This window comes from Carya illinoinensis, chromosome 13 (genome assembly GCF_018687715.1).
Source record: "Carya illinoinensis cultivar Pawnee chromosome 13, C.illinoinensisPawnee_v1, whole genome shotgun sequence".
NCBI lineage: Eukaryota > Viridiplantae > Streptophyta > Magnoliopsida > Fagales > Juglandaceae > Carya > Carya illinoinensis.
The window spans coordinates 8,757,442-8,867,368 of NC_056764.1; the positions used below are offsets into that span (position 1 = coordinate 8,757,442).

At 36.2% G+C, this 109,927-nt stretch overlaps 4 protein-coding genes, 2 long non-coding RNA genes and 1 pseudogene across 9 annotated transcripts; 5 read left to right on the forward strand and 2 right to left on the reverse strand.

Annotated features, from left to right (window-relative positions):
- Window positions 1–12,763: 12,763 nt before the first annotated feature.
- Window positions 12,764–14,518, forward strand: LOC122291486. The gene is made up of 3 exons (XR_006236645.1): window positions 12,764–12,868; window positions 13,934–14,031; window positions 14,394–14,518. It is a non-coding gene; the product is annotated as an uncharacterized LOC122291486 (long non-coding RNA).
- Window positions 14,519–23,561: 9,043 nt separating this feature from the next.
- LOC122291849 (DExH-box ATP-dependent RNA helicase DExH11) lies at window positions 23,562–60,857 on the forward strand. 4 transcript variants are annotated; one of them, XM_043099867.1, is made up of 24 exons: window positions 23,562–23,879; window positions 24,476–24,745; window positions 24,948–25,208; window positions 25,309–25,374; window positions 26,276–26,354; window positions 28,286–28,464; window positions 28,560–28,667; window positions 29,492–29,593; window positions 29,872–30,072; window positions 30,215–30,325; window positions 30,918–30,985; window positions 31,193–31,595; window positions 32,337–32,492; window positions 32,572–32,682; window positions 32,916–32,969; window positions 34,857–35,114; window positions 35,563–35,672; window positions 36,313–36,466; window positions 50,229–50,694; window positions 50,848–51,062; window positions 51,192–51,430; window positions 51,507–51,633; window positions 51,773–51,818; window positions 60,538–60,857. In XM_043099867.1, the coding sequence occupies exons 1-24, from the start codon at window positions 23,733–23,735 to the stop codon at window positions 60,702–60,704; spliced, it is 4,098 nt and encodes a 1,365-aa protein (XP_042955801.1). In that variant the 5' UTR covers window positions 23,562–23,732; the 3' UTR covers window positions 60,705–60,857. The 4 variants fall into 4 exon arrangements, with proteins under 4 accessions (XP_042955801.1, XP_042955803.1, XP_042955800.1 ...); XM_043099869.1 differs by having other exon boundaries at window positions 51,507–51,575; window positions 60,538–60,764; XM_043099866.1 differs by lacking the exon at window positions 60,538–60,857 and having other exon boundaries at window positions 23,563–23,879; window positions 51,773–52,160.
- Window positions 52,711–54,572, reverse strand: LOC122291853. Its single transcript, XM_043099871.1, has 4 exons — window positions 54,157–54,572; window positions 53,945–54,037; window positions 53,111–53,248; window positions 52,711–53,013 (listed from the first exon to the last, which is right to left on the reverse strand). The coding sequence occupies exons 1-4, from the start codon at window positions 54,394–54,396 to the stop codon at window positions 52,972–52,974; spliced, it is 513 nt and encodes a 170-aa protein (XP_042955805.1). The 5' UTR covers window positions 54,397–54,572; the 3' UTR covers window positions 52,711–52,971.
- On the forward strand, window positions 56,592–60,226 carry LOC122291850 (annotated as a pseudogene).
- Window positions 60,858–61,450: 593 nt separating the features above from the next.
- Window positions 61,451–63,278, reverse strand: LOC122291852. The gene is made up of 4 exons (XM_043099870.1): window positions 62,912–63,278; window positions 62,700–62,792; window positions 61,854–61,991; window positions 61,451–61,755 (listed from the first exon to the last, which is right to left on the reverse strand). Exons 1-4 carry the CDS (start codon window positions 63,152–63,154, stop codon window positions 61,714–61,716), a joined length of 516 nt encoding a protein of 171 aa, XP_042955804.1. The 5' UTR covers window positions 63,155–63,278; the 3' UTR covers window positions 61,451–61,713.
- A 496-nt stretch (window positions 63,279–63,774) lies between these two features.
- On the forward strand, window positions 63,775–65,375 carry LOC122292362. The gene is made up of 2 exons (XR_006236915.1): window positions 63,775–64,303; window positions 65,006–65,375. It is a non-coding gene; the product is annotated as an uncharacterized LOC122292362 (long non-coding RNA).
- A 37,848-nt stretch (window positions 65,376–103,223) lies between these two features.
- LOC122290911 lies at window positions 103,224–105,398 on the forward strand. The gene has a single exon (XM_043098588.1). It carries the CDS (start codon window positions 103,224–103,226, stop codon window positions 105,396–105,398), a length of 2,175 nt encoding a protein of 724 aa, XP_042954522.1.
- The last annotated feature ends 4,529 nt before the right edge of the window (window positions 105,399–109,927 follow it).

The window sequence follows — 109,927 nt, forward strand, 5'->3', positions numbered from 1 at the left end:
TTTGTTCAAAACTATTGTTTTTTGTAGGCTCTCTTTCAATCAAATCACTTGAAGTTACTACTTAGTGTGAGATTAAATCATTTGACCATGCTAATGATTTTATAATTCATATCTTATAATTTTGTATTTTGTAATGTAATGTGTAAATAACAAATTAATGCAATATGTAGTGGCTTGCATACATTTTAGTTTTTCACTTTATATATTTTTATTATTCTGAAAAATGTTAGTATTATATTTTTAATGATTTAGAAAAGCTTCACATAATATAGGCTTTTATATATATTAAAAAAAAGTATGATTTTCATTTTTTTTAATTTTTAAAATAAATATAGGAGAATTATGCTTTACAACATTTTGTATAAATATGGGTATTTATTAATATTAGATGCGATGTTTGAAGGAAAAACAATAGGCTTTTATTTATTTTTTTAAATATGCTTCAAAAACTGAGGAAAAAAAATCGGGTACAACCCGATACCCAAATTTTCAGGTTTTCGAAACCCGGACTCACCCAAGTTTCAGCCCATATCTAAAACTGGGTATATCCAAGCCAAAACCCAACTTGGATTTGAAACCTAAATTACGGGTCAGGCATACCCGAATTCTTGATCCGAAACTCGGATGAACAGTCATATTTAATATGAAATATACATGTAATTCAAGAAAACTCTTCAATCTCACATGGTATCAAAGCTGCTCAACTAGCAGTCTCTTGATCCATAGCTTCGCTTTCCCATGCTTCCATCCCATAGCTTTCCTCATCTCTTATCTCTTCCTTTTCTCATATAGTCACTCTCAAGCTTACTACAAAAAATTATCTTTTATGGAAGGTACAAATATCAGCTTACCTTAAAGGCCAAGATCTCTATTGCTATGTTGATGGAACCTTGCCTTGTCCAACAAAATTTCTTCCCGTTGGTTCTAATGAACCACCTAAAATCAATCCTAATTTCATGTCTGGGGTAAGAACAGATCAATTGGTTTGTTCTCTTCTCTATCAAATTCAATCATTGGTCATGTCTTATCTGCTACTACCTCACTCTCCCTATGGTAGTCCCTTAGCTCTATGTTTACATCTCACTCTCAGGCAAAAAAATTCCAGATTAGGTTCCAGTTAACCAACCTTTCTCATGGTGATCAAAACATTATAGAATATTTTGGAAAAGTGAGGTCTCTAGCCAATAACCTAGCTACCAGAGGTAATCCTCTACCAGATAAAGAATTATTCACCTATTTGTTTACTGGTCTAGGACCTCTTTATGAATCTTTTGTGACCTCTATTACTACAATGTCTGACCCCATCACTTCTCAAGATTTGTACCAAATGCTTCTCATTCATGAGAGCAGACTCGCACATTCTTCCAAACAAATGCTAGCCTTCAGCCAATTTTACTCAAAGGTCGTAATCAAAGAGGTAGACCTCCATTTTGGCAAATAAGGTTAGAGTCAAGGAAATTACTTGAACCGTGGTGGTCGACACCCTTCTCATTTCTCTGGAAAACCAACATCAAACATCTGGTGGGCCTCATCCCACTTGTCAAGTTTGCCAAAAATTTGGTCATGCAACTTTTCAATGTCATCATAGGTTCGACCATTCCTACCAAACAGAGGCACCTCAATATTTTTCAGCCACTTACACCACCAACTGCAACAACCAAACTCCTTCATCCGACTCCACTTGGTATCTCGATTCGGCAGCTACCCACCATATCATAAATAATCTAAACCACCTCAACCTGTCCAGCCAGTAGTACACTAGTAATGAGGCCATTCATGTGGGTGATGGATTGTGCCTACCAATACAACATATCAGTGACTCTACCTTCCTCTTTGACTCTTCTTCTTTTCGGTTGAATAAACTGCTTCATGTTTCACAAATCACTAAGAATCTTGTAGCTATGCTTAAATTCTGCAAAGATACTTCTTTGAATTTCATGCTTCTCATTTTTATGTTAATGACAATTAGACGGGGATGTCCCTCCTCACCGGTCCAATGCATAACAGGCTTTACGTCTTCCCTTCAATAATTCTATCCTCTATGTCTTCTTAACTTGGTGAGAAAGCATCTCTCTCCCAATGGCATAGGCGTCTCAGTCATCCTTCACTCGATCTTGTCTCTTGCATTCTAGGTGTTTGTCGTTGTCTCTCAAAGAAGCTGACTACAAGTGCTCTACGTGTCCCCTTGCCAAAGCCCACCATCTCCCATACTCTCCTAGTTAGGTCCATTACAAAAAGCCCTTAGAGCTTGTCAATGCGGACCTTTGGGGCCTGTCTCCTGTAATTTCCATAAATGGGTTTAGATACAATATTTCTCCTGTAGATCATTATATTCGGTTCACCTGAATTTTTCCTTTAAAATTAAAGTCTGATGTTATGACGTCCCCAAATTCCGTTTGGGATCGGACGAACATTTGAAGCGTCTAGACATGCAACACAAGGCTACCTACCCCCGTTCATGACATATAAGATGCAATGTTCCTAACATGCATCTAACATTATGCAATATTCATAGCGGATAATTTTTTTTCTTTAGCAATACTATGCATCAAATTGAAAATATCTTAAATGCTTAAAACATACTTCATACATAAAAACCCATTGAACAGATCACAACACTAGTCCAAAATGGTTATGATCCAAAAAGTACTAGAGATGCAACTCCATTGTACAAGTAGTAATTTACGTTAACTACTATATTAACATTGACGACGTACCGTCGCGTAGTCAACGGTGTCTAGTTGATCAGCTCCTGATTCTCCTTCAGGTCTTCTAACAAGATCTACCATTCGGGGGGAATGGTAGTTGGGACTACCAAAGTGAGATTTGTAATCAAATCTCAGTAAGTTAACAAAAAATTTCCACACAAACTAATGATGCATGGATGACAGTAAAAGCATAAATGTATAATCAAATTCTTAAGTAATTAAAGTATAACTTGGCGTACAACATAGCATAATTGACACAACTTAAATTGAAACATGAACTGAACTTGACTTGACATGAACTTGATCTGAAACTTGACTTAACATAAAAAATACATACTCCACAGTTGTTGTGGTCCCATGTATTCTACGTGTAAATACATACTCCACAGTTGTTATGACCCCATGTATTCTACACAAACTTGACTTAACATGAAAAATATATACTCCACAGTTGTTGTGGCCCCATGTATTCTACGGAAACTTATTCTTTAACTGCTTAAATACATACTCCACAGTTGTTGTGGCCCCATATATTTTACGTGTCACAATTGCTGTGTCTCACGTAGTGTATGCGTCACAATTGCTGTAACCCCATACATAAGTAATCAAGATGAAACGTGACTGGAATACGAAATGACTGAAACCCTGACGTAACATAATGTGACTTGAACATAACTTGAAATATTTGACCAACTTGAGATAGAAACATTTCGTAACATGGCATAACATATAATAGACAACATATTTAACATGACATACTTGCAACAGTAAATATTACATGACTTGACATACATGTAATAGATGGTATACTTAGCATGACGTACTTGTAAGGTACTGTAATACATGACAGAATAAATTCTGTATAATAGAAAATTACGTGATAACTTGGCATGGCATGACATATATGATAACACACATACATACACTGTAGTTCCTTTACTTAGCACACATACACAGTAGACTGTTAGTAAGTTAAAAGCTAACTTACCTCGATCTCCGCGTTTCTTATAAAACTTTAAGCGCGATCACGAGAAACTGTAATTATTGATTCTAAAAGTTAGCACTAAATCACTAATAAATTGAAATATAGAAAATACTAACTTAAAGAGTAAAACTTTCATTTTACTCTCTGCATGTAAGAAAATGACCGTTTTACCCATAACTTAAGGATTTTGCATACTAATTCCAAAAGTCACCAAAATTTACATGCATCATGTAAATTTTATCCTCAATTCAAATATCAATTTAGAAAAATTTAAAACTAATCACAACTATTAAAACTCCATAGGGCCGAAATTTTCATATGCTATTTCTATTGATTTTTGTTTCCAACTTGTTTTGATCAACCTTTTGATCTATGACTTATAAATATGTGATTTTTAAACCAAACCATCACATGGTTTAAAAAGATATCCTAAAACATATATAAGCTTCTAATTCAAGATCACATGGTTAAACATTAACCAAAACATAAATTTAGCCAAGAACATCCACACTTTGGCTTATCTGAATATCTCTTTGCATAAAATTTCATATCTTTGAAATTAATATCAAATATCTTCAAAATAATAATATAACATGTATATAAGATGCTTAGTATCCTCCAATAAAATTATCAAAGTCATTGGAATAGGTTTAGACCACCAAAGAGTTAAACTTTCTCAAAACAGAAATTGTTTTTCCTCTTCCAGTTTCTAAGTTTCTAAATCTAAGAAACTATTTCATCAAAACCTTTAATCATGCAAAAATCCTCAACCAATAGTCATATATACATGTTAACAATACTCCATAAAAATTTCGGACCAATATCTATCCATTAGCTTGGTCAAAAACTCCAAACTATAACATATTCTCCAGTTTATCTTTCAGAATGACCTTTCTATAGTTTACATAATATTTAATTGACCAAATGATCTTCAAATGGGACAAATAAGATATCCACATAAACTAGACTAAAAAAGGAACAACTTATATGAAGGAGACTTTATAATAAAACACTTACAAAAACTTTGAAATGGGCATGCAAAAGAACTCCTAAAAACTGTCCGAGAGAGAGTGTTTGATATTCTTTTAATGGAAAGTATAAATAAAAATAATTTCGTGGGGAGAGGTGGCTGGAGATACTTATGGATGAGATATAGAAGAGATGAGTCTGGACTGAGAGTTAAGTGTAAGACTCTCTTACCTGAAGTGAGAGTTAAGTGTAGGACTCTCTTACCCGGAGTGAGAGTGGAGTGTAGGACTCTCTTACCTAATAATATCTACAAAAATCAATTCAAGATATTTTTACCCAATAATATCCACGAAATTAGCTTAAAATATTTTTATCTAATAATATCCACAAAATTAGTTTAAGATATTTTTATCCAATAATATCTACAGTTTTGAACAGACGTTTTGTCCGAAAATATGAAAAAATGTTATTGCGCCATAAGACCTTAAATAACCCTCCGAGTCTAATGGCACAAACTATAATACATTTTGACACTTCTAACTATCTCCAATAATCAAAAACACACTTCTGATACCATAGTAAATAATAACACTAACTATATAGTTAGACAAAAACCTATACGATTAATGGATTCGTGAAAACTTATGGGGTCTTCACGAGGTTTCTAAAGTTAATAGAAATTTCACAATTAAATTCTAGCGGCCTGTTACAGACGTTGTCCAAGTTTTGTCACAATTGTTACCTTTTCTTGAATGTTTATTCAATTCAAAATTGCTTTTTCCTCAAACCAATGGTGGTGGTGAATTTTCACCACTCACATCCTTTTGTCGTAAACTTGGCATAACACATCATTTCTCTTGTCCTCATGCTCAAATGGACTAGTTGAACGCAAGTATCAACATATTGTCGAAACAGGACTTGCTCTTCTAGCCCATTTGTCTCTTCCAACACGTTTTTGGGTTAAAGCCTTTGAAACCGCTGCTTTTAATCAATATGCTTCCCTCAAAAGTGCTTCAAAATAAATTTTCATATTTTTTAGTTTACAACAAAGACCCTAATTACACATTTTTGAAAGTTTTTGGATATGAGTGCTAGCCCAATTTGAGGCCCTATAATAAATATAAACTCATGTTTTGGTCCAAACCTTGTATTTTCTTAGGCTATAGTAGCACCCACAAAGGCTGTAAGTGTCTAGACCCACAATCTCAAAGAATTTATATATCCCGAGACGTTACTTTTAATGAGGCCTCATTCCCTTTTACCAAACCGAAGCCCACTCTTCTCAACCCACCAGAAATACCCGCTTCGTCTAAAACCCACACTTCCGTACCTCTATTTCAACCCTCAATCTTAGGCCCAGGTCTAGGGTCCGACCCAAGTCCAATCTCTTCTTATGAGTCTTCTTGTCCATCCTTTAACCCTAATTCAGAATCCCCCCTTCTCAGTCCCTTGATTTCTACTTCTCCATCATTGTCCTCTCAGTCTCATTCTCTCATATCTACTTCTTTGTTTAGACCCTTACTGATTCTTCATCCTCCTTGTTCTCCCATGATTATTCGAAGTCACACCAACACCTTTAGGTCCCAAAAGCTCACAGATGGCACAATCCCTTATCCATCACGATGACAATGTCTTCTTACCACTATTGTTGTTTCGAACGATCCATCTAGCTTCTCAGTTGCAAATAAGTTCCTTGCATGGCAAGCTGCCATGGCTTAAGAACATCATGCCATAATCCGAAACAACACCTGGAGTCTAGTACCTCCTAATCCCTTCTTTAATGTTCTCAGTTTTATATGGGTATTTAATACAAAATTTCACTCTGATGGTTCTTTTAAAAGGAGAAAGGCCCGATTAGTAGCCAAAGGCTACTATCAACAATCTGGCCTCGATTTCCATGGTACTTTCAATCCTGTTGTAAAAACTACTACAATTTGTTTGATTATTTCTCTTGTTGTTAGTCATGGCTAGCTTTTGTGCTAATTGGATATTCAAAATGCCTTTTTACATGATGATTTACCTGATACGGTGTACATGCAACAACCCCAAGGGTTTATCGATTCAAAATTTCCACACTATGTATGCAAATTGCACAAGGCTATTTATGGCCTAAAACAGACTCCCAGAGCCTAGTTTGCCCAACTTAGCTCTTGGCTGATTGGCTATGGGTCCTCTGCTTCTTAGACAGATCCATCATTATTTATTTTAAATCAAGGTGATTTAAAAATGTTCATGCTCATTTACATTGATGACATAGTTGTTACTGCATCACAACCAAGTGCCATTAATTCCCTAATTTTAGATCTATCTACAGCCTTTCCTGTTAAAGATCTTGGCCGTTTATCGTTTTTTCTTGTCTTGAAGTGGACTATTATGGTCTTGATCTCTTTTTATCCCAAGGGAAATAGAAATACATTGAGGAGTTATTGGTTAGAAGCATGCTTCACTCAAAACATGTTACTTCAACAATGGGAACTTCCATTAAGCTATCTCAGTATGATTCACCTCAATCTAAGAACACTACTCTATTTCAAAGTATTGTGGGAGGGTTACAATATTTATCCCTCACAGGACCTGACATAGCATTTGTTGTAAACAATGTATGTTAGTTTATCTACTGTCCAAAAGTTCCTCATTGGACTGCTGTAAAGAGGATACTTAGATATCTTAAGGCTACTGTTATGTGACGCACCCAAATTCCGTTTGGGATCGAACAGACATTTGAAGTGTCGAGACATGCAACACAAGGTTACCTGCCCCCGTTCATAACATATAAGATGCAATATTCCTAACATGTATCTAACATTATGCAATATTCGCAGCGGATAATTTTTTTTTTTTAGCAATACTATGCACCAAACTGAAAATATCCCAAATACTTAAAACATACTTCATATATAAAGATCCATTGAATAACTAAGATCACAGTACTAGTTCAAAATAGTTATGATCCAAAAGTACTGGAGATGCAACTCCATCGTACAAGTAGTAATTTAACTACTATATTAACATTAACGACGCACCGTCGTTCAGTCGATTGTGTCTAGTTGGTCAGCTCCTGATCCTCCTTCAGGTCCTGTAACAAGATCTACCATTTGGGGGGAATGGTAGTTGAGACTAACACAGTGAGATTTGATTACAAATATCAGTAAGTTAATAAAAAAAACTTCTACACATGCTAATGATGCATGGATGACAGTAAAAGCATAAATGCATAATCAAATTCATGAGTAATTAAAGCATAACTTAGCGTACAACATAGCATAATTGACATAACTTAAATTTAAACATGAACTGAACTTGATTTGACATGAACTTGATCTGAAACTTGACTTAGCATGAAATTGCTCTGAAACTTGAATTAACATGAAAAATACATACTCCACAGTTGTTGTGGCCCCATGTATTCTACGTGTAAATACATACTCCACAGTTATTGTGGCCCAATGTATTCTACGTAAACTTGACTTAACATGAAAAATACATACTCCACAGTTGTTGTGGCCTCAAGTATTCTACATAAACTGAATGTACTCAAGATGAAACGTGACTGGAATACGAAAGGACTGGAGCCCTGACGTAACATAACGTGATTTGAACATAACTTGAAATACATGACCAACTTGAGATAGAAACATTTCGTAACATGGCATAACATATAATAGACAACATATTTAACATGACATACTTGTAATGTACAGTAATACATGACAGAATATATTATGTAACAGATAAAAATTGATGACAGAATAAATTCTGTATAATAGACAATTACGTGATAACTTGGCATGGCATGACATATATGATAACATACATACATACACTGTAGTTCCTTTACTTAGCACACATACACAGTAGACTGCTAGTAAGTTAAAAGCTAACTTACCTCGATCTCCGCATTTCTTATAAAACTTCAATGCGATCACGAGGAACTGTAATTAGTGATTCTAAAAGTTAGAACTAAATTACTAATAATTTGAAATATGGAAAATACTAACTTAAAGAGAAAAATTTTCATTTTACTCTCTACATGTGGGAAAATGACCGTTTTACCCATAACTTAAGGATTTTGCATACTAACTCCAAAAGTTTCCAAAATTTACATTCCTCGTGTAAATTTTGTCATAAACTTAAATATCAACTCAGAAAAATTTAAAACAAAACACAACTATGAAAAATACACTATGGCCGAAACATCCATAGGTCATTTCCCTTGATTTTTGTTGCAATTCCTTCCAACTTCAAAACTCATACTTAAACCAAAATTTTACAACAAACATCTTCCAATCCTAAGTTCAAAACCATACTTAAAACATTCATTTAGAAAAAGCTAATAATTAACACCAAACGTTTTTGTAAAAAGATCCAAGCACTTGAATCACAAGTTTTGACCTTAAATCAAAACATCTCCAAGAATTTCAAAAATCAAATCTTACTTCTAACATATTCATAATATCATCCTAATATCAACCATGCTTTAAATCATCAAACTAAAGTCACCAAAATCACAAAATAACATTTGGAGTTTTTGGTTTTACACTTAGTCCAAAAACAGAAACTTTTTCCTCAACTAGTTTTGATAAATCTCTTGATCTATGACTTATAAATATATGATCTTCAAACCAAACCATCACATGGTTTAAAAAGATGTCCTAAAACATATATAAGCTTCTAATTCAAGATCACATGGTTAGAAATTAACCAAAATATAAATTTAGCCAAGAATATCCACACTTTGGCTTATCTGAATATCTTTTTGCATAAAATTTCATATCTTTGAAACTAACATCAAATATCTTCAAAATAATAATATAACATGTATATAAGATGCTTAAGATCCTCCAATAAAATTATTAAAGTCATTAGAATAGGTTTAGACCACCAAAGAGTTAAACTTTCTCAAAACAGAAACTGTTTTTCTTCTTCCAGTTTCTAAATCTAAGAAAATATTTAATCAAAACCTTTAATCATGCGAAAATCCTCAACCAATAGTCACATATACATGTTAACAATACTCCATAAAAATTTCGGACCAATATCTATCCATTAACTTGGTCAAAAACTCCAAACTATAACATATTCTCCAGTTTATCTCCCAGAATGACCTTTCTATAGTTTATATAATATTTGACTGACCAAATGATCTTCAAATGGGCCAAATAAGATATTCATATAAACTAGACTAAAAAAAAAACAACTTATATGAAGGAGACTTTATGATAAAACACTTACAAAAGTTTCGAAATGGGCATGCAAAAGAACTCCTAAAAGCTGCCCGAGAGAAAATATTTGATATTCTTTTAAAGGAATGTGTAAATGAAGATAAGTTTGTAGATGATGGTTGGAGCTACTTATGGACGAGATAATGAAGATGATAAGGCTGGAGTTGAGAGTTGAGTGTAGTTTTCTCCTACCCAAAATATCTATAAAAGATTATCTCATAATATTCTATCCAATAATATCTACAAAAAACCAACTTAAGATATTTTTATCTAATAATATCTATAAAAATCAATTCAAAATATTTTTACCCAATAATATTCACAAAAATTACCTCAAAATATTTCTTTTTATTTTTATTTTTATCCAATAATATTCACAAAATCAGTTTAGGCTATTTTCCAAAAGTGGAGAGTATACTTGGAAGAGTAAGGTGGCTAAAATCTTTCCGTGTGTCCTATTAAAACTTTCTAACTATCTCCAATAATCAAAAACATACTTCTGATACCATAGTGAGTAATAACATCAACTATACGATTAATATATTAGTGAAAACTTATCGGGTCTTCACGAGATTCCTAAATCCAATAGAAATTTCACCGTTAAATTTCTAGCGGGCTGTTACATGTTAACTATGGGTTACTTTTTAAGTCAAGATCTAATGTCTTTCTTCAAGCTTATATAGATGCAAATTGAGCTTGATAGACGTTTAATAGGAGGTTTCGCTATTTTTCTAGGAAATCACATTATTTCTTGGAGCTCCAAAAAGCAAATGACTGTAGCTCGATCGAGCACAAAATCTAAATACAAGTCACTCTCTTCCACTGCAGCTGATTTAATATAGTTACAAACCATGCTTAAAGAATTAGGGATTACATTGTCAAAGGCACAGAAGTTGTGGACATTGACTACCATTTTGTGCTGGACAAAGTTGCTGCTCAAGGTCTTAAAATCTCTTTCTGTAGCTCCAAAGAACAACTTGCTGATGTTTTTACCAAACCCTTAGTTTCTGATAAGCTTCTTTCTTTTTGTATGAGTCTCAATATTGTTGACACCACATTGGACTTGAGGGGGCATATTAACGTATAATATTTAGTCATTTTCTATAAATAATAATAGAATATTCTAGAAATAGGATTATGAGCTGTCAATTACATTTCTCCGCATTACTGTAACAAAATTGATTCTTCTCAAATGTGTATAAATACACATGACCTTCAATATGAAATATATGATAGAATTTGGAAAAACTCTTCAGTCTCACACCTTTCATGTCTTAGTGGCCGTTTACCATTCTATATTATCTCTCCTTTCTCTGTTTCTCACTTCTTTTATTCTTATTTTCTCCTCTTCATCTAAGATAGCTTATCTCTTCGTTATCATGGATCACAAGTTACAACTCACAGTCGTCGTAGTCTATGATGGTAAGACCACAACTTGGTCATGACTCTCTATGACCCAAGACCAAGGTTGTTGCTGTGCATTTGTAAGTTAAAGAACTACATGCGAGTTTTATGACCCACGACCGCAACCATAAGCCATAAAAATCTACCCACACATATGTGAAGATCTGTACAATTTATAACTTTGTTGAGATTTTTTGTTGGACTTGTACGATTTTTGTGATGTATATACAATTTTTTTTTGAATGTGTTGTTAGACGGGATAGTCAAACAATAGTGACGTCAATTTGCCTACTCAACAAGCACCCTAAAAAAACCAATATACGAATAATTTTTAATTTTCTTTATTCTAAAGATAATTAAAAGATATTTTTTAATACAACAATTAGAAAGGCATTGACAAGTGCATAACGTGAGAGTTTGAGACATAATTCTTAGGTGGTATGTAATGCTTTCATTTGATTATACGGTAGAGAAATATCACACCATCCCTTCTAAAAATCCGATAGAACATCCGATCACGTCACCACCAAATAGCCATGGAGGAATGGCAGTTGTTACCAATAAACACAAATGAAATTCAAGTGTTTGCTCTCACACAACATGAGAGTACACGAGAGTCTTCTATTTCATATAGAACATATACACAGATTAATACAAACTGTATTCGAACTTTACAAGAAATGAATTATGGATATGGTTTGAAATACAATTAGAGGATTTTGGACTTAGTTGCCATATTTAGTTTTGTAGCGGTTGGATTTCTTTGAGAGTTGGTGGTCTTGTGTATTGAAGGAGTGTCTTCAATAACTATGACCTTGTTTAGATGATCAGATGAGATTAAATGAAAAATATGTAAATAGTAATAAAATAGTTTGTGAATAGTAGTAAAGTTATTTTTGTTAAAATATTTTATTGGATTTTGGTAAATGAGAGAGAAAAAGCTGAATAAAAATATTATAATGTTAAAATATTGTTTGAATATAGTTTTTTAATTTAATTTTTGTTTTGAGATTTGAAAAAAAAAAATTATTTTTTTATATTTTGTTTAGAAGCTTGGAAAATTTTAATGATTATATAATAAAAGTTGAATATTCAAAATTAAAAAGTATTTATATTTGAGTAGTGTTTACGAAGAAAATAAGATGAAATTAGATCAGATGAATTAAGATAACTATCCAAACGGGATCTAAGAAAAAAAAGTAGTCCGTTGAGGGATCCAACTAGGGGTGTTCATCCGGATCGGATTTTTTTTTTTCGGTCCGGATATGAAACCCGGAAACCGGGTGAATCCGGGCGGATAACCGCCCGGATTACACCCGGGTGGGTAAGAATTAATTATTATCCACCCGGACCCGGTTACGGATCCGGTTTTATAACCGGATATCCGTAACCAGTTTTAAATGTTAAAACAAAACAAACCTAACCTAATTTCTTCATAGAAATTCTGATTCGCTTGCCCCCTGCCGATCCTCTCGCACCCCCTGCCAGAAACCCTAACTTGCTTGCTAGATCCTTCGCCACCAGTGACTAGGCTATCGTCCATTTAACCCTAACTCGAGTTCTCCTTCGTGTGTGCTAGGGTCTCTCTCTCTCTCTCTCTCTCTCTCTCTCTCTCTCTCTCTCTTCCCCTATTGATTGATAGGGAAATAAAAGTCTTATTTTTTCTCTTACTTTTGTAGCCTATCGTCAAAAGATCTCTGGGATTTTTTTGGGATTTCTCTTTTTTCTATCTTTGTGGGTTTTTTTTTTCGCTTTGTTCTTCTTCTTTATTGCTTCTTTTTTTTCATACAATCTGAACAAATTTCAATAGATTTGAAGAGATTTTGTTTAGATCTAAGTCATTTTGGTATCTGGTTTACATGGGTATTTTTGTTTAAATGTTTTGCATTCTGATTCGAAATTTCCTACAGATCTCTGTCTAAAAATTTCTCACTGTTTTGATTTTTATTTTTTGTTTTTTGTTTTGGTTTTGTTGATGTTCTTAATCGTCTTTTTTTTTTTATTGCTACAAATCGAAGTCAAAATGTCCTCTCTGTTTATTCTTCTATCGGAACAATTTTAGATATCATTACTCGGTACAGCATGGTCTGTGACTCTGTGACATCATTAGAGGCTAGAGCAATATCATTGCTCGTTACAAAGAAAAAAATGCGTTATTGTTTTGTTCTTCTATTCAATCTAGAATAGAAATAGATAATATCCAATAGTTTTGTTCTTCTATTATGTTATGATTCAATTGGTTATAAATGTGTTATTGGTTTAGCTTGGTATCATCCACTTGGGGGATGTTATATTTTTCAGAGATTTTTTTGCAGTATTTTGATGTTACTTCTTCATCAAAATGTTGTGTTACTTCTTCATCAAAATACTGTTTTCAACCTGTTTTGATTATTTGTTTTTGTTTGCTACGAGTGCCCTTCTTGATTATTTTCATCATTGCTCTCGGGTAGAGAATCAGCTGCTGCAGTAAGGTTGGCATGTTTTGTGGCTAGCTCCCTTGCTCTCTGTAGTCATATATATTTGTTGAACCAAAGTTTGAATGATATTTATTAAAGCTCTAAATTACACAATATTTATTATAGCCATGTGAGTATGTTAGCTGTGCTTTTTTCATTTCAGTTCTAAGTTTTCTTCTGGCATGGTAGGTTTTCTGCATCGTCACGAGGATCGGTTTTAAGTTTAGTAAGGAGATCATTGTACCCTGCAACATTTATCTCCTACAACTTATGGTAGCTTGCTGGAGGTAAAAATGTGGCCTAGCCATCCATAATTCTCTCCTTTTGGTCTTTTGTTTTTTTCATTTCATTTGTTTCTTCAATTATTATTATTGTGATGTATATGAGATAGCTTGCCTTTATCTCCAATCGCCAATTTGCTAAATAATGGTTGTGTCAGTGGTTTATGACTATTTTGCTGTTAATTTTCACAGTTGTGTTTTTGGCTAGTTGAGGACTATAGACTGAGGGGGTTTATTTTTTTGTTGCTTGCAAGCATCACATAGTTACAATAATGTTTTACCAGGCTGACTGGTCCAAGAGCAGATGGATTTAAATGAGTCTGATTCTCTTATTCATTTCTTGACTTTTCTCTCATTTTGTTATCCAGGTTCGTGCTGAGAAAAAAGTGTCCAACACTAGATATGGAGGAAATATTCACCAAAACGTTAAAATGATCGAGAAAATATTTAACAATGTTATTTATTTTGCATTGCTATGTAATAGTTTAATTAGTTGTGATGTATTATTATTTATTTTGTTTTATGTAAATTTATATTTTGCATTGAGATGTAACAACAATATTATTTCTTTTGCATTTTTAATTAGTTTGTTCTTTAATTTAATTTTTTATAAAATTCTTGTAAAAAGTGTTTAAATTATTTTTTAAAGAAATTTAGCAACTTAAGGATGATATCAGATTTTTTTTTTTTTTTAAAGTGCTATAAAACATTGTTTTAGGTTATAGTCTTGTGAAAAAAAATATATATATATATGTAAAAACCCGGATTCAATCCGGATTTAAGCCAAAAAAAGGAAAAAAAAACCGGATATCCGGATAGAATCCGGTTATCTGCCCGGATTGGATCCGGATTAATCCAGGGCAGATAACCGTCCGGTTTTTGAAATCCGGATCCAGTCATGGCTGGATATCCGGATCTGGATCCGAATGCACACCCTTAGATTCACCTATTATTAAATGAAGTAAACGAAATTTGGATTTATATTTTGATAATTAAAAAAAGAAAGTATGGAAATATGACAAAATTTACACACCAAGAGGAAAAGAAAATCTGTACGTACTCTACATTTATTTTTGATAAGTACATGACCTTTTTCTGGACAATTGCCCTCTTAATTCCTATGCGGTAGATTATTACCAAAATACGGTTAATTGATGGTGTATGGACTATGGGTGGGCGTAGAAACAGAGAAATGGGAAGATGACAATCTGATTCATGTTTGAACAGGAACAAATTGCTATATCACTTTATAAATTTTATAATTTAACGAACCACATCAATAACTTATGTTTATAAATTACTTTTATATAATTTATTTATCTCTAAAACATTTATTTTTCTTAAAGTTCCTAGGATGGATCTTTGTTAACTAGATCTGAGAACTTCTTTGATCTTTCTTTTTCTGATTAGTATTTTTTGACTAGAGGATCAGAGTTGAACTAAATTTGAAGTTTCACATTAGCTCTTGATTTATTGGCTGCTTGATTCTCTTTTTTTTCTTCTTCTTCTTCCTTTTTTTTTCCTATACGTTTGAACAAAGCTTGAATTTGCGAAGTTCTATGTCAATATTGGATTATCTTGGAGTTTTCTATTGTCTTTATTTCATTTTTTTTTTGAACTTTTTAAAATATTTTCCGCTTCAGATTTATCTTGTTGTTTTGAATTGAGTGAGTTTTCTAGTGATTGATGTTAATCACTTGAGCTCTGCAACTCTGGCAGTCTTTAATAACTCAGGTAAAGAAAAATGGCTGACGGTGGTGGAGAAGCTGAGCAGGTTGATGTCGGTGGACAGAGTTGCAAAGGGAAGTCAAATGTCAGAGAGAAATAAGATCTGGTGCGGGTTGGGTAGAAATTTGAATTAAATTTGGATGGCATTTGGGTTTTTGGTTAAACAGATTGAAGGGGATTTTTTGGTCACTGACTTAAGTTGACATATATGGACGTGCAGAGGAGTACATAGAGATTGTATTTTGCACATAGCATAAGTCAATAATTAAACATGTTTTTGTTGGCTTTTATAAAATTTATTTACCCTATTTGTTATGAAATTTGAAGATAGAGGACTTTATTTATTTATTTTTATAACAGCATATACTTCATTCATAGTAAAAAGTTGACATACAACGCTGCAAAAAACCCAACGCTAAATCTAAAAGTAAAAAAAAAAAAAAAAAAAAACCCCAACACTGCAGGAAGCCACAACATGCAAAGAAAAAAAAAAATCTATCTATTTTGTTTAGAAATCTAGAAACCTAAAACCCATTTGCAATCCTCAAAGCAACTTCAATGATATGAAAAAAAATCCAACGCTACATAAAACAAACCTAAAGATGAAAAAAGTTGGACGATGGTGGAAGAATTAGCCATGGTAAGGGCATGTTCGAGGCGAATGAGGGCTTTCGTGGATGAATATCCTTCATGCACGGTGGGTCTCATGATGGATATGAGTGTCTTGGTGGCTTTCATTGTAGATTTGGTGGTCATGAATATGTCAGTGTGAAAGCTAAAGTGCCAACATATTCACGGCTTTGGCCAGGTGAATATCCTCCGTGCGTGTTGGGTCTCATGATGGATCTGAGTGGTCATGGTAGCTCTTGTTGTAGATCTAGATAGATCTAGTAGTTTGATGGTGATGCTTTTTGATGTTTGGGCATGGCTGGGCTTTAGTGTTGGTATTTGGTGGTTTCTGGATAGGGGGTCGACGGAGGCGAAATAAAGAGTGAGGGAAAGAGAGCACAGGAGAGAGATAGGAAGAAGAAGTCGAGGTCTACAAGAGTATAGCTACAAATGGAGGTGGTGGATGGCATCGCTGGGAGCCACTGAAAGTAAAAAGGAGAGAAATCGAGGGAGTGAAAGAGCTATGAGACGACGACAAGGGCCGTGAGGTAGAGAGAGAAAAGAGAGGGGGTCTGAGTTAAAAGATAACTAGGGAGGGAGATTAATCCGAGAATGAGAGAGGGATTTGAATGGCCTAAAATGCTTATAGGATAATATTACTGACATAACATCACATCACATGATAGTAAAGAAGTCATCTGAAAAAACCATTTTTAACCCTAAAACACGGGAAAAACAATGAACCAAACAAATAACATTTGGCCAAACAAAGGGATAAAATCGAAAAGCAAAAAAATGGATGAATAATACATGGAACATAAAAAAAATTATTGTACACAACTATCCACACTTAATATTATAGGATATATATACACACACTAGGTAAAGAGCACGTGCAATGTACGTTTACCTAGTTGGGTTATAATTCTCAAATACTTCATCATCATCAAGTGCCTATGGTGGACATTGCTTCTTTGATATGATCGTACACGAGTGAAGGGATGAGACTTGTTAAGAAATTTTATGGTATTCTACTCAATAGTCGTTATTTTTTGAATTAAATGAATATAAATTTACGTAGTCAAAAAAATAAATAAATTTTTTATCACTTTGTCCCAATCTCTAGTAAAACACAGGCAACATTGGTTGGGGGAATATACTAAATACGAAAACTCCCTAGCTCATTACCAAAAAACACAAAGGCAAGATAACAACAAATTATGTCGGCAGAGACATTGTTGCTAATCTCCTAGCAATTCACAATTAACAGATATGGCTCATTTTTCGACACATGGGGTGTTTGTATAAACATGTGCGTACAGTTTGGGCATGCATGTCCATCCATATATTCTCTGCAAGGACCCCTCCATATATATATTTTTTTTGAAAACAAAAAAAAAAATTGGATCCAAAGGAAAAAATAAAGTGAAACCCACTGAAAGTAACCCCACTACTATGTTTGTCCATGCCATAACCTCTCATGAAGTTACACCCTCATAGCCTCCTCGTTGCCCATAGTGTTTGTTACGTCTGGCAGCCTCACCTCCCCCAAAGCCAAGCCAACCACATCGCTGCTCCTCCCCCGGATCACCTCCGTGCCCAGTCATTAAAAAGGCTTTAATGGGGTGCTTTATTTGCACCATAACGAAACAGGGGAAGTGTTTCCCACCGTGAGCCATGTCTCCAACCACTCCAAGTCGTTGCGACCTACATAGAAATTGTCGCTAGGCACCTCACTATTGGGGTGGCTCTGTTTGCACGCCTTTTCACTGTCGCACAGTGAGCTTCCTTCCCTCTTACAGTGCATTTTCATATACCACAAGATGAAAAAAAAAAAAAAGCTACATGAATCCTCAAACTAAGATCAAAACTTGGGAAAAAAGAAAACTACATTGCTTAAATCAGCTTGAAAAAGAAAACTACATTGCTTGATTAAAACTTACTTAACAAACCTAACATCCCTATACACCAAGGAGCTTGAATCTTGCATCTCCTTGTGTAATACTTGCATCTAACTCAAAAAAACCACATAGAGTGAGAGAAAAAAAAACCATCAAACAACCAAAAAAATTATATCTTTTAAAAAATTTGTAAATAATGAAATGAAAAAAAAAATGCATCAATGAAACGAAAACACCAAAATGAAGAAAATGCAGAAGATGAAGAGAGAAATAAGCTTGGTTTAGGAGAAAGAAGATGCGGAGAAAATGAAGAGGCCCAAGAAAGAGACGAGATTAAAAACCCTCTACCAACCCACTAACATAGTCACACAAAAAAGATGAAAATGCCCTCATTTTTAAACCTAAACCTACAAACCCTCCGAAGCAATCCCATCGAAAAGATGAGAATGCCCTCGCTTTTAAACCCACACAAAAGAATAAAGTTATAATAGAATACATACGGAGAATCCAAATGGACTTAACAAGAAAGAAGAAAAGTTAACGGAAAACACAAAAATTAATTTAGTAGTTAGATACACACTTACTATAATAGAATATATATATATATATATATATATAGTAGGAATGACACAACATGCATTACACGTGTGCCCAATTGAGAAAAAAAAAATAGTACTAAATAATAAATGAGAAGGTAAATAAAAAAAATTCAAACATATTTAAAAGAGGCTATAAATTTAAAAAAGTTAAATTAAACATAATAAAAAGTGAAAAAAATATTGAGTTTATATACAATTCAGTGTTCTATTTAAGCATATAATTACAACATAGAAACTTTGATCACAAGAGATTTTGAATGCTTATGATGTTACATCAGTTACATGATTGATGAGAGGATGTTGAGTTTGTTTTGATGCAATTGTCCAAATTGATTTATTTTTGTACTTACATAGATGATCCATTCTTTTTTTGAAACTTCACTTAAAATATTTATAAATATGGTCGATGCTCCTGTAATAATGAAAAGATATATAAAAAAAAAGTAATGTATCAATTTGTTTAAATAGATTTATGAATGATCATTTTTCATAAAAGCGCGCTGGTCTTTATAGCACAAAAGAATGAAAATAAGAACAAATTATTATTGTTAATTTTAATAGTCATAATTTGATGCATATGCTGTGTATTTATTATTTACAAAATAAACATATAATATTATAATTTAAAACTTACAAACTACAATACAAAGTTTCAAATATTTTAATAATATGATTATTTAACTAAAAACTGAAGAAAAAAGTTTTTTCCTACAAATTTGATTCCATTCTTTTAGGATTTACTTTCCTTATTTGAGTTTCATGAACATTTGGTATTAAAAATGTTTAAAAATATGTTTAAAAATAATAATTTCATCACTGCATAACTTCAAAGACAGTTTATTTCATAGTTTTAGAAAAAAAAAGGTATCAATTTAATCTATCCGAAAATTTTTCATAAACATTTTTCTAAACATTAAGGTGCGGTTTGAACAGGAGATGAAATGATTTTAGATAAAAGTTAAAAGTTGAATAAAATATTATTAGAATATTATTTTGTGATATAATTATTATTTTGAGATTTAAAAAAGTTGAATTATTTATTATATTTTGTGTGAAAATTTGATAAAATTGTAATAATGAGTTGAGATTAGATGAAATGAAACACTTTTATTATCCAAATGGGGCCTAATAAAGCAGAAGAACTTTTTAATTGTAAATTTGTAACTAATCACATGTAAAATAGTCAGAAGCAAAAACAAAATAATATAGAATACTAAAATGTAAGAAATAAATTTAGTGATCACAAAATATAAAAGTGAAGAAAATAACATGCCTCCCAACGTTAATGTTTATTTTTTAAAGAGTTTAGTATTGTTCATACAAATTTTATGAACACTTATTATTTTTTATGATAATTTATACATGAGCCGATATTTAAAGTAGTATTTTTTTCCCAACATGGGAAGCCCAAAATTTAACACCAGAAGCCCACCCCCTACCCCCCAACAAATTTCGTACAAGCCCAACCCAACTTGCACCCTATGCGACGTCGTTCCTACCGAAAGCCATAAATATTTATTCTCTCTCTCTCTCTCTCTCTCTCTCTCTCTCTCTCTCTCTCTCTCTCTCTCTCCCACTTCTTTTTCCTCCAGTGCCTACACCAAGTTTCCCATGAAACTCTCTCCCTCTCCCAAATTCCCAATCTTATCTATACCACTCCTCTCCCTCTCTCTCCGTCACTAGATGAAGTGTGGCCGCTCAAACAAAGAACAACCGGTAGCCTCTCCTTTAGTCAAGCTCAATATGTTCTCTCGCATCTGTGTTTCGTCTGTTATCCACCAAGAATCATTGCCACTGATAACGACTTGCAACCACATACTGATTGAGTGATTCGATGTACAGAAATCTAGCCCTCATCCACGAAGAACAATCCCCACCTCTCCACCTCTCCATCTCTTTCATCTCTCTCTCTCTCTCTATTCATTTCTTTCTTAAATGTTTTGTTTGTGAATCGTTACAAATCCTAAGAAATTATTTTTGTTGCCGTCATATGGGTATGAATTGCTTTATGAAGCTTAAAATATTTGATCAGGTTTGGGTTTTTTTGCACAAATCCTAGTACAAATTTTTCTATTGGTTTGAGGAGATTTTATTATTTTCTTTAGATTTACACATATTACTAATTACATGTTGTTTTTAGGTTTTATTTCGTTTAGTGTAAATGTGTGTGATTTCTTTATTGAATTTATACAAACTTGTAGGCATTTTGTTTGGATCTATGTTGGTTTCCTCTCTCTCTCTCTCTCTCTCTCTCTCTCTCTCTCTCTATATATATATATATATTTGTTTCTTACAAATTTTCTTTGTGAATCGTTTTCTTTGCTGTCATATGGATATGAAATCCTTTATAAATCATTACAAATTTGAATAGATTTTGTTTCTTTTTGTACAAATCCGACTGTAAATTTCTTCAATGATTTGAGGAAATTTTGTTATTTTTTTAGATATAGACGTATCAGATCTTGTTTTTAAATTTAACTTCCTTTAGTGTAAATGCGTATAATTTATTTAGTGAGTTTAGAGAAATTTGAAGGAATTTTGTTTTGATCTAATTTGAAGGGAAAGAAAATGCTCACACAAAGAAGTAAAAGAAAAGAAAATGTAAATATGTCCTAAAGGCAGGGGTAAAGATGGACATATGCCATAAAAGCAAGGTAAAAAAGAAAAAAAATTACTCCAAGAAAGAAGTAGAAGAAAATAAAATGGGAAGATGTTATAAACCTAGGGGCAAAAAAGGAAAAAAATAGAGAGAAGGAAATATGTCATAAAAGTAGGGATAAGAAAGGAAAAAAAATTATTCTAAAAAAGAAGTAGAAGAAGACAAAAATAGATAAAAGTGGGTATCCTTAACTGATAGAGATAATGATATTTCTTATACTATAAAAGTGGCTATCCTTAAGTGAACATAAATGAATAGTAACTTTTGTTTGACATTATATTTTTCATTTTGCCTCTATTTAGCTGGTTATTATTACAGTTTTGTCCTGACTCTTGTATTTTACTTTCTACTTGTGCCCTTCTTTGAGTGATCTTTATATCATGATTTTACCCTTGGTTCTTGTATTATTTAATGTTTTTGTTCCGTTGATGCCCTTGTTTGATTGAGTATTATTACTTTTTGCCCTTGATTGATGAATAGTGTTTTTTCAACCACTAATTTTTCCCCAATTTTGCCTCGTGTCTTCTCAAGTGCGTTTTTTCTTCATTTCATTGACTTATCTCTTTGCTTTCTAATTTTTTCCCTCATGCAGTGCTGCCTCTTTCACAGATTAATTGGCTCTGGTTTTTTTTACATTAACCCCATTTTTTTTTATATGAGCTTTCTTAGTAGAGATCTAGGCAATGCCACTGTACACAAATTGTATACAAGAGAAACAACTCCTAAACTGATGAAACAATACTTAAATCGGATAGCCAATTAATCCAAAAAATTCAAAATTCTATCTCACTAAAAAGTTGTAAAACAAACAAGAGGGTGGGGGGATATGAGAGATCAACAACATCTAACCATGTCCGTGGGCTATAATTGTAGGCATCTTGCGTCATTTTTATTGAGACTACACATTGTTCTGTGAGATTTTTAGATAAGGCAAAAGAAGATGCCATTCGTTTGATTTTCAGATGGACTAAAAAACCATTAAAGACTATTAGACTAAAAGACAAACGTAAGCTTTTTCAGAAATGGTAGAAAAATGCAAACTTTCCAAACTTCTCATTTTTTGTGTTCGGTCTGAAACTTCTCCTCCCAAACATCCAACCCAACACGCACAATTTTCCAGAGATTTTCTCATATAGCTTAGATCTAAAAACATAGAGAGAGAGAGAAGAAAATGGATGAAATTTTGTGGAGAAAAAAGTGGGAGAGAAGATAAAGAAAAATGCTTACTCTAGGTTCTACTGATTAATTTTGTTTTGTTTGTTGTTTGTTTTTAATAATGATTAAGTAAGTATTTTTTAATGATGTTGTAATTTTTTTAAAAATGTTTAAGAGTAAAAAAAAAATTATGAAAAAGAAAAGTTCATTTGGCCTTATCGATCAGACGTCTCGTGCTATACGACTCATGAAGTAATGATCAAAGTTTTGAAGGATGCATCATCGAAAGTTAATTGTTTTATAATACTACTTTTAATAAAATTTTTATTTATCATACCCTATACCACACATCACATATCTTTTAATTTTGTTTCTTTTTTCTCATAACAAATATATGTGATGTATAGAAGATGAATAAAGTAACTCAATTAGTTTAATAAATATGCTTGGTTCATTAACACTACAAATATCCCATTTAGTTTGGACTTTTAAAATATTTGAAAGATTTTCAAATACTTTGCTTAATTTAAAAGTCATCCGCTAGATTTAAAATAAATACTTAAGATAACAATATTTTTCTCCAAAATTTTATAAAATTTTAAATTTATTTCATATAGGAACATTTACCGTATTTACAAAAAACATTACTACACATGTTATGTATAATTTCATGTAGGAACAACGGCTTAAGAGATTTAACATTCTGTCTGTTCATTCAGTGACTTAATCAACAGCATAAGCTTAGCTATATATTTCCCTCAAACCACAACATCATGGGTTTTAGATAAATTATCACTGTGATCTGTTTATGTAAAAAAATTTTACTTTTTGATGTATCTTTTTATTTTTTTTCCCCACCAAACTGGGGGCTATGTGCAACATGCAAGGGGCATACGTGCGCTGCAGCCTGCACGTACCACCCAACCGCACACCTTTCCCAACTCCTCACTCAAAACCCGCGAAAATCAAAACCCCTGCGAATCCAAAAACTAACCCAGCAAGAAAACAAGCAGTGTACACCAAAAACTCGGTTTTCCGAGCGAAAAGTCTGAGGCCATGGAGCGTCGGATGGATGAAATTGAAGCAGCAAACGAGCTATCTTTCCGGGTCGGATTCTCCGGCCACAGTGGCCATCTCAGGGTGGAGCCCATCTCAACGGTTGAGCACTCCAACCCTGTCAAGTTGCTCCCTGATTTCATTCTGGTCAGTGTCTCGTCTCACACTAAGCTTCAGAAATAAAAAGCTCTATACAGTTCGCTTAATTCACTTCGTGCCTATTCAACTCTATTATGGTTCATGGATTTTAGGGTTTCTATACGATGTGATTTTGCTTTAATAACTTACAGATGTATATAATCGTTTCTAGTTTGAGAACTATTTTGGTTTTCTAATTTCATGCATAAGAGATAATTTTGGGCACTCATTTCTATTAAATCTTGTTGCAACACTTTCAGTTTTATGCGTTTTTTGGTTTTGTCATCCATGCATTTGAAGTTTTAACTGGCTAGGAGATTTTGGAATATATATGGATATAAGTTGTATAAATATTGGAAGCTAAGGGAAGCATTCACTTTCAAATTGGACCTGCAAGTAGAAACGTAGAGTTTTAAGTAACGAAGTCAGGATTTGTTTGGGTGTTTGAAAATTTTTTGTTGTTAATACCTTTGAGAAATGTTTATCGTCTCAAGTTAATTTAAGACTCTGAATGTTGCTTTACCTTCAGCCTATTCATTTTCAGAACCAAAAAAGATCTGGTGCCAAGAAGGGGCGCTTGCTATTTTAATTAATTACTTATCTAGTTTCTGTTTCAGCCACCAGCATTTGCTAAGGAAACGCCCAAATCCATTAAAGCATATATAGAAGAGACATATCTCTCACCAAGATTAGACCCTGAGGAATTTTCTCCTGCAAAATCTGGAAGGCAGTGGGATTTTGATTGGTTTGAAGAGGCAAAAGTACACCCAGAGCCATCATTACCGCGTTCTGTTGTGGTTCCTAGATGGGAGTTACCATTTAGACGCAAGAAGAAGGGATCGATGCAAGAAAACTGGGAACCCAATTCTGTGGAGGTATGAGGTCCTCACTTCTTCAATGCATGTGTTGTCGGTCCCTGATGCTCCATTTAGCTTAGCAACAGTTTCCATCATTTTTTATTGCTATTTTATGATTGATAATAAAACAACGAGAGAACTATCTGGTTTTGGTATTATTCTCAGTTGCTGTCTTTGTTTCTGACTTTCACCTGGGAGTTGGTTTATTACACTGTTTTAGGTGGATGTATCAGAACTAATGCTTGGAGCTCAAGACTCTGGCTCATTGCCTCGTGCAGCTGGACCTACAAAAGATTTTTTAAGGGGAAGCATCAACAACCGACCTTTTCGTCCTGGAGGTTTGGATGATTCTCAATCTTTAGAAAGAAGTCTTCCTGAAGGTGCTTTAAACGGTGAATGGGTACGTGAAGTTATGAATGGTGGCCCTGCTCAGGTCAGTCTTCCAAGCTTGAAGAAAGGACTGGACCTCGGCAATCTCAAGGTTTCTACTCATCACTTATCCATAAAACTTTTAAAAAATTTACTCTGTTATTTTTTCTATTTTATTACTAACCTTCGTGAATTATCACTTTCTTCTCTAGGCTTACCCATACTCGTGGAATGTTTGTAAGGTCCAAAGTCTCAAGAGTACAAACGATGAGAAGCTGGTGAGTTGCTCCACTGTGTTGTTTTTGCTTTGAAACTTGTAAAAATCTATCAGTTACTATATTTATTGTTTATATGTAAATCCCCACTCAAGCTTGGACTTCCTAGTGTCATGAACATTTTTTTTTTTGATAGGTAAAAGAGGTTTTATTGATCCACGTAAATAGGCAAAGCCCGAGCATACAGGAAGTATACAAGAAAGAGCCTAATTACAAACTACGTGCTATGGATAGTAGCGTAAAAGTCATTAAAACTCATTCCATTCAATACAATAGAAGAGGTCCAAAGCAATAATGTATGAAAGAAAAAGTCCCTAAAACCATCCGGAGGGTGTTTCCTATTCTCAAAACAGTGGCCGTTTCTTTTGTTCAATGTACACCACATTAAACATAACGGTACCATCTTCCATACAGCTACTATCTGCCGATTGTTCTAGTGTCATGAACATGGACGAATTTAGAGCCCTCCCTCCCCCCACAAAATATTTGAGAGAAAAAAAAAAACTAAAAGGTTTTTGTGTCAAGTTAAAAAAAAATGTACAACAAATTTTAAGGGTTTTTTTGCTGCGCCGCGGCGGGCGGGGGGGGGGGGGGGGGGCGCAATTATATTGAAGTAGTTTTTTTTTTTTTTTTTAATTTGAGAAAAATCAAGGGTTTTAGTGTCAAATTAAAAAAAAAATGTAAAACAACTAGTTTTTTTAATTTTAATTTTATTTTATAAGTAATGTAAAGCAAATATTAAGGGTCTCTTTGAGTGGGGTTGCGGCAATTATCTTTAATTCAACTTTTCCTCTGCCCCACCAAGTTTCAATCCTAGCTTCATCCCTGGTTATGAATGGTTGTCTGATCATGAATTGTTTTAGTACTATGGTTGGCTTAGGATGTGTGGTACTTGTTTCTGCAGGGTGAGTTATCTGTACAGTTTGATGACTTGTTCAAGAAGGCTTGGGAAGAGGATGTTGTCCCTGAGTCTGAGGGAGATGGTATGTATTATCTACACTTTGATATTTTTTCATGGATCCATACTTTTATGAAGTATGATCTCGTGAAAACTGCCATGAAGCTGAGCTAGGCTTGCTCAGCTTGGGCTTATGAATGAGTGAGGTTTTTCTAGTATTGCATCGAATAAATTTTTCTTCTCATACATATAGTGGGGATGCTATTAAATGAGATGGTTGAGGTGGCCTGCTCACTATGATTTTTATATCCAACTCGAGGGCCAAACTATATATGGTCTCGATCCAAGTAGAGCTTTGAATATTCTTGGATTTACACTGGATTCTAGTTGGTTTGCCAATTTGAGTCGGCGAGAAGTTTTGTGAGAGGATAGAACAGAGGACACGAAAAAAAGTCAATTTGCCCCCACTATCTGTTGTTGAGAGGGAAGAGAAATCTCCAAAACTTGTTTTTCATTACGATTTTGATTGTGTTTTAAAGGTTTAAACGGACGGTCTGTATTGTCCTCCAAGTCTCTCCACTTATGAAGAGATTGAAAAATAGGCCCTAAAAGAAGTTATTTGTTTTTCTCTCACCACTCAATTTCTCGTTAAGGTAGGCAAAGGGAAATGCAATGAACTATTTTTCATCTACTTCTTTTAAAAGAAATGCATTGTCCAACTTCTAGTGCGTGTAGGGTTGAAGAAGCATTACTTTTATTATAAGTTGCATTAGAAGTTTGTGTTATTAAGGCATTCACTATCAGGTTTCAGAATTTGGTATTTGTTGGGGGTGGAGGGGCCATGGGTTTGAGTTCTCATGAGCGATTGAGATGTACTTAACTATTGGAGTAAGGATTGTGACTTGATTCAGATTATTGTTGAAACTAAATAAGATTAATGCTATAAAGGGGAAAGAAACAGATTAATGCTTTACTAGGGAAAGAAACATAAAACGTACTTTAAATAGTTTTGGTTTATTTATGGGTTCAAGATTAAAGCAGTTTAACTGGGATGCACATAAAGACACAAACCCCATAATGTTACAGTTCATTTACCCTGAACCTCTTGCAAATCTTCCTGGTTTAAATGCAAGATGAACATTGCTTGCTTCATTTTTTTCTCTAGGGATATGCATCACCCTTTTCATTTTGCAGTGTGCTTGCATGTGTTCTGGGTACTTAAAGTTTAAATCAAGCCAAGCTGCACCCTATAGGTGAAAGGGCGAAAGCCCAATGAAGGCCTATGCTAAAGTAAGAAAGTATGAAAATGAGTACATTAAGGGTATGTTTGGGTAATGAGATTTGATGAGAAATTCTCAAAACTTCTCACAATTTCCCTTCCCAGACATCGTTCAAACACGAAACACTTTTCAATTTCAAATCTTCAACCTTTTCATCTAATCATTACAATTTTTACAAACTTTAAAACAAAAATAATATTAAAAAATAATATTCAAACAATTTTTTCAAGTTTATAATATTTTTATTTAACTTTTTCTCCCTCCTTTCCCAAAACCTAATAAAATATCTTAACTCAAATATTTTACTACTATTCACAGACCATTTCATTACTATTCACATAATTCTGAGATACTTCAAGTGTCCAAACAAGCCTTAAGATTACGAAGTCAATTAGCCGTCTACAAATGGAAAGGTGTTGGCATGGAGACATGTAACCTAATTTGTTTTCTAATTTTGGATTTGCTTTCGTTTAACAGTTTTTTCTATAATGGGAATGGTTCCAGGAAAATGTTATTGTATTTGAATAATCTAGTGGTTTTCTACAAGAACTACATTTCCACATACAAAACACCTAGGTATCACTTTTCTAGATGTCTTGTAACTTGGAAAATTGGTCACCACTAGATAGTATTGACTGGCGTCTATCTGAGTGGCAAGCCAACTTAGCCTAGGGAAGATGAGTTTTGCAAGCAGTTTAGTCTTTTTTTAGGCTGACTTCCAATACTGAATGTGAAGGTGCACCATCAGAAGTTGAATCTGTTAAATCAGAAACTGAAGGAAGTAAGGATGATGAATCCATTGGTGCCAATGAGCCAGAATTATCTCTGTTGGATGATATCTTGTCAATAGAAGCAGGAGGATCGACATCAACATTGGATGGGAATCATGTTGGTGGTGCACAGCAGCGGCAGGAGGTAACTTTCTTAGATTTGAAAATCTCATGTTTTTGCTGTGCAGTCTGCCTCTTTCTCTGTTGGTTCTTTTATTTTTTAACTTTGTCAACGAGCAGGCCTGGGCTATTGTTGGAGGTAGTGAAGGGATTGCAGAGCGCTTCTATGAACTTGTTCCTGATATGGCATTAGAATTTCCTTTCAAATTGGACAAATTTCAGAAAGAGGTATTTGGTCCATGCATATCTCTTTTGCGATCCATTTATATATTAAGTTTTCTACTGCTAGAAAATTTGTAACACTTCAATGGAAGATCCAAATCACATAGCCTATACTTCAAAAGGACTAGTCAATAATATAATTGGAGTCCAATCGGAACCTTATAAAGGGCAAGAACTTCTCATTCCCAAACAATGTGGGATTTCATACACCACTTACCCTTATTTTTATTATATGGGATATCACAATCTCCCCCTCTTAAATTCCTGATGTTCTCGTCGGGCCTGTATGTTATAGGTGGCATGGCTTAAGTCTCGCATTTTTGGTTGTGATAGGCTCTGATGCTATTTGTAACGCTCCAATGGAAGGCCTAAACCATATGACCTATACTCTAAAAGGACTAGTCAATGATATAATTGAAGCCCAATTGGAACCTTATAAAGAGCAAGAACTTCTCATTCCCAAGCAATGTGGGATTCCATATACCACCTACCCTTATCCTTATTATATGTGGTATTACAAAATTCTTAGTTCATAAACATGATTTTGTTTAAGAGATGAAGCATTCAGGGATATATTGCTGTTTCTTCTTTGTAACATCTGTATTTTGTTTGTAAAGAAATGGTTTTCTTGCTACTGTCATCAAAGCTTTTGTGTTATAATAGTATGCAGGTTTTTTTTGTTGACATGCTTTCATACAAGTTTGAATCCTTTGTGCATGGTGCTATTTAATCTTTCTTTTATTTTCTTTATAACTGTGATAACTTAAAGAGTGGCCGAGAATCATGTTATCTGCAGCCTGAATGGGATTTTTTTATTGTAATAATTGCAGGCTATATATTATCTCGAAAAGGGAGAATCTGTTTTTGTTGCTGCTCATACATCAGCTGGAAAGACAGTCGTCGCGGAATATGCTTTTGCTTTGGCATCAAAAGTATGACTGGACCATGCACTGATATGTCATATTGTATTTTTTTGCCACCAATATTTAAGTGATTTAGCAGTTGGATGTGGTATATTGATTTTGTAATAAAATTCTTAGAAAAAAAAAATTCACCTCATGTATTTACTGGTAAAACAAATATTGATTTTCTGATCTCCTGAAGTTTGAGACTCCACCTCATGTATTAGAATATTAAAATTCAAGCATGTGCTCCTGTCAAGTATTGGACTCTTATCCTAATTTTTTTTCTTGATTATAATGCCATGCAGCACTGCACAAGAGCTGTATATACTGCACCTATAAAAACCATCAGCAATCAAAAATATAGGGATTTCTGTGGGAAATTTGATGTTGGGTTGCTTACTGGTGATGTTAGCTTGAGGCCAGAGGCTTCTTGTCTAATCATGACCACTGAGATATTGAGGTCAATGCTCTACCGGGGTGCGGATATTATACGTGACATTGAATGGGTAAAAGGGATCCTTCATTTTTAACTGTAATTTTTGCCTTTCCTTTTTCAGATGAAGTGGTGTCATTCCATTTTTTTTGCCATTCTCTGTATTTTCTAGTCTCCTGAGGAATTTTTCTTGCCTTTTTGCTATGAGGAAACAGGTTATATTCGATGAGGTGCACTATGTCAATGATATTGAAAGAGGTGTTGTCTGGGAGGAAGTTATAATTATGCTTCCAAGACATATAAATTTTGTTCTTCTTTCGGCCACGGTATTTTTCTCTGTTTAATATGCATGTACTTAATGAAAAGTTCTTTTGAAATTAATTGCTTTGATAGTAAATTATGAAACTTCAATGATTTTAACATAGATTTTGCAATCTTTGAAATTGTGATGAGTTGTAGCCATTGGTCCATATTTTTATGTAACCTTCATTTAAGCTTTAGATCTATGAATTAATGAAGTTGCTTTTGGTTCTAGCCTTGCTTTGCCTGCTTGCTCAAAGTCTGAAATGCTACCTGGTACCTCCAGAACCTCCTTCCTTAGTTGTGAGTGGAGGTTGCTAAGTTAATTGCATGGATGGAAGCATGCTGGGTAACAAGTGAAGTTGGTTGCATACTTTGTCTGACACTGTACCGTGAATGCCTTAATTCCTGATATTATAAATTAGTTGTTAATAAGTCTTCTTCCAGACAAAATCGTTTGTTACCACATAATTATACTTCTCTAGCAGCTCTGCTCATGTGATGATATGTATCAGTTGCATTTCTGTGTTGTTTAGAGTTGTTTATGCCATGCCTCTCTCACTTTATAGCATCAAGATGGTTAACATGTTTTATGAAATATTTATCACCATTTTACAGGTGCCAAACACAGCTGAGTTTGCTGACTGGATTGGTCGGACTAAGCGGAAGGAAATCCGTGTAACTGTGTAAGTAGTGAATTGATATGCTAACTGGCATTCAATTTATTTTCAGTGTCTTGAGGTTTTTATATTTTTTAACATTACCACTTTTTTTCTTGCTTTATTTTGATATTTTTTTTCCTATTTGCTTTGCATAAATATGAACGCAGCAGAAAGAAAATTTACATTATGAATTTCCTGTGTAAGTTTTTGCTATTGTGTTTTTGTTATCAGGACTACAAAAAGACCAGTACCACTGGAGCATTGCATATTTTATTCTGGAGAACTTTACAAAGTATGTGAAAGTGAAACATTTATGCCTCAGGGACTAAAGGCTGCTAAAGACGCATTCAAGAAAAAGGCTTTGACTGCTGTAGTTGGTACTGGATCTTACAGTAGGACTGGATCTTATGCTGGAGCCTCAGCTACTCATGATGGGCATCGATCTCAGAGACCTGAACATTCTAATCGGGGGAAACAGAACAAGCATTTTGGTAGCCAATTTCGGGGAAGCTTACCTGGGACTGGTGGGGGGAATCAAAATGGGAACGGCCAGAATAGTTGGGGGTCAAGGAGATCAGATGCTTCCTTGTGCTTGTTGCTTATTAACAAGCTATCAAAGAAATCACTTTTACCTGTATGTTAGAATGCATCTTCCTTCAGTTTATCTTTGTTACTCGGGCCATGTTTTATTTTGGTAATTCTGAATATGTCACTGAGAACTTCTTCAGACTTTGGTTTTGAAGCTCTGAACTTCTTCAGACAATGTGTTAATACTGGATTTCTTTCTTTCTTAGATATAAAATATAAATGAGAACATGAAAACTTTTGAAGTTTATAAAAGCTAAATAGATTTTTTCGGGAATTTTTTTTTATAAATTCTCCCGTTTTCACCCATAATATGGAAAAGGAAAAAAAATCTTGTTCTTTTATTCACCTTCATCATCTTCATTTTATTATCGTCCATAATCTTCTACTTTCGATTGTAAACTCTAATTAGGTTATTCTCATGTACTTGGGCTTTGCCTACCGCTGTGAATAAAACTTCTTTATTACCAAAAAAATAATATTTGTTTCTCACAAGTAACATGCTCTTATTTTCTGCTGCAATATCTACGAAATGGTAGATTACTCTATTAATTGCCCTGGTAATGGTCAGTTGCGACTTACTGTTCTTGACGGAGCCCTGATAATTTAGAGGCATTTCCTTTATGGTGATATTTGGATACTGGTAAAAAAGATGAATTTACAATTTGGGTTTAATATGAAATTATTTTTAAAATTTGATGTGCTTATTTATTTATTTATTATCATAAACAGGATTTGTTATCATTAAAATGTTCTGTAACTCGAGCCTTTTCTTACCTCGTCTGTGTAGGTGGTGATATTTTGTTTCTCAAAGAATCGCTGTGATAAATCAGCTGATAGTTTGTATGGGACTGATCTCACTAGCAGTTCTGAGAAAAGTGAGATTCGTGTTTTCTGTGACAAAGCATTTTCCCGTCTGAAGGGGTCTGACAGGAATTTGCCACAGGTTGGCAGCTAAAAGATTATTCATTGTCAATTTATACGGCATTTGAGTTTTGCAGGAAATAAAATGTTGTGATGTGCAGATTGTTAGAGTTCAAAGCCTACTTCATAGAGGAATTGGTGTCCACCATGCAGGGTTGCTTCCAATTGTTAAGGAAGTTGTTGAAATGCTTTTTTGCCGTGGTGTAGTCAAGGTAAATACGTCTTATTTGTGGACTGTTTTAGTGTTTATAATGTTCAGATTGGGGTTTTCAACATGCTGCTGCTGCTGTCCTGATGCTCTTAAGATGTTAAGATAATGCTGCTATCAACTTCTTTATAAAGAATTAGACTGAGTTTTTGCCACTATTATTTTGTGTGTATTTGATTTCTTACGGTCGTCTTAGAAGTTGTAGTGGGTTGATGCTTCTGTGTTTGTATTTTGTAGGTTTTATTTTCAACAGAGACATTTGCAATGGGGGTTAATGCTCCAGCTAGAACGGTGATGCCTTTTTATGATTGTACCTTAATTCGAAGTTACATACTGCTACGGCATGAAAAGTCAGATTAGGTTTACAATTTATTGTAAATTTTGGATTTGTGGGGTCTTTTAATTTTGAAATGTTGAGTGTTCAGTTTTGTTTTTTGAAAGTCAATAGTGCTGCTGATACTGCAGCAACGAGTCAGTTCCCAGACATGCTAGTCCGTAGTATTTTCTTTGGTTTTCATCTCTCTCTCTCTCTCTCTCTCTCTCTCTCAATTATTATTTTGGGTAATTGCTGCTATAAGTAAACGAAACTTTTATTGAAGAGTGCAAAGGCTTAGCCCCAGTACAACACTTTCTAGACAGGCTTTCCTGTTGTGAACCTTTAATTTGGTGTTGCATTGATAATAAGTACATATTCTGTTTGCAATGTAAGCATCAAGCAGCATAGTAGCTGTGATGGACATGGTTGGGCTAAAGCTTCTTAACTTTGGTCCATTTTTTACCTAACCTAGACGATGGTTTTGATTGGAAGCCTGAAGTTGCCAGCACTATCACCTAGCAAAGATATGCATGGTCTGCAGACATTGGAGTTGCGTTGTTTGTATTGGTGTATAGTTAAATGTTCAGAGGTAGAAAATTGGGAATTAACAATCCTAATGATATTTTTTATAGGTGAAATATGATTTTATTTTATCAAGTAAATAGGCAAAGCCCAAGTAGACAGGAAGTATACAGATTTTTTTTGATAAGTAAGAAAGAAAATTTTATTGAAACGAATGAAATAGGCGAAGCTCATGTACACAAGATTTATACAAAAGAAAACACCTAATTACATTCTAGGAAGTAGAAAGCAACAACAAAAAGTCATGACCTGGAGCTCCATTAATCACTAAAGCAGAAAACCATTGCAATAAAGAGTACACAAAAAGATTCCGAATATCCTCCAAGGTGCACTTCTTATCTTTGAAACACCGCCCGTTCCTTTCCCACCAAATGCACCACATAAGACACAAAGGAACCATCTTCCACACCGCAGCCACTTGAGAACAACCATATAGCCCATTCCAACATGCAAGAGGATCCACCACTCTCAAAGGCATCAACCTAGGCAACCTGATTCTACTAAAAACTCCATCCCACAATGCCTTAGCCACCTCACAATCAAAAAGTAAATGATCCACAGATTCCCCATGCTTCTTACACATGAAGCACCACTCCATACCAATAAGGCAATGCTTCCTCAAATTATCCATCGTCAAAATGTTCCCAAGCGATGCTGTCCATATAAATAAACCAACTTTGGAAGGCATATGAGACCTCCAAATACGCTTCCAAGGAAAAGGAGGACTTCGCTGAACAGTCAACACCTTATAATACGACCAAACCGTAAACCAAGCTACAAGTTAGGATCTAGAAATGGATACAAGAAAATCATGGAAACTAGTACCATTGAGAACAATGACAGAAGTCCACAAGAAGGTATGAAAGAAGAAACATCTAGGATCATCCAAAGAGCATTCTCGGTCTTCAAAATTCCAACCATTCATTTCCAGCCAAATACACCACATGAGACATAGGGGAATCATCTTCCACACTGCAGCAATTTGGTGATTACCCTCGAGGGCTCTTGAATTTGGTAATATCATAATGATATTAGTTGGGCTTTTCCACAAAATTGTAAATGGGAATATCTGATGATCATGTGTATTGTTAAATGTTTCAGAAATAGAAGCATTGAGAATTAACAATCATAATGAAATTAGTTGTGCTTTACCATAAAATTATAAACGGGAGTATGTAATGATAGTGTGAAGGCATTATATTACTCATATGCTATGCTTTATCTAGTTGCAGGCTGGAAATTTTGTATTTTCAATTTTGACGTAATGAAGGTTTTTGCAGGTTGTTTTTGATTCTTTAAGGAAGTTTGACGGCAGGGAATTTAGACAATTATTGCCAGGAGAATACACTCAAATGGCAGGCCGTGCTGGCAGAAGAGGACTTGATGAAATTGGTACAGTTGTTATAATGTGCCGTGACGAAATCCCAGAGGAGGGGGACTTGAAGCATGTTTTAGTTGGGAGTGCAACTAAGCTTGAATCTCAGTTTCGGCTGACCTATATCATGATCCTGCATCTTCTTCGTGTTGAAGAATTAAAGGTAGACATTCAATTAATTTCAACTTTTTTCTGATAAATGATCGTGGATAAAATTTTCTTGGAGAAAACAGAGCCTCTTTCCAAACTTCTGTAGCTTAGGATGTCCATTCAGATACTCATCATCATACCTTCTGTGAAACATGAATGGAGAGCATTAAAAAGATTTTGTGCATGTAAAATATTTTCAGTATCATAGCCAAAGTGTTGGGTGAGTAACTGTATCTACAATAAACTTTTCTGGGACTGACTTTGCATCAAGGTTTTTGTTTTTCAAGAATCTTACATGTTCCGATAGTTGTGCAAGGGTTTGACTTTTCACTTTCATGGTCCAAGGGATCATCTCCTGCACTCTGTTATATATTACTGTCCTTCTTAAGTTTTTTCCCAGCCTCTTTCTAACCAATCAAGTGAGTTCATTTAACTGAGTTTGGATGGGACTTCAACTTCAGGTGGAGGACATGCTGAAAAGAAGCTTTGCTGAATTCCATGCTCAGAAAAAACTTCCTGAGAAAGAACAACTTCTGATGCTAAAGCTTGCTCAACCCACAAAAACAATTGAGTATGTCGACAGAATCTTGATTGTTAATTGGTGGACATAATGCCTCATAATAAATGTTTTTATTTTTTGTTAATATGCAACTTTATCCTGGAATCTTTTCTTACTCCATGTTTTGGATGTTCATTCTTTAAAGTTGGTTCTTATACTTTTCTGAATGCTTTTTTATGAGTAGAATGCTGAAGGAGCAATATATAACTCATAGGTATGAAGAAGTACGACTTTCCAGCATAATAAAACTTTATTGATCTTGGAAAAATTGAAGCATCTTATTTCAACGAAACAGATTTCAGACAAGGTTCTTGTGGCTCCACTTCAATTTCACATGTTATGAAGGGGAAAAGAGACCCTTAACTCTAAAGTTTTGGTCACGCTATACATTCTATAGGCCTGGAAGTAGCATTGATGACTTGTTTGAGAATTTCATTATATTCTAACAATTTCATATGGGTGTCCGTCTATTAGTTCATTTTTCTCAGGGTGGGTCAATCCTTGCCTTCTTTGTCCTCTGCAAGTATGTTTCAATCTGAGACATGAGGGCAAGGGGACTATTCCAGCTTATTTGTAAGATGCTATGCAAATGATTCTTTTTCTGTTCTTCCATTGTATGTATAATGCTTGAAGTCTGTTTTTTTGCATGTAGATGTATAAAAGGTGAACCAGCCATTGAGGAATACTATGAGATGTACTCTGAAGCTGAAGAATATAGCAAGAAGATATCTGACGAGGTCATGCAGTCCCCTGTTGCCCAACAATATCTTACTCCTGGAAGAGTGGTGGTAGTAAAATCACAATCGGTGAGTACCTATTTATGGTGTGTGCTGGATCTGCAGGTTTACCAACTTCTTAAAAAATGTATTTGCTGGTATACAGTGGTATAATGGAGACGTCATTATATTTTGACTACCTTAACATGTTTGTTTTTTTTTTGGGGGGGGGGGGGGGGGGGGAGTTGCAGCACTTGACTTGTCTTCTGAGTGTTATACATATATTTTCTTTATTAGTGATGCTCAATCTACAGCCAGGAACTACTTTGGAGACCAGAACTGATACTGTCATCTGATATGGGTAGGTTTTGGTTGGCATATTACGATGGAAGACATACTTTTAATACAAAATGACAAAAAATATATAGAAGCTAAAATGAAGGAATTACAACTAAGATTTGACAAAAAAAAAAAAAACACTATATTTTTCTGTAACTGAAACTTTGCCTTTTACAATTCACCCTTGAGGGAGAGACATTAATAGCAAAGTTAAGTGAGGTGGCTTGGTACTTTCCATGTTTATACGGCTGACTAGTGCTGTTGTGATGCTGGTAACCCTTGCAGCCATTGAGGAAGGTGGATTGGTCAAATAATTCTTTTGACTGGGTGTTGAGGAAGGTTGAAGAAATTAGGAATTGTGTGGGGATTTCTTGTGACGGATTTGAGAAACAGTTTAGAGCTATTCTTATTGCCATTGAGGATGGCCAACCTGCTCTGGCCAGATCAGCTACCAAAAAGGAAAGGAAGTTGAAAAGGTTGGAGTGTACTATCAACTATAACAATAGGGAAGGGAGTGCCTTTAGAAATAAAGGTAAGAAGAGGGCTGTCAATGGTTCCTCATGAAACCCAAGATCATCTCTTGGAATGTCAGGGGGCTAAATGACTGTAGGAAACGCCTTCGTGTGAAAAATATCATTCGTCAGTGGAAGGTAGAGGTTATTTGTTTTCAAGAAACTAAATTGAAGTTAGTTAACCAATCGGTGGTTAATAGCCTATGGAGTATATTGAGTGCGTGTTTCATTTGGGATCGATGTTGAGCTTCATATGTTTGAAAGTAGAATCAAGACTTTTGTTTTTTTTGTATAGGGGGGTAATTTTATTTGCATTACTGAGAGAAGCAAAAGGGTGGTCAAGTTTGTTTCCCTTAGTGTCTCGGTAGTGTCATGGGTGGTTAAGGATATGGAGGTTTGCTTGGCATACTGGTTTTGTTAGAAAGCTGTGGGATGGTCATGGTGTCCTTTTTATTCAGTGCCTTGCAAATTCGAGGGGGCGCTTTCTATTAGTGGATGATTATGGGAATGGGAATAAGAGGGGTTCTCTGATTATTCCTGAAGGCTTGAAGGGTAGAGTTTGAGAAGATTTCATGTTCAATGCTCGCATAGTGGCTAACTCAAAAGTCTCTGTTTTGGTTGATAAAAACAGAGCTCAAATTGCCTAAGCCTTTCAAGCTCAAGTTAGGTATAAGGAGGGATTTGATGGTTCATTGCCCTTGGGGAAGATTTCCCTCCCAACGGATACTTCATTTGCTTTGGTCTGGAGGAAACCGGCAAGTTTTCCGGCAGGAATAAGATCACTCAGTGAGGAGGATGTTAGTCAGAAGAAAGGGAAGGTTATTGGCAGTGAGGTTCAAGATGGGCGGCAGTCTTCATCGCATGTTGACAAGTGGCATCACAAGGAGGAATGTGGGGTGGGCGGTTTGCATTCCAATGTTGGGAGAAGTTGAAAGGGTGTTGTGGGCTGCTAAAGTATAGTTATCAGGAGTTTTGGAGATGGTTACAAGCTTAATGACCAAAATAGACATGGGCTTAAATTTGGTCATGGGCCTCACCAGTGGGAAGAATAGCCCACTTCTATTAAATCCAGCCTCATATGTTGATACTGGGCTTAAGTTGGCATTTGCAAGAGGCAATGGGCTGGGCTCAACCAAAAAGGCTGGAGGAACTTCGAGGCTCGTTTCTAAAATGTGGTAGGTCAAACACCTTATCGGGTCCTCCTCGAGCTCGAGTAAAAATGCCTCTCAGGTATCGCTAGTAGTCATTCAGGGCATATCTCCGACGTCGTGATCGGCGACCATCCTGTTCTTGAGTTAGCGCCAATCTCCGTCTTGAACATGGAAGTAAGTGGTGGAGGAGCCATGGATACCTCTGTGGCCGTGCAAACTGAGTCTTTTCCCGATCCTCAAGGTGTTTCTAGTGTCCCCAACTAGACTGATGCTTCCCAGTAGCCATCTTTAGTATTTGGTGAAGCCGTATCTGACGAGTTTGTGAGGGTGTCTTCCCAGTTGAATGTCGAGGAGGAATTATCTAGGGTTTTGTGTACCACTATGGATGAGGTTTTGGGCATCTCGGATGAAGGGTCTGTTGAAGAACTTGATTTACAGATGATATGCATGGAGTCTGGGGTGGAGGCTTCACCTAATGGTTTGAAAGATGTGGGGGATGAGCCTAGTCCCATTTGCTCTATGCCTCTAATGTGTTCTTGGGAAGGAGTTCATTCTGATTGGGTGTTGTAGAAGGTGGATGGAATCCACGATTGTATAAGGATTTCTTGTGAGGGATTTGAAGAGCAATTTAAAGCTCTTCTTATCACCATCGAAGAGGGTCAGCCTTTCTTGGCTAGATCCCACTCAAAAAAAGAAAGAGCTTAAGAGATTGGTTTGTTCTATCAGTTATGATGCAAGGGAAGGTAGTGCTAGTACAAGTAGGCACAAAGTCAGAATCAATAGTGTCTTATGAAGCCAAAGATTCTCTCTTGGAATGTACGGGGATTGAATGACCCGTGTAAGTGCCTTCGGGTTAGAAATATGATTCGGAAATGGAAAGTAGATGTCATTTGTTTGCAAGAAACTAAACTGAAATTAGTAGACAGAAATATTATAAGAAGTTTGTGGGGTTGTTCCTATGTGGGATGGGCTTCATTTGCTTCTCAAGGGGCTTTGGGGGGTATTATTTTGATGTGGGATAAGAGTGGTGGATGAATTTGTTGGGGAATATTTGGTGGCTTGTTCTTTTATGAATGTTAATGATGGCTTTGGGTGGAGCTTTGCTGGTGTATATGGGCCTAACGTTGATAGTGAAAGAAGATTTCTTTGGGATGAGATTGCTGGTTTTTGCAGTTGGTGGGAGGGTGCGTGGTGTATTGGTGGTGATTTTAACATTACTAGGTATCCTAGTGAAAGGTCGGGGGATTCTCATATTGGCCTGGCCATGGCTGATTTTTCTGGTTTAATCTTTGAATTGGACTTGGTTGACTTACCTTTGGGAGGGGGTGATTTCACTAGGTTGAATGGGAGGACATGGTTCAGGTTGGATAGATTTCTTGTTTCCCCTTCTTGGGAGGCGCATTTTTTTGATTTATGTCAAAAATGTCTCCTTAGATTAAGTTCCAATCATTTTCCCATCCTCTTGGACTGCGGGGGTATTCATGAGGGGTAGAGATATTTTAAGTTCAGAACACCTGGCTAAAAGCTGATGGATTTGTAGAAAAGGTAAGAGAGTGGTGGTCCTGCTATCAGTTGTTGGGTACACCCAGTTTTGTTTTAGCTGGTAAACTCAAGGCTTTGAAAAAAAAATGGAATGAGGAAGTATTTGGAAATTTAGGGGATCAGAGAAAGTCTCTCTTAGAGGAGCTATCTTGCTTTGATGAAAAAGAAGCTGCCGGGGTTTTATCGGTTGATGAAAAGGAAAGAAAACTTGGTGTTGCTACTGAACTGGAAAGAATTACACTCATGGAGGAGATTTCTTGGCGACAGAAGTCTCGTACCCTTTGGTTGAAGGAAGGGGATAAGTGCACCAAATTTTTTCATAGTCACCAATTCTCATCGAAGGAATAATGCCATAGAGGTGCTCCACTCAGAAGGACGTCATTATGGAACAATCTGAAATTCAGGATCACATTGTTCATTTTTATGAAGAGCTCTTAACGGAGCCTTATTCCTGGCATCCTAAAGTTGATGGATTGGATTTTGATTCAATCGACCAGCAGAGTGCCCATTGGTTGGAGAGAATGTTTGAAGAGGAGGAGGTGCTTGATGTGATTAGAGGAATGGACAAAGATAAAGCCCCTGGACCAGATGGTTTCTCCATGGCATTTTTTCAGGTATGTTGGGACATTGTTAAATATGACATCATGAAGGTTTTTCTTGAATTTCACTCATTTATGAAATTTGAGAAAAGCCTTAATGCTACGTTCATTGCTCTTATTCCAAAAAAAGTTGGGTCCGTGGAGGAGAAGGATTTTCGTCCCATTAGCGTTATTAGTAGTGTTTATAAAATCATTTCGAAGGTGCTTGCTAACCATTTGAGTGTGGTTATGGGGAAGATCATCACAAAATTTCAAAATGCCTTTGTCAAGGGAAGAAAAATTCTTGACTCCTTTCTTATTGCTAATGAGTGCTTGGAGAGTAGAATCAGAGGTGGCATTCTCAGCATCCTTTGTAAATTGGGTATGGAGAAGGCTTTTGATCATGTCAATTGGGATTTCTTGGTTTATACCCTTGGTAGGTATGGTTTTGGGGAAAGGTGGTGCAATTGGATGAAATATTGCATATCTACAGTTAGATTTTCAGTTTTGATTAATGGTACACCAGCTGTTTTTTTAACAGCTCCCGGGGACTGAGAGAAGGGGATCCACTGTCCTCTTTTCCTTTTGTTTTAGTCATGGATGTGTTGAGCAGAATGTTGAAAGCGGCGGTGGATATGGGATTCATATTGGGCTTCTTGGTGGGCAGCCCTTTGTATGGCTGTGTTAACGTCTCTCATCTACTCTTTGTGGATGACACTTTGATTCTTGGTGAGCCAAATTCTGACCAAATCCTTCTTTACAGGCTCTCCTGCTATGTTTTGAAGCTGTATCCGGTTTAAAGGTGAGTTTATCAAAGTCTGAAATGATCCCTGTTGGTTTGGTTAAAAATTTAGGGGAATTGGCTATATCTTGGGCTGTAAAGTCTCCAGCTTGCCTTTTAAGTATCTTGGCCTCTCTTTGGGGTCACCTCACAAATCCAAGGCTATTTGGGACAGGATTATAGAGAAGATTGAGTGTCGATTGGTTGGTTGGAAAAGGATTTATTTGTCCAAAGGTGGTAGAGTCACTTTAATCAAGAGCACCTTATCTAAGATCCCAACTTATTTTTTTCTCTTTTTCCTTTGCCTATTGGTGTGGCCAATAGAACGGAAAGGATATTTCGTATTTTTTGTGGGGAAGTATGGAGAATGAGAAGAAATTCCATTTGCTTAGTGGGATAAGATTTGCACTCTTTCATTGGGTGGTTTGGGGATTAAAAAGCGGAAAATTTTAATTAAGGTACTTTTAGGGAAATGGCTGTGGAGGTATCATCAAGAAGGGGATGCTCTTTGGAGGCTTGTTATCGATGCCAAATATGATAGTACTTGGGGTGGTTGGTGCTCCAAAGAAGTAAGAGGGCATATGGTGTGTGGGTGTGGAAATTCATTCGAAATTGATGGGAGGAGTTATACAGTAATTTCAGATTTGAGGTGGGAGGAAACCGGATCAGTTTTTGGCATGACTTGTGGTGTGGGGATGAGGCCCTAAAGAATGTTTTTCCCTCTCTTTTCAGAATTGCTTTGAATAAAGCTGCCTCTGTGACTGATTAAATGGATAATTCTGCTGGATTTATTCAGTGGTCAGTAAACTTTATTAGAGATGTCCAAGATTGGGAAGTGGGGGACATTACTGATTTTTACAGCTTGCTTTACGCTTTAAACATAAATTCTGGAGGAGAGGATAGATTGCTTTGGAATCAGCTTGGTAATAAGAAATTCTCAGTTTGATCTTTATACAAGACATTGGCGTCACATTCTTCCACTTTTTTTTTTTTTTTTTCCTTGGAAAAATATTTGAAGATGCAAGGTGCCTCAGATGGCTTTCTTTGGGTGGTTGGCTTCTCACGGGAAAATTCTTACCATTGATAAGTTAAGAAAGCATTGTATCATTGTAATGGATTGGTGCTTTATGTGCAAAAAATGGGGCGAATCGTCGGATCATCTTCTTCTTCATTGGGATGTGTCAAAGGCTTTGTGGGATGAGGTATTTGCTAAGGTGGGAAATGCTTGGGTGATGCCCAAGAGGGTGGTGAACCTCCTTGCATGTTGGAGAGGGCTTCTAGGAAATCGTCAAATAGCAACCATTTGGAATATGGTCCTCTTTGTCTTATGTGGTGTATGTGGAATGAAAGATATGGGCGCTGTTTTGAGAGTAGAGAATGATCGGTGGAAGGGATTAGAGCTTTCTTTTTTTATACTTTGTTGCTTTGGGCTTCGATTATTGTTTTGGATGGGAATAGTCTTAGTGACTTTTGTAATGTTTTTCAGGATTAGCTTGTAATTAGGCGTCTCTCTATGTACACTTCCTGTGTATTTGGGCTATGCGTAATTATGTTTATTAAAAAAAAAACCTATGGAGCTGTTGTTGGGTTGAGTTAGTCTCTAATGGAGCCTCGGGAGGTTCATTATTATGTGGGATAGAAGGGCCATGGAATTAGTTGATCACTTTGTGGGAAATTATATAATGGCTTGTCATTTTAAGAATGTGGATGATGGAATTGAATGGGTGTTTGCTGGAGTATATGGGCCAAATTTGGACTCTAGAAGGAGCATTTTGTGGGATGACATGGCGGGTCTTTGCTGTTGGTGGGTCTCCCTTGGTGCTTTGGTGGGGATTTCAATGTTACTAAGTTTCCTTGTGAGAGAGGTGGGGATTCTCAGATAACTAAAGCTATGTCAGATTTTTCATAAATCATTTCTGAGCTACAGTTGATTAATTTACCCATGGTGGAAGGGGAATTCACATGGTCAAATTGGGGAGCATGGTTCCGGTTGGACAAATTTTTGAATTTCAGCTTCTTGGGAAGCCTTATTTCCAGAAGTGAGCCAAAAAAAAGGCTGCAGAAAATTGTTTCTGACCACTTTCCTATCTTTTTGGATTGTGGGGGCATCGTAAGTGGGGAGAAGATATTTTAAATTCGAAAATATGTGGTTGAAGGATGAGGGCTTTGTTGAAAGGGTTAGGAGGTGGTGGGCCTTTGATAATTTTTCTGGCACTCCAAGCTTTGTTCTGGTGGGCAAACTTAAAGCGCTTAAACAAGACTTGAAGAGTTGGAACGCGGAGACTTTTGGTAATGTAGTAAATAAAAGAAAACAGCTGATGGAACAATTGCAAATTCTTGAAGATAAGGATGTTGTGGGAGGTATTTCCTATGAGGAGAAGGAGAAGAAAAAAGAGGTGAATGCAGAAATTGAAAAGCTCTCTCTTATGGAGGAAATTTAGTGGAGGCAAAAATCCCGGATTCTTTGGCTGAAGGAAGGCGATAACTGTACGAAATTCTTTCATAAAATGGCAAACTCTCATCGTAGATTCAATACTATTGAAGTTCTTCATGATGGTGAGAATGTTCTTTCTGATATTGGGGAGATTGAAGATCACGTTGTGAGTTATTATGAGAAGTTTTGTATGGAAGAACATTTATCGAGACCAAAGTTAGATGGGCTAGTTTTGAGTCTATTGATCAAATGAGTGCGATTGGTTGGAGCAAACTTTTGAGGAAGAAGAAGTTCTTGATGTAACCTCTAGGGTTTGGCTCAAGTGGTAAAGGCCTCGGGTTTGAGGGTATGCTCCCCCCAAGTCTAAGGTTTAAATCCCCTTGGGTGCAAACAATCTTCAGGGGCCATCAAACTGGGGGATTTTTTCTTTGAATTAACTGAGGTGCACTTGCGGGAAACTGTTTGCCGAGGGCCTAAGTACCCCTGGGATTAGTTAGGACGCTGTTCCCGGATATCCATGTTAGGACAAGGCTCCAGGCCTGGATGGTTTTTCTATGGCATTTTTCCAAGCATGTTAGGACATTATGAAGGATAACATTATGAAATTTTTTGGTGGATTCCACTTGTGCCTGAAATTTGAGAAGAGTAGTAATACTACATTCATTTCTCTCATTCCTAAAAAGGCGGGTGCAGTGGAGATGAGGGATTTTCGCCCTATTAGCTTGGTAAATGGGGTGTACAAAATCATTGCCAATGTGTTAGCCAATTGTATTAGTGGTTATGGACAAGATTATATCAAAGTCTCTTAATGCATTTGTGAGGGGAAGATAGATCCTTGACTCGGTTCTAATTGCTAATGAATGCTTAGAAAGTAGAATAAGAATGGGTAAATCTGGAGTTTTAGTTAAATTGGACATGGAAAAGGCTTTTGACCATGTCAATTGGGAATATATTCTTTACATACTTGGGAGATTTGGCTTTGGCAAGAAGTGGTGTTCATGGATTAAACATTGTATTTCGACGGCTAGATTTTTGATATTAGTGAATGGAAATCTGGTTGGCTTTTTTAACAGCTCTCGGGGTTTGAGGCAAGGAGATACCTTATCTCCTTTCCTATTTGTAATAGTGATGGATGCATTGAGTCGTATGCTTGAGGCGGCTGTCGAAGGAAGATTTATGTCTGGATTTGTGGTGGGTGATGAGACTTGGGATAGTATTTCAGTATCTCATTTGCTTTTTGCAGATGATACTTTGATTCTATGTGATAACAATCGGGATCACCTTTGTGTTTTGAGAGCCTTACTATTATGTTTCGAAGCTGTTTCTGGTTTAAGAATTAATCTTTCCAAGTCTGAAATTGTTCCAGTGGGTACGGTCAGGAATATTTTGGATCTGGCCAATATTTTGGGATGTAAGGTAGCTTCATTACCTATGAGATACCTTGGACTACCTTTGGGTGCCCCTCACAAATCAGTTTCTATTTGGGATGGGGTAATTGAGAAGATCAGGAGGTTAGCTGGCTGGATAAAATTATATTTGTCTAAAGGTGGAAGAGTTACCTTGATTAAGAGCACATTGACTAATCTCCCTACTTATTTCCTCTCTCTCTTTCCTTTACCAGTTGCCAATTGGGGTTGCTAAAAGAATTAAGAGGATTTATAGGAATTTTCTGTGGGATGGTAATTGGGAGGAAAGAAAATTTCATTTGGTGAGTTGGAAAATTGTTTGTCTTCCGGTTTCTTGTGGAGGGTTGGGAGTGCAAAATTTAAGACTTTTCAATAAAGCTCTCCTTGGGAAATGGCTTTGGAGGTACCATAATGAGAGTAATGCATTTTGGAGAAATATTGTGGATGTTAAATATGGGAGGATGTGGGGGAGTTGGTGCACGAATGAAGTTAAGAGGGGTGTTCGGGGTGGGTTTGTGGAAGTCTATTCGGCTGGGATGGGGGGACTTTGTCAAGAACTCCAAATTCAAGGTGGGGGGGGATGGGTAAAGATCTATTTTTGGCATGACACTTGGTGTGGGGATTCACCTCTTAAGATTGTTTACCCTAACCTTTTCAGGATTGCTAGAGACAAAGGGGCTGCAGTGGCTGATTCCTATCACTTCTCTAACAATTTAATTTGCTGGTCTGTGGAATTTATTAGAGGTGTGCAGGATTGGGAAGTATGTGAAGTTTCTGATTTTTTAGGAAGATTATATGAGATGAAGCTTGATCAGAACAGGGAGGACAGTCTGCTGTGGTTGCATACAGTTAATTCCAGATTTTCAGTGAGTTATTTTTTATAAGGTGTTAACCAGTCATGGGGTCAAAGAAATGTATTTGGAGAGCCAGGGTGCCTAGTAAGGTTGCCTTTTCCTGCCGGCTGGTGCCCCTTGGGAAATCTATTGATCATCTTTTTCTTCATTGTGAGGTAGCGACATCGTTGTGGAATGAGATTTTTGCAAGGGTTGGCATTTTATGGGTGATGCCTATGCATGTGGCGGATTTCTTTGCATGTTGGCAAGGTATCGAGGGGAGAAGTAACAGCACTGTAGTGTTGAAGATGATCCCCGTGTTTACTTTGGTATTTATGGTTAGATAGTGTAGATGTTATTTGATGAAAGAGTACTCTGTTATATTATTCACAGTTTACACATAAGTGTATATATATACCCTAAATACAAGAGACTCATATACCCTTATACAAACACATTATAGACAATATATTCTAACACTCCCCCTCAAGCTGGGGCATATACATCATATAAACCCAGCTTGAAACAAATAGGTTTTAATCGACTCCAACACAAGGATTTAGTAAACACATATGCGAGTTGATCTGCGGACTTTACAAAAGGTGTAGCAATGTCACCACCTAGTATCTTATCTCAAATGAAGTGACAATCAATCTCTATATGTTTAGTCATCTCATGAAACACAGGGTTAGAGGCAATATGCAGTGCAGCTTGATTATCACAAAATAGCTGGAGAGGGATAGGAGCTGGAAACCCAATCTCTTGAAGAAAGTGTTGTAACCATGTCAGCTCACTAGTAGTATGTGCCATTGCCCTGTATTCAGCTTCCGCACTAGAACGAGCTACTACTGTTTGTTTCTTACTCTTCCATGTAACCAAGTTACCTCCTACAAAGGTACAATATCCCGTAGTAGATCTTCTATCTGAAGGAGATCTTGCCCAATCAGCCTCTGAAAATGCTTCAACTCTAAGATGTCCATTTGGTCGATATAGTATTCCAAGGCCAGGTGCTCGCTTGAGATAACGAAGAATATGAGTTATAACATCCCAATGTGAGATCCTAGGCGTTTGTAAAAATTGACTCAGTACACTCATTGCATAAGAGATGTCTGGTCTAGTGATGGTAAGATAGTTCAATTTCCCAACAAGTCTTTGATACATACCTGGATCTCTAAACAACTCCCCTTCTTCTTTCAAGAATTTACGATTGGGATCCATAGGGGTGTCAATAGGTCGTGCACCCAACATGCCGGTTTCTTCTAAAAGATCAAGTACATATTTCCTCTGAGATAGGTTGATGCCCTCTTTAGATCTATTGACTTCAATTCCAAGGAAATATCTAAGCTTGCCCAAGTTTTCGTCTGAAACTGATCATGTAAAAATTGCTTTAGTCTAATAATTCCAGCAGAGTCATTCCCAGTAATTACAATATCATCCACGTATACAACCAACAAAATGTGACCTGCATCACTATGCAAGTGAAATACCGAGTGATCTGTTTGGCATCTGTGAAGACCAAATGTCAATACAGCATCAGAGAACCTTCCAAACCATGCTCGAGAAGATTGTTTCAAACCGTATAATACCTTTTTCAACCTGCATACAGTACCTCAATACTCCCCTTGAGCAACAAACCCAGGTGGTTGCTCCATATAAACTTCCTCATGCAAGTCGCCATGGAGGAATGCATTTTTTACATCTAGCTGAAATAAGGGCCAGTCTAAATTAGCAGCAAGAGAGATTAGCACTCGAACAGAAGAGATTTTGGCAACTGGAGAGAATATCTCTTCGTAGCCAATGCCATAGGTTTGAGTGTAGCCCTTTGCAACCAAGCGGGCTTTCAGACGTTCTATAGAACCATTAGGATGAAATTTGATAGTGTATACCCATTTACAGCCAACAAGTTGTTTACTAGGTCAAATGTTCATTAGCTCCTGAATCAATGATCCATGGACCTTGAGTGGATGAGACAAGACATGCGGATGCTATACCTGAGTGGCTAAGAGTAGCTGTGGAAGATGAAGCCCCTGTGTGACCCAAAAACCGCTCATACTCATCTTTTGATATACTAATCATATCTGAAGATCGGTTGGAGCTCGTTTACTGTGGATCATCTTGGAAAGTGGCTTGATTAGCAGACCCATATGGTCTACCATGTAGATCCCAACAATAATCCACTGAGTGGTTAGTGCGACCACAATGGGTGCACTTACGAAATTCACGACCTCGAGTGCGATTATCTCTTCCCCCACGTGCACCTCTACCACTCCAACCTCCACGCACAGTAGGAGCAACATAGGAAGTAGTTAAAGCAGATCTATCATTACTCTGATCAGAAGACAATGTAGCTCGCTGAAGTCGAGAGAATACATCAGGAAATGAGGGAAGCTGTGGACTTGCCAAAATTTGAGAACGCACTGACTCATACTCCGGTTTTAAGCCAACAAGAAAGCGAACAATATTAAAATCTTCTCGTTGTTTTAGCATACTTGGAACATCAGAAGTGACGGGTTGATACATTTTGAGTTCTTCACATATGCCCATTACTTGAGAATAATATTCTTCCAGGCCCAAAGCAGTTCCAACACGAAGAATTGTTTACACAACTCATAAATACGAGTTATATTTCCAGCACCTGAATACATCTGTTTGAGATGCCCCCACACCTCTTGAGCAGTGTCAAAATGTATTAAACTTGAGAAAATACTAGGTTCAATACTAGTCAACATCAGAGATAATATTTGAGCATCTTCCTGCTCCCATTGAGCAAATGTAGAACTAGTCGAAGCAGGAATTGGATCAATCAGATGAGTACGACGAAGACCCTTGCCTTTCAAAAACATTTCAACGGATCTTGACCACATGTAATTCTTTCCATTTAACTTCACCGAAGTCATAGGCATACTAATATTTGGTGCAAGTGACATTGACTCAAATTTAATTGCCATGGAAAAGATACCAAGATATCACAAAAATCCACTTAGAAACAAAGATTTCACAGAAAAAACATGAAATATGGACGAAAAACTGGAAAATACAATCTGGAAAAGTAGAAATCCAGATTAAAAACCCAAATCTCGGGCCTGTATCGGGTGAAACAAGTCTGAACCGGTCAAAAAAGTGTTGTACCGGTTCGGAACCGGTATGTATCGGCCTGAAAGTGGCCGGAACCGGACTGTATCGGCCGAAATCGGCTCTGTATCGGCCGGTATCGGGTCTGTTTCGGCCGATATATGGCCGATATGGACCTGTCTCGGTCTCGGTCCGGGTCGGTCCGGGTCTGGCTCGTTTGGATCTGTCTTGGATAAGCCTATCCTAACCCAGGATAGGTTTAAGTTATCCGTGTTACCAAACGGGTTTTATTCCAACCTGGAATAAAACCTTATATAGGTTCAGGGTTATGCCTACTCTAGAACTGGAATACGAGCTTACCTGCAACCAAACAGTACTAGATCGGCGACGGTGACCCCTTCCGGCGGCTGAAGAGGACGGCAACCAGGCTTGGTACCCACAGAATTTGCCGGCGAGTTCACCCCTGGTGTCTAGTACTGGAGATGATGCCGAAAAGTCACCGGAAAGCACTTCAAACCACCACAAGCCGCCGACGGAAACACGGAAACACCCAAACCACATGGAAACACGCCGGGGAACACGGTGAGCTCACAAACTACACCCAAAAAATACTCTCAACCCATACAGAACTCAGATTCGTGAGAATCGTGCTCTGATACCATGTAGATGTTATTTGATGAAAGAGTACTCTGTTATATTATTCACAGTTTACACATAAGTGTATATATATACCCTAAATACAAGAGACTCATATACCCTTATACAAACACATTATAGACAATATATTCTAACAGATAGGAATGTTAGGTGCTTTGACAGATCGTTCTATAGGAGAACTTAGGGAGTATTTCTTAGTACTTTAACCTTTTGGGTGAAGAATCTTGTAAGGAATGGGAATGATTGTAATGTTTTGCTTTAGTTATATTCTGATTTAGCTTGTAAGTAGGTGTTCTTATTTGTATATATCCTGTGCACTTGGGCTATGCCTATTTACTTGGAATAAAATTTCTCTTATTAATTATAATAATTAAAAAAGAAAAAGAAAAAAAGAAACTCGCAGCCATACATTTAGCGGAATATGCTGTTAGATTCATACTTCATGTATTACAACACATTAAGCACATAAACTACATTATAAATAATTTTCTATGTAATTGTTTGTGAGGATTAGGGAAACTAAACCTATATCATTCATAATTGCCAGTCCCAGGACCACTTGCTTGGAGTTGTTGTTGTGAAAGCATCTTCTGTTGGTAACAAGCAGTACATTGTTTTAGTGTTGAGACCTGATTTACCATCAACAGCACAAATTCCCCTTGCTAGCAGTAATTTACAAGATAAAAGAAGCTCTGATTTCCCAGAGGGTTATTTATTGGTACCAAAAGCAAAACGTCCCCTTGAAGATGAGTATTGTTCTACTGTCACTTCTCGTAAAAGTTCAGGGGTCATCAACATAAAATTGCCTTACCATGGTGCTTCCGCTGGAATGAGTTATGAGGTTAGAGGAACTGATAGCAGAGAGTTTTTATGCATATGCGATAGCAAAATAAAAATTGACCGGGTTCGGCTTCTCGAAAATGTTAGTAGTGTTGCTTTCTCCCAGACGGTTCAACAGCTATTGGGTCTGATTGATGGAAATAAGTACCCTCCAGCCCTAGATCCAGTGAAAGGTACGACCATTTGTCAGTGAGCTTAATAAATTAAGTTTTTGGGAAGTAAACAATTTGACTTGTTAACGCATTCATTCCCGATGAACATCAAGCAAATTACCTTTGTTAATCTGATAGTGGGGTATATTTAAACACTTGGTGATTCTGTTTCAGATCTTAAGTTGAAAGACATGACCATCGTTGAAGCTTACAGGAAGTGGACTGCCCTATTGGAAAAGATGGCAAAGAATAAGTGTCATGGGTGTATTAAATTGGAAGAACATATTAAATTAGCAAAAGAGATAAAGGGGCATAGAGAGGAAGTCAGTGCTCTTAGATATCAAATGTCAGATGAAGCACTTCAACAGATGCCTTACTTTCAGGGCCGGGTATGTTTCCATGGCATTCATCTTTCTTCTTAATTGTTTAACTTGTGGAAATTTGATCTTCCAAGGTAAATTGTTTCAACACTGAATTCCCCGGCAACCTGCTCAACATTTTACACCATGCATTTGCAGATAGATGTTCTAAAGGAAATTGGCTGTATAGATGCTGACCTTGTTGTTCAACTAAAAGGCCGTGTTGCATGTGAGATGAACTCAGGGGAGGAGTTGATTTGCACAGAATGTTTATTTGAGAATCAGCTGGACGATCTGGAACCAGAAGAAGCGGTGGCATTAATGTCTGCCTTTGTGTTTCAACAGAAGAATACTTCTGAACCTTCCCTTATACCTAAGCTTTCTAAGGCCAAAAAGAGGTTAGTTCCCCTCATTTTCCCCTCAAATCTTTTTATCCTTGTTTTGTAAAGATCTGATAATTAGTTCTCTTTCCAGATTATATGACACAGCAATAAGACTTGGGGAGCTTCAAGCCCAGTTCCAACTACAGATAGACCCTGAAGAGTATGTCAAAGACAATCTCAAGTTTGGTCTTGTTGAAGTGGTTTACGAATGGGCAAAGGTTTTCTTTCAGGAACTCTCAAATTAAACAAACATATTCCCTTATCACTTGTGTTTGGAGTGGTTAAGCAGCATCTCACTAAGTTCCCTTTTTTTTTTTACTTTTTTATTTGTTTATTTATTTTATTTTATTGTGGCAGGGAACTCCATTTGCAGATATTTGTGAACTTACAGATGTCCCTGAAGGTCTGATAGTACGCACCATTGTAAGACTGGATGAGACATGTCGTGAATTTAAAAATGCTGCGGCTATTATGGGTAATTCTGCTCTCTACAAGAAAATGGAAACCGCTTCCAATGCCATAAAGCGAGACATTGTTTTTGCAGCTAGCTTGTACATCACTGGAGTATAGCCATATTTCATCAATGTGGAACTCTTTTTGCTCTTATTAATAAAGATTTCTTATATATATTTAAAAAAATCATTAACTCGGAACTGTGAAATGGGCTTTGGATCCAAAGCCCACATCTTTAACTGTACAGTCTGCTCCTTGTGCTGCAATTGAGTGGATTTTTTTCATCTTTTTAGTCTTAAACTCATTTGGATAATGAAAGAAATTCATCTCTATCTCTTATAATTTTTTCAAATTTTTATATAAAATATAATAAACAATTCAAAATTTTCAAATCTCAAAATAATAAAATATTAAAAAATAATATTCTAATAATATTTTATTTAAATATAATCTAAAATAATTTCATCTCATCTTATCTTCTCACTATGTATATGATGATGATCTCAATTCATCTTATTTGCAAAATTAACCCTACTGGATACAGCTCTTTTATAATTCTATCTTAATTTTTTTTACAAAAAATTATATAAAAATGTCATTTAAAATATATATAAAATCAAAAGTTTTTCTTAATAAAAAAATAGTATTGATATGTAATTGATGGTAAAATAATTATTAACTATCATTATTAATTTTGATGGATTATAAATATTCCAACTAGTCTCTGAAGAAGCCACAACTCTTCACTTTTTATATAAAGAAAGTACCATTGGATTTTTTTAATATTTAGATATAAGAAATTCTCTTAAAAAAAGGGATAAATTCCTATCAGAAGAATATAATGGCTAGATCCAATAAAAAATATATATATATTTTGATCCAAACAAAATATGAGTTCTGAGTTCAACATTGAAAGCATATATAATGGCTAAATTCCGTGACAAGAACTTTGGACTTCTATCCAAATTCCTCGCTACCTTTGCCATTTAAATTACCATCATCCATCGATGAAATTTATTTAAGAAATAGCAATAACATTCCAAGAAAATATGAAACAACAACTAGATCTTTTATTGAAGACAATGGCATCCATCTTCCCAACTTTAGTTGTCGCTTCTGTTTGGCTTGTCTGAAGCATGAGTTACCTAAAAGAAAAAGAAAAATTCATATGCATTAAATTTAAAATATTTCATATATTAAAAAAAAATGCTTATAAAGCATGCAAACTTGTATGCCAACTACCATGTTATCAAACGTGGGGATCCATTCATTGGTGGCTGGGTTGGATTGGCAAGAGGCGTGGTAGCTGGTGTCAGAATCAGGTGCTAACTTGAAGCCTTTGCCATCAGTTTTCTCCACTTTGATGAACCCTGTTCCTGTCTGCAGTAGGTGTGACAATATTCATGCAACTTTGATCTTAAATTTCATCATCCCACATGTTAAGTAAATGTCTATTTAAATAAAAATAATATTAGATACAATCTTTTATTCATTATCTTCACACCACACATTATCTATAATTTTTTAATTTTTTTTTTTAATTTTCTTCTCTTGTCAAATGTGTGATATATAAATGATGAGTAAAAAAATTCAATTAATTTAAAAAGAATAAAATAAAAAAAGTTAAAAATAATTAAAAATAAATATGATGTATAGTGAATATGCAAAATCAAGACGCTCCCTTTAAAAGAAATTGGATCTACCATTAGAAAGATTATTATTTTTTTAAGTGAGTTTCGGATTTATCTATTTTTATAATCATGAGTGAGCGATACCTATACACTTTAATATTGCGCATTTCTCTTTAAATAATAGGCATCTCAATCCACTTGTAGGCATTTTGACGAATCTGTCGTTCCAATTTAGGACTTGGGCATTTTCTGCCTTTTACTTTCTCTTCCACTAATCGAAATCCATGAATGGAAAAACTTGATTCATTTGAACATTCTTGTTCTTTCTTTCTTTTTGGCCTATGAACTGAGAAACTTTATATTAAATTGGCAATCAAAGTAGATCATTTTGGTTGATTTCAGTAGTGAATTATACACAAAATAATAAATGGGAAAGTAATAATACCGTGTGGTGTTGTTTGTCAACACCGTTGAGATCCTTATAATACTCTGTCTCCACAAATTCCTCCGTCGCTTCTCTTCCATTGTAGACCAGCTTCTTCTTTCCCAAACAGAGCAAAACAAACAAACAAACGATATTACAGAACGTCCCAGAATTCACAAAACCTGAAGTTTCTAAGAAACAGGGACTTGAAGGAACAGCTTTTCTAAACCAACCTGGGGATCGTTTTCGAGGCGTTGGAACTCGACGAGTTCGGGAATAACATCGTTGTTGTTGTTTTTGTTGTTAGAAGAGATGGCATCGACATACTGAGAAGAATACTCACTACGCTGAGGCTTGGTGTGGCGCTTTGGAGCCGTTTCATCGAAGTACTCTCTCGTCATAGCTTCCAACCTCGCCTCTTCCTCCGCCGGCAAATGAGCGTCGCTCCTATTAGGCCTCCCACTATACGCCATTTTTGCTCCTTAAACAAAGCTTACAAAATATTTCCTTTTCCTTGTTGAGCTTTTGAGGAAGAATTCGGAGGTAGATCTAGGCTTACATGCAGATAAAGAGAACGACGGGGGTAGATATTTTCTATCAGGCTTTTGCTTTTATTGTGTATGGACTTTTGGGGATCCAAGAATATCAGAACTTCTTCAAGAAATATATTGGGAAGCTTATCCATTTTAGTCAGAGGTTATGGCTATGGTTGATTGGACGGTGCTACTCTACAGAGGGGGTCCACCGAATGCTCTACAAAATAGGTAAATTTGTTTTTATCCTTTTTTTTTAAAGTAATTTTTTAAATTCATAAATTTTTTTTAAAAATAAATAAAAAATTATAAATTCATTAAAAAATATTTACTTAAATATTAAATAAATAAAATAAATATCGGTGGCCAGCATTGGTGGCCATATGTGTACAAAGCAATTTCCATGGTTGATTAGGACGACGAAAATATGTACCTACCATTTGTATTCAATTGAATTATTGAGCATGAGGTTGACTGATGGAGCGAGTATATATTTTAAAATAATTTTATTTTTTTATATAAAAATAAAAATTAATAAAATAAGAAACATTAACGTACCGAGTAAAAACATTGGCAATGACTAGTTATTAAGTTTAAAATTTTGTTAGAATTTTAATTTTTGGCCATAATATTAATTTTTAGTTAAATAAGTTTATATTTGACTAATCATTTTAAATATAAAAATAATAATATAATATTATATATATTAATAATATTTAATTATTTTTTTATATATTATAAATACATTTTATATATTAATTAATAATTTTATTAAAAAATAAAATGTGATAATTTATTTAAAAATAGTACTTATATAATTTATTTCAATGTGATAAAAAGAAAGAAAAAAATTGATAAAAATAATAAAAAATTAGATAAAAATTAAATAATAACTCTCTAACAATTTGAAAGCTTAATTTAAATTTTAAATTTTTAATTAATTTAATATAAAATATTTTTCTCACGTCTAGTTAAAGTTTAAACAAATATTTTTTTCATGTCTAGTTGAAGTTTAAATTTTGTACTTGTATTGACATTTATTAATACGAGAAATGATATTTATAATTATAATTATATAAATATCGTGTATTTAAAAAAAAAAAATTAAATTAAATGTAAATCTATTAAAAATATTTAATTTTTTTTAATTATAGACGTTACTTTCTTCTAGAAACACAAATTTTACGGCTGTACGTTTGCTAATTCACGGTGCGTCCAGCCTAAAGCACCCGGGGTTGGTCCCGTAGCAGCCCTATTTGATTTTAGAAAAATATAGTTACAAATAAAATTATATATTAATCTATATATTAATATGATGTAATTAATTAAAAATTAAATTTTATTAAAAATAATATTAATTTAAATTTTAAATATAAATAAATTAATATTAATAAATAAATTAATATAAGACTGTGCTTATATATACTTAAAACTCTTTGATTTTTTGGTTCCTGCCAAAAACAACTGTTTTGACTGCCTTTACCATTTCCAATCTACGGAAATCTACCCAGAAAACCATGGCAGTGGGAGAGCTCTTCCTTTCTGCGTTCATTCAGATGCTGTTACTACAGATGTCAAGGGAGTTTCTGGATTTTGTAAGACAAGAGGGAATCCAAGAAAAGCTGAACAAGTGGAGGAAAACTTTGTCAAGATTGCAGGCCGTGCTTGACGATGCCGAGGAGAAGCAATACACTAGCAGGGCTGTGAAAGAGTGGCTGAATGATCTCAAAGATCTGGCCCACGATGTGGAAGATATACTGGATGAGTTCGCGACAGAAGCTTTGCGACGCAAATTCATGAATGAAAATCAGGCTAGCACCAGTATGGTACGGAATCTCATCCCTGATTGTTGCCTTGCTTCAACTCCAACAACTTTTAAGATCAACACTAGGTTGGGGTAAAAGATAAAGGAAATAACTGCTCGCTTCAATGATATTGTAACACAGAAAGGTGAACTGAATTTGAAAGAGAACGTTGATCGTAGGCCGTATAAAATAAGAGGTACACTGGCTCCGACTTCTGTAGTGACCGAGACTCACTTTTGTGGCAGGGAAAAAGATAAAGAGGCTATACTTGAGTTATTGCTAAGTGAGAAAAGTAGCGATACTAAAGTCTCTGTGATTCCTATACTTGGCATGGGTGGTATAGGAAAGACAACTCTTACCCAGCATGTATACAATGATGAAAAAGTTCAATTATTTTTTGATCTGAAAGCAGGGGTTTGTGTTTCTGATTATTTTGACGTCGTTAGGGTGACAAAAACAATTTAAAAATCTGTAAGCTCCGAAAGTTGTGATGAGGATGACCTAAATTTGTTACAAGTCAAACTAAAGGAGAACTTGAAAGGGAAGAAGTTTCTGGTCATTCTGGATGATATTTGGAATGAAAACTACCATGATTGGACTATCCTAAGAGCTCCTTTCCAAGCAGGGGGTCCAGGAAGTGCAATTATCATCACAACTCGAAATCAGGGAGTTTCATCAATGATAGGTACTACTCAAGCTTACCGCTTGCAAGTGCTGTCAAATGATGCTTGTTTGTCTCTATTTACTACACATGCATTGCAGACAGAAGACTTCTCCATGCATGCTAACCTTAAAGATATTGGTGAGGAAATAGTAAGGAGATGTAAAGGTTTGCCTTTAGCGGTTAAAAACCTCGGGGGCCTCTTACGCAGTACACAAAATCGCGATGAGTAGAAAAATGTATTGAACAGTAAGATATGGGATATACCAGAGGAGATAAGTGGCATTATTCCGGCTCTTATGTTGAGTTACCATCATCTCCCTTCACATTTAAAGAGGTGTTTTGCGTACTGTTGAATACTTCCCAAGGACTACGAGTTTGAGGAGAAGCAATTGGTTTGGTTATGGATGGCAGAAGGTTTAATTCAACTGCAAGAAGGGGAAAAGCAAATGGAAGAATTGGGTAGCCAGTATTTCCACAATCTGGTGTCAAGATCATTTTTTCAACAATCAAGTGAGAATAAGTCTCGATTTCTTATGCATGACCTCATCAATGATTTGGCTCAATCAATTGCAGGAGATACATGTTTTAAAATGGAGGATGGATCTGAGGGTAGTAACAAAGGAAAGATTTCCAAAAAGGCTCGGCACTCGTCTTATGTGGTCAGTTCATTTGATGGCACCAAAAAGTTTGAGGTTTTTTATCAACCTAACATGCTTACGTACCTTCCTACCTTTGCTGAGCTCTCCAAGGTGCCGTTACTTGACTTGTACTGTTCCTCTTCAGTTGTTACCAAAATTACAATACTTGAGGGTGCTTTCTTTGAGTAGCTATTACATAACTGAGCTACCAGATTCAATTGGTAATTTGAAGCATCTACATTACATTGATCTTTCTCATACTCTAATCAAAAGCCTGCCTGAATCAATGACCACTCTCTATAACTTACAAACACTGCTATTAGAGAATTGTCCTATAGAGAAATTACCTTCAACATTTGCAAACCTACTCAATTTGCACCATCTCAATATTCTAAATGCAGATTTATTGGAAGGAATGCCTCCTCAAATAGGTAAATTAACTTCTCTTCAAACATTGTCTAATATGTTTGTTGGAAAAGGTACTTGCTCCAAAGTAAAGGAGCTAGGGCCTTTGTCTCATCTTGAAGGGATGCTATGCATTTTAAGATTGGAGAACGTGGTTGAATCCAAGGATGCCAGTGACGCCAATCTCATTGGCAAGCCCAATCTTAGTGGGTTGATGTTTGAATGGTGTAGCAACATTATTGAGCCGCAAGATGATGAGTCGCAACACAAACTAATTGAATTAGAGGTACTTGATGTGCTACAGCCTCACCATACTTTGAAAGAGCTCACGATCAAGTGCTATGGCGGTGTAGAATTTCCAACTTGGCTTAGACGTCCTTCATTTCCAAATATGGTGTTTGTTTTTAAAGATTGAGGAATGTAAAAAATGTGTATCATTGCCACCATTTGGACAGTTACCATCACTCAAAGTTATTTTCATTGGAGGCATGACCAGCGTGAAGAATATTGGTCTTGAGTTGTATGGGGAAGGTTGTTCCCAACTTTTATATCCTTGGAGACTTTGTATTTTGATGATATGTGGGCATGGGAAAATTGGATCTCTTATGGAGACTTCCCACAATTGCGACAGCTTTATATTCAAAATTGTCCCAAGTTATTGGGGAAGTTACCAAACCACCTTCCTTTACTTGAAAAAGTTGTGATAAATGGATGTTGGAATTTGGTGGTTACAATTTCAAGCTTTCCACAAGTCTGCCAACTAGAAATCGAGCAATCCAAAGGGGTGATATGCAGAAGTAAAATTCATTTCAGCTCACTAAGCTTCAAGTGTCTTTCAACAATTTCAGAATTCACACGACAAATAGAAGGGCTTACCATGGAAGGACTGACTAGTGTAGAAGATTTAACCATTGATGGCTGTGAGGAGCTAATGCCTTTATGGTCAAATGATGCAGGATTAAAACGACCCCTCCCATGTCTTCATGTTCTAAATATTTCTAATTGTCCCAAACTAGTTTCTTTTGTGGCAGAAGATGTAGGAGAGCAGTTACAACTGGGTTTTAGATCCACATTCAAAGAAATCAAGATCAGCAATTGCATTGTCCTGAGATCTTTACCCAAGACAGTGATGTACAACAGTACGTGTCTTGAGTATATTCTAATTGATAGATGTGATTCAGTGAAGTACTTTGCTATAGGCCAGCTACCTCCAACTCTAAAGCAGCTAGAGATACAACATTGCAAGAATATGCTAATTTTACTGGACGATGGCGATACCAATTGTTTGAGTAGCAGCACATCTCTTGTGGATTTGACAATTATTGGTTGTCCATCCCTCAAATCCTTAACATCAAGTGGAGAGTTACCTGCAACACTTAAATACCTCCATATTTGGTCTTGTCAAAAGCTGGAGTCTATAGCAAAGAGGTTTCATCATAACTCGTTTCTTGAATATGTTGGCATCTCACGTTGTGAAAACCTGAAATCCTTACCCACAGGCATACATAGCCTTAGCCATCTAGATCAGATTTACCTTGCCAAATGTCCAGCACTTGATTTCTTCCCGGATGTAGGGTTACTCCCTGCCAACCTGAGAGTTCTTCAGATTTTCGATTGTGAGAAAATGCAGGCCTTGCCCAATTCAATATACAACCTCGCCTCTCTTAAATTATTGAAAATAAGTGAATGTCCAAGCATTGTATCTGTTCCGAAAGAAGGTTTTCCCACCAACTTAACATCACTGTACCTTAGTGATCTCAACATCAATGAAGCCTTGTTTGAGTGGGGGTTGCACAAGCTTACTTCTCAAAAATGCCTTAACATCAATGGTGGATGCATCGACCTCGTGTCCTTTCCAGAAATGGTGTTCCTCTCTAACCAAGCTTTCCATCCGATGCTTCCCAAACTTGAAATATTTGTCTTCTAAAGGCTTTCGAATCCTGACCCCTCTGAAAGAACTACTGATCCTCGAGTGTGAGAAGCTCAGTTCCTTTCCAAAGGATGGGCTACCTCCCTCCCTTCTGCAACTGTATGTCAATGGATGTCCTTCGCTAAAAGAACGCTGCAAGAAGGATCAAGGGCAAGACTGGTCCAAGATAGCTCGCATTCCTTGCGTTTGGCTTGATGGCAAGTTCATTTATGACCCATAAATGTAGAATCGGGAAAGGATTTCCTTTTTTCAATTTGATTTACTTTTGCTTAATATAAACAAGTGTCAAGAATAAATCAGGAGGTGCTACCACTTCAGTTCTTTTGGATCTGGGTCTTTGATTTCCAACAGGGGAGGCTCAGTGTCACCATCCCCAGTTTGGGAGAACCCTTTCTGTTGTTGTTTGAATGTTGGCATTGGAAGATCTGTCGCTCGTATTTCTTGCTGCTCTTTTGTTGCTGGGTTTGCATAACGACCTGATAGATTTTTGTTAAAATGCCGAAGCAAAGAGACATCACCATTGCTAATTGCCATGTTGCCGATCATTACATATTTGACAAATCATTAGAACCACCTCCGAAAAGGTAACCGGGCTTTGATTCTCTGCTAATGTTGAGTTCCATACAGATGTCCCTGAAGGTCTGATAGTACGCACCATTGTAAGACTGGATGAGACATGTCGTGAATTTAAAAATGCTGCGGCTATTATGGGTAATTCTGCTCTCTACAAGAAAATGGAAACCGATTCCAATGCCATAAAGCGAGACATTGTTTTTGCAGCTAGCTTGTACATCACTGGAGTATAGCCATATTTCACCAATGTGGAACTCTTTTTGCTCTTATTAATAAAGATTTCTTATATATATATATATATATATATATATATTTAAAAAAATCATTAACTCGGAACTGTGAAATGGGCTTTGGAGAAGCTCACATGGAAACTCTTTAACTGTACAGTGCTCCTTGTGCTGAAATTGAGTGGATTTTTTTCATCCTTTTAGTCTTAAACTCATTTGGATAATGAAAGAAATTCATCTCATCTCTTATAATTTTTGCAAATTTTTATATAAAATATAATAAACAATTCAAAATTTTTAAATCTCAAAATAATAAAATATTAAAAAATAATATTCTAATAATATTTTATTCAAATATAACCTAAAATAATTTCATCTCATCTTATCTTCTCACTATGTATATGATGATGATCTTAATTCATCTTATTTGCAAAATTAACCCTACTGGATACAGCTCTTTTATAATTCTATCTTAATTTTTTTTACAAAAAATTATATAAAAATGTCATTTAAAAAATATATAAAATCAAAAGTTTTTCTTAATAAAAAAATAGTATTGATATGTAATTGATGGTAAAATAATTATTAACTATCATTATTAATTTTGATGGATTATAAATATTCCAACTAGTCTTTGAAGAAGCCACAACTCTTCACTCTTTATATAAAGAAAGTACCATTGGATTTTTTTAATATTTAGATATAAGAAATTCTCTTAAAAAAAGGGATAAATTCCTATCAGAAGAATATAATGGCTAGATCCAATAAAAAATATATATATGTATTTTGATCCAAACAAAATATGAGTTCTGAGTTCAACATTGAAAGCATATATAATGGCTAAATTCCGTGACAAGAACTTTGGACTTCTATCCAAATTCCTCGCTACCTTTGCCATTTAAATTACCATCATCCATCGATGAAATTTATTTAAGAAATAGCAATAACATTCCAAGAAAATATGAAACAACAACTAGATCTTTTATTGAAGACAATGGCATCCATCTTCCCAACTTTAGTTGTCGCTTCTGTTTGGCTTGTCTGAAGCATGAGTTACCTAAAAGAAAAAGAAAAATTCATATGCATTAAATTTAAAATATTTCATATATTAAAAAAAAAATGCTTATAAAGCAAGCAAACTTGTATGCCAACTACCATGTTATCAAACGTGGGGATCCATTCATTGGTGGCTGGGTTGGATTGGCAAGAGGCGTGGTAGCTGGTGTCAGAATCAGGAGCTAACTTGAAGCCTTTGCCATCAGTTTTCTCCACTTTGATGAACCCTGTTCCTGTCTGCAGTAGGTGTGACAATATTCATGCAACTTTGATCTTAAATTTCATCATCCCACATGTTAAGTAAATGTCTATTTAAATAAAAATAATATTAGACAGAATATTGAATGTAAAATTCTACTTATTATACTCACACCTCACATTATTCATAATTTTTTACTTTTTTTTTTTTTTGAAATTTTATTCTTTTGCCAAATGCATGATATATGAATAATGAGTATAATAATTAAAAAATTAAAAATAAAAGTGATATATGGTATGGGTAGATGATAAATAACAAAACCTGTATATGCAAATTCAACACGCTCCATTTAAAACATAATAATAAATAGGACGAACCATTAAAAATATTATTTTTATTAAAGTGAATTTGAGATTTATCTACTTTTTATAATCATGAGTGAGTGAGACATACTTTAATATTGCGCATTTCTCTTTAAATAATAGGCATCTCAATCCACTTGTCGGCATTTTGACGAATCTGTCGTTCCAATTTAGTACTTGGGCATTTTCTGCCTTTTACTTTCTCTTCCACTAATCGAAATCCATGAATGGAAAAACTTGATTCATTTGAACATTCTTGTTCTTTCTTTCTTTTTGGCCTATGAACTGAGAAACTCTATAATAAATTGGCAATCAAAGTAGATCATTTTGTTTGATTTCAGTGGTGAATTATACACAGAATAGTAAATGGGTAAGTAATAATACCGTGTGGTGTTGTTTGTCAACACCGTTGAGATCCTTATAATACTCTGTCTCCACAAATTCCTCCGTCGCTTCTCTTCCATTGTAGACCAGCTTCTTTTTTCCCAAACAGAGCAAAACAAACAAACAAACGATATTACAGAACGTCCCAGAATTCACAAAACCTGAAGTGTCTAAGAAACAGGGGCTTGAAGGAACAGATTTTCTAAACCGACCTGGGGATCGTTTTCGAGGCGTTGGAACTCGACGAGTTCGGGAATAACATCGTTGTTATTGTTGTTTTTGTTGTTAGAAGAGATGGCATCGACATACTGAGAAGAATACTCACTACGCTGAGGCTTGGGGTAGCGCTTTGGAGCTGTTTCATCGAAGTACTCTCTCGTCATAGCTTCCAACCTCGCCTCTTCCTCCGCCGGCAAATGAGCGTCGCTCCTATTAGGCCTCCCACTATACGCCATTTTTGCTCCTTAAACAGAGCTTACAAAATCTTTCCGTTTTCGTATTGAGCTTTTGAGGATGAATTCGGAGGTAGATCTAAGCTAATATGCAGAGAAAGAAAACGAAGGGGTAGATATTTTCTATCGGAAAAATATGGTTGGAAGGATAATTATATATTAATTTGTGTATTAATATAACGTGATTGGTTAAAAAATAAATTTTATTAAAAATAATATTAATTTAAATTTTAAATATAAATAAATTAATATTAATATTCAAATTAATAAGTAATTAAGTTAATATATAACAAAACTCTTTTTTATCATTCTTTTGCTTTTATTATGTACGGACTTTTGGGATCCAAAAATATCAGAAATTTTTTAAGAAGAAAATGATATAATTTTAACTATATTATTATTGGTTTATAACAGTGTATTAAATAATTATTTTTTATTATACGATAAATAATAAAATAGTAGATGATGCATCATTGTCCTTTCAAGAAATATCTTGGGAAGCTTATCCAATTTAGTAGAGTTGATGGCTATGGTTGATTAGGACGGCGAAAATATGTACCCTACCAGTTGTATTGAATTATTGAGCGATTTTTTTATTTTTCTTTCCCTCCTCCTTAAAATCAGTGGCTGGATGGTATAAGATCCAACATTTTAAGAGGGGTCATAGATTCGATCTCCTTCTCAAAATCTTCCAATATATATATATATATATATATATATATAAATTATTGAGCAAAAAATGCTATGGACTGAGACGCATCCCAGTTGTAGCCTCGAGTCTGACGTGACCAAAAAATAAAACTATGATGTTTTATTTTATTTTCATTTTAATTTATTTGGCTTTCGATTATGTAGCTTTGGGTCTCGAAGACAAAAGGGAGTTTGTAGCTTCATTCCCATTTCTATTATCTCAATCTTCTTCTTCTCTCCCCTCCCCCCAATTTCAAATCGTGCGAACCCCTTCCCATCTTCAAACCTACAAACCCCTCTCCATTTTCAAACCGTGCGAACCCCTCCCCATCAACACCGTGTGAACCCCTCCCCGTCACCATTACCTGAAATCTCCCCCAAGCTTAGCCTCTCCATCTTCGTGCGAATCTCTCTTCCCTACCATGTGAGGCTCCTTACGTTTGGATCTACGACGACTTAACGGTAAGTTTCCAACTGAATCCTGATTGTACTAGTTATATGCTTAGATCTGCGCCACCGTTAGACCTTGTACACTGATTTTAGATTGCTGACTTTGTTAACCAGTTTTGCATTTTTTTTCCCCTTAAATCTGCGCTACCAAAATTTCTATGCTTTTTTGTGAGAAAATATTTTCTTAGAAATTTGTTGAGATGGAAACTTAAAGGAAAAAATGGATTTTAAGTTATTAACAAAAAATGACTTATTAGTGGTTGAGATTTCTCTTTTTGTTCAGGTGCAGTTAGACTATCTTCATTTTATCCAAAATAGGTGTTAATTTTATAATAAAAGGAGGCGTACCATTGGCTGTCAATTTTCTATTTTATTTACAGACATATAGTTGACTTGTTACCTTTAAATATTAAAAGATCATATAATATCCTCTTTGATGTTTGGATTGTTAAGATTATTATTTTTTAAATATATTTGGATTAAGAGGAATAAAGTTTTAAGTAACTTTGTATTCCACGATCGATATCATTCATCCAAATAATTTTAAAGTTTTAAGCAACTTTGGGTAAAAATATTATTTTGGCTATTTATTAAAATATAGAAAATTTATTTCGTCAATCTGTCTGAAAAATTTACATTTTTAAAAGTTACTTGAAGTATAAATTTCATGATTCCCTTCAGAAGCAAAAAGATTTATTGTTTGAAATGTTGCAGTTCGGACTACCAAAGAAAGGCCTGCTTTCCAGTGCAGAGGATTGATGCTTAAAGCATAAAGGATTTCAAAATGCCCATTTGGTTGCACATTATGTGTATTGGGGAGATGATGTGCTTCTCTACACAAGATATTGCTTCTGAAATTTGAATTTCTAGTATGAGTGTCATTGCAGGGCAACATGCAGGAGGAGCTCCCAGAAGACAAAACAAAGGTGATGTCAAGAGAGTTTGCCTTGTTCATAGAATTTACTTGTGCATAGGCATTTTTTTCCATCCAATATGGATGCAATGTAATGTGTAACTATAATTTCAAGTTGTAACAATGCACTTTGTAAACCGTGGGTTCCTTAATTGTGTTTTCATTCTTCTATTATTATTCTTTTAATAGTGTCTGAATAATAATATGTAACATTATTTTTTATATTAAAGTAAGTTGATCAGATCACTATCCAATATTACACATTTCAAACACTGTCATATTGGTTTTTAGAAAAACATTTGAAACAAGAGGGATATTAATAAAATTTTGTGGAAATCAACTCTATATTTCAAGGAATTGGGGTCTTCCAATAACTGCAAAGACAGTGAGGCATACATAACCTATACTAGTTTTGGCAGTATAACTGACACATTCCAGTGTGCAAAAAATACTAGAGGTTGATGAAACTAAGGTAAGTCAGTCCCCTTCTAACAACTCTTGTAATATTTTCAAAAGACACTGAATCTTAGCATGGCATTAAAACGACCATAAACCTACAAATGTTTTACACACTAGTCACTACCTTACATATTCAATACACAAAAAAGGTGATGAAAAAATGGACAATTTACACAACAATTCCCTGAAATGCATTGAATACACAAAAAATAATTCAATACACAACAAATTCCCTCAAATATATTCAATCCACCAAAAATAAAAATAAAAATAGATGGGATACATTCAATACACATCTAGAATCTGGAATACCTTGAATACACAAAAAAATATTCAATACACAACAAAGTCCCTCAAATGCATTCAATCCACAAAAAAGTAGATGGAATACATTCAATACACAAGAATTCCCTGGGAACCCATTCAATACACAAAAAAATATCATTGCAGTGGGTGTATTATCCTCTGGAGGATGTACATGGCGCTTCAATTTCTCTACAATCGGGTGTATTATCCTCTGCACATGGCACTTCAACTCTAGAGGATGTAGCGGAGCTTGTATTGATGAAAGAGTCGGATGTTCCATGTCATGTTGAAATAGGTAACCAGCATTCTACATAAAGCATAAAAAAAAAATTCTGCAATTAAACTCTCGAAAAAACCCAACTTACAAAAATAAAATAAAAACACATAATCACTACCTGTAGAATATAACAAACCACAGTTGGGGGATTTGAGCAGATGGTGTTAGAGTAGTTGGATGTTCTTCCCCATTTCCCATGCTGAGAAGGAGATACACGCATTGTCAATATAAATACCTTAAATATTATTATATATTTAATAAATATTGTATAACTCACATATAAAATCAAAGTAAGAAATATAACCAATCTCGATCAATCTAAATTTGGCACCATAAAAACCGTAGATACTATATGTCATCAAAATTTGGTTACAAAATTAGTGCATTTCATAACCAATTAGTGCATCTAGCTAAAAACAGCATGCACGCAATGTGACACTTTTAACACTTTACATATAGCTGGAGTAATATTTCGACCAGTGGAAACTCAGGTAAAGTGAATGGCTTTCTTCAACTTTACAAGCAAGCTTTATTCAAAGATGATCACCAATGGTATAGAAACAGGCAGCAAAAGGTCTACACGCAGCAAGCTTTCTGCTTTAATTGTGAAAAGTTAAGCTTTCACACTTATAAATTACGTAACTACATGGGATATATATATATATAGATGTGCTTCCATAGATAGATAAGAATTCATATACTTATCTTTGCCTCTGTTATATATTTTTATCTATGTGCTAACTTTCCAATTTTTAAGTAATTGTACATTTTCTTGAAATCTACGATTTCCGATGTTTTCTTTTAGAATTCAAGCCTTGATTTATATTCACTAAGATTATGATAGTTTACCTTATTTATAAAACATATCCAGCACTTTGCAACATACCTTGCATCCTATGATATTTTCCCTCTAACTCTAATATATATCAATGAAACCTTCATGTAAAAAATAAAAAAAATAAAAAAAATCTAGCACTGTGCAACATACCATGCATCCGATGATATTTTCTCCTAACTCTAATATATATATATATATATATATATAACTGAATAACCTAATTCGTACCATCAAAACTAATTATTTGTCAGCCCTGTTAAAAATTATTTGTGGGTTATGTGGAAGGAGTTGAATAAAAATTATTTGGATTTAAAAAAAATAAAAATTGTGGTAATAGGGGCCCAACTTTCTTTCCAAAATTAAAATGCATATATACTCCAAGTTCTTATATCCTGGGAATGCATGTATGCCGTGTAACTTACTTTGAATGCATGTAATCCAAACCCAATGTAAATAACTCTCTGAGCTGGATATATTTTGCAGCATATCCATTTAACTGAGATGTGAATTCATTTACCAACATGTTTAAACTCCATCTGACTGCCATACAATATAACAGAAAAGAGAACAAATCAAAGCAATAGAAAAGAGAACAATATCAGTATCTCTGCAAGACATTGACTAAAGTTTGCAAATCAAAGCATTAAGATCCATGTTCTTGTCTAAAATTATTTCAAGATCTTTCCCTGTTCAGCTAGGGTCCTTGGGAAATTTTTAGTTTATACATCCATTCCTCTCCCAGAAAAACACAAAAGATACCAAATTTATTTACAAGACCATCTGTGTTCTTATTGAAAGCCAACAAAATAAAAATAAAAAATGAAAAGAAAGAACACTTACTTGGACCGAATTTGTGCTTTGGAGGAAAGATTGAGAAGAAGGGAAGGAACTTTTGGGGGTCTAGACTTTTGTAGTCAGTTTTGTTTGGGTGGAAAGGAAATCATGACCAGCATGTACATCAAAAACTAGATCTGGAATAATGCACATCGGTGACCGCAACAAGCAGTTCGATCCTATCCACGACGACGACTGAAGAAGACGTGTTAGAGACCTCGGTCTATCCCTAAACATTAAGGTCCTTTAAGCTTGCTTTGGAATGGTTGTGACCGAATGTGCAAAACTTGCTTGCTTGGTCTTGCTTCTTGGGTGGCAATGGAGGCTCCTAGGGTTTAGATGGTAGTGTGTTTGGGAGGAAGAAGAGAGTATATGGATGATTAGGTTGTTTAAGTATTTGAATGGATGCAATGCAATGGAGATTGGTGCACGGTTTGTGATAGCCCTTGGGAAGGGTTGCTGAGTGGATGGGACTAAGTGATGGACTGAAGTGAGGTTGGCGTGTAGAGTTGGTGGCTTCCCGAAATGGCAACTGAACAGCTTGCCTTTTAGAAGGGCAAGTTGTCTACTACCCTTTTTGGGGGGTGGAGGCTAGGGTGTTTCTACTAGGATTTCCCAAATGGGAAATGGGACAAGGGTCTTGGAAAGGGAACAATGTGCAGGTTGATGGAATGGGAAACAAAGTGGACGGCTGAGTTTGTATGGTTTATCATGCTCAAAAATGGAAAGGGTTGGTGGATGGCTGAAGTTGGCCGTGTAGAGGGTAAGGGTTATGGAGTGTTCATTGGGAAGTGGCAAGCTTTCTAGAAGTTGATAACAATGGAGGAACAGTGGATAATAGCTTGAAGATGATGGAAAATGCAATGCAATGCAGAAAATGATGAACAATAGCTTGTATGAACGAAAATGAAAATCAAACAAACACAAGATAAATCAATACCATACGGATTGGATAGATGTGAAGCTCTCCTATTCACGAATTGTAGGGAGAGTTCTCTCAAGGGGATTTGCGGATTGCACCCCTAGAGCCCAAGTGCATTGCACCGCAGTCCTCAAGAACTCTCAATAGTCCAATGAACAAATTAGCAAAAAGTACCTTCTACAAAGTTTAAGTGTAATATAAATAGTAAACCCTAGATAGCATTTAACGGTTTGGATGAGCTTCATGTGGCCCTTGAGATGGTTGGGTCCGTGTAGCTTGAGTTGGTACTGAAGATGGTGGAGTGGTGCTGCATGGTCTGGTCATGGCTACTTGGTGGTCTGGCTGGTACTGCACAGGGGCCTGTGCGTGGGCAGGCAGGTTGGCCTTGCAGCTGTCTAGCTCGGTCTGGGCATGCATGCTGGCCGTGCAGGTGCGTAGCTTGGTCTGGGCGTGCGAGCTGGCCATGCAGGTCCACTAACCTCGCTGGGCATGCACATGGGCCTGCACATGCTAGCCTAGTCCGCATGGCTGGTGGCCTGTGGCAAGGCTGCGTGCATGGCTTGCGTGGCTTGCATGGTTGGACGTGGGCAGTGCTGTTCGCTGGGCGAGCTGGTTGCTTGCATGGTCTGGCCTGCGACATGGCTGTGCTGCTGGCTGGCCGTGTGCATGGCCTGTGCGACACATGGCTGTGCGTGTAGGCAGGCCCTCACTAGCCTTGCTAGCCCGCATGTTGGGTGCCCCGTGTGTGCCAACGCGCGGGCCAAGGCATGCATGCATGCTGGGCGCCCCGTGCGTGTCACCCCACGAGCCAAGGCATGCTTGTGGGCTAGCCAAGGTGCTTGTCCCCACCATGGCTAGGGCATGTGTGGCATCTCTAGAGGGGGTCTAACAAGACGACCACCAACGACGATGCTTCCCCTACCCACAACGAAGATCCCAGCTGCTCTTTGGAGGTGAAAAATAAAAAACTACATCAGTTCTAATTCTCCCTCTTTCCCGCTTTCATCTCATTTCATTTTTTTTTTGGAAAGTGGAAACCCATTTCATTTTATTTCCCGCTTTCCGCTTTTGTTTTTTGTTTTTTTAATAAGTCAGCTGAGGTGGCTTCCTGCCACGTCAGCCGAGGACATGGCAGGGTTGTAGGGACGGTTGTCCCTAGAACTATTGTTATTGAGCACAAAGATCAATCGTTTTGCAACCATCGTAAAATCATTGAAAATCGTTATCGTCACTATCAAGATTTGAATTCACAACTTCAAGATAACAAGAAAGAAAGAAAAAAACTGTATTTTTATGTAAAGAAACAACATATGGTATGTGCACGAAACAACTTAATTGGCTAAATATTGCAATGTGAGTGCAGAGAACTTAATTGGCTAATTGTATGAAATAAATGACTAGAGTAGTAGGAAGAGTATTTTTGGTTAAATAGCTCAATGGGTAAAGAGGATGACTAGTCAAATATAACCTTGACGGATTGTTCAAGCTCATGAAGGTGATGGCTTAGTTTAGATTTCTTTAGTGAACCTTATTTGTTGCCCAGATGACTAACACAAGAGGGGGGGTGAATTGAGTTGTATTAAAAAAATAACAATTATAAATCAAATATATAATATAAAATATAAACAAAATATGAAATAACAATAAATATAAAGAGTAAGGGTAAGAGAGAAGCAAACTCAGCATGTTAACGAGGTTCGGCCCCACTGTCTACGTCCTCGCCTCAAGCTACCCCTTGAGGATTCCCAAATTCACTATTCAACCTCCTTCAGGTGGAGATAGAAACCTATTACACCTTTGAACAACACCGCTACAAAAGATCCGTGTAGAACACTCTCTACACTTGCAATCACCTTACACGTGGTGATTCAACTATTCTCCGTGTAGAAAGTATTCTACACGCACAAGGGTTATACACACCCTTTTTCTGATACAAAAGCTGATAGTGGGTAGGTTATCAGAAAATACTTATCAATGAGTGAAATAAGAACAATACAGCGCAAACTATATATCTCAAAATGAACAAGGATTAAGGCTCAATGCTTAGAGAAGAGAGAATGAAAGTTTTGAATGAATGTTGTATGCTCTTGGTGTTGTGAATGTGAAGCTCTCAAATGATCTATTTATAGACATATGAGACTTCATATTCAAATTTAAAAAGATTCACATGTCAAAGACAACATCATTCTCTTTTTCAAAAAATTCAAATAAAAGGTTCTTCTTTTTCAATTGTCAAAGACAATATCATTCACTTTTTTAAAAAAATCAAACCTAATCTTTTACTTTTGGCATATGACAAAATGAGCACACTTTTCTTTTCAAAAAATTCAAACCTAATATTTTACTTTTTGCATATGACAAAATGAGCACACTTTACTTTTCAAAATTTTCAAACAAAATCATCTACCTTTTGTATAAGTCTAAAAAAGCATCAATCACTTTTGAAAATATTCAAATAAAATATGCACATGTGAAAGATGACAATCAATCATCTTTAATATTTTCAAAATTCAACCCTTTAATCAAGGCATGCACATGCAAAAGATGACAATCAATCATCTTTCAAAATTTTCAAATTTAATTTTCAAAAATATTCATGCACATGTGGAAAATGTATTTTAATGCTTTATGATAAAATATTAATTTTGAGCATTAATCCTAATTTCGAATTTTAAGAGATTTACAATATTACTCTATGACTTTAATGTGAACTTATTTCCTTCTTGCTCATGCTTGGTTCTTTGATGTGCTTGATTCCATTGTGTGAACAACTTGAGCTTGAAACTCCTTTATTCTTTGAATTCATTTGTTATCATCAAAATCCATGTGTAGATTTATAATCACATGAAACTTGAAACCTTGGGTTCAACATTATTTTTGTTATTGTTGGAAAACTAAAACTTATACTTTTCCTTGTGCTTTTTATTTAGGCTTATTATGATGCCATGTCAACACAATTTGTTCACCATATGTTAGGACACAACCTACAAATCATAATGCTCCTTCCATAAGCAGACATTACCCCTATATATGGGGTTGTTAGGTGAATATAATACCTACTTTTATATCACACATTATGTATAAAGTTAATTAACTTATTATCGTCCGCCCAATTTGTAACCCCCAATTATCCAACCATTTGGGTCATATAGCACGAATACATCAAGAGAAGTTAACGAATTTGCTAAAAGTGAACATGGTGAGACTTCATAAACAATATTGAAAGTATGACTATGGAGCTCCCTGCAAATAAAGAATGTACAAGTTTGCACTCAAACGAGCATGATATTAAGCAAGTGGATTCACTATTCAAATTGGTGAGTTAAATGTAAAAATTCAGATTTAATAAATTGTGGATTGAATGTTTGGTTGTTTAATTATATATGATTGTTATGTAATCACATAAGAAGATTGTGAGATGAAGGCTAAGGGGTATTGATGAGGATGGTAGTGCAATAAATCATGAATCTGTGCTTGTCAATGAACCTGAGTCTAGGATGGCTTTCAAGGATGAAGCCACACTAAGTACATATTACAAGCGATATGAAAAACAAGAAGGATTCGGGGTGAGGACACAAAGGAATAAACGAGAGTCAAATGGGACAATAAAGTATATTACACTTAGTTGTTCAAGGGGTGGAAAGCATACAAGTGGTAGTGGTAGTAATGTATTGAAGCCACAGCCAACAACAAAGACAATTTGTAAGGCAAAAATCAATGCTTGGCTCGATAATGGTGAGTGGTGTCTGATTAATGTAGAACTTACCCACAATCATGGATTGAACCCACTAGTGTCTAGATATTTTAGATGCCATCAGAATATAAACTCACTTGATAAATGGAAGCTAGAATTGAATGACAGAGCTGGAATAAGGATGAATAAGAACTATTATTCGTTTGTTGTTGAAGTGGGAGGCTTTGACAACCTATAGTTCACAGAAAAATATAACAAAAATTTCATTAACAAGACAAGATACTTTTGCCTTGGAAAAGGAGGTGGCGTGGCACTCTTAAAATATTTTGAGAGGATGCATGATATGAATCATGACTTTTACTCTACTATGGACTTGGATGAGGAGGAATCTAAATTAAGAAATGTATTTTGGGTTGATGCACATAATAGAGCATCGTACCTATATTTTGGAGATGTCGTAGCATTTTATACGAATTATTTGGCTAATAGGTACGGAATGCCATTTTTACCTTTTGTCGATGTAAATCACCATGGTCAATCCATACTTTTAGGCGCAAGGTTGGTATCTAGTGAAGACACACATACGTTTGTATAGTTGTTTCAAGCGTGGTTAAAGTGTATGGATGGCCAAGCACCAATTGCAATAATAACATATTAGGACCGTGCAATGAAGAGTGTGATTGCAATTGTCTTCCCAAAAATAAGAAATAGATATTGTCTATGGCATATATTAAAAAAACTCCTAGAAAAGCTTGACTCATATTTGATGTACAATTGTGGTCTAAAATCCTCCATTATGAGTTGTGTGTATGATTCTCAAACATGTGTTCAATTTAATGAAAGTTGGGGGGAACTATTAGATGCATACCAACTTTATGATAATGCATGGTTGAGTGGGTTATATGAGGAGTGTACATTTTGGGTGCCAGTTTATTTGAAAGATGTATTTTGGGCTGGGATGAACACTACCCAACAGAGCGAAAGCATGAACGCTTTCTTTGATGGGTTTGTACATTCGGGTACCACACTTAAAGAGTTTGTTGATTAATTCGACAATGCCCTTAGAAAAAGTTAAGAATGAGCAATTTGCCTACTTTAACTCCTTCAATGCCACAATACCATGTGTTTCAATTTGCAAAATAGAGAAGCAGTTCCAAAGTGTGTACACTAATGAGAAATTCAAGGAGGTGCAACAGGAGATAATGGAAATGATTTATTGTAACTACTCACTTATAAAAAAATGAGGGTGTGATCTCAACCTATGAAGTATTTAGCACTATGCAAATTGAAAACTTCACCAAAGATATAAAGGTTTGCATTTATTTCAATATTGAGGAGTTCGAGTTGAACTGTACTTATGCTTTGTTTGAGACTCAAGGCATTTTATGTATGCATGCCTTTTATGTGTTCAAAGCCCAATGCGGTGACACATCATTACCGTCTAAGTATATCTTAGACCGTTGGAGGAAGGACTTAACGTGCAACTACATACCTATGAAGATTAGTTATGACGATTTACGTGGCAATTCTGATACACAAAGGCATGATCACCTTATGAGTTTGTTTTCTGAGGTAGCAAAACTTATATCGAGAAATGATGAGTGTTACTCAAATATGTTAGATCATTTACTCAATGTCAAAGACCAATGTAGTGACTTAATGTGTGAACCAAGGCCATCAGAACAAATAGTTCACACTAATAGAAGGATAGAAAAGGGTAAAAAAGTCCTCAGTCCGAATGTTGTGAGAGGTAAAGGAAGGCCGACATAGTGGAAAGTTTCCACGGTTGAAAACTCAATAAAAGAGAACAATAAGAAACAAAAGGTTTGAAGCTCTCTTTATAGTTTTTAATTTACTTTGTTACTAGTGTATAGATTTTGTTATATTGACACACTTTTAATTTTTACTAGCCCATCCAATTAAGTGGATCAAATGAAATACAACCCAACTCAAGTTAGCATAGTTTATACAATAAGATTTTCTATTATACTTTTCTATACTTTTGTACTCCTTACTAATAAATTTTTTCCTTCAACTGTGTAGGAAGAATGTTTAACACCCATTCGTGCCTAGTGGAGTAGGTTCTATATTTTTTTTGTACCTACCTCTTAGGGTCAAGTTTTTGCTGATGAGTATGGCATCAAGTTTTTGGAATTGTAAGTGTGTAACAGGCTATCAAGACATTGAGGAGGTTTTTATGCATTTTTAGAACTAGAAATTGTATTGAAAAATTCAAACATTGTTATTTGATGTGTTTTTAGAACTAGAATTTTTATTGAACAATTATTTAAATACGATGGGTTGTGATGAAATAGTTTTTAAAACTTTGATGTAACATGAGTATGTCAGAGACAGGAAGTTAAGCTTAACTTCTTTGCCTAACGAAATGACCTACCATTCATGCATTACAAAGCTTTTTTCAGTTTCAGTTTTTTAGTTGCATTACATTAAGCTTAACTTCTCTTCCTTAAGAAATTCTTTTATTTTCAGTTGTCAGAAAAATAGTTTTTTCAGTTATTTTGCTAATTCAAACACGGATTGGTGTTGTTGTATAGCTAGGAATGCAAAATGTATCTTTTTACTACAAATGAGTTCATTGATTCTTGAAGTGTTCAACCATTGATCTATGGCACCAACTTCGCCACGAACACAATGGTTAAGTGAAAAAATGAAGAATGTTCCTGTCAAGAATTAATTGAAATTAATAGTAATACAAACATAAAATAAATAGTAAGCGTGATGAGTACTGTAGTTTGATCGACGACAGTGATGAGTAATTTTGTCTTTTCTAGCTTTTAGTTGAGTGTGCAGAGGGACTGTTTCATGCAAAGGTAAAATGGAGTTTTCAGACTGCTGACATGTATTTTGTGCTTTTCGTGCCTTCTCTCATTCGTGCGTTCTATCATTTTTCTAAAAATATAGGAGATCGCAAATTCCAAAGAGTCCTTTTACAGTCACCGCTCAGTCCTCCTACTTGTCTCTCTCGCTTAATGTGTCATGCTACATGTCATGCCTTGTGTCATCATATATATATATAAATGAGGAAAGAACAAAACATTAATGGGAAGTTGCACTTTACAAAAAAACAAAGTTTCTGAAATGAGTGAGCCATCCCAGACCTTTGACAAGGGCTAAACTCAACGTGAGGGGAAATTGTGGCAGATACTAGGCAGAACTGGATGGTTGTGCTAGCAAGGTGAGCGGTGGTTGTGAACTGAGAGAGAGAGAGAGAGAGAGAGAGAGAGAGAGAGAGTGTGTGTGTGTGATGAGAGAGAATGCATTTTGGAGACAAGAGAGTAAGTCGAGCGAGGGAGAAACGGAGAGGTTGTCTGTGGCTTATCGTGAGAAGGACAACAGACCTGGGGTGGCACATTCGGCTGTTTCTATGGAGGTAGAGGTGAGGTGGAGGGGCTAGCGACGTTGTTAGCTTCATCGACGTGTCATGGGACTGAAATTAAGACGTGAGGGGGAGGTTTTGTTGTTCTGTTTTTAGTGAGTAAAATAGGGGGATGAATTCTTGTGGTTCCAAGTGGTTGGCGTCGTGTGTGTGGTGCAGGTACGGTGGTTCACTTCGTAGATGTGGTGAACTGAGGAGTGCAGTGATTCATGGAGGGAGATTTATGCTTTGTTTTGAGTGTAAGAAAATAGAGGTTGTTTTCTTTGGGTGTTAATCAAAAGGCATATGGCTCACGGTGGTGTTAACCGTGGTGGTTAGTGGTCTGCAAGGGTGTCTCGCAATAATAGCGTGGTGGTCATTTATCATTTTTGGGGAGTTCTCTAGCGATCGACCTCAACAAAAACGTCACTTTTCATTGCATTTTTATCATATGAGTTTCCCAGCAACATCAACCTCCAGTGTGATACCCCATTTTTACATGTATTTTTATTGAATGAGTATTTTAATTTAATTAAAATATCGGTTCTTTTATTTTAAATTTATCAAATTTTAATTGGATTTATTTAGTTGTGAAATTTATTTTATGGTGTTTTCTTAATATTAATTATTATTTTGAGTTTAAATTAATGTTTAATTTATTTTAGTTTATTTTTGAATTAAAAGTTTTGTTGTTAGTTTTTACTAGTTATTTATTATATTTTAGCTAGATATTGTGTTTAAATTATTTTATTCAATTTATAGCTTTTAAAATTGTTTTCGTTGGATCAGTTTTTGAACTCAAGAGGTGAGGACTGGATCTCATTTCTTTTCCCCATCTTTTCTTTTTCTCTTTTTCTTTTCTTCTTCCTTTTCTTTTCATTTTTCCTTCTTTTTCCTCTCTCTCTCTCTCTCTCTCTCTCTCTCTCTCTCTCTCTCTCTCTCTCTCTCTCTCTCTCTCTCTCTCTCTCTCTCTCTCTCTCTCTCTCTCTCTCTCTCTCTCTCTCTCTCTCTCTCTCTCTCTCTCTCTCTCTCCGTCCATTTTGTCTGCCCAGAACCACCACTCACCGTTGCCGTGAGCTACACGACCCCTTCTTCCCCTCCGACCAGTGAACATCCCTACCAAATTTCAGTCTCATCCGAGCCGTCGTTTGCCCCCAAGACGTCTACCAAGCCTCACGGTTTTCTCCACTTCCTGCCGCCTTCATTCCACCTCTGGCCACCACTTCTTCACTGCTTCATCACCGACCTCTTGCTGACCTAAATCACCCATTTCCAGCTCCAATCCGTCACCAGAGAAACCCACACGAGTTCAACTCTGTTTTGGCATTTTTTTACTTCCACCACCGTTTTCTCTTCCGCCCACGGCCAACCCTCACTTCCACTAACTTCATAAACACCTCTAAGTCATTCTCTATCAATTTCAAGTCTTGATTCATCCCCATTCAAAAGTGGGTATTTTACAACCCATGACCACAGTGTATTTTACACTGTTACGTTACTTTTCCTCCGCCTTTTGCAGCCCCTTGATCCTTCAAAAAATATTATATAGCGCTTTAAGTATTTTCTAAACTTCCTTTTAGATTTAAATATATTGTTACTTTAACAATAAATTATGACTGGTTGGTTATGCCGAACTGAGTCCGAGGAGTTCAGGGGTTGGATGGATTGGAGGACGAAGATATTTGTATGTTGGTTGATGTTGAGATTTGTTGAATATTTTGTATCTTGATGTGTGCATTGCATGGAGCATGCATGTTCATGTTTGAGAAGGAAAATTGGATTTTTCGCATAATGGCATACATGTACATGTGTTAAATATTGAAAACTCGGTTTTCATGTGTAAATGGATTTTTGGGTGCGTGTGTATCATGATCCCAAGCTGAGATGGGATATTATCTCGGTGGAGCCCCTTTGGTCACTCGGGAGTGCAATATACTGAGTGACGTCCCTTGAGTTGTCGCTGGGCTACAACGGGAGCAGACGGAATGGTAACGCTCTCGTACCGATTCCGTGGCCCCTCTACTGGCGGGGGCTAGAGGATGCTTGGTTATTTACACGCTGGGTACGGAACTAGGTATTGCTTGTTACGAAGTCACACGCATAGTCGTTACCCATGGTGTGACGAAGGGAGCCAGGGTGTGCGGATGACTCCTATAGGAGGTCATGGTGCATTTGGTTAATGAAAATAGAAATTAATTTGAGACTTGGATTTTGGGCTATTTTTTGGAAAAATGGCGAGAAAAGGGTTTAAAGGAAATTTTTGGGATAAATGTGATTTTCAGCGTAAGTTGGAAATGAAATATTTTTGAGAAAGATTATTTTTTGATCTCATGCATATGGCATCTTGTTCATGCATATTGTTGAGTTTTAATATATTTTATCTTATGGTTGTTTGGATTATTACTTATTTGCGGTATTGTCTTTGGTACCGTAGACTTTGGTGTAGATGAGGAGGAGGAGGCTGAACCTGAGGAGGCGGCTCCGTCGGTGTACTGTTGAGGAGCTGTATTGTTGGAAATTATTTTCTTTGACTTTATATTTTATGTACTTGTAATATTTTATTATGCTTGTTTTAAACGAGTTTGTATTTAAACAAAATTATGGTACTTATTTAAAAGACTTTTTATTACTGCTGCGTTATTTTTATGTGCACATGTTGCATATACACGCACTTGACACTTAGTGAAGGGATGCGTGACCCGTGTTGCCATCATCTCGACACCTCGATTTCCAGGTGTCCGTACGTGGGAGTTGGGGCGTCACATCCAGTATCCCTTGTAAATGAAGTTTCCAATTCAAAAGTGAAATTCACAAAAAACTTGATCCAATAAACTGTCTTTGAAGAAAGGAAACTTCCACTCTTAAATTCCAAGATTAAGTAAGAATCTTGGGTTTTCTGGAAAAACAATACAAACATTCTCTTATTTTTCTTTTGCTACACTCATCTCAGTTTTCTTGCAGCCAAACAACAAATATGGATTTTAGCACATAAGAGAATGTAAAAGAATTACTAGTGAAAAGGTCAAAATGTGCGTACTACCAAAGGCAAACATAGATCTGACATCAACACGAAGCAACAACGGCCAAACGAAGAAGCAAATTCAAGAACTAAGAACTTTATATATTTACAAGAAAATTAACACGGAGACGCAACATGTATTGACGAGAAGGTATGAACTATAAGACCCACCCAATCCTAAACACTTCAATTTCTAAAGAAAGAAAAAATCTCTTTAGAGGAGAAGAAACAAAATAAAAAATATTGAATTTTTGAAGTTATCTTCATATTAACAAACAAATGGCTCCTATAATAATTTCCCAGGAAAATAACAAGTTTTAGACAAATACGTGCGGTTTGGTTTGCGGACGATGGGATTCGAAGAAAATCAATGGGTTTGGCTTGCAGACTATTGGATTTGAAGAAAAATCTATGGGTTTGGCTTGCAGACGATAGGTTTGGAAAAGAATAAAAAAATCGATGAGAGAAAAGAAGATTGTGCATTCAAATTTTGTTTTTATTATTATTATTACTTAAAAATCAGACCACGTGGGCATTCCACATCAAGCAGGAGGGTGGAGCGGGAGATATAGCATTTCTCAATTCCAAACTATGGGTAATGCTACAATTACCGCTCCATCTTACCGTTCTCACTTCCCGCTTGGCAAGGCTACCACGTGACATGCCACATGTTTTAATAAAAAAGAAAAAATGGAAGCTAAACTCTCACCCAACTTCTTACCCCCCCCCCCCTCACCCAAACAAAAAAAAAAAAAAAAACCCCTTTCCTTTTTAGTCTTCAAAAGTCAAAATCTCCAACCCCCGATAAAATCAATCATTTCCTCCGGCTCCTGCGTCAGACCTCCATGGGCATCTAGTCAGTGAGGCAAGAGATGCATTTCTGGCATCGTCTTCCAACTCTCCTCCGTCCGACCTCCAATCCGAGAGGTACATGTCTCATTTTTTGTCTTTTGGGTTCTGTGATTAATTGGGCAGACATTCAGCCATGGCCACAACTTTTACTTTTAGCTAATTAGTGTACGTGTTAGTGTTATGTGATATTGGGACAAACTCTAGTTTATTTTGAATGAAAACCTATTATGCATGTGATAGAGATCACATTGGAAATACACGAAATACATGTGAAAGAAAAAAGACATGAGACATTTTGATTGGTTTGTAGGAGATAATGAAGACTTGGACCAACTGGTTTTCATGTATTTTCTTCCTCTGCATCATTTCGATAATGTTTCTATTTGTATGATATGGTGTTATGGTGGGGAATGGTCAATGTTGTGCTGTATGATAATACTTATGTTGGATAGAGCCCCCGTAAGGTAAGAGCATTTTGGCAAGAATGTTAGTTGGGTCCATGTTAAACTAGCATTTTTCTTCTGTAATGCCTTTGAGTAAGTTGTATATGGGAACATTGCTTTTCCCAAAATGATGCTTTTTGGCTTGCTTTGTGTATTTATCCTAGTAATGAAACGAAAGCCAAGCAAATGAAAGTGAGGAGCAGTGTTTCTCAGAGGTTTCCCATGATGTTGAAAGGAGTTGTGCTTTTTACAACACATTTTTGTTACCACCACCACTACTAAATTATTGGTGCTTGATTGCTATCTATCTCAAATACTTGTTTTTATACAACTTTTTAAGGAGAAATGAGATTGGTTGATTACCCCATCAATGGACCAAAATTTTTCATTTATTTTAAATATCTCTCGTGGCAATCAATTATCATCTACCAACGCTGATTGGGCAATGTTATTTATATTTTGCACCTTTTTATGTCGTTTCATGTTTATTTATATATGGATTAATATTTGCTAGCCTCGCATTTGTTATGAGAAATAAACTATTTTCTCATATCTGAATATTGCATATTCAGTCCCATGATGGGACTGAATATCCCCGTATTGACACATCTTATATAAATAAAGAACTTGGGGTTCTCGATTTATTTGTTCATCGGTTCACTACTCAAGCATCAAAACTATTGTGTTCAATGTCGATGGAGTTTGGCATCAAATTGACATTCATGGATTGACCGATATGCCTTAACTGTGAAAAACAGGAAGCATTCTAGAAGTAAGAATCTGAATGGACGAAAATTGATAAGGAGAAATAAACGTACCTACAGAAGACATTGTTGAAGAAATAATAGAAGACTAAGTCTTCCTCTACTTGGTCCTCCAAAATGTTAGCTTTCAATGGGCAAACTAAAAATGTACGGAGAGGAGAGGGGACTTAGCCATTTATATGGAAACCTTTTGGAGTCCTCCCATTAAAGACTAAAATTCCAAAGGGTTTAAGAAATTTTCAGAATAAAAACCCTTAAGCTTCCAAGCCTACATACATAATTTACCACATTTAAATAGGATATAATCCTATATTACTAAGGTGCAATAAATCCCAAAATGATCACTCAACTTAATGAGTTTAACCAAAGGACCATTGTGATCAATATATATATCTAACCCATTTTTATAAAACATGCAATTAAATGTAGCCCATATTTGTAATTATTCTAACATTCTCCCACTTGGGCGAACATTGATTGCAAAAAAAAAAAAAAATGTTTTGAAAATGACTCTCGGGTTAGACTACATAGGTGGCCACACAAATATATAGCTCAAATGATAGCACCTTAGAAAACATGATCCTGTCCAACAAGAATATTAACATCGAACATGGAAGTCGTTATACCACTTAAAAGATGTAAGACCACTCCATAGCTGCAAATGCTAATATCATCATCGACATGGATCCCCATCCTCCGACCAAGGTGGCAGTATGTAGTATAAACTTAGCACCAATGTGATCAAAAGCTGTGCTAATTCATGTCAGTCCTCATAATGCTTCAAAAGAAGCCACATGTCTCCAGAAGTGACTCATCTTATGTCTTTATCCATAGTATCTTGAGATTTTTAGAAAATATCATAATAAAAGACATAAGCCAAATGCATGCTCAAAACATAGTTTATGGATAAGGGAGATAAATATTATTATTAAAAGAAGCTGTACCCAAATAACATATGAGTTGCCTACGTACCCCGTAAAGGGATCAAGCCAAAACGTAGTTCTTTTTACATAAGTAACTCCCACTAACCAAAAACATCAAAAGTTTCCACAATACCCATATTTGCAACGTGTGTTTTAAAAACTTTAGGAGCAAGTCCCTTAGTCAAAGGATCTGCAATCATCTCCTCTGTATTTATATGCTCTATCTTTGTCTGTCCTTCTTTCACTTTGTCTCTAACCACCAAATACTTGATGTCAATGTGCTTGGACCCATTAGAAATCTTATTATTCTTTGAAAAGAACACCGCTGCACTATTATCACAATAAATAGTAATTGGCCCCGAGATAGAATCAACAACTTTCAGTCCTGAAATCAAATTTCTTAACCAAACAGCTTGGATAGTAGCTCCATAACACGCCGCAAATTCAGCTTGCATAGTAGAAGATGCTACCAGAGTTTGCTTAACACTTTTCCAAGAAATAGCACCCCCCAGCCAGCATAAAAACTTAACCTGAGGTTGATTTCAAATCATCTTGACATCCAGCAAAATCAGAATCTAAGTAGCCTACCACATCAAGGTGATTTGAACGTTGAAAAGTGAGCATGTATCCTTCAGTCTTTTTCAAGTATCTCATAACTTTCTTAGCTACTTTCCAATGCTCTTGTCCTGGATTCGACTGAAACCTACTAAGAACACTAACTGCATAAGCAATATCTAGTCTAGTGCAAACTTGAGCATACATCAAACTCCCCACAACACTAGCATATGGAATATTCTTCACAAATTCTCTTTCGAGCTCATTTCTAGGGCATTGAGTTTTGTTAAATTTATCTCCTTTTATAATGGGTACATCACCGAGTGCACAATTCTGCATTTCAAACCTTTGTAATACACACTGTATATAAACTTTCTGAGAAAGTCCTAACAAACCACGAGTTCTATCATGACATATTTCAATGCCAAGCACAAAAGAAGCTTTCCCAAGATCTTTCATCTCAAAATTAGCAGACAACATTTTCTTCATTTCATGAGGTAATCCCAAGTCACTACTAGCAAGCAAAATGTCATCAACATACAGAATAAGAAAAATAAAGTTTCTCCCACTGGTCTTACGATATATGCACTGGTCAACTGTATTTTCAACAAAACCGAGAGAAGTTACAACCTCATCAAACTTCAAATACCACTGTCGAGATGCTTGCTTCAATCCATATAAGAATTTATTACTCACACACCCAGTTTTATTTTTCCTTCACAATAAAACCTTCAGGTTGTCTCATATAAACTTCTTCATAAAGATCTCCATTCAAAAATGTTGTTTTTACATCCATCTGATAAATCTTCAAATCATAGTGTGCCAGAAGTGCCATGATAATTCTAAAAGAATCCTTTGATGAAACTAGTGAAAAAGTTTCATTATAATCGATGCCCTCTCTTTGTGTAAACCCTTTTGCAACTAATCTTGGCTTCTTTGGTTCAACATTCCCTTTGAGTATAATTTACTCTTGAAAATCCACTTGTTGTCAATAGCCTTGGCATTTTGAGGAAGTTTAACAAGTTCCCAAACTTTATTCTTTTTTATAGAATTCATTTCATCTACCATAGCACTTAACCATTTATCTGACTCTGGACATGTCAAAGCTTGCTTAAAAGTAACTGGATCAACTATATGCCCAATATTAAAATCACTCTCTAATAAATAGACAATGTAATCATTTGGCAATGCAGATCTTCTTTCCTTTGTGATCTTCTGACTTGTGGCTCAGAAATTGACTCAATCACTGTTGGAATTTCTTCTTGTTGCCCAATTTCTTCATTAACAATTTCAATTGGTTGAGAGACAACTCTTTCTTGTATAACAGGAACTGGAACAACAACCGAATTAGATTCAACAAAAGGTTTCTTCAATACAAAAATCCCACTGTCACCAACATCATTCTCCAAAAATTTAGCTGTAATGGACTCAACAATTTTGGTGCCACGATTAGGACAATAGAACTTATATCCTTTTGATCTATCTGGGTACCCAATAAAATAACCAGGAGTAGATTTTGGGTTTAATTTCTTTTCAAGAGGATTATAAATCCTAACTTCAGCTGGACATCCCCCAACTCTAAAATGAGCCAGACTTGACTTACGACCTATCCACAATTCAAAAGGAGTTTTTGAAACATCTTTACTGGGAACCCTATTTAAAATGTACATAGCAGTTTTTAAAGCTTCACCCCATAGATATTCTGGCAAATTTGTTCTGCTCATCATACTTCTAACCATGTTCTTAAGAGTCCGATTTCGTCTTTTAGAAACATCATTCTGCTTGAGCGTCCCAGGCATTGTGTATTGAGGCACTATTCCACATTCTTGTAAACATTTTGCAAAATCGCCCATGTTTTGACCAGATTCATCATATTTTCCATAATACTCACCACCACGATCAGATCTTACTACTTTAATACTTTTTCCACATTATTTCTCTACTTCCATTTTGAATATCTTACATTTCTCAAGAGCAAGAGATTTATCATTAATTAGATAAACATATCCATAGCGTGAAAAATCATCAATAAAAGTTATGAAATACTTATTTTCACATATGGTAGAAGATAAAGGTCCACTAATGTCGGTATGTATTAAGTCCAAAATGTCGCCACTCCTAGTAGAACCCTTTCTGGTGGATTTAGTCAGCTTTCCTCTTATACAATCCACACAGGTGTTAAAATTTGAAAAATCTAGGGAGGGAAGTATCTCAACTTTTATTAATCTCTCCATTCTTTCCTTTGAAATGTGCCCTAATCTCTTGTGCCACAACATAAAAGATGATTCACGGATTGAAGACCTTTTCTTCGCTATATTAGTAAAACAAGAGACTATACCAAAAGAAGTCAAAGACATTCTATATAAACCATCACATAAGAGACCATTTCCAACCAAATGAGAATCATAAAACAATTCAATCTTTCCATTACCAAACTTCAAGGAAAAACCAGAATCATCAAGTTTTGATATAGAAATCAAATTATGTCTGATTATCGGTACAAAAACTGTATTCTCCAAAAAAAGAGAAAAACCAGAATCCAAAGATAACTTTACTACTCCTATAAATTCAACCTCCACTTGTACTCCATTCCCAACACACAAGCTCACTTCATTCTCACTTAGCCTCCGTTTGCGTATGAACCCCTGCAAGGAATTTGTAATATGAATACTTGCACCTGAGTCTATCTACCAAGAATTTAAAGGTACATCTACTAAAGAAGACTCAAAGCAAACTAAGGTCAAGGAGGTACCTGCCGAGTTCTTCTTCTGCTTCTTCTTCTCTAGCCAAACCTTAAAACAATCCTTTTGCCAATGACCCTTCTTTTTACAAAATTTACATTGATTATTTTTCATTATAGCTTCTTTAGGACCACCAGAGTCCTCAAACCTTTATTCTGCAGATTGTGGTGTGGTTTATTGCCTTTATGGAACTTAGACTTATAATTATGGGAAGACCCCTGGTTCTGCTGTGGCTGAAAAGCCAATTACATAGTTTCAACATTCTAACGACGCATCCTACACTCCTCTTGGGCACATACCACAATTAAATCATTTAAATTTCATTTATCTCGTTGAGCATTATAAGCAATGTTTAGCTGATTGAACTGGCTAGGAAGGCTAATAAGAACATGATAAACCAGAAAAGTCTCTGCAATGGGAGTTTTGAGGGCTTCTAACTTAGAGGATATATGAATCATTTTCATAATGTACTCCCTAACTTCACTTGAACCATCATATTTCATACTCATCAATCTATCCATCAGGTCTCTAGTCTCAGCTTTATCTGATTCAACAAACCTTTATCCTATAGCATCCAAAAATTTTTTAGCACTGTCACTATTCGGAATAGCTCCCATAATGGAATCAGATATAGATCGTTTGATGATCTTTAAACAAAGCCTGTTTGCCCTATCCCACTTTTGATACTTAGCCACATATTCAGCAGTGCTCTTATCAGTAGGTTTTGAAGGTTGCCCATCCAAGGCAAAATCCAAACCCAAAAGACCAAGTGCTATTTCTACATCTCGTTTCCATCTCATATAATTATTTTCAGTCAAAGTTTCAATAGCAGATAATTGACTTGAAAAAGAAGAGGCACTCAAAACTGTGGAAACATAGAAGAATACATTTTATTTAATCATCATCCAAACATAATGCATGCAATCAATGGATGATAACATATCTATCTAATTAATATGGAAAATTAATTAGACAGTTTGTAATTAAGCTCGAAACCATATGAGCTTCATTACGGTAAGAGCCTTGGTGCATCATTGTAAAGTCACCTTTGGGCTGACTAAACAACATGCTATAAGGTACTCTTAAAATATATCATGAAGCAAATTAATAAAATCACATCAGTTTTCGAAATACCATCACCTTTAGGTAGAAGAAAATTTCTAGACTAATGCAATCTCATTAATTACTTCTCACCATTTTCTAAAATATTACACGCAACACCACCTTTGGGTAAGATATTATGTGCAATAAATTAGAAAATAAATGAATCCTTTTTTTTAATGAATAAATTTCAATGAGTGTGCCACTTTGGCGGCTACCACCCACTAATATTTCAAAAGATTTCTCTTAATAGGAAATAAGGATATTCATAATGCCCATAAAAAAATCAATCACAAAGCAACAATAATAATCATCAACTTGATACAATCAAGGTAAAAGTTCAAATGTGATTAAGAGACAAAAACAGTGTAAATGGACCAAGCATATAAGACAACATATATGTCTAGAATTAAATATGAACTCAAAAACATGTATTTACAAAAGAATGCTTATAGCAAGTTACAAAATAAATATGCATCCACATACATTATTATAGAGAGTACATATATGCATAGATCTGATAAGATATTTAATATTCACTGAAAAAATTATCACAATATTCAGTATATTGTAGCCCCTCGAAAAATGTGTAAATAATATTGAAAATTATAAAACAGTGTCTTATGATGGTACAAAATTTATCAAAAAATATAGAAAAAATTAATAGGGCAAGTAAATAAAAATTGGAAGAAGAAACGAGCAAAAAACAGTGTCACTGTATCTGCATGTGCCTCCTGCTGCGCATGGGCAACGTCTTGGCTGGAGGAGAATTCATCTTCAACCGGGTCAATAGGTTTTCAAATGAGTTTTTCTCAATTTCTTGCAATTCTTGAGTCAAAAAAAAAAAATTTATTTAGGGGAAATGATATTGACTGCCCAAAAAACACATATATGGTGTTTTAAAACAATGGGTATCCTTGTTTGATGTAGAATAATCAAACTTTGAAATGGGTATGAACCCTAGTTTTGTAAAACTCAAAACCTGCAACAAGCAACGAAATTGGAGTATCTAAAACAAATAAACAACATCCCAGGAAATATTTTCATATACTTTCAATGAATTTGATCAGTCATTTATGAAATTCGATTTTCTTTTCAATAAAAAGGCTCCAAAAATTAAAAAAAAAAAAAATTAACACAACTATAAGGCCCGATCAATATATCAAAAGAACAAGGAGATTGAGAGAAACAAAAGCCCCAACATTTTGAAGATTTACAATAAACGAGTTTCAACAAAAAATGATTTAGAGTATTCGGCTTGTATTAGAAAAACATAACCGAAATTACAAACTCACAAACACCCTCTTATTCAACATATTCTAATCCTAGCATGGTGGCTCTGATATCAAATGTGAAAAACAGGAAGCATGCTAGAAGTAAGAATCTGAATGAATGAAAGTTGATAAGGAGAAATAAACGTACCTGCAGAAGACATTGTTGAAGAAATAATAGAAGACTAAGTAAGAATCTGAATGGACGAAAGTTGATAAGGAGAAATAAACGTACCTGCAGAAGACATTGTTGAAGAAATAATAGAAGACTAAGTCTTCCTCTCCTTGGTCCTCCAAAATGTTAGCTTTCAATGGGCAAACTAAAAACGTACGGAGAGGAGAGGGGACTTTGCCATTTATATGGAAAACTTTTGGAGTCCTCCCATTAAAGACTCAAATCCCAAAGGGTTTAATAAATTTCCAAAATAAAAACTCTTAAGCTTCCAGGCCTACATACGTAATTTACCACATTTAAATAGGATATAATCTTATATTACGAAGGTACAATAAACCCCAAAATGATCACTCAACTTAATGGGTTCAACCAAAATACCATTGTAAGCAATACATATATCTAACCTGTTTTTATAAAACATGCAATCAAATGTAACCCATATTTGTAATTATTCTAACATTAACGACAAAGGCAAGTCCCATGTTGACACCTTGCCTTTCAAACATAAGAGCTTTCAAATGTTCTCCATGATGCATTAGCTAATAGGACCTGCCAATATTCCATTTGCAATGGTTTGGCACTTTGGCTTCATATCAATATTCTATGATTTGTTTTTTCAGTCAATGGCCGTATGACTTTGAGAGAGTCTTTAATGAAATGGAACCAAAATATGACAATAAATATACAGATGGGTCATTAAGATTTGGGATCTTAGGATTTCCCACTTGAGATGATTGAACAAAGAGAAATATTTAGGCCCGTTTTGCTGTCCTCTTTTTCGTTTTTTATTCAAACGGAACTACTCCAGGGCCAAGGCTCCATATATCTAATAAGACCGAAATTTTGCTGAAGGGTTGCTGCCAAATGACTGAAAAAAGTGTTTTTTTTTCCTTGCAAATTTGTAACTCCTAGAATTTCAAGTTGATTTCTTTTATGGTTTATATAAGAAGTTGATTTTTGATAGTAATTGATGTTTTATTTTCAAACTAATTTAGTTCTATTGTCAAACTATATTTGCTTTAAATGATAATAGTGATTTTCTGTTCATTTAGGCGCAATGGAGAGGATTACATATCTCGGATGAGGATAATGATCCAAGGAATTAATCATAAATGATGCCAGTTATGGTGATTGGAAGACCCCGTATATTTCGGAAGATAGCTGGTGTGTACATAGATTATATTTGCTTCATTGTTTTGGTTGATTAATGAAGGGAGGGTCCAATAATTGATGCAAATAGGGAGCATGGTACCCAAGCGGAATCTACTCCTTAAATCGTGGGGGGGATGAGGACCTTTTCAGCTGCTAGAATCCTTATCGATTCTTATCTACTTTTTTCAAACTTTTGTTGCTTAGTTGATAATTCTTTCTTAATTTATTCCCGCAAGACTCTGTTGCCATATTGGCAATCCCTTCCTAATTTATTTCCTGAATTTTAGCACATGTAATCCTTTAAATATGGTTTTCATGGAGAAGAAAGGCAGTTGCCGATTTTGATCTTGAAGTTGAGAATGAAGCGATTTCATTAACAGAGAGATTCTGTTTGCATCTTATTCACTCTTGAACGTCAACGTGAGGTTGGCTCTTGAGACTTGCACCATTTTTGGCATCAGAGACAGGTTTCCTCCTCAAGGAACTCAGTGTTTCATGCCTGTAACTCGCAGTGGTAATTCTTACGATATGGCAAATAACCAAAATCCAAACACTGATCTACCCCAACTACAAGCACAGATCACCCAACTCGCATCTATCCTGGAACAGATCAATCAAAGGCTGGATACAATGGAGGAACGTCGAAATTGAGATGAGGTTGGACCTCACAATAGGAGGGTGCGTAGGCCTCCTCCGGAAGATGAAGTAGATGGCAGTGAAGGGAACGAAAAGGATGAGTATTACAGGGAGAGAAATAGGGGATTTGGTAATCATGAAGCGCGCTTTGGGCGGAATGGTCGTGAATTTCCCAGGGGACGAGGAGGACGTAACTTCGACCGTCAACCTCTTGATGAACTAGCCAAGGGAATGAAGGTAGATGTTCCAGATTTTTTTGGAAAACTGGATCCCAATGCTTTTGAAGATTGGTTGACGGCCATTGAAGATTATTTTGATTGGTTTTCTGTGTCCGAGGATAAAAAAGTTCGTTATGTCCGTATGAAATTAAAAGGACATGCACGAGCTTGGTGGGGTAGTGTGGAAGAACAACTACGCCGTACTCAACGTGCGCCGGTTTCTAATTGGGAAGAAATGAAGGAGCGGCTGAAAGAGAAATATTTGCCTATTGACTACGAGCAAATTATGTTTGAAGAGATGCTACAACTAAAGCAAGGGACATTGACTGTCAACCAGTATACAGACCGCTTCAATGAATTGACCGTTCGCAGCAAGGTGGTGGAAAATGAGCAACAAACACTAGCTCGTTACCGCATGGGCTTACGTAATGAACTGCGAAAAGAGATGCTAATAGCACAGCTCTTAAGCGTCGACGAAGCTTATCAATTGGCCTTACGAGTCGAAAAGCAACTTGGATTTTTCAACGGGAGACGCATGTCAACTACGGATCTCAGGCAGGAATGCGCACCAACACAACCATACCAGAAACCACCTCTGCCCACTAACCAGGGTAGACACGCTGTGGTGGGTGACCAAAGAGGAAAGGGCAAACTTACCGGCGACGGACCGCAATGCTACAAGTGCAAGGGGTTTGGACATTATGCTGTAGTATGTCCTACGAGAGAAAAAAAAAATTGGCCTTTGTATGTGAGAAAGAACTCAGAATGCTTGATGTAGTTGAGGGAGTTGAGGAAGAGGAATTTGAAGAAAGTGACAGTGAAGATATAGAGCACTTGGGAGCAACCGATCTGCCCAGTTGTGTGATCCACCGAGTTTTGACGGGCACTAAGAAGAAGATCCAAAGTGATAATTCTGATTGGCGATGCACCAACATTTTTCATACTCATATGGAGCATGGTGATCGTGCGTTAAATGTTATCATTGACAATGGGAGTGGAATGAATGTGGTCTCTAGTGATGCAGTGGAACGTTTGGGTTTGACAGTTGAAAAACACCCCACCCCTTATCGAGTAAGCTGGGTCAATGAACATAACCCCATCTTGGTAAAACATCGATGTTTGGTGAAGTTCACATTGGGAAGAAGCTATACGGATGAAGCCTGGTGTGATGTAGTCCCTATGACCGTTTGTCATTTATTATTGGGTCGGCCTTGGCTCTATGACAAAAAGGTGTTGTATGACGGGTATGCCAATTCTTACTCTTTTAAATTTAATGGCAAGAAATTCGTTTTAGACCCTTTGCAGATTTCTGAGTTTGACACACAACCAAAACAAAAGAAAAAACAGGTTGTTTCAGTGTTAACCATTCGATAGTTTACTCAAGCTCTAAAAGGAGAACAACTAGTGTTGTTGCTAGTGAACCGAGAGACTAAACAGGAAGATGGTATTATCCCCGACGAATTTACAAACATGTTGGAGAAGTTCCGGGAAATCATGCCCGATGAGATGCCAAAACAACTACCACCGATGCGAGAGGTGCAACATGCCATTGACCTAATCCCAGGTTCTTCTCTACCAAACCTACCACATTACCGTATGAGTCCCACAGAAAATGAAGAACTGAATCGACAAATCCAGCAGCTGCTTGACAGTGGATTCATCCGAGAAAGTCTTAGCCCTTGTGCTGTACCTGTTCTACTTACACCCAAGAAAGACAATACTTGGAGGATGTGCGTCAATAGCCGAGCGATCAACAAAATAACGGTGAAGTACCGATTTCCTATTCCTCGACTTGACGACATGCTAGACTTATTGAGTGGTGCATCCATCTTTACAAAAATTGATCTTCGTAGCGGGTATAATCAAATTCGAATCCGACCCGGAGATGAGTGGAAGATGGCATTCAAAACCAAAGATGGCTTATTCGAGTGGTTGGTCATGCCTTTCGGACTAACCAACGCACCAAGCACATTTATGCGTGTCATGACGCAAGCACTCAAACCTTTCTTGGGCAAATTTGTAGTTGTCTATTTTGATGACATCTTGATTTTCAGCCATTGTTTGCAGGATCATTTAGACCATGTGCAGCAGGTCCTAGAGACATTAAAAAGAGAACAGCTCTATGTAAACCGTGGCAAGTGTTCTTTTTATGAAGAAACGGGTGTATTTTTTGGGGTTCATTATTTCAGACCAAGGGGTTGAAGCCGATCCTACCAAGGTTCAAGCAATTAGAAGTTGGCCTGCTCCTCACAATTTTTTTGAAGTGCGCAGCTTTCATGGACTAGCGACATTTTATCGGCGTTTCATACGAAACTTCAGTACCATCATGGCCCCCATCACTGAGTGTTTGAAGTCCAAAGTTTTTATGTGGACTGCATCTGCCAATAATGCATTCACTGAGATTAAAACAAAGATGGGAGAAGCTCCCGTTCTAAAGCTCCCGGATTTCTCCAAAATATTTGAAGTTGCATGTGACGCATCGCATGTAGGTGTGGGAGGAGTACTCAGCCAAGAAGGACATCCTATCGCCTTTTATAGTGAAAAACTTAATGAGGCCCGTCAACGGTATTCGGCGTACGATATGAAATTTTATGCTCTGGTTCAGACTCTTAAACATTGGCGCCCTTACTTAATTCATAGAGAATTTGTTCTCTATACGGACCACGATTCATTAAAACATTTGAATGCTCAAAGTAAGCTGAACGCACGGCATGCTCGATGGATGGATTTTCTACAGCAATTTGACTTTGTCATTAAGCATAAGTCTGGAACTGAAAATAAAGTAGCCGATGACTTAAGCAGGCGACCACATTTGCTAGTGGTGTCATTGGTTAATACTATGGAATTTGACTGTCTGAAGCAACAATATTCTACAGATACAGACTTTGGCGTCATTTGGCGTCAGCTCGTGGAAGGCACGGACATAACTAAAAATGAATTCTCAGTGAAAGATGGCTTTTTATTCCACGGCAATCGACTATGTATTCCGTGTGGCTCTTTCAGAGAATTTATTATTTCAGAGCTTTATGGAGGAGGTTTAGCAGGGCATTTTGGTGTTGATAAAACATTTGCCATGGTCTCCGACAGATTCTTTTGGCCTCGACTACGGTGCGACGTGCATAAGGTCGTGGCTCGTTGTAAGATTTGTCAAATAAACAAAGGCACCAAACAGCAAGCGGGTCTTTATACCCCTCTTCCAATTCCAGATAGGCCTTGGCAGCACATTAGTATGGATTTCGTGCTTGAACTACCAAAGACACTACGGCAGCATGATTCCATAATGGTTGTAGTGGATCACTTTTCAAAGATGGTTCATTTTATTCCTTGTCACAAGACTTATGATGCATCCAAAACAGCGGCATTATTTTTACAAGAAGTGATTCGGCTGCATGGTGTTCCATCCTCCATAGTGTCCAACCGGGATGTTAAATTCATGAGTTATTTTTGGAAGACTTTGTGGGCCAAAATGGGGACAAAGCTGCTGTTCTCTAGTGCATTTCATCCTCAAACCGACGGCCAAACCGAAGTAACCAACCGAAGTGTAGGAAACTTATTGAGATGTTTAGTAGCAAACCATGCAGCAAGTTGGGACTTCGTGTTACCACAGGCAGAGTTTGCTTTCAATAGCTCTGTTAATCGCTCCACTGGTTGCATGCCATTTGAAGTGGTATTTGGCTTTCGCCCCCACACTCCGTTGGACCTCCACTCTCTAACATTGCCCTCTAGACCCAACGAAGCTGCGTTGGATTTTTCTAGTTACATGAAGGACATTCATGGAGAAGTCAAGCGGCATCTGACCCTCAGCACGAAAGCATATTCCAACGCTGCAAATACTAGGCGGAAGGATAGACAATTTCAGGTTGGCGAAATGGTTCTTATCCGCTTAAAACCTGAACATTTTCCTCTTGGGAGTTTCAATAAGCTACATGCTCGGCGCGTAGGACCTTTTAAGGTGGTTAAGAAGTTGGGTCCTAACGCCTACGTCATTGAGTTACCTGCTGACTACGGGATCAGCCCTATTTTCAACATTGAAGATCTCACTCAATTTCATGGTTCGGAAGAAACATTGCCACTAGCCTCGGATCTAAATACCCGACAAGATGCAGTTATTCGCGTTCCCAAAAATACAGCCCCAAGAGATGAAATTGCGTTGATACTCGACCACCAGTTTGTTACTACTCGGCGGGGAGGTTATTACAAGTTCTTAGTACAATGGAAAAATCGTCCCCAGTCTGACTCTGTTTGGCTACAAGCTTCGGAGCTCAACCGACTTCACCCAGATTTGTTTGCTGCCTATGTTCTTCAAAACTTGCCGGAGTCAAGTTCTTCTGAGTGGCCGACAATTGATGCAAATAGGGAGCATGGTACCCAAGCAAAATCTACTCCTTAAATCGTGGGGGGGATGAGGACCTTTTCAGTTGCTAGAATCCTTATCGATTCTTATATACTTTTTTCAAACTTTTGTTGCTTAGTTGATAATTCTTTCTTAATTTATTCCCGCAAGACTCTGTTGCCATATTGGCAATCCCTTCCTAATTTATTTCCTGAATTTTAGCACATGTAATCCTTTAAATATGGTTTTCATGGAGAAGAAAGGCAGTTGCCGATTTTTATCTTGAACTTGAGAATGAAGCGATTTCATTAACAGAGAGATTCTGTTTGCATCTTATTCCCTCTTGAACGTCAACGTGAGGTTGGCTCTTGAGACTTGCACCAGGTATATTTGCTCCATTTTTGGAGTTGCAAGATATTTTGTGATGAAACTACAGTTTTTGTAATGAAATTACATTTCTCTAGTTGATTAAATGAAGGGAGGGGCTACATTATGGTATATTTCATCTATTTGTTTGGATGCCCCCTTATTGGTGCTCGTCATAACATCAATAAATTGAAGAGTGAAGCAAACTGAGTTGTGGGTGATCTCCCTTAGAAACTGAAACTGTTAAGCAAATACCTATCCTCTTAATGCACGGTATTGAATCAGAATAGATGGAATGTTTTTTGCTTCTTATCTAAATGATCATTGCACAACTGTTTATTTTTAGTTGACCAATGCGATTTGTAATCTGGTCAACTCTTTTTTGGGTACGGATAGTGATGCCTTTCATAACAATTTAGGAGAAAATCACACGTGAAATTAAAGTTGAACTTGAAGAGAAGCTTCATCCGGCGTGCTTTATCTCAAAGCTTCATCCTGCGTGCTTTATCTCAAAGCCTTGAGGGTTTTAAACGAGGGTAAAAGTCCCTCACGAAGACCCGATTCATGCAGCCAAGATTCCAAGAGTTTTAAATTTCCATGGTGATCCCAAACTAGGATAGACTACAGATATCGGCCAATAAACATTCCATACAAGTTTACCACTCCTCCCCTGAAAATTAAAGTAAAATATATTACATTTGCTTGTTCTCAAAATTTCTCAAAAAGCATACCTAAACAAAGTACCCACGACATTGAAATTACTAAAAGTACAATGACTCTCTCAAACTTTATTGCGCCTCTATTTATACTTGATATCAAGTTGTTTGGATATCCATTGCTAGTTGTATCTTTTGAATTTTGATTTTTAAACGGTTGATTCTCTTTTTACCATATGATGGTAATTCTGAGTCATACCAACAAAAAATTTACAAGAATATCCAGCCTACAAAATCAACCAACACATATTAGCAAATAAAGATTATCAATAACTTCCTAGCAAACAAGAGTTAAATAACATACCTCTAAGTTGCAGAAGGATCATCTAAAGAGGGCCTGGAAAAGACCCGTTCTCCCTCTGTTCATTCCACCTGTCAAACTACATTAATTTAAGATAAAAGCAAAAATAGTTAGATAAAATGGCAGAGCTTGTTCAATTATCTGTTATGTATTGGCTACAAATTCAAGCACTAGGGGGAATATATAGGGTAAGAGCAGCGAAGTGAGAAGACGGCACATGGATAATGGTGAGGACCCAACCAAATGGCACGATACTTCTATTGTAATAGACAGCTTTTGTCCAAGCTGCTTAATTTGATCTAGGGAACAAAGGAGTACCTCCATTCCTATATGTCTCCGTATTCAAAAAGTTAAAATCATTGAATCGAGGGACTTGGGAAGTGCCTTGCACCCCCCACCACCTCTTGCACTATATCTTTAGACAACCACCGAACTTATAACACCAACTAATAACTGACCAAACTGGTGCTTATTTAACCAGCAAAGCTAATAAACCAGACCAAAAAAATTTAAAAGGGTGTGATTTACCACATCAATTTGTATATGGATGAAAGAGAACAATTTTAACAAAGCAGCTTAAAAGATACTACTGCAAATAGATAATTGATTAAAACTTTACGTTTTATCACTTCTATAATTAGCTAGCTTGAAGAATATTGATCACAACAGCAGTAGTACTCCATGATCTGTCTAGGGATAAAAGGAGAAATAAACCAAAAACCAAAAACTAAGCAAGCATTCAAAATTGACCAAAATTGAAGTTTCAAACCATACACCCAAATGGGGTGACTATAAAGTCGCTAACCATATTAGATATTAAAAAAGAGGTAATTGAAGGAACAAAAAGACAAGCTAAGGAGCACCACTTGCATGTGCATCCTAGCCAATACATTCACAATACGAACAGAGCACATATAGTATTCTAATTGTTGTGACAGTTACAAAATGTCCCTTACCAAAGGTGCCCATTACTTGGGAAAGATGAACTCACACTAATCCAACTATTTCCTGGATTAGTTCATGCTTTGCATATATGCATATCACACATCAACTCAAACTCCATACACAAGAAGCTTAAAGAAAATTATTCCAAAATAAACCAAGTAGGGATGTAAATAGGATCAGGTGGGTCATGGTTAAGTTTCTCCATCCCCATCCCTGCCCCTGCAACTCCCTTCGGGTATGGAATGAGGTTAAATCAAAGTTTTGAATTACATTCCGTTCCGGTCAGAATTGCCAGAATTTGTCGTTCCGGTGTAGTGTCCGGTACACTCTACCACCACGTTCTGTTTTGCTTCAAATTCCGGTCATTCTGATTCCGTTTTGGCTATTCCGGTCAAATTCAGACCATTTTGGCCGGAATTGAGCCTTTCGGTCCCCATTTCATTTTGGGCTTCTTTTTTTTTTTAATTTTCTTATACTTAGATAACATTTTTGCAAATTTTAAATCCATACAGTATTTAATTAATTCTAAATATAAATATATTTATATAGTTTTAATTTTTTTTATAACTTTAAATATATTCCCTCATTCTCTATTTTTTTAGATATCATAATTTTTAATGATTTATCTATTCTTTTATTTATTTTTTCTTTATTTTTATGTCTTAACTCAAGTTTGTATTTTTTTCAACATATATTCATTTTATAAAGGAAAATGCTAAATGTACTTAATAAATACTTATAAAAAACTTATTTCTCTACATGTCAGTAATTGATATGCTGAAAATCATGAAATTTTAAATTTTAAATTTGAATTTCAAAATAAAACTAACAAAATGAGTCTTGTAAATAAAAGTGTAAATAAAATTGTAAGTACATGTAGCACTACTCTTTTATAAATATTCAATTTTTCTATATATATACACATATACATGATACACATTTACATATATATGTATTTATTTTATTAGTTGTTGGTTTATATATACATATAAATATTTATATATAATATATAATTAATCCCGAAACGATACACTGAAACATACCGATATCGAAATATTTAGTTCTAATGCCTTAATCGAAATGGTCACTAAAACAATATTCAAAACTTTGGGGTAAATATTAACCCTCGTCCCCATATAAAATTTTTCACGCCCACACCCATTGGCTAACTTAAATGCATTGGTTAATCCCACAAGCACCCATATCGACATTCGAGATGAGCTAGCTCATAACAATTTTTGCAGTCACGTTTTACTCCCACAAACAAGAGAGATGTGCACATACAGGAGAGAAATACCAAAATATTAACAGATTTTATGTCTCTTCATTTTTTAGGAGAGTCAGAATCATAGAATGTCCTTGCCTCTGTTGGCGTGACAATGGTGAGTGGCGACAGGGAACGGCGAGTGGCTACAGCTGAGGATTTCTCGCGATTGAAGAAGAAGAAATGTTTTTCAGTTGTATTAGGGTTTGGTCTGGATGGAGGCTTTGGAATGGGTTTCTCGAGCTTGAAGAAGATGAAATTTAAAAAATTAGTTACATTGGAAGAAGCTTTTGAAGAAGATGAAATTTAAAAAATTAGGTACATTGGAAGAAGCTTTCACGGAATGGACCAAGCTTCAGGGGATGAAATTTTTCTGGCTTCAAGGTAGTTCTACAGCGACAGAGGGACGAAGCTTTCATGGGAATGGGTTTGAAGGTTGAGGCGACGGAGGGACCAAACTTCACGGGATGAAATTTTTCTGGCTTGTAGTTTGAGGCAACGGAGGGACGAAGCGTTACCGGGAATGGGTTTGAAGGTTGAGGCAACGGAGATCCAACTTTACGGGCTTGAAATTTTTGTGGCTTTAAGTTGAACACGACGGAGATCCAAGCATTTCGAGAATGGGTTTGAAGGTTGTGTAAATTCTGTAATGCCTGCTGTGTGCGAGGCTTGTGTCTTGTCATTTACATAGAGCATTACATATTACAATATGCAATAAATGAAAGAATGAAAATTAGCTAAGTAACGTACAGAAGCTAACGAAAATAAACATGTATACAGATTGAGAGAATAAAGCTAAAAATGATCCCCAACCATTTATGGAAATATAGGACGTGAATTATGGGATTGTATCTCTGTTATGGAGTGAATTATGGGATTGTATCTATGTCATTCCCCCTCAAGCTCAAGTCACTATTGGTCCAATGCAGAGCTTGTCTCTATTGGAACTAAATTATGGGCTGCATAAGGGCTTTGTGAAGACGTCTGCTACTTGTTCTTGACCTGGAACATGTGCAAGATTAATAATTCCAGGGGCCACTTTCTCTCGAACGAAATGGATATCAATTTCGATGTGCTTTATTCGTTGATGAAAAATTGAATTTTTGGCCATGCTAATTGCACTAATGTTGTCTGAGTGTAGTGTAGGTGCGGAAAGCTTGTATCCCAAATTCTTTAGTAAATTCATGAACCAAAGAATTTTGACAGCTGTTGTTGCTAGACTTCGATACTCTACTTCGGCAGTTGATCGAGCAACCATGCTTTGTTTCTTTGCTCCCCACGACAGCAAGTTTGATCCCATGTAAATGGCAAAACCTAATGTTGAACGTCTATCATCTTTTGACCCTGCCCAGTTTGCATCACAGTATCCTTGTAAAGGAGTTATTGGTGATTTTGTGAAGTGAAGACCAAGACTGATTGTGCCTCTTAGATACTTGAAACATTCGTTTTACAAGTTGTAAATGTGGAACTCGTGGTGCCTGCATAAACTAAAAAACAAAGTTAATAGTAAAAGCCACATCCAGCTTGGTGATGGTGAGATATTGAAGAGTTCCCACCCTCTGTCAATAGCATGTGGGGTTGTCAAGAGGACTTCCTTCTTGAGCTGAAAGATGTTGTCCTGAAGCTAGGGGTGTTGACATTGGTTTGGCACCATCTAAACCAAACCTTTGTAGCAATGACAGTAGATAGCGAGATTGATGCAAACACATATCTTCACTTGTGCGATTGACTTGTACCTCGAGGAAATAATGGAGGTTGCCGAGGTCCTTCATGTGAAAAGATATTGACAGTTTCTGAATCAGTTCAGCAATTGATGAAGAGGAACTGCCTGTGATAATTATGTCATCCACGTAAATCAGAAGCATGAGTACCTCAGACTTTTCATGTTGAAAAAATAATGAGTTGTCATATGGACATCTTCGAAAACCCAATTACATAAGTTAACTGCTAAACTTAAGGTACAATGCACGAGGGGCTTGTTTAAACCCATACAAGGCTTTGTTCAGTCTACAAACATACTCGGGATGTTAAGGATCAACGAATCCTTGTGACTGAGTTAAATAAACTGTTTCCTGTAACTCACAGTGTAGGAAAGCATTGCTAACATCGCGTTGCTTGAGAGGCCACCCTTGAGATAAAGCTAGATGAAGAATTAATCTGATTGTGGTAGGTCGAACAACTGAACTAAATGTTTCATCATATTCCAAACCTTGAAGTTGTGTGAAACCACAGGCTACAAGTCTTGCTTTGTAGCATACTATTGAGCCATTGAGCCATCAGCCTTTGTTTTAACTTTAAAGACCCATTTACTTGTGACTAAATTCATGTTTAGAGATGTAAGAACAAGATTCCAGGTTTTATTTTCATAAAGAGCAGCAATTTCAAACTTCATGGCCTCTTGCCATTTTGGATCTTTTTTAGCTTGTTACTTTTGGGTTCCAAGTGTGTTGTTGCAAGGTCAGTTGTAAAATAAACTGGTGTAGGATCCCGTGTAGATAAATATACCTTTGGTCTCCTCGTTCCATCTTGATTCTGTGTGATCATGTGATGTCTTCTTTGTATGCATTTGACAGTAGCGTTAAATTTCATTTCAACCATCTTAATGAATTTTGGAAATATGTTGATAACATCTAATTTGCAAGATAAAGAAATAGCCAAACATATTAAGAGTATTCATCGATTATGACTATATAGTAACGATAGCCATCAAAAGATGTTATAGGTGTCAGACCCCATACATCAGTTGAAAAGTGTGTAGAAATATTGGAACATGAGAACTCCGATTGGGAAAAGGTAATTTAATTGATTTTCCCATAACACAACTTTGACAAAAATCAACTTGTTTATCTGAAATAGAAAGACAGGGAAACAAAGTTAAAAGAGTTTTGATGTTCGGATGGCCGAGTCTGGTATGCCATGTATTGCCAGAAATTTTATTTGTGAGAAGAGCCATTGGATTGAGACTTTGAAGGGATGAAGACAAGGGGTATAAGCCATTGTGCACGGTTCCTTTAAGCATCACCCGATTCGTCCGTAGGTCCTTGATCAAAAAACCCCAAGGATAAAACATGAAACAACATTGATTGTCAATTGTAAATTTGGATACCAAAAGCAGTCTTTTTTGTAAGGTTGGCACAATCAAAGTATTGTTCAACTTCAATGAGTTGTTCGGAATAGTAAATTGATAAAAGGGAAATTATGTTGTTTTAAGTACTCTTACTATAATTGATTAAGTAAGTTTTATTTGCAAAAAAAAAGAGTATTTAATAAACAATGCATAACAGTGGGCTATTGACATGAGTAAAGATTAATTACATAGCAAAAATGGAATTGAGCTTAGTCTTATTTATGTTAGACTTAAATAGGCTTAAACTCTTATGTGTGTATTGAAGGTTGAGGCCCACGTCTGCCAGCTTAAGAAAGGCCATATCCCTCCAGCCCATGCCCATAGGAAAGCCCATGTGGAGAAGCTTATACTTGAGGCTGTCACGTGAAGGACTCAGCAACACCAAACCGGATAGCCACATGCAAGTGCTTTGGGGAATCTCGGGGACCACAAGGAGCAAAGGAAGGAGGCAGTCTTGTGCGATGGAGGGGGTGCAATCCGTGGCAAGGAGAGAGGATGGTGAGCATAAAAGGAAGAGAAATCTGCTGGTGAAGGGGAGATTCAGTTTTTCAATTTTTATTCTTCATTTTCTGCTATTTTGGTTCGGACCGAATTTCTGGGTTTTCTTCTTAAGGTTTTGTTTTCATTTTAGTGCTTTTCTAGTTTTTAATGAAGATGTTTAGCTAACTTTCGCAGCTTGGGTTGCGGTAAAACCTTTTATTGATTTCCAGCATTCGATGGATTTTCTGTGCTCTTAACTTTCACTCCTTGCTCTGTCTGAAATCGAGTTCATAAAAGGGAAAGTTGAAGGAATTTCTTGCACTTATTCTTGTTTTGTTGTTGACATAAGGCACAACAGAACCTTGAATTTAATCAAGGATTCTTCTCAGCCGAGTGTCATATAAATCTTGGTTGATGTTTAGAGAGGGTCTCTTGTTTTACGCATTGACATGTTGCTTGAAATTAAATGCATACATTCTGTTTTATTAACTCCTTGATTGGGTTGGTAAAAGAACGGTAATGCCCAGAAGTCTTTTGAGTTGTGGAATCAAAGAAAGTTCTAAACCACAGCCCAAGTGTTTGTTAAATTTATTCTGTGGATTTTGTTAAACTTCAGCTACTGAGTTGCATTTCTGTTAGAGCTTTGTTAAAACCAAAAATTACATTTCAGAATTTTTTCTGCATCCTTCAATCCTTAGCAAGTAAATAACTCATGATTTAGTTCATCTCTCAAAACATAAGTTACATATATAAGACCCTCAAAAGCTCAACCATACATTTCAATTTTCATACTCCTTCTACTGTGAATATACCACTCCTCCTTTGTGTTTGCTGTTTTCATAGTCATAAAAACCCAAAAAGAGTTTATATAGTTTTTCTCTCATCACCATTCTTTTTACAATAAACCTTCACAAAGTATCATTGCTGGAAATACCTTTGTCCCTGTGGAAATGACCTTGGGATTTCTCTATTATTACAATTGATCAACTTCTATACTTGGGAGTAATAATTTGGAGACCATCAAGTTTTTGGCGCCATTGCCGGGGACAACTGGTGTTTTCAGAACATTACTATATTGAGAAGGTGTTTTTAGAGCTGTGAACCTCTTCACAGCTTGGGTGATATCTTTTCCTCCCATTTTACTTATTTGCTTTTATTTTATTCTGTCCTTTATTTTATTTTATCTTATTGCAATCTGTTTTGTTTTCTTTTATTTTGCTGAACTTGCATGTCTGGTTGGGTTAGAGATAGCACATATAGACTTGCTAGAACTGAATCATCAACCTCATCCTCAAGTGCATCTGTTTCTCTAAATTCAGCAGTTGAATCATCATTTGACATTCATAGTGACATGGCTGAAAATGAAGAACCCAATGACAGGGAGATGGTAAACCCCAACAGGACGCTTAGAGAATATTTGCAACCTGTTAGGACCAGCCCACCCTCTTGTATCATTCAACCTTTGAATGCGAATAATTTTAACTTCAAACCTGGAATGATTCCACTCTTGCCACATTTTCATGGCATGGAATCAGAAAACCCCTATTTGCACATCAAAGAATTTGAAGAAGTGTGCTCAACTTTCATGGATAGAACATGCACTGAAGAAGTCATTAGGTTAAAACTGTTCCCATTTTCTCTTAAGGACAAGGCTAAAACTTGGCTAAATTCCTTAAGGCCAAGGTCTATTGGGACTTGGCAGGAAATGCAAACAGAATTTTTAAAAAAATTCTTCCCAATGCATAGGATCAATGCCCTAAAAAGACAAATTATGAATTTTGGTCAAAAGGATTCAGAGACGTTTTATCACTGCTGGGAACGTTTTAAAGACTTATTAAATGCATGTCCTCATCATGGATATGAGGAGTGGAGGGTCATAAGTTTTTTTTTATGAGGGTTTACAACAAAAAATGAGACAATTTGTGGAAACCATGTGCAATGGTGAGTTTTTTAATAAAGAACCCTTGGAAGCATTTGAGTACTTTGACTATTTATCTGAAAATGCCCAGTCATGGGATGTTTCTGAGATGTATGACAGATCTGAAAATCCAAAATTTTTAAGTGGGGGTGGAAAGTATCATTTAAAAGAAGCTGATGATTTACATGCTAGGCTTGCATTACTTTCTAAGAAGGTAGAGTCTATAGAACTTAAGAAAGTCAGCGAGCTGCAAGCCCTACCATCTACTTCTGAAAAATGTAACATATGCGAAGATCTTGGGCATGTGACTAGTGCATGCCCAAAAATTCCTGCATTTAAAGAAGTCTTACTTGACCAATCTAATGCTGTGAATATGATCTCTAAAAATTTTTCTGGGCCATATTCTAACACTTATAATTCAGGTTGGAGGAACCATCCAAATTTTAGTTGGAGGAATGAGCAGCCAACAGCCCCAGGACCTGCTCAATATGCTCCCTATTCAGCACCAACAGCCCCAGGACCTTCACAGTATGCAAGTCACCCACCTCCAGTGCAAAAGAAGAACTTGGAGGATACCATGCAGCAGTTGTCCGTGAGCCTCCAGCAGTTCATGCAAAGTCAGAATACGATAAATAATCAAAATTCACAAGCAATAAACGACATTAGAGGGACACTCACAAGAGTGACCACTGCCTTAAGTGCTCAAGAAAAAGGAAAATTCCCTGCTCAGCCTCAACCCAACCCACAAGGACTGAATCAGCAAACTCAGAGTACTACTGAGAGTGCCAATGTCAAATCTGTCAAGGCCATCACAACTCTAAGGAGTGGTAAGGTTGTGGATATTCCTGCACATGGTGCAACCAGCTCAGGTAAAAATTCTAACCCTTCCCAAGATAAAGGTGAGCCAAGCATGCTAGATTCTGAAACAAATATATGCCCAACACCCGCCCCATTCCCACATAGATTGCTTTCTATGCATAAGGAAAAACAGCATGCTGAAATTCTGGAAATTTTTAGACATGTCAGGATTAATATTCCTCTTCTTGATGCCATTAAACAAATTCCTGCTTATGCTAAATTTCTAAAGGATTTATGCACTGTAAAAAGGAAGTTAAATGTGCAGAAAAAAGCCTTTCTCACTGAGCAAGTCAGTGCAATAATTCAGAATCACACACCACCCAAGTTTAAAGACCCTGGTTCACCAACTATTTCTTGTGTCATTGGAAATGCAAAAATTGGCCAAGCTTTACTTGACTTAGGTTCAGAAGTTAATTTGCTGCCTTTTAGTGTGTATGAACAGCTGGGTTTGGGTGAATTAAAGGCCACTTCCATTATTTTACAGCTTGCTAATAGATCCATCAAAATACCAAAGGGTATTGTTGAGGATGTCTTGATCCAAGTAGATAAATTCTACTACCCAGTAGATTTTGTGGTGCTAGACATGAAAGTGACTGCCCATTCAAATTCTTCAGCACCTGTGATTTTAGGGAGACTATTCTTAGCAACTTCTAATGCCATAATTAATTGTAGGAGTGGTGTCTTGAAATTAAGTTTTGGGAATATGACCTTAGAATTGAACATTTTCAACTTGTGCAGGCAACCTCAAGAACCCGAGGAACTTCAAGAAGTCAATGCACTGGAATCTCTCCTCTCTGAAAATTCTTTGCTGAATTATGATTGTAGTGAACAATGGGAGGAATTAGAGAACTCCCTTGATTTAATTGAGCCTGCTAACATTATGTCATTTGTTTATGCTGCAGGAAATCCCACTGAGGTGCAGTGGAAGCTGAAATTTGAGCCATTACCAGAAATTCCAGCAGCGTTAAAACCTTCCACAGAGAAGTTCCCAGTGCTGGAACTAAAGCCTCTGCCTTCAGAACTGAAATATGCTCACCTGGGTCCAGAAAATTCATTTCCAGTGGTAATCTCTTCTCAATTAACTCCTGACCAAGAGAATAAATTACTGACCATGCTGAAACAACATAAGGCAGCCATTGGTTGGTTCATTGCTGATATCAAAGGTATAAGCCCTCTTACTTGCACTCATAGGATATATTTAGAAGAGGACTCAAAACCCTCTAGGGAGATGCAAAGGAGATTAAATCCTACCATGAAGGAAGTAGTAAAAACTGAAGTTTTGAAACTTTTAGACATAGGCATCATATATCCTATTGCAGACAGCAAATGAGTTAGTCCAATCCAAGTTGTTCCAAAAAAATCTGGGATGACTGTGATAGAAAATAACAAGGGGGAGTTAGTGCCTACTAGGGTAACCACAGGCTGGAGAATGTGTGTAGACTATAGGAAACTGAATGCAGCCTCTAGGAATGACCATTTTCCCTTGCCTTTCCTTGACCAGATTTTAGAAAAGGTGGCGGGACATGAGTACTATTGTTTCTTAGATGGGTTTTCTGGATATTATCAAATAGAGATAGCCCCTGAGAACCAAGAGAAAACCACATTTACTTGCCCCTTTGGTACTTTTGCCTTCAAAAGAATGCCATTTGGGTTATGTAACACCCCGGCTACTTTCCAAAGGTGTATGCTAAGCATCTTTAGTGATTTAATTGAGGACATTGTAGAGGTGTTTATGGATGATTTTTCAGTCTTTGGAAAATCATTTGACGCTTGCTTGGCTAACCTACAAGTTGTTCTAACCAGATGTGAGGAAAACCAGCTGCTGTTAAACTGGGAAAAGTGTCATTTTATGGTTCAGCAGGGCATTGTTCTTGGACACATTGTGTCCTCACGGGGTATAGAGGTTGATAAGGCTAAAATAGAATTAATTTCAAACTTGCCTGCGCCTAGGAATGTAAAAGATGTTAGATCTTTTTTAGGCCATGCTGGTTTTTACAGAAGATTTATAAAAAGTTTTAGTCATATCTCTAAGCCTCTTTGTCAACTCCTCATGCATGATGTCAAGTTTGAATGGACTAGTGAATGTCAAGATTGTTTTGACCAATTAAAATATTTCCTCACCACTGCACCCATTGTTCAACCCCCTGATTGGACACTCCCTTTTGAATTAATGTGTGATGCTAGTGATTTTGCTGTAGGGGCTGCACTTGGGCAGCGAAAAAATAAGATGTCACATGTCATCTATTATGCTAGTAAAACCTTGAATGCTGCCCAAAGAAATTACTCCACCACAGAAAAAGAACTCCTAGCTATTGTATTTGCTTTGGATAAATTCAGATCTTATTTGCTTGGTTCTTCTGTCACCATATTTACTGACCATGCAGTACTCAAATTTCTCTTATCTAAAAAAGATACAAAACCAAGGCTAATAAGGTGGATTCTCCTACTGCAGGAATTTGATCTCACAATAAAAGATAAAAAGGGGGTGAAAAATGTGGTGGCGGATCATTTGTCTCGACTTACATCTAAAAACTCTGAACACTCTCCTTTAATTTCTGATTATTTCCCTGATGAACAATTGTTTTCAGTTGAGATTTTACCATGGTATGCTGACCTTGTTAACTTTCTAGTCACAGGGAAAACTCCTCCCCATTGGACTGCCCAGGACATCAAGAGGCTGAAATCTGAAGCTAAGTATTTTTTTTATGATGATCCATACCTCTTTAAGTACTGTTCAGATCAGATTATTAGGAAATGTGTGCCTAATACTGAAATTTCTGGTGTGTTGTCCTTCTGTCATTCAGAAGCTTGTGGTGGGCATTTTTCAGCCCACAAAACAGTAGCTAAAATCCTCCAAAGTGGGTTTTATTGGCCGTCCATGTTTAAAGATACCTATAGCTTTTGTAAGGCTTGTGAACCCTGTCAAAAATTAGGAAGTATCACTAGGAGAAATATGATGCCTATGCAGCCTATATTAGTGATTGAAATTTTTGACTGTTGGGGGATAGATTTCATGGGACCATTTCCCTCTTCTTATGGCTATTTGTATATCTTGCTTGCTGTGGACTATGTTTCTAAGTGGGTTGAGGCAGTCCCTTGCAAAAATAATGACCATAAAGTGGTTTTAAAATTTTTAAAGGAAAACATTTTTGCAAGATTTGGCATGCCTAAGGCCATTATCAGTGATAACGGTACCCACTTTTGTAATAAGCATTTTTCTGCCTTAATGAAGAAATATGGCATCCATCACAAAGTTTCCACACCTTATCATCCTCAAACTAATGGCCAAGCTGAACTAGCTAATAGGGAAATAAAAAACATTCTTGAAAAAACAGTGAGCCCTAACAAAAAAGACTGGTCATTACGTTTAACTGATGCTCTTTGGGCTTACAGAACAGCCTACAAAACCATTTTGGGCATGTCTCCATATAGACTAGTGTATGGGAAGGCATGCCATCTGCCTGTAGAGTTAGAACACAGGGCATATTGGGCCATTAAAAAGTTTAATTTCAACATTGACCAGGCTGGTTCTATAAGAAAATTGCAAATGGCTGAATTGGATGAACTTAGAATGGATGCCTACAATAATTCCAAGCTGTCCAAGGAAAGGATGAAGAAATTTCATGATAAGCATATCCAACGTAAAACCTTTGAGCCTGAGCAACAAGTGTTATTGTACAATTCTCGATTACACTTGTTTCCTGGCAAATTAAGGTCCCGGTGGAGTGGTCCATATGTGGTCAAAACTGTCTTTCCCCATGGAGCTGTGGAGATCATGAATCCTCAAAATGGTAACATGTTCAAAGTTAATGGTCAAAGACTCAAGCCTTCATTTCTAATTTCTTATCTGAAGAGTCTACTTAACTTTTGTTGGACCCAAATACTAATCCAGTTGTAGAATCCAGTTGACATGGTTTCTTGATTTATCACTTGTTTCTCTTCTGTTTTTGTAGTCAGTTTTTTTTTTTTTTTTTCTGTTTCTTCTTTGGTTAGTCTCTTTGCATCTCAACCAGGTATGTTCTCTCACAACCTCTCTGCTGTTTTTTTTTCCCATGTACATTTCATTTTGTTGCTCAATTTCCTTTGAGTACTTTTTCTCCTTATACATGTTGAATTGCTTTGTATCATTGAGGACAATGCTACAGTCTACTGGGGGGGAAAGAACTTAATTTTTTCTATGCCTTAGACACATTCTGGTCCATCTTTGAAAGTGCTGTGAATGAGTCAGTAGCCCTTGTTTCTGAACATTCGTGTTCTGAGTTGATTTGCTGAGGTTATAAAACATTTAAAATTCAATCATATTCAGAAAGTAGGTCAAAAGGGAAGTTTATCCAGTTTGTTTAGTTGCTTAAACCAAGGGATAGTAGTAAAAATCTTGCTCAGCACACACACACATACTTAGAAGAAAGAGAGACTCCAAGGTGCCATTACTTGTTGAAATTCATGCTAGTTGTGTGAGATTCCAATGAACCATATCCTAATGGCTTAGAAAGAAATCTAATAAATCAAATGAGAAAATGGACAAGCCAAGGATCAAAAAAAAAAAATGTGTATTGGAAAAGGCTGCCTATTACCGGGGCTGCATAAAAAAAAAAAAAAAAAAAAAAAAAGAGAGAGAGAGGCCTTTAGGTAGTCTAGTGGTAAGGGCCGACTTATGAAAGTGTGGGTAGGTGCACATTCATAGGTCTGATTCCCCCTAGAAAACCAAGAGGTGCGGCAACATAGCGGTGAGGGCTTATTTGTGAAAGTGTGGGTAGGCGCACATTCATAGGTCTGACCCCCCCCAGGAAAAGAAAAAAAAAAAAACCTTTTAAAGTGTAAATAGCGTGAAAGCCAACAATACAATGGTTTTGAATTGGAGTAAGACTATGTGGTCATCTCAAATCTTCTGCAGTGATTGAAACTTCTAATGTCTCTTGGTAGTCAATTCTGAAATTCTGACCTCAGCCCCCATGCATTGAAAGAAGCAAGATTTTACTGAACTTATCTTTTTTTTGATTGATTGACTAAACACTGTATAAACCTTTTTGTTGGCACTAAATTTCTGATCAATCTATGACTGGTAATCTTAACCTCAGTAAGTTCTGAATCATGACATGAGTTCTGAGTTTTTAGTTGGGAACCTCCTTCTTTGATCCAAATCATTCTATTTGCTAGGGACTAGCAAAAAGTCAGTAGGGGGTGTGATAAAAGGGAAATTATGTTGTTTTAAGTACTCTTACTATAATTGATTAAGTAAGTTTTATTTGCAAAAAAAAGAGTATTTAATAAACAATGCATAACAGTGGGCTATTGACATGAGTAAAGATTAATTACATAGCAAAAATGGAATTGAGCTTAGTCTTATTTATGTTAGACTTAAATAGGCTTAAACTCTTATGTGTGTATTGAAGGTTGAGGCCCACGTCTGCCAGCTTAAGAAAGGCCATATCCCTCCAGCCCATGCCCATAGGAAAGCCCATGTGGAGAAGCTTATACTTGAGGCTGTCACGTGAAGGACTCAGCAACACCAAACCGGATAGCCACATGCAAGTGCTTTGGGGAATCTCGGGGACCACAAGGAGCAAAGGAAGGAGGCAGTCTTGTGCGATGGAGGGGGTGCAATCCGTGGCAAGGAGAGAGGATGGTGAGCATAAAAGGAAGAGAAATCTGCTGGTGAAGGGGAGATTCAGTTTTTCAATTTTATTCTTCATTTTCTGCTATTTTGGTTCGGACCGAATTTCTGGGTTTTCTTCTTAGGGTTTTGTTTTCATTTTAGTGCTTTTCTAGTTTTTTAATGAAGATGTTTAGCTAACTTTCGCAGCTTGGGTTGCGGTAAAACCTTTTATTGATTTCCAGCATTCGATAGATTTTCTGTGC

Bases quoted from the DNA above. Each gene is read 5' to 3' on its own strand.
- LOC122291852 (XM_043099870.1), bottom strand. From the start codon at position 63,154: ATGGCGTATAGTGGGAGGCCTAATAGGAGCGACGCTCATTTGCCGGCG. The intron at 61,992-62,699 runs GTATTATTACTT...CACCTACTGCAG, and splicing joins TTGACAAACAACACCACACG to ACAGGAACAGGGTTCATCAA. The intron at 61,756-61,853 runs GTAGTTGGCATA...TTTTTCTTTTAG, and splicing joins TCCCCACGTTTGATAACATG to GTAACTCATGCTTCAGACAA.
- LOC122291853 (XM_043099871.1), bottom strand. From the start codon at position 54,396: ATGGCGTATAGTGGGAGGCCTAATAGGAGCGACGCTCATTTGCCGGCG. The intron at 53,249-53,944 runs GTATTATTACTT...CACCTACTGCAG, and splicing joins TTGACAAACAACACCACACG to ACAGGAACAGGGTTCATCAA. The intron at 53,014-53,110 runs GTAGTTGGCATA...TTTTTCTTTTAG, and splicing joins TCCCCACGTTTGATAACATG to GTAACTCATGCTTCAGACAA.
- LOC122290911 (XM_043098588.1), top strand. From the start codon at position 103,224: ATGTGCAATGGTGAGTTTTTTAATAAAGAACCCTTGGAAGCATTTGAG.
- LOC122291849 (XM_043099867.1), top strand. From the start codon at position 23,733: ATGGAGCGTCGGATGGATGAAATTGAAGCAGCAAACGAGCTATCTTTC. The intron at 30,986-31,192 runs GTAAGTAGTGAA...TTTTGTTATCAG, and splicing joins AAGGAAATCCGTGTAACTGT to GACTACAAAAAGACCAGTAC. The intron at 51,431-51,506 runs GTTAGTTCCCCT...TTCTCTTTCCAG, and splicing joins CTTTCTAAGGCCAAAAAGAG to ATTATATGACACAGCAATAA.